This window comes from Sylvia atricapilla, chromosome 2 (genome assembly GCF_009819655.1).
Source record: "Sylvia atricapilla isolate bSylAtr1 chromosome 2, bSylAtr1.pri, whole genome shotgun sequence".
Taxonomy (NCBI): Eukaryota; Metazoa; Chordata; class Aves; order Passeriformes; family Sylviidae; genus Sylvia; species Sylvia atricapilla.
This window is the reverse complement of record NC_089141.1, coordinates 109,930,273-110,032,605: the sequence shown is the minus strand read 5'-3', so window position 1 is coordinate 110,032,605 and position 102,333 is coordinate 109,930,273. Positions and strand designations below refer to the sequence as shown.

General features: G+C 43.0%; 1 protein-coding gene across 7 annotated transcripts; it reads left to right on the top strand.

Moving 5' to 3' along the window:
* The first annotated feature begins 1,895 nt into the window (after positions 1 to 1,895).
* Positions 1,896 to 86,503, top strand: AGPAT3 (1-acylglycerol-3-phosphate O-acyltransferase 3). 7 transcript variants are annotated; one of them, XM_066314099.1, is made up of 11 exons: positions 1,896 to 2,141; positions 29,835 to 29,906; positions 39,584 to 39,704; positions 70,515 to 70,741; positions 75,160 to 75,329; positions 75,517 to 75,678; positions 77,128 to 77,281; positions 77,701 to 77,803; positions 80,183 to 80,258; positions 82,420 to 82,618; positions 83,452 to 86,503. In XM_066314099.1, the coding sequence occupies exons 4-11, from the start codon at positions 70,564 to 70,566 to the stop codon at positions 83,538 to 83,540; spliced, it is 1,131 nt and encodes a 376-aa protein (XP_066170196.1). In that variant the 5' UTR covers positions 1,896 to 2,141; positions 29,835 to 29,906; positions 39,584 to 39,704; positions 70,515 to 70,563; the 3' UTR covers positions 83,541 to 86,503. The 7 variants fall into 7 exon arrangements, with proteins under 7 accessions (XP_066170196.1, XP_066170197.1, XP_066170200.1 ...); XM_066314100.1 differs by lacking the exon at positions 29,835 to 29,906 and having other exon boundaries at positions 1,896 to 2,137; XM_066314101.1 differs by lacking the exons at positions 1,896 to 2,141; positions 29,835 to 29,906 and adding an exon at positions 18,931 to 19,009.
* Positions 86,504 to 102,333: the final 15,830 nt, after the last annotated feature.

The following is a 102,333-nucleotide window of genomic DNA, read 5'->3' as shown; positions in this document are numbered from 1 at the left end:
TGTTCTGAATGTTATATATCACAGGCAACAGAGGGAGAACATTTAGAACCTAACCCCCAGTTAAATCCACTCATATGTATATATATATATATGTCTACCGTAGCTGCTGAGGGTAACATTTGCTTTATTGTGAAGATTTAGAGAACACTATGACCCTCTGCTTCCGTGTTACTGCCTAATGTTAGTCTCCTCAAAATCTGTATTTTGGAAGTCTCTTTCAGAGGTAATGAACACATGTGACCTTGAAGAAAAAGCTTTAAGAGCTGCAAGCACTCACTGTCTTGGACATTATACCTAATTATTTAGTAGCATCAGTAAGGTGTTTAAAGAATAACATTAGGAACTGGTAAAAATTTTGTTCTGATTCAACTCCTTTCTCTTTTCTTTTTTCTTTCCTTTCCTTTCCTTTTCTTTTCTTTTCTTTTCTTTTCTTTTCTTTTCTTTTCTTTTCTTTTCTTTTCTTTTCTTTTCTTTTCTTTTCTTTTCTTTTCTTTTCTTTTCTTTTCTTTTCTTTTCTTTTCTTTTCTTTTCTTTTCTTTTCTTTTCTTTTCTTTTCCTTCCCATGCTTCATCCAAGAAAGCAGAGGAAGACTTCCCTATCTCATTATTGCCCATTAAAACCTCTTCATGCTGAATTTCTCTGGCCAGGACAGACCCTGCATGCAATCCCGTCACACCCTGAGGAGGACGAGAATGATTCCAAACAAAACCATCATCTTTTGAAACTTCCTCTGAAAAACGGACCGAACTTGTACTGCTTTTGACGTGTTCTGACCCGCTCCTTTAGGTTTATATGTAGGAACAAAAAGACACCGTCAGTGTGTTAGTGCCGCATTTGTACCTGTCAAATACCAACCAAAGAGCCCAGGTGAGAGCCTGCTCCTTCCACGGAGCGTTTCCACCACGCCCGGTCCTTGGCAGGGCACGGATTTACAGCGCATGGAGCGTCTGCAACCGAGCCACCTCCGCTCCATCGCTTCTCCTCCATCCCGCTCCGGGACCGTGCCTCTTGGTAACACTGTTACGTGCCGGTTCCTGCCTCACTCAGAGTTTCTGTCATCGATCCTCCACGGCTCCATCTCCTCCTTTTCTCCCACACCGATCTCCCGTGCCCGGGAGCTTCGCCCACTCCAGCCGGGGGCCGCCCGCTCCCTCCCAGCCCCGCGGGGCTGCTGCGGCGGGGCCGGGCCCTCGGGCACCTCCCTCCCTGCATCCCTGCCATCCCCGCATCCCCCCATCCCTGTATCCCCCCATCCCTGCCATCCCCGCATCCCCCCATCCCTGTATCCCCGCATCCCCCCATCCCTGTATCCCCGCATCCCCCCATCCCTGTATCCCCGCATCCCCCCATCCCTGCCATCCCCGCATCCCCCCATCCCTGTATCCCCGCATTCCCGCATCCCCCCATCCCGGCATCCCTGTATCCCCCCATCCCTGCATCCCCGCATCCCCGCATCCCTGCATCCCCGCATGCCGCGGGATGCGCTGCCGGGCGGGCGGCCGCACACGGACCGCGCTCCCCGGGGGCAGCGGCGGCAGCCAGAGCCGTGTCTCTCCGGTGAGCGGCGCCGGGAGAGCGGTGGGGCGGCGGGAGAGCCTCACTCCCGTACCCGGGACCGGGCGATCTCCCCACGGGAGCGCGGGGCGATGGGCGCCGGGGCGGTGCGGGCTCCGGGGGGAGCGGCTCCGGCTCCTCCGCATCGCGGCCCCGCCGCTGCGGCGCGGGCAGCGCGGAGCCCCGGCCGGGCGCTGCGGGGCGGAGCCGAGCCGGGCGGGAGGAGCGGCGGCGCCGGCCGCTGCCGCCCCCGCTATCTGACCCGACCTTCCCCCCTCCTCTCCTCCTCCTCCTCCTCCGCCCCCCGGCTCTCCTGCCCCCAGCGGCCCGGGAGGAACTGAACCATCGCCGCACAGGAAGTAGCGGCTGCGGGGAGCGGCGGCAGCGACAGCCGGGGCTGCCGCACTCAATGAGCGACGCTCCCGCAGCCGCCCGCCCCGCTCGCCCCTTCCCCGCCTCCCGAGGGCAGCGGCGCCCAGCCAGCCCGCCGCCGCCGGGGGCTGGAGGCTGAAGCGGGCACAGGCAGCTCCGGCTCTTCCCGAGGAAGAGGAGGAGGAGGAGGAGGCGGCGGCGGGGACTGCAGGTTGGTGCCGCTCCGGCGGCGAGGCGCGGGTAGCGGGATGCGGGGGGGAGGCGGGCGGCGGAGCCCCGGCAGCATCCTCGGGCCGGAGCTGCCGCCCGCCGGGGGCTCGGCCGGGAGCCCCTTGGGAAAGGCCCCGGCGCACCGCCCCCGCTGCGGCGGCTCGGGAGGAGCCGCACCGGGCCCAGCCCGGCTCGGTCCGGCGGTGCCGGTGCCGCCGGCGGGGGCGGCGCTTTGTGCTCCGGCCGGCGGGCGGTACCCGGGGCGGGGGGACGGCGGCGGTGCGGGGAAGGGCACAATGGTCCCGGCTGGGAAAGCATCCTGCCCATCCCGGGGGAGATGGACGCCGTCCCGGGAGGCGCAGGCTGGCGGCTCGCTGCCGGGAGGAGGGCGGCTGGGCTCCCCGCCGAGTGCGAGGGATGGGTGGGTGGATGGATGGACGGATGGACGGGCTGAAAGTAGGGGAGCGGTTTAAAACAAAAAGAAAGAGAGAAAGAAAGCCCGTTTCGGAAGAGCCGGGCTGTGTCTGGGCGTACGGTTTGCCAGTGCAAAATGGAGAAGAGCAAACCCTATTGATCTGAGAGAGGCAACCAAATGGGATGCTGTTGTGCCTGGATTCTGCTCAGAGGATGCTGGTGGATATATTAGGGTCTTAGCCTAATGTGTAGGCATCTAAATAAATAAATACGCTGATTATCCCCTTAGAGCTTTTAATACACTGTATTAAAATTGGATGCAGTGTATTAATGTATGGATGTACATTATATTATATTTATGTTATAATGTAGAGTGTATTAATAACATGGATACAGTGTATTCAGATTTTGTGTTGAGATGGTTACCTGTTTGATGCTACACTTGTATGTACTTCCTCTCCGATATTTTTCTTCTCTTTTAATCTTCATATTTCCTCATTGATCAGGTGGAGAGCCTGGGTACTGTGAGAAAGGAAAGTGTGAGAGTTTCCATGAATCTTGCTGCTCGTTCTTCAAAGCAGTGATAATCTCATTAGCTCATCGTGTTATCTTACTCATGAATTTCAAGGCCAAAATAAACTTCGTGGCCTTTCCCCCTCTCCTGCTCTGAAGGAAGCAGGCTGGAGTCCAAGGTGGCATGTTTGCTGTCGGTGAATTGCTGATGTGACAAGCGTGTTTGGGAGCAGAGTGGTAAAGCTCTCCACTTGACTTGGCACTGTTCCTCTTGTGGTGATGCTCTTCACTTGAGGCTGTGCTTGAACCACAGGTCATTTGTGTGAAGTTCAACGTAATCTCAGGTATATGTGGCTTTTTTTTTTTTTCCCAAGTTTGATTCTGCAAGCAGTGGAACTTGTACAGTTTCCATTAATTTTCTGGCAAGACTGCAGCTGTGTAGGAGATGGTGAAGTTGAATGGAGTTGTAGTTGAGCATTGAGCTGTTACAGAGCTCTTTGTGCTGTGAACACTTCTGACCCTTGGATTTTAGACATAAATGTTCTAGCATTTCCTGTAACTTTCACAGGAGCCTTTGCTTTGGTTCCTGTCTTGTACTCTGAGTCTTCTTTCCCTTTCACATCTATAGATGACTAAGATTGTGCTTGTTACTTTCAGTATGGTTTTCAGCCTTTTCTAAGTGCAGTTTTATGTACTCTTAAGAAAGTCTCACTCTTTCTTGCCTAATTCCCACCTTCACCTCTGCACCCTTGCACACACAGTTAATTGGAGAAAGCAGGACAGAGAACAGTTGGTCTCCAAATATAGCTGGAATTCAACAAGCACAGGAAAAACACCTGACCAGATTGTCCCTGCTGAGCATGATAAAAATGGCAGGACACTTATCAAAACTTTGTAGTGTAGTTCAACAGTGCATTGCAGATAGCTCTGCTGAGAGTGCTCAGTTGTGCCTGGCGAGGGCTGAAATCAGCATGGGCTTTAGTTGAGGTAATGTTGGGCAGAAAAAAAGAATGTTATTTCCTCTTCCCCTTGTGGTTTCTTTTATCTCTGAAGAGGTACATTAACAAACCGGACAGAATCCCACTTCCAGAGAACTCTGTTAGCACAAAGTCTATGTCCTTTTCACAGCCAGAGCTAAAGCTTTCTGCTCTGTGTTAATCTTCTTACAATATGAAATTATTGCATAGTCCTGTAGTGGCTTCCTTTTTATTTTTTTTTTTTTTTGCCCTTTCTGCCTCTGTTAGCAGAAAGATGCCTTGTTTTCAAATCCTAAATGGTGTTTTGTTTGCTTACAAAACTATTACAGAGTAATTGGATTTGAGGCTTACATTTTGTGAGGAACCAGTGTGAATAAAGTATTCCTGTTAACTGTAATGACTTCACCTATTCTAAATTTATGATAGCCATAAATTTTGAGAGGCTACTTCTACATTTTATGCAAATTAAAAAAAAAAAAACAAAAACAACAAAGCAAGAAAGGTTGCATTCAGTCTTGCTGCTTTGGCTGATGAGAACATAATTCTTGATAAGAATGGCCAGGATACTGATGAAGAAATTTAATTATCATCTGCAGTGGCTAAAAATGTCCTGTTCTTTCACTGGGTGTTTTTAGTGGTTGTACTTGGTTAGTGCATGCATAGCCTGGTTGTAGTCGGTGCCTGAACAAAGCCCAGGTGTCTTGGCAATTGGTACCCGGATTGCTGGGAGATAAAGAACAAAAGATGTGACAAAACCCACAGAGAACCTAGGATTTCATCGTTTCTCAGACTGTTCTACTACCTTCTGGTGCAGATATATAATTAATAAGTGCTCTCTGTCTACACTTGCATTCCATGTTAGGGTCAGGGAGATTTTGCTTGTGGATAGCTCTTAACAAGTAATTGATAACTTTTTTTCTTTTGCCAAAACAAAAAAGGAAGAGAATAGAGAGATATTTGAAGGCGTTATCCAGATTTCTTCTTTACCCATGATATTAACCAAGATAAAATAAGAAAAAGGAACACTAATCCCCAGGCCTCTGCTGCGTGCTTGATGAAGATACCCTCAAATGTGTTGCATGAAAATCAGTTTGCCATCTGATGCAGGATCCTGGTAGGATTCCAGGCGTGAGTCAGCACCTCAGTTAGGGACTGGTTATCACTAGGACACAGGCACCTGTGGGCAAAATCAAGATCATCTAGGAAGTGTTTAATTTGCTGGGATACCAAACTTGGTTTGTTAATTGCAGAGGTCCCAGTTCCAAATGGTTAAAGAGGAAGCGAACCCTTGTTTATGTATTTCTTTTGATGCCTCCAAAGTCAGTATGTGTTTATGATTTACCTGTAACATTTCCTTGTGCCTGTGAGCCTGGATACCTTGAGGAGTATGCAAAACATGACAGTGCTGAGAAGTGGAACACTTAGACGTGTTACACACACAAGTCATAGCAAAGATAAAATATTTATTTGTCTTTTCTCTAAAGACCAATCTACATGTGCTGCCTTTGGATCCAGTCCTTTGCAGCAGCTCTGCCTTTTGCTGTGCATGTATTTTTAGCTGTTTGACCAGTATGAATGTGCTGGATGGGACATTTGTCTTGGGAAGTAGGAGACTTGGGTTCCTGTTCTTGTCCAAATGACTATTCAGTTTTATAAGAAACAACTGGGAGACTATGGGGCTCTTTTTTGCAGGTAAACCCAAATAAAACCTAAATAGTTTTGGGAGGACAGTGCATTGACCGAGGAAGTGCTGGGTAGCAAATATGCTAAAGCTTTCCTGGCCTTTTCCCTGGGAAGGTGTGGAAATAATGCACAGCTCAGGGTACATGAAGGTCCTTCCCACTGGACTGATGGGCAGAGGAGACAATCAGAGTGACCTTTCTGTTCCATGCCTGTTCTATGAGAGGCTCAGTGTTGTCTTGCACCTTGAGCTTTCCAAAATTGTTGATCTCTACGAGACAAACGTGGGGAAAGCAGGAATTGGTAGTACATCTCCTTGCTGTTGGTAAAACAGCCCAGTTGCTTTTTTCTGTCTCATTAATTAATTAATTTTATTTTTTTTCTTTTCCTCCAGCCCTTGTGGCTATTCTGAGGCATGCAGCTTTAGGGAGAGCAAACATGTGATTTTGGGCTTGTGCCTCCTCTGGGAATTGGGGAACTTGGGACCTAGGCTCTGTGAGGCTTGCTACTGCAATGCTGCTGGGTTTTGTGCACCCATAGGTGCCAGTTCCTCTGGAGAGAGCCAGCATGAAATAAAAGAGAACGAGCTTTCTGTTCCCTCTTGGAAGGAGATTGAAAGCTGACTAGTCTTAATACTGTCATTTATTGGGAAGTAGTATCAATCATGTGGTGTTTGCTTTCCAAACAAAAGATGTAGTTTGTGTCCCGAAGAGTTTAAAGATCATTTGAAGCTTGGTGTAGTGGAAATGAGAGTTTCCACTGCCAAATCAGCTGTGCCCTGGGTTGCAACCTTGTTGCCTAATTGTGTGATTACTGCTGGAGTTTCAGACTGCTCAGAAAAAAAAAAAAAAAAGGAAAATAAAAAAGCTTATCCTTTAAGTAGGTGCTGATTTCCCTGTATTTCATAAGAAAGAAAAGGCATATAGATTCCTCATACATTTGGACTGAAATGGTCAAAGTTTTCCATACCAATGAGGTGGATCCAAGTGTGTTGCGGAACGTTTAGGATCCAACAGCTCCTGTGTATTCAGGGGAAACAAACCAAACCCTATTTACTCTGCTACAATGTTCTGCATCAATGCTAAGAGCTATTTAATAGCCAGGCGTAAGCAGTATGACATTGGATTCTCTGTGTGTAGCAGCTCTTCTCCATGCAGACTTTCTCATTTGCTGTAAATGAAATGAGATTTCAGTGACATTTTTAGTTCCTTTTTTTTTGCCTCCTCTTGTTGTTCTTGTGTGTTAGCATTGCTTGGGTAATTATAGTGTGCTTGCTAGAAGCCCTGACAGCCTAAACTGAGTTCTTTGTAAAAAACACGGTGTTTCCCTTAATTAAGAGAGACTAGAAACAGCACCTGAATCTATTAATTAAATAGTCAAAGTTGATCTCTATTTAGGATATATTAACAAGCAAAACAAAATACATTTCTGACTAAAATATTGCCCAGAGTAAATGAGCTCCTGTGAGGCGCTTTTATTTTTTGGTGAAGAAAAAATAATCTATTGGTGCTGCAACTGTCACACATGCACAGTCATGCAAAATTCATGTGAGATCGTTCCCAATTCTATGGTACTGAGAACAATAGCCGCTATTTCTTCTTCAAAGCTCTTCAGAGATGTTAAATAATCCTTGTGACAACCCTATGAAGTGAGTATTGTAGTAATTTTGTATGGATGGCAAAACAATTAATCGGCATTGTCTCCAGCTCTACTGAGAAAGTGGGATTTGCAGCGTGCCCAGGGCTTGCCCTGCTGCTGGAACCCCTGGTTTTGTGAGCAGGGGCTGGTGAGCCTGGGCTGCTGCCTCTTCTTCTGGCTGTATCTGTGCTGGTGAAAACAATCTGCAGATGCTGTGGACATCAGCATGAAGGTGTGTGTCCTGATAAAGGATGGATTCAGCTCGTTCTAAGTTATTCTGATCATGTCACTGCAATCACTTCTTGGAGGAGAGGTGTGTGGAGCTGCTGGATCTGGAGTGTCCATCTGAATGTGAAAGTTGGGCTGCTCAGACTGCAGAACACGACTTTGCTCATTCCTGGGATGAGATTCTGGCCAGACACTTCGCGCTGGACTTGCTTAGAGTGACTTGAAGGTGGTCTCCTAATTTCTTTTGATGTGAGAAGGGTGCAGATCCCACTGTTCTCTCTGCTGCATGGACACCAGCTGCACCTGCCAGCTGAAGGAGGTCTGGACAACCAGGACACGAGCTCCTGTTTGGGTCAGAGCAGTGTCCCAGCTTTCCTGTGCAGCCTGGCGGTGGCTGCTGAGACACTTGTGTCTCCTCTTCTCCTGCACCAGCTCTGCCTGCTGCCCTTCCAGGAGTTATAAATGCCACAGCAGATGGCTTGGGGAGGCAGTGTCTGTAATTACTGCTGCAAGATTCGCTGAAGCTTGACTCTGCACAAAGAACGCTTTTTTTTTTTTTTCCCCCCTGGAGATTCAAAGTTGTCGGTACTTCAAATGCAGATTTGGTCTTTTCAGGGGAACACGGCGGAGGAAATGTGTGATTTATGTGCTGGTTCAAAAGCAGCCTGTCTTTCCTCTTGACATAATTCATATCATGCTTTAGTGTTAGCAGTTTTCAGTCTTCTCTTGCTAGGTCAGCTTGCATTATTCCTGGTAGTGATAAGGGCTAGACTGCTTGTGGACACAAGTTTTGATAACAGCTGACACACTGCTAGATAACACAGCCATAACGAGTTTATTTGCAAAGGTAGGGAACCTTCCAGCAGGTTTCAGTGTGAATGTTGTTCTCCCATCTGAGCAGGGATGTGCAGCTCTGTGTTTGACACATCTTTACTGCCAAATGGGAGAGCTCATCTCCCAGCTGTGATGGATTGACCCAAGGTTGTGCTGCACAGTGACTTCTTTTCTATGGGCTCCTTGCTCCAAATACCTTTCTGAAATCCTGATCTCCTTACCACTGTGTCTGGGCTGGATTTTCTCCTCTTGCATCTCTCTGATGCTGATGGCCCTTGGGTTATTAACCATGTAGCTGGGTTTGAATTATGAGAGGGCTGAAGGCAAAGGGAAAGAAAGGTTTTCATTTCCTGAGGCCAGTGGAGAGGCTGTGACCCAAATCCCCCCCTGAGCAATGTGTTTTCCTTCTGGTGGTCACAGCAGAGCTGGCGCCTCTGGTTCCTCAGACAGCTTCCTTTGGTTACTCTATGGTACAGAGGGTTGGAGCCCCTCTCTTCCTAGGGAGCACAGGAGTCTCCTGTCCATCGGAGGGATTTTTTTTAAACTTACTTTGCTTGTAAATTATATTTAAATGACATTTAAAAAGCATAAGTAGCAATGGGACTTTGGGCCAGACTGCAGATTGTTATTGATCTCCATTTCCAGTGAACTATCATCACTGGGATCATGGGATTGAGGTGGCTTTTGGGCCTTTGTGTTTTGAGGTTTTTATCTTGCCTTTTGCTTTCCTGGCCACCCCATGGTAAGGGGACAGGGCCATGCCTTTTTGCAGTCTCTGCTCACAACTAGCTCTTCTGAAACCTGTAAATGGTTTTCACGTTGAATTTGCCTGTGGTAATGCTCTTATTTGTGGGGAGGACAACTACTTGAAAACAGATGTATATCATATCTAACTAGCACTGTGGCAAGGAAGTTGTTTGTATAATCTTTTAGGAATTGAGATAGCTTAATCTGAAGTAGGGTGTGCTTTGAGGAATTCAGTTGGCTTTTTATTGTCTCGGGTTGTTTCTGTCAGTGGAAGCTGAACTGGCTGGCCTAAAACTCCAGCTGCATTTTTCCCCCAGCGTCTTCTGTGATGCTACAAGACCTATTGCTGCCAAACACTGCTGATTCCTTTCAAGCTTTCCTGCCCAAATATTCATTAGAAAACACTCAGTGAGTCCTCTCCCTCTGCCTGCTCTGCAAAGACTGAGTTTGCTTTCACTGCCTAACGTCAGTGGTGCCTAAACTGAACTTGGAGGGCAGCAGCAGGGAAGAGCCTTGGCTGCAGGTCACTGGGATGTCAGGCAGCAGCAGCAGGGTCACAGTGTGCTTGCCCTGGTCCTCTGCTCTTCCCTGGCCATCAGTTGGGGTGGACCTTGGCTCTGACATGCTACAGACCTGTTTGCTTGCTGCCTGGGTCCTGCTCAGCCCCCAGAAAAGGCATTCAGCCTCGCCTTGGAAAACTTTGGTTAAAAATGGCATTGCTTCAGTTTGTTTGGTGCAGCTGCAGCTGTGGCTGTGCATTGAGTGCCATAACTTATGGTGAAGGTTTTTGGAGCATAGAGTCTGAGAATGAAGATGTGTCCATTAAATATGCATGTTTATGGTGTTAGATGTATACTGCTGCTGGCAAGCTCTCCTAGGTGCTGCTCTGACCATACCAAAGCCCTCTTGGTGGTACTTCTCTGTTTTGTGGGCTTTTTTAACCTTGAAGCTTTTGCCAACAACTTTCTGATGAGTAGAAGTTTGATTTTTGTCTGTGCACTGTAGATTCTTTCTGATGTGTTCCAGTGCACTGCTGGGGTGGTGTGTTGGCTTTTCAGAAGCAGTATCCTGCTGGAGAACAAGAGCTGACCCAAGTGGTGGTGTTGAGTTCTGGGGCACTCACAACATCATCTCAGTTGTACTTCACAGTAAAAACCAGGTAGACAGTGTTCATCTTTGAAACAGCAGGACCTGCTGTATGCAACCCACTATGAGCCTTACTTCATTCAGGTAATGAGCATCTACCTTTCCCTACAGCAAAACAAAGTGGTATAATCCTTTCTTACCTTTCTTTTTTTTCTTGCACCGTTTGTATTTCATCAATTTTTAACGTCCTAAACCTTAAACATTTTCTATTTCTGCAGTGATCTCAATGTTTGTCTGGAGGTTGAACCTTAGGTTTTCCTTCAAGTCATTCAAGGGTGCAAAGGCTGTACTTTACATCCATCTACACTGACTCTTCTAACACCAATTCCAAACCTGTCCTGATGGCTGCTCCCAGAGGAAGCTGTGGAGGGTTATCTGTGGGTAACTTGGCTTGCTGGGCCTGAGAGAGGAGGAGGAGGATGCGTTTTTGTACGAGGGAAGCCAGCAGAAGCTTCACTTGGCATTGCGTTTGAAACCAGCACTGGCTGCTCTTCACACCACTGCTGCTGTGAAGGGAGGCACATCCTTTGAGAACATGGTTGGGTTGACAATGGCAGTGAAGACTCCCTTCTCAGTGAAAGAACATCCAAAAGAATGGAGTTTCACATTGGTTTAACAGGCATTTCCTCCATTGATTTATTTTAATAAAATTTTGCCTAGATGGCTTTTTTAATTGAATATTTAAGCAAGCTGAAAGCAGGCATTTTACTGTCTCTCTTTAATTTGTGCTGATATATGGTTTAGCATAATTATTTTTTAATGCCCTTTTTTAAAGTGTAGTGCCCTCATCTTCCTGACCCTCTTCATTCAAGAAGAAGTGGATTTAATTTGGAGAGCAATGTCTGTTGTATCACTGCCCTGGGGCAGGGAGGTATGTGGGAGGGGTGGGCTTGGTAAAAAAAATATTAAAAATTGCTGGCTTTTAAAGTGATGGGTTCAGGCCAAAAAGCATTAAGAATGGTCTGAGGAGGACTGTAAGCTGCCTTTCTGAACCTCATAAATTTAGTTCTAAATAGGAACCTTGCAGCATTGCACAGATGCTTTGGTTTTATTGGGTGACCTAAAATAACCAACTTAGAGTTTTTCTCCTTTTTTTCCCCCCCCATTTCTCTCACAGGCCTGTCCTTTCTTGTTGGCTAGCACTGACTGTCCTGGGTCCCTAAAGAGGAAACAGAGCCATGCTCCTCTCTTTTTAGGTTTCTGCCTGATCCAGTGTGTGGAATGGTGGAGTACTCCTGGGTAGGGGGATTTTGTCACTGAGCAGATAAAACTGCCTGCCTCTTATCTGGTTGGCTCCTTGCTCTTCTCCAGGGCAGTAGGAATACCAACACTGGAAAAAAAAAAATGAATCCCACATCATTCATCTCTTGAACCCTCCCTTTGAATAAGATTAATCACAACAGCCTCAATTTTTGGTGATGCCATTGCCTATATTCATTTGTGCCTCTGTATTTACTCTGGAGGCTTTTCTTTAACGCTGTTCATTAACACAGCGAGGTTGGCAAAACTTCTGAAGGGGAAAAGAGCTCTAGGCTTTCTTGTATTCCAACCAAACACCTGTTTTGTTAATATCCAAAAATGTAGTGCTTCCACTCAGCAGTTTGAAACTTGAATGTGGGTCAGTCTTAGGTGATTGCAAAAAAACCACCCAAGAACCCCAAACCCTTCCTTTCTCTCTGACTCCAAAAATAAAAACCCAAGCACCCTGGATGGGGGTGCACACACACACCCCTGAAAAATGGTTCTCCTTGGCATGAGCTGGACTGTGGCATGCAGCTGAAGGCACCTTCTCCTGTGGACCAAGCTGTAAGAAAAACTGAGTGGGGAAAAAAATTCACAGAGATGTCTAGAAAACATTAGTAAAGGGAAGGTTTAAAGAATCAAGACGGTTCTGTGTAGAGAACACCTGAAAACCTGCTGCAGGAGCAGAAGGGAGTGAACTGCTGTCTGTGCCTGCTGTAGAGAGGACAAGTTAAGGGATTTAAGATGCAGGATTAGGAGCTGCAAAACTTTGGGAAAAGCTTTTCTGTTGCCAAGCAGGAGTTGTAAAATCAATGTTGCTGGAAGGAACGCAAAACGAAAAGATCCTGGCAGATACTGGAGAAGACTTGGGGTTTGGTGTTTCTGTACTGGGGACTGGAGTGCCTGGTCCCTCGGGGGAAATGAGCCCTTATGAGATGTGGCAAGGGGCAGGTGAGATCCAGAAAATGTAAGTTCTGGCTTTCCTTACTCATCCTTTATGTTGCTGTGCAAAAAAACCAAACCAAAACCAACAAAACAAAACAAAAAAACACCAACCAAAAAAATACCCCAAAATAACCAACCTAGGAGGGGATGGGGGACAAGAATTACTAGTCATGATGAAGAGAAGTAAAAGGTGATGGAGAAGGGGACAGCAAAGGGACAGCTGGGTTAGGTGACTTATAGAAATCTCCTTTAGCTGCACACTCTGCAGTTTTATACTGGGAGAGACTCATGTTCCAACCTTGCTCCACTCTTTTAACCTCACGTGCTGTGAATTCCAGCACAGGGCACCACTGACCTGTCTGAGTGTCAGATCAAATGACCCTGGGAAGGATATTGGCAGTTTTGCTTTGCTGTCAAGTGGTCATTTCAGAGTAAAGCAGTTCACTTGCAATCCGTGTGTGTGCCATGGAAAAGGTGGAGGCAAAGCCCTGAAGGTGGTGACCTTAGAGATCAGCCTCAAAACAGGTGCTTGAACCCAGCTACCAGAAAGACCATGGGGCCTTCAGTTTGCTATTTTTTTTAGCCTTTGGGCTCTCAATGAGTTTCTGTGGCACAGTTAATTCCTGATGACCAGCCAAAGGAGAGTCATTACTACCAGGAATGCATGGAGGGCACTAAACAAAAGCTGAAAGGCCGGGAAAGTGCCCGCAGAATTTAAATGCAGGTGCTGGTTCTCTCTACAGCCCAGTCCTGCTTGCCTTTTTGGTATTGCAGCCATTGCACACGAAGCTGGTGGGTGCTGAAGTAGCTTTGCAGAGCCATAAGCACTGAATTAAAATCTGAGTCAAGTTCCTGGCTGCCTGCACCGGCGAACGCTTCGCTAGCGTGCATCTGAGATGAAGTACCAGAAAATTTATGGACTGTGATGGTCTGTCACTCTGTGTGAGCAGAAGAGAAATACCATCCAGCTTCCTGAATTGATTTCTTTGGTGCGTGGTGAGCCTAAAATTATTTGGCAGGACATATGGTCTTTGTGTGTTGGTAAAACAGAGGCGATCTGGGGATGCTCCGTGCAGGGAAGTGCAAGTGGAGCATCTTGTTCTTGGAGTTCTCTTCCCAGCAGTGACCAGCATGTGACCTTGGCAGTGCTGAGCTCTCACCAGCTGGGCCTTAAAACAGCATCAAAAATGGGTGTATCTCTAATGTAAATAAGGCACAACTTCCCTCCTGACCAGAAGGAAATTCACTTTTCCCATCACTCGCTATAGGGCCTGTAGGACAGACAGAACTGAGGTAAACTGAGTCTCCATTTAATAACTTAGTGGCTGGTGGGGGAATCTGCAATTTGCTGGCTTTCAAGATACCAGATGCTCTTCTGAGAGGGGAGCTCTGCTGTGTTTCTGCCTTAATTCCAGGACAACGCTAAGATGGGGTTCTGTCCACTGGAAGCATTTTGGATGTTATTGTGAGGTAAATGGACCCTCCATCCTAGAAGACTGTCTTTTGCAGATAATGTAGTGTTCAGATTTCACAAATCTGGCGGAATTACACATATGAGAAAAGGTATGAGCAGCAGAAAGCCAGTTACCTGCACTCCACAGTACATACTTGCTCTGGATAGCCAGTGAGTCCTCATTAGCTGTGTGCTTCCAAACCTGCAAATAGTTGTTACACAAATTAAAATCCCCACTGCACTGATACAGGTCCTCTCTGCAGGGGTGTCTGGCTGGCAGCAGCAGTGTTTAACAAGTTCCACCAGCATCAAGAAGATAGAACCTGATTACAAAGTGGGGATTTCTTTTTTTTCCTGCACTGAACTTTTTTTGCTTGAAATTTTAACTTGCATGTTCTCTCTGGAAGAGGGTGGATCTTCTCAGACAGGTGAAATTGTGCATCTCCAACTTACCCTGGTATAATTTTCTCTTGTTCACCTCCTCCTCCTTCTCTTCCTTATTCCATCCCACTTATTGTGGGTTTTGTCAGGGCCCTTTTTTTAGGCATTTAGAATCAGTTGCCAAATGGCAGTAACAAGCAGGTAAGTTCAACACTGCACAGCGTGAGAGATGCAGTAATTGTACTAGCAACACTTCATCTTTGGGGGTTTAATTTTGTGCTTCCAGTACACTCAGATCAGGTGTTTTTTCCTTTCCTGTACCTCTAACCATTTTTTGTGTGTGTTGGGGGGAAAGAGGAGCATGAAGGGAGTGAAAATGGCCTTTATTCCTATTTTTTCTTGAGTTTAACATTTATGGTGCCATGAGGTGAGGGCTGCTGTTCTCTGCCAAGTCCATCTGTGGCCAACCATGAGACCTGAATGCAACAGGTCCACATCTGGGCAGCTGCTGCCCTTTTTTCAGCTGGGAGCTAAGCCAGGCAGGTGGTCTGGATGGGAAGAGAGGAATATGTCAGGGAGATGCTGTGGGGCCTCTGCAGCATCATCTGTTCAACCCATTGCTTTTGGGGACTCCTGTTGCCTGTTCTGTTCTCAATTCCTGTGGCACATCTCTCCTGGCCTTGCTTCCTGCTCCTTGGGATCTGTCTTGAAAGTGCTGTTTGTCAAATTCTTTATTTTCTCCGCTAGGAACTCGTGGAGTTGTTTCTGCTGCTTCTCCCCCCTGTGTCCCACTGAGGCACTTTGTGCTGCTTTGTCAGAGGCCAGGAGGCTCAGGCTGCTCTCTGGAGGGCTCTTACAGCCACTTAAGAGCTGCTGCCCACTTTTGAGGATGCATTACCTCTTCCTTTTTTTGGGAGTCCTAGTTTTCTGCCTCGGACCTGGACGCAGTCCTAATTTATGTTGAAATCTTGAAACTTGTTCAGTTGTTAACTTCTCGCAGACAGCTTTGCAGTTCTTGTGATGGAAGTGAGATTTTCTGCTTGTGGAGGGGGCTGTGCTAACTCAGTAAAGATTTTGGTTGTGTTGGCCAGTTGAGCAGCCTTTTTAGTTCTTTAATGAGAGGTTATTTTGGGAGAAAGAATGTAATCGGGTCAAAAATCAAATTGCAGTCAGGGTTGATTCATTTTGTATGGGCATGTTTGGGTTGCTGGGCATTGCTCACAGTAGAAATTAGGAAAATTGGAGTGTTCAAAGTAATTTTTACTAGGTCTTCCCATTGGCAATGATTGATTTCACTTCAGACTTCGGAACACTAATTTCTGTTTTGTATTAAACTTTTGTACAAATTTATTTAAACTTTATGTACTTTGGACTAGCAGAAATGTGTTGGGGAAAGTAACAAAGCCCAAAAGGGGACAAAACCATGTCGTCTTGGTGTAGTGTTTTTTTTCTGTAGATCAGACATGAATATATTTTGACATATTTTGTTTTGACCCGTTTCACTGTTAGTATGAACTTGAAATTTAAAGTTCTTACCACTGAGCAGAGTAAACTTATAAAGCACTCAAATAAATTAAGGCGGAGTATTTGGAGACTAAAAGATGTCACCTTTGTTCACCATATCATGGTGGTTCCTGTTAGCAATCATTGCAGAACAGGATAGCTCTATGAAGTTGAAAAAACTTTCCAAAAGTGTGAAGTGTGCATGTCAGGTAGTTAATGTCTATGTCTGATATCTAAAATCTGGGGTTTTTTTTTTAGTTCATAATGTATACTTTTTCATATTGGAGCTTGATTGATTTTCTTTTTTTTTTTTTTTAAGAGCGAAACTGCCGTGATCTCTCACAAAGTAATAGTGGGAAAAATAAATCTCTTGATGTGTTCTGGAAGCCTAGACCTTTCCTGTTGCTACCTTGTATTTTCCTCCTGTGCAGCTCAGGTTTTTCATTTTTGTGCCCTTTCTCTCATGGTCACTATTCTCAGAAGTTTCTTCAGATGGACTCGTACCATGCAAAATATTAAAAATATTTACACTGAGACAGCAGCTTTTTTTCTGCACACTGAAATCGTGCGTCTGTCCACCAAATGAACTGCCTGGAAGGGGACAGGATGGAGGGACCAGGCTGGTTCTAAATTATCATCTCTGCTTTAATTAAATGCTGTAGAGGCTTGTGGGGCAGCTTGTGTAGCTGAACATCTGGTGTCCCTTTAGGTAGTTCAGGATATTTCTCCTGGCCTGGAGCCACCACTCTCAAAGGGCACTGGTTTCCCAATGGTCTGCTGTGGCATCTGCCAGTCCTCTGTGGATGTTGTGGGTGTATCTTGGAAACATCTAAAAATGTCTCTTGGTGCTATGTTTAGAAACCCAGATCTCTTTCATGAGTGTTGGTTAGAAGTTCAAGGAGCAGCTTTTCTCTGCCTGTGAACCTGAGAGCCTTCTCCTCAAACCTGAGCCATCTTTTCATCCCACTGCCTCCCTGTCTGTGTGCTCAAAGCCAAAAGCTTTAACTTTTGCCAAGATGCAAATACACACATAGGTCAGTGCATAAACTTCGTTTTGAGGTTATCTGACTCTCTTGAAGATGTAATTTAATGTCTATAAGACTCTAAAATCACTTCGAAATTAATGTCTCTGAGTAATCTGTAATAAAGGAACATTGCAACAATTCATAGGAATAAGAATACCCTGCCTTGAAAAATAGATACTTATGGAAGTGCTGTAAACTTTAATATTTTCATTACTGTTGTGATCAAATTTTTTATTATGCATTAAACAGTTTACAGGCAGCAATGTAATGTCTGCTTGCTTGCTGTCTCTCCCTGGCCCCCAGTATTATCCCCATTTCACTGAAATACAATTTACATGCTATAAACAAGGCAGAAGGAATAAGGTAGTGATTGGTATGGTGAGATTTCTTTCCCCCCTCTACTTTCTCATTGTCTTTTAACACAGTGCTTCCAAACTAAACACTGTGTGACAGCTTTGTGATAGCTCTGATGGCCTAAAGAAACAAAATAAAACGACTCCAGTGATAAGCATCTTTGGAAAAATATTTGTCCTGTGAAGAGAGGAGTCATTCCCTAGCAAAAATTACTTGCACCTCTGTGCTTCCCAATCCTCTGTTATCCAGAGGATAACACTCTGGTAAATGTTTAAGTGCTTTTGATTTCAAGATTCCCACTTGTCCTGAATGAAGTTGCTTTTTTTAGTTTAAATTTTGTCGTCATTCCTAAAGAGTGATTTGGACTTACAAAAGGGGCTGTTGTTGCAAACTGACTTAGAACAAAAAAAATATGACAACCATCCTGAGCTGTGGAAAGAAACATGAGTGCAGATAGTAGGAGAAAGTCCAGGCTATGAAAAGCAGCCACATCAGTCGTGCAAACTGGGGTAAAGTTCAAGGAGTCTCTGAATGTTGTTGTTCTTGTTACCTCTCAGATATTTCGGTGGTGCAGGTTACTTGGTCACTAAGACTCTATTTTTGTTACGACTCCTTTTATATAGGTCTGTATAGATTCAGATTGTCCAGTATTTTGAGTAAATATTCCCTATTTTTGCATACCTTTCTGGAAGACCAGGCAAAGAATGGAAAGGGGAGAAGTTGCAGGGGCGAGTTTACATATATATTCCTTTTCTCTTTTTCCTATGTCCAAGAGAAAGGAGCAGAGTTGGCTGTTTTTAGGAATCAAGCAATAAGCAGAGCTTTAAACCTAAAAATTAATAACGAGAAACCTTCCCTGCAGATCAGTAACTCATGCCCATGTCTCTAATGACCAGCATTTAAAATGAGATTTCATCCAGGTTATTGCACTGGTGGAAGTAAAAATTCTTCCCTTTGAAGTACATCAAATGCTCCTTGCAGTAGTGGTTAATGTGCCCGATTTCAGAAGCCATTCTCCTTATTTTTACCTATTTTTCTTTGTGTAAAATTCAGCCACTTCTTTGAATATGGGTCAAAATATATTCTCTTTGCCAGTATGTCCACTGAAAAGCAAAGAGCCTCACAGCAGCGTGTTAAAATACTGTAATGGGTAACTAATACTATGGTTTGTGCTTTTTAAATATTTCAGATTATGTTTGAGGGTTGTAATGAAATGCTGCTGGGCTGGTGAAGTTTGCAGGGGGTGGATTTCTCTTGGGAAGGGAAGACAGCAGAGCCTGCAGCGCTGTGGTCAGGGCTGGGCAGTGGGGCAGGACAAGGGGTTGAAAAGCCAATTCTGGCTCCTGGCAAAATGCACTCGTGAGGGATCATAACCCTTCCTTGTGACTGGGGAAAAAAAAAAAAAAAAAAGAAAAAAAGTCAGGGGTCCAGAGGGCAGCTGTGTGTTTGCTTTACCTGTGCACTTTACCCTGGCTCTGTGCCTCTTCCAAGGGGTATTTATATTTTAAGCAACATGAGGTTGTGCTGGACCCGTGAAGGACGTGAGGGGTGGTTTGCACATGTGGGTCAGGACACACTGGCTGTTCCTCCCCGAGCCTGGGCTCCATTCCTGCAGTGCCTCCCTAATCTTTTGACGTGCAGCTGGGCACATCTGGAGGGAGCAGGGTGTGCAAACACGCCGGCATCTGGCCAGCTGTGCTGGGGCTTCTTGGAGGAAGATCCCTGGATTAAGGAGTGGACATGAACGTGGAGCTGCCCGTCCCTTTGGGGCACTGAACCTGAGGTGAACTCTGGTGAGCTGTGTGAGCAGAAGGACTTGCTGAAGTCAGGGGAGCTGCTCCTCTGGCTGTGCCTGAATTCCTTGGGTGGATTTCTCTCTCCTGGAGCAGCTTTCCCTGCAGTGGGGTAAGCCAGCAGTGCTTCTTGTGGATCTCTGCCACAGCAGCTCTTTGGTGCTGCAGGAGGGTTACCTGTTGGGTGGGGAGAATGGGGCAACCTCGTTTCTCAGGTTTGCTAAAAGTGGATTGGCATTTGGTATTTCAAGGTGATGATTGTGCTGGAGGGGGCAAGGTGAAGTTGGGAACTCATTACAGACAAGCAGTGATCATCAAGGGGTTGGAAGAGACCTTAAAGATGATCTTGTTCCAAACCCTCCTGCCGTGGGCAGGAAAAGCTGCTATGACCAGGTTGCTCCAAGCCCCATCCAGCCTGGCTTTGAACACTTCCAGGGCATCCACAACCTTCCTGGGCAACCTGTTCCAGTGTCTGACCACCCTCACAGGAATGAATTTCTGCCTAATAACTAACCTAAATTTTTCCTCTTTCAGTTTGTACTGGTTACTCCTTGTCCTGTCATTACCATTCCCCTACATGTCACCTCTGGAGTGTGTATGAGGTCTTCATTTATTTAGCACTGAATGTACTATACTTTGGACGCTCTGTCAGCATGGAATTCTGCTTTCCATGTGCCAGTGAATATTTTAACCTTTAGTTACCAATACTGTATTATGGATTCCACGCTCCTGAAACAGCAGTTACTTTTTAAATTCTTCATCCTCTTAGGAAAAGTTGATGTATTTCTGCTCCCTCTGAGGATAATCATGAGACATCTTTTACTTCCCATATGGAAATAAATGGATTTGATGGATGTTGAGAGGCATTTCACTTCTCTTTAATTTCTTTGTGTGGGAAGTGGCTCTGTGCTCCAGTTTAGCCTCTTGTGGCACCTGGAAAATAAGAATCAGGGAAAGCCTAACCCTGTACCCAGGCTGATGGGGAGGTGTGAAAACAGACTACTGACACAGGGATGCAACTGAGTCTTTTTGGTGGAGCTTGAAGCCAGTCAGCCCTACTGCAGGGCCCAAATCTGTCAAATTTAAATGACAAGGAGAAATCTCGTTTTTTGGGGGTTTGACTGTTCTTTTTTTTTTTTTTTTTTTTTTTTTTTTTTTTTTTTTTTTTTTTTTACCCATTGCCTTTCTTTGTGTTTAGAAATTTTATACAGAGAAAGGAAAAAAAAAAAACCAAAAACCAACCCTCCAACTTGCTTATTTGGGCAGTGTTAGTTTCCTATGGTCAAATGTTGTAATTTCTTTTTTTTTAACTTTTGATTTAAAAATTTTAAAAACCATGCTGTGAAATGAATCTGGAAAGCAGTAGGCAGATTCAAAAGGAATACACTTTAACACAAATAATGGAGCTCCCAGGAGCAGAGAGACTGGAAGCACAGGGAGAGAGGCACACGCAAGAAGGAATAAATCTCTTTGACTGTGCTGCTGAATGCTCAAAAGTCTTTCTGCATGTGGTGTGAGTAAATTGCCAGCTGTCTTTAGTGCTCAGGAATAATTATTCCCTTCTCCTTGAATCATTCTGGAGTCGTTCAAGCCTATCTGTACATGAGCAGGGCTTTTTCTGTTTCCTCTGATAGCTCCAGAGTGAACAGCGCTTGGCACCACCCCGTGCACTGTGAGGCTGATCCAGGGTAGAATTGCACCAGTTGTAAAGAGACTCTTGTAGGATTGATGGGAGGGAAAACATGTTTTTGAATATCTCTGTTTATTGCAGGGGGTTTTGTCTTTTGGTTTTCGTTTATTTTGTGGGTTTTTTTTTCTTATTCTCAGGTAGAAGTTGTGTGGATGAAACATACAGGTGGAAGGAAAAGAGGGTGTAGTAAAGCTGCTTGTTTTTACTTCCCTAAGATTTTCAGCAGACTAATTTTCCCTAAGTTATTTTTTGTCTATGGCTTTCTGTGTGCCTATGATGCTGTGTGCATTTTCTGCCTATTTGTGCCTAAGACAGGGCTCAGCTGCAGTCAGCTTTTATGCAGTGTTTATCCACTTGGAAGTTTCTGGTTTTTGTGTGTTTTGCTGGGTGTGATTTTTAGAGCAAAGATAGGAGCAAACTTGGGTCTGGTGAGGGGATTGATCCCTCTGTCCAGCATCCCTTGGAAGTTGCCATCCTGTGCCTCTCAGAGGTGAGAGAAGCTCATGTGCTGCCCTAAAGAAACTTTCTTGCTGTGTTCAGAGAGGCTGATTGATTTAATTGATAGAGCTGTAAACGAGACAACCCAGCCTGCTTTAAAGCCTCTGTGCCTTATGAATCAGTCAGGATGTTTTGATCTGTCCCGTACAGTTTTCCACCTGAGCTACTCTTGACTGTAAAGAGCTGAACTTACACCATTATGTGGCAAACCCTTTTCATTTGGTTGCTGTTACTTGATCCTGTAGCTGTTGCTTAAAGAAGCCAGCAGAAAGATCCTGGCTTGGGCAGTCCCTTGCTTTTGTGTCCCTGTTCCTGGTGTCCCCTTTCCTTCTGCATAGATCACAACACCTGCACACATCTGATCCCCACCCTGAGCTGGTGTCCAGGTAAAGTTTCGCTGCTCTTCCTTGTCCTGGAGCTCAAAACAAATAAATGAACAACAGCTGTATTGATCAGGGCAGTGTGGAAAGGAGTAAAGTGGGTTTAAAAGAGCATCAGCTCCCATCTTTTGCTTGGAACAGGGGGATCACTAAGCATTTGCCACCTGGAAGAGTCAGGGTGGATGTGTAGCATTTTTCTGGCTCCTTGTCGTGTGGCATTGTGTACTGACTGCACTGCTCAACACTGCTCAGCTAAACCCAGGCTCCCTGTCTCTGGTACAGGAAATTTTGTGCTTGGAAATGTCATCCTTGAAATACTCAGTGATCTGAGGAAAAAAAAAAGCAAATAAAGTTATCTTGTCCCTCATGGCCCTTGCTTGCCCTGCTCCAGCCCCAGAATTGTTTCCTGCATGGAATTTCCTGCATGTTTTCTCTTATTCCATTTATTTTCTCCCATGCAACTTCTAGTAAAAGAAATCCACTTATTGCATACATACTTTTACTTTATCTTTTTACACTGCTTTTATTCATTCTTCTTCATTATCAGTATGGTTTCTTTGTTTCCCTCTGTATCTTTTTCTGAACTTTCTTTTCCTTCCCCTTTTTCATTCCCTGTTCCCTTTGCAGAGCCACCCCTTGGCTTCTCAAGTCCAAATTAGAAGGTGCAGAAATTATCCCAGGGATAAACTCATGTCTCATAAATCTGGGTGCAAACCGTAATTTCCCTCCAAAGAAAGCTTCCAAACTTGATTTAAAAAAATTAACTACAAAGACTGTCCTGGCCCTCTGGAAGTTGTTCCAGAGGATGCTGATCTTTGCTGAAATATTGTGACTTCTTTGTTTTTTCGTTTCAGCCAGCATCTTTGCTCACTTATGTTGCTTCTCCTGCCTCTCCAATGGAGTTTTCTTTATCTGCTCTTCTTCTCCTTGCTCAAGAACTGCCCCAAAATCTGATATGCACATTTTCCTTACCACCATTTGTTCAGCACCTCATTTTTATGCCTTGTGGGTAGAATTACTGGTTTGAAAGCCATTGGGTGATTACTAGAGGACTGATAGTATGGTTCTGCTCTTCAGGCTGACTTTGGAGGAAGCAATCATCCCAAGTCCTGAGTCTCACCACACCCAGGAATTTGCTGGGTATGTGAGAGCCCTCTCTTAGTTTTCAGTGGCGCAGCATTTAGAATTTAAAAAAAAAAAAAAAAAAAAGAAAAAAATCTGCTGCTTTGCTTTTCTGTGTTCCTATAAAGGCTTTATGGGCTAAAGTAGACCCTTTGGTCACATGGAAAAAAAACTCATGAGAGAAACAACAGGATTCCTTCACAGGACTCTGGTTTTTCACAATCCTGATGGATGGGAAGAGTGTCATAGCTTTATTTGTATTACAACAGTAACGCCCTATTTGCTCTAAGCCTTGTGTTTTGCAGGACTGGAAATGAGTCCTTGAGGCTGTTGGTTTTTCAATTCATGAGGAGAACAAGTGTTTTCTTACCACCCTTCAGTGTGACAGTCAGACCAAGCCTTTTCTGTGGAAAACTGGCTCTTTCCTTGGGAAGGTCAAATATGTGTTCAAATAACAGCGTGCAGGAACAGAAAACCCTTTCAGAGCAGGTGTCCAGAGATGCAATAGAAGTTATCTGCTTGTCTCTTATTCTACCTGTCACCAGAGAAATCTGGTGAATGAGTCTCCAGTTGCCAGCAGGAGAAATAAGTTACAGTGAACAATAAGAGGCCCATGGAGAGTGCCCAAGGCATCGTCTTTCACACAGACTGAAAGCTCTTTTCTTCTGTGCAGGAAAAGAACAAATAAGGAAAACATTAGTCTGCTACTGAGGGGACACATGTGAAGCATTAGGAAAAATTAAAAGGTCGGGTTACTTGCAGTTCTCTGAAGTTAGATCCTTATCTCTGTGCTGACAGGATTGAGAGAAGGGGTTTTTTTTTGCTCCAAAAAAAAAGGAGAGGACCAGTCAGTCTGGCATAGGAATATAAACCCACTTATGTTCCTCAAAGTATAAAAATTGCTTGGTGGAACAGATTGAGTTGTGTGAAGAGCTCTTGGAGCACATGTACATTTGCAGTTGTAATTTTTTTGATACGCTCTTCATAGAACCATCAATAGCATCATGGAAAGGGATGGGTTGGAAGGGGACCTTGAAGATGATCTAATTCCAACATCCCTGCCATGGGCAAGGATAACCTTAATTAGACCAGGGTGCTCAGGCTCCCATCCAGCCTGGCCTTGAACACTTCCAGGGATAGTTTTTGCCTCTGCATGGAGAGGAGGAAATGGAGCTGGAGATTCTGCATCCCTTACCTGCAGGAGCCTCTCCTGGATACATTTTTGTCTATGGAAGTGAGCATTTACAGGGTATAGAGGCCCTACCTGGTGCTTTGTACTTGTGTTTTATTCTGAGGATTTTTAAGGGTTCAGAAAATAATTCTATAGAAAAGACTTGAAGTTCATTTTGCATTTAATCTTATGAAAGGTTGGTGGGTGAAGTTAACAGTACACAGACTTCAAGGCCAGTGGACCTCAAGGTGCTGTAAAAACCGTCCTCAGACTTGTACAAATACTAGCTCTGTGTTTGTACAGGTTTCATGGAATACAGATGTGAGCATCTGAGGAGCTCATCACTTTTGGGTGCACACAGCTGCAGTCCTCTCAAGGATAATGTCATGGATATGTGTTTCCCTTGGTATTTGCCACGTGTTACAGAACATTTTCTGTCTTGCTATCATTTGCATGTGCAGTACCAAGAGCCTTGGGTTTTGCTGTGCCAGCATTTTGGAGTTGGAACGCCTGTGAGTTTCCTAAGGGAATGTGCTTGCTCCTTTCATGCTGGGGATGAGGATTTTGGCCAAGAACACTGCACCAAAATGTTCCCCACATGATGGGCTGCTTCTGCATCCAATTCAGCAGCTGTTTCCTTGTATTGCTGTCTTCTGCAGTGCTGTCCTCTGCCAATTCTCCCTTTTCTCCCTAAGGAGAGTGCACACTGGAGAGCTGATTCATCAGCCCAGTGAAGAGCTGTGCTCAAATTAGTCCTTTCCCCAGGCTTCAGAGTATTGTCCAGACATGAACAGGGATGGATGGCACTAGGTATGAGTGTACAGCTCTGGTAAGGATTTATCCTGCCTGTTTCTGAGGGTCCTCTGGGGTTATCCTATTTGGAAGCAGAACTGTTTCTGTCCCCTTTTTGCAGGCAGCTGCCAGATCTGCTTAATCTGTTCCCTACACCTTTTTTATGCATTTCTGTTCCCCCAGTTTAGCTGTTCCCTCTTGTCCAACCCCTGTAAGAGGTTAACTGCCTGATAAAGAGATATATTCTTTTTGTTCTGCAGCTGCTTCTTCTTTATTGGGGAGCCAACACTGAGGATTTACATCTAGGTGGTGATAATGTGAGTGCATGAGAGATCTGCTTTCTCTCAGATTGCAGTGGCTCAGTGCTTATGGCTGGAGAATAGGCCAGCATGTATTATATATAGAGCAGCAGCAGAAAAAGCAAAGAAAACAGAACAAGAAATTGCTGAAAAATTATTTTAGCCCCTAATATATTCATAAAGATTTGGGATTTCCCGCATACACTTGAGTTAAAATACTGCTCCTTACATTGCTTGTGTGAGGGTGAGCCTTCACTCTCTCTCCTTTGATATCTCCTTTCTGTAGGTTCTGGGTACTCATGCAGACTAGTGAGGACAGGGAGAGGGTCAGGGTAGGAGATATCTTCAGTGAATGTCTGAAGCAGAGCCCTTGTGTGGGAGTTGGTGGTGGTTCCTGGCAAGCTGTAGAAGGGGAAATGTTTGGAAAGCAGTGGTTCAATGAAGCACTTGGTGGTGTTACTTGCTGCAGTGCTCTGAGACACAAGAAGACAATTCTGTAAAAAAAAAAAAAAAGTCAAAAAGATGATTGTAAGCCCTTTGTCATCCACCCTGCTTAGACCCTATTAGCTTACCCCCTGACTTGTTTTTGACCAAATTTGGCCTTCTGGCCTTTCTTGTAGCAGTGCTGGTCCAGCTTCAGAGCAGAACTCCCAGCAGCAGTGGCTGCATTGCCTGGCAGGGTGCGTGCCAAAGTGGAATGCTGCCCTTGCCTTGAGCCCTGCATGTGGCTTGTGAATCAGCACAGAGCCCACTGAAGAAGAAACAGGCTTCTACAGCAATTTGCCCTGAGCCCATGGGATTCATATCCTGAGAGGCTGGTTAATGCTGTGTTTGACAACCTCGGGGTGTTTGAGTGTCGTGTTTGGAGGAGGAAGAGGGGAGAATACACCCATGTGAAATGTTCAGACTCAGGATATTGCTCAAACTGGAAATCAAAGGACTCTGTGGTGTGCTTTTCTGTCTTTATCAGTAGTTCAAATAGACATGTTAATCCCTGTTTTTTTCTAGTAGCTGTGGGGATTATAACCACAGCGAGAAAGGTACATGTTGTAAGGAAGGTTCAAAATTCACTTGTCCATCAGATATCTAAAGCAAAAGTTTATAAAGACAAACAAACCCTCAAGCAACAGAACTGTTCTGCAGTATGGCACATAATTCTCATGATGCTTTTTAGCAGAAGTCCTCTCTTCCCCTCAGTGCCAATGCTGGGCTTTGGATGAGATTTTGGAGCTGTTCTCTGTGGATTTTTCTCCACACAGGAGAGGATGTCTTTGCCAGGGGAGCTGAGTGGCTGTATCTGCTTTAACCCCAGGTGCAGGGCAGTAGGAGCAGGCCAGGAGAGCAGATTTCACTTCTATTTGCTTTGTCCTCTTTGTGTTCTTTACATTTGAGGTATTCTACTCCCTCGACTGACCATCCTTCCTGTGCATGTGCTGCAGAGCGCTCTGGAGGAAACCTGTCCCCTGGATCTCTGCTCCTTGGACTGTTGTCCAGGAAGTGTCAAATTATCCTCTTCCCTGTTTCACAGGGGTGATGCTGGAGTGCCATTTCCCTGACAGTGGTGTCCGTGTGAGCCTCTTGCAGGAACAAACTTTATTTCTCTTCCTGCTCACTTGAGTGACCTACGGAACCTGCTGCCTGAACTTCTGCTTGATTTCTGAGATTAGGGTGCTCTCAGAGGGTGGGTGTTTCTCACCATCAGCTCTCCAGAAGCACAACACCCAAAAGACCAGAAGGTCTTTTGAAAGACCTTTTAAAAGGTCTCACCTTTCTGCACATCCTGTGGTTTGGGGAAGACAGAAAAGGAGCTTTCTGTCAAGTTTTGCAGCTGCTTTTTCTCTGGCCCAGTAAGAAGCTTTGATCCAGCTGGATGCTGTTCCTCTCCACGTGTGAAATGATAAGGACCAGGCACAGAGGTTTGCTGTGAGAAGAGGCATAGTCCAAACCTTCTTCTGCCCTGTGGTACAGCACCTCTGCTGTCCCTGAATGGAATTTTAGCAGCTCAAGCCTTGCTCAAAAGAGTAAAGTCAAGTCACCTGTAAAGTCTCATGAACCTCAGTCCCTACAAGCTGTAAGTGGAGTGGGCAAGTCTGGTCTGGGTGTAGTTATGGTCAGGGGTTCCAGGGATGTCTTCCAGACATTTTACCTCCATGTAGTGGGAGTTACCAACAGGGTAACCTGTGGCTTTTTCCCTCTGTGGGTCCCTGGGCAGTGTGAGCAGCATTGATTGCAGCCTGGTGCCTTGACCAGGACTCCTGTTAAATAACAGTGGGGGCAGTTCTTTGCTGACTGCAGGCCATGGAAAGGGATTTGCAGCCCAGGAGCTCTTATCTTGCCTGGAGGTGGCATGTGCTGCCCAGTTCTGCCTGCACAAAAGGCTGGATGCAAAAATCTGCAGGTGGCTGTGAGTCACAGGTGGCTGCTGTGGACACTGGGGATGTAATTTCAGCCTCCCACATCTGCTTCAAAAAGTTGGAGTACCCAGCATGGGTCTCATCTAAGACACTTGTCACAGAGGAAAACTGCTGTGATCAGTGGCTTGGAACAGACACAGTGGAACAGGGGAGCAAAACTTTGTGCCATGACTTATAATCAGTAGTGTGTGAGCACTGATGAATAAAATCAAGAGATGGATCCTGAATCTGCTTCAGCTGCCCTCCCCATGTTTTCATGCCTCTGTGTGCACTCAAATCAACCAACCTTTTGCCCCTTTTGGTTATCCTGTACAGCATTTTTGCTGAGCCTCCAATCCCTTGGATCTTCCTCAATTCCAGGTTTGTGCCTCTGAAATCCTGTCACCTTCCTTGAGAAGACCTCAAGGGAAGTGGGCTCCAGGGCATTGAGACCTTGCACTTGGAGAGGTGTCTCTGCTTGGCTGGGCTGGGGAAGAGGAAGCAAAAATTTAGCAAATAAATTTAGCAAATTTATTAAAAATTTATAAAATTTAGCAAAATTTAGCAAAAACCTCTGTTATCTGTTGCCATCTCAAGGGAAGAAGTTGCTGTGGGAAGGCAGTGGTACCTAGAGTTTTTAGGATGAGGATAACCAGTGAATATAAATAACCACTCAGGTGTCCCATACCCTAAGTGTGCCTATGGGGGATTTCAGCCAGGCTTAAACCAATAAACCATGCTTCTGTTCTCATGAAGGGGACTGATCTTTGTCTTGGGAAAAGACATTTTTAAGCAAAATGATCAAAAATAAAGCTGAAAATAGTGATGGTGTTCAGCAGTGATGAGGAAGATGACAAAAGGCAGGGCAAATACTGAGGAAAGAAGAGTGGCACAAGAGGCTGGAGGGGCCTCAGCAGAAGGCAAAGCAGATCACAAAGGATTGAGAGCTGCAGAAATGGTGATTAATATCAAATATTGAAGTGCATTACTTATAAAAGTGCAAAGGGAGCTACCTTAGCCCTGTGTTTAGCCACTCCCTTTGATGCTGGCTGTGGCTGGGACTTGGATGTGTTCTTGCTGGACTTCCCTTGTCGCTTTTTCCACCTCATAGCAGGGGCAGGTGCCAGAGGTCATGTTGCAGTCTTAATTCCTCTGAAAGAAGCTATTTTTATCCCTCATGTGCTCTTGATTAGAGCATGGCTGGTCCAGGGAGTGACCCCTTGGGTTGTTGGTGTCCTTGGGAGCTTTTTGGGCTGTGTTGAAGAACCAGCTGGGGTCTGCAGGGTGTCTGCTCAGAGGAGCACATCAGGGAGCTGAGAAGGATGTGTGAGCAATTTACCAATGGGTTATACCTGGCTGTGTGTTGGCCTTTCAGTGCTGTACGTGGTCAGTTTGACACCCAAATACTAACAGGATCCATAAAGCAGCTGTTTGGGCATTAAGTAATAGAGGAAAAGCGAAGATGGACAAGGGGCAAACCCCATTTCATTCACAGTGCTGGTTTCTGAACAAAGTACTCCTCTGAACAAAATGCTTATTCTGGAATTTAATCCATTTTGAAAAAGGGATTATCCAATTCACAAAAGATAGACAAACTGCCTCAGAATTTTCATGTGAGCTAAGTAGCTTTTAATCTAGGAAATAAGACTAAATCAGATGTGCTCCTGCCACAGACAAACTTTTCTTAAGCAAAACTATCTTCATTTTGCTTACTCCATGTGTTTTGTTGTTTGTTTTTAATAATCAGAGAGGATAAAAAGCATCTGATTTCTCACTAAGGTTTTGCATGCTTCTGCTGTACAATTTGGGGTACTTTACAGTGATAAAGAAACTATTTTTTTTTTTTTTTGTTAGTAGAGGAGCAGGAACAGTGAGAGAATTGCCTCTTTTGGTGAATTTTATGTTGCTATGAGAAGAGGATCCTTGAATTCAAACTAGATATTTTCTTCAGTTTTCTGCAGAGGACTAAAATGAAATCACAGCTGCATGAGAAACATTTTAATCAGTAGGAGAAAATATTTCCCAACAAGACAGGAGAGTTAGGTGGGTTTGCTCAGTTAAAAGCTTTCAGAACAGCTTGTTTTACAATTAACCTGGAGTCATTCTGGCTTCCACTTTGCAACAGTTATATAGTGCAAGGTCTTTGCAGACAAATATACAAAGGTCAGTCTGAGATTGAGGTAATTAGGGCAGGGATGTTTTCCACTTCAAAAGTGCACAATTTTTTGAAGACCCATACTTTCACCTTGTGGAAAATCTCTGACTTGGGTGATTTGCAGTGCAGGAAGGTGGTAATAACCTGCCACTGGCCAAAGCTGTTCATCTGACACCAGTGTGTGTGTGCTGAGCATGTTTTTTCATACTCTGGAGTCCCTCCACCATCTGCTGTTCACCCTGGGATCAGAGAGCTGTCCATGTGGAGGTGAAATACTTGGAGGGCACAGCTGAGTGATGATGGGACATGTCTGTCTTGTAAATAGGAAATACCTGGAAGGAAGACAGAGTTCTTCAAGGTCAGAGGAGAGAGAGAGGTTTCAAATTAATACACAGAGGTGTGTGTTGTCTTTCCCCACCCCATCCCAGCTCCTGCTGCTTCAATGGGTATGTGGAGAGATCTAGCATAATGCAAAAATCTAACATAACTGTGGCTAGGTAGCAGCTATTTTTCTAAAGCAGCAAATTAAAATACTGTTAGCTTCAAAATGCAAGTTTCCTTCCCAATTTTGTTAGTGTAAGACCCTGTCTTAAACTATTTTCTTTTTTAAGTGAGGGTTTACTGCAACTAGCAGAAGCTTTCTTGACACAGTTCTGCTTTTCCTGTTCATTTGACATGTCTCTTCCCACACAAAAAAGCCACACCACATCATTGATCAGCTGTATTTTGTCCTTAAATGTAAATCTTCAGCTGATTTGCATAAGATCAGAGGCACAAGGTAAATATATTGGAGGTAGAGGGTCAGGAGTCTTCAGGGCAAGAAGGTGAAAGCTAAGGAAAAGATTAAGTAGTCTTTTATAGTCTGAGTATTTGTATGAGCTAAGCTGCTGCTGTTCCTAACTTAAGGGTTTGTTGCAGTCTAATGTGTCCTGGAGTTTGGGGTTCTGGTTTGGGTTGTTTTTAACAAGGTGTCTTGAGGGTTTTTTTGGGGCTTAGATGGTTTGGAACACTTTAAAAGTGACAGTTTTTAAGCTTGAGTCTGAAGAGTGGCATCTAATCAGAATGACAGGTTATACTGAGGGGTTTGCTTTCTGTGTGGATGGGTTGGGTTGGTTTTTGGGGTTGGGTTGTTTTAAGTTCTTTGGGACTGAAGAAGCATTGTTCTGTGTGCGCCCTTAGACTTGTGTGGTTGAATGGGTGGTGTGATGCACTTGTTGCAGTGCTCAGAAGCCAGGAGTCATAAAGCAGATTTCCCAGCAGAGTGTATTTTATGGCAATGCTTCATCAGAGATTGTGCTTTTTTTTTTGAAAGACATAAAGGAATAAATATAGAACAACTCAGATGCTAAAAATAACCACTTGCATTGACGTCTACTCTTTTTTTTTTTTTTTCTTTCTTTAAAAGAGACCTTTTGGATTCTTAGTGAGATCTGCTCAGAATCCTTTTGGCTCTGGTGATGTCTTGAGGGACAGACAAGTCAGCTGATGCTAGAAAATAGCTTATCTTGGTTTGATTGAAGAGTGCAGTGTGGGAATAGAGCAGATGCCGAGGAAGAGACTTGATGTGGGTAATGGAATGAGAAGTTGGTTTAATTACTGCAGCTGTGGAAGCTGGGCATTTATGATCTCGAAGATTAGAAGACTGCACAGCTCTTGTGTTCATGGGGGGAAAAAAAAAGGATGCTAAATACTTCAATCAAATCCTGAGATATGTAATGGATCTCACTGAAATGATGGTCCCTTGATAGGAAAGCTGCTTTCACTGAATGGCTTCATTGCAGTCTGGGATATAGTAAATCTGGCATCCTTTTAACTGTGAGATGAGGGAATGAGTAATCTTCCAAAAGATCTCTAATCCTAGAAGCTGAGATTTTCGTAGCAGGAGAATGACTTACTTGAAGTGGATTTTCAAGTAATTCTCAATTTGCAGATGAACTGCTGTGGGCACGATTCCTTGCACATCCTTGGCCACTTGATTGTGTTCCAAATAGCCCTTTGAGATCTGTGGTGTGAGAGTGCACTGGAGAATCAGCTAACACTCCTAAATCAGTTCAAGATTAGATCATAACCTCAGTGCCCTCCGAAATGTATGAATTCAGTGCCACACTCCTTTGTTCACTGTGCAGACATTTCAGTGTGCAGAAACACTGAGATCAGCCCACGCTCACCCCCAGGGCTGGGTGCTGTGCTGCATGGACCATGAGGCCTTTTGGGCATCTCAGAGGCCGTGCAGCATCACAGAGATGCTGCTTTATGATACTTGGAGCAGACCATTCCTGCAGACCACTCACTCCAGGGCCACGACCTGCTCATCCTTTCCTGCAGGCATGAGCCAGGAGCACATCCCTGTGCCTTCCCAGAGGAGTTGCTGTGCCTGCTTCTCTCCCTTTGAACTTGAGAGCAGGTCAGATGTAAACTGCAGTTTAGGCATAAAAATAGCTGGCACCTGCTCCAGTCACGCTGGGCTGGGGTGACTGTGCCAGCCCTGGCTGGTCAGGGAGAGGGCTCTGGTGAGGTTTTCTCTGCCCAGCCCTGGGGAGGAGCATGGACAGACCCTTGGCAGGGCTGCTCCCCGGGCTCTGCAGGATTAATAAAACACCCAAACTGTGTCACCCTTTGATACACAAATATTTCTGTCTCCTCAGCTGCTTGCTTTTCTGTTTGATTTGGTTTCTTTCCCTTGCTCCTCTGATTTTAACCAAATTTACTCTCTCGCTGTGTTTGACCAAGGCAGGACAGTGTAGAGATAATGCTTCCTCGTAGGAATTAATTACATTGTTATTTTAGATTGCAAGCCTCATCAGGCTTCTGGAAATCTATTATTTATGGATATTTCTGGTTAATTAAAAATGCTATTAAGATGGTATTAAAAAACTTCCCTTGTGTAAACAAGGGGAAAAAAGAGACAGTTCAAAACTGCAGTGTACAGGTCCTCCTACAGAAGATGAGCTAAGCCTTTTCTGCCTCCACTGTTAGGTCTACTGAAGATTTTATTTTTAATTTTTTATCATTATTTTATTGTCAGACACTGTTCCCTGGTATGAGTATGAATATCTATAGCATGAGTATGCAGATGTATAATTTTTCTGAGAGCCTGAAGAGATGATGCATTCAAAACTGTCATCTCATTCACTAGGAAATGGCTTCACCCGTAACAAAGAATAATACTATTTTTCTCAGGATAGAGGTGTATTAAACTGTTTTTTCCTTGTTTTGTCCTGGAATGAGATGTGATAGCAAATGTACCTTGTTTCACTGTTGCCTCTTCAGATCTTACCTGCAGCAATTCAGAATTTAAAAGGTTTCTTTTAAAGACTTTTACCTTCTTAGTGCAGAATTCTGAGGATTTTGGACAGGGAGCAACCTTCATTAGCTTAAGTGCTTTATAATAGATTTTATTTCTAAAGTGCTCTTCATTAAAGTTCTTAACTAAATTGCCATTCTAGAGCCTTTTAATTTCACTGGAATTAGAACTACGAATAATGAATAAACAGAAATGTTGGTAGTTAGTTTAATCTAACCAGGGAGAGTAAACTCCTGAAGAGGAGGATCCCTGAGCTACAAACAGGTTTGTGCCCAGTGCTGGGACCTGAGTGTCTCCTGGATGATAGCCAGGGTAAGGGTGGCAGTGAGGCAGAGCAGGGATGGTGTCAGGGGATATTTTTAGCCAAGCCTGCGTGATTTGTGACCCTGGTGACAGTCTCTTGCTAAAGGGGGCTTAGAGCAGGCTGGGAAGGGGTCTGGGTGAGCTCAAGGTGACGTGAATCTGGCGTGCTGCAGGTGGCTGAGAGTTTTAATCCTGATGTCACTGACACTTCACCTACAGATTTTCATTTTGGAACCGTGTGGATTCAAAGCTGGTAAAGGTATTTCTGCCAAGAGCTCGCTGCAGTTCTCAAATCCCATGAGACAGCTCCTTCCTGTTACCTTTGCCTGGGAGTTCCTAAGGAAATGATTAATTTGGAATAACTGGAAAGTCTACTTGTGGAAGATCAGAGCATGGAAGTTAATGATCAATTGCTTCTTGTTACTGGGTAATTATGAAGAATTGTGTTTAGGATTTTTTTTTTTTTTTCCTGACCGAAGTCCACTTAAAGACCTACAGCTCTAAAAGCTACCTATAAATCTATTGTACATCAAAGAAAATGTCCCAGCAATTGGAGAAAAGCTGATGCAGCGCCTGGGGGTGGTTCAGGGACCCTCAGCCCCAGGGTGTGAGGCAGGGCACAAAATTAAGGTGGCAAAGGACCACTGTAGTGAGAGGACCTTTGCTGTTACAAAGGTTAGCCAGAGGAAATGATGAGGAAGGATGGAAGCCAGAGGAAGGATGTTTGCAAATGATTTTTTTGCTATTTAAGAAAAAGTGAACGAGGAGGAGAAATTAGTAAATTAAGCTTATCCCTCACTCTGCAGATCATTCCTGTGTGTGTCCCACACTCTCTCCACTCAGGTCTCTCTCTGTAGTATTTCAGTGCTGATTACAGCACCTCTCCTTGTTTCTGTGGAAGGCTGTGCTTTACATAGCTCTGTGTTCTGCTATTGTCATAAACATTTTCTATAATGGGCTTATTCTAAGCAAAAGAGTATTCCAGTGTTTAAAAGAAAAAAGCAATTCTTAAAATTACTCTGAACGTGACAGACTTACATTGTATATTGCAATAAGAAAAATAAAAAGTGTACAATTAATGGTCATTAAAAAAATAATTTAGGTCCTTTTCCAGAGCCTACTTCTTCCCAGAAGTCAATTTAAGCAACACTTTTATAAAGTATGGATGAGCTTGCATCAACACTCAAGATTTATTCACTATTTAAATTTCATTAATAAACCCATCTAAACCCCTAAGCATTCCCAAACACAAGGCAATGCAGAAACCCTGGCTAAGCCTGCTCAAATTCCCCTCTTACACTTACTCTCTTATGCTGTTTTTCATGTATACCTTTAATCAGGGATAAGTGATGGGCAAATCTCACAGGTAACCAGGCTGGAAGAAACTGCAAGGCTGTGAGAATTTACTCTTGGGGGTAAACCTGTGTGGGCTGTAACTGGGATTAGATTTCCCAGGACAGGGCACACTTGAGCTGGCTCAGAGATGTTCTGCCCTGGTTGTTTAGGGCAGCTGTGTGTTTCCCAGCTTCATTTCCACATGGCCATGGTTTCCTGTCCTGTGTTTGAAATTCTGTCCCATTTGAAACTCGGAGTGAAATGAAAGTTTTCCAGCACTGTAATGCTGTACTGAGTTAACTTGCCCAGTACTCATCCTGATTCTGGGCTCCAGCAACAGGAGATTTACAGCCTCTTTCACCAAGAATAATTCAGCCTCTTCAACTCTTGACCAGAGCTGTATCAAACCTGCTGCTGGACCTCAGACATCACCACCTCCTCCTCCAGGTGTTGCCAAGCACTGCAGAAAGGACAATGTGCAGCTGCTTCAGCCCCAGCAGCTCACAGCTGGGAAATGACGGTGCAGTTTGCCCATAAAAAAATAAATAAGAGTCATTGTCACCTTGATCAGAGGGTTAAAGGGGCACTCGGTGCTGTGGGTTGGAGCAGCTGAGGTGGGTGCTGTGGAGCAGTGATCCCTGGCACAAGGCTGGGATGGACAAGAGGGGGCAGCAATGTTTTAAGCTGCCACAGCTGAACCTGCTCCAGGGTGTTTATCCATCAGAACCCCGGCTCCTGACATGGTTAGGGACAGAGTTGGATGAAACTGGATGAGCTGCTGGTGCTCGAGTTCTCCTGATGAGTGAACACAGAACTTTGTGGAATTATGAGGCCACAGATGCATCCACCCATTTCATTCTTGCTTTTCTTGTCTTAGGAGCTCAAAACTGAAGGGTTTGGTTGCAAGTTGCAATGGAAAATGAATCTCTTTGTTTGCTGAAGAAGTCTTAATTTCCACCTTGGAAATGAGAAAATTTGTCTGTCATTGGTCCATCTAGGTCATCTACTGATGGCTTATAATGGATTTCCCTACTAAAGGAGTTACAGTCAACAGTGACTGCTATTTGCTCTGTCATTTCTGTGTCATTCAGGATGCCAGTGCTCTTTTCACTCTCCTTACAACATCTGGCAGCCGTGGCAAGAAAGCTCACAGGTCAGTTATGGATTCTGAGGAGGGAAACCACTTCTGAGTGTTTGGTATACACCCATCATAACTTACTGACATCCTCTCTGGTGTTCCTGCTGTGAGTGAAGACTTCTTTTTTTGAAAGCACATTCAAGGCAATAATTTCCAGTTATCTTTAGGGCAGTGTTTTGTTTTTAGAGGCTCCCTTTCCGAGAGGTGATGGTCACAGTTGTAGGATGGTGGCAGGAGGGAATTTCTTGAAGTTGTTCTGTCAGTGATGGATGATTCCATAAGACATTGAGAGAGGGGCATGCCATGAAATCAGCTTTGCTATCTAGGGAGAAATTCAACTTGTGATTAAAAATACATTATCATTTCCCCCCCCGACATTAGTCCATCAATATCAGGTTATTATATAGAAGATGGCCTTTAGAGAGGGAACCAAGCTGTGGAACCAGGGGAACCAGAGATTCAAAGGTACTGATGCTTCCAGCAGTGAGGAAGAAAGCTGACCAGAAAATACTTCCAGTAATTTTAATAAATTATTTAAGAAAAAGGAAAGAAGCGGCGGAGGAAATAAAAAGGAATGAAATGTTCTCCTTGTGAGATGCTGCTTTTGAGTCTTGTATGCCTTGAATGTTGGAGCACTTGAGAATATTTTCAAAGCTGTGGTATCACAAAGTAGCTAATGGAAACATGGGTTTGAAGGTTATATTGAATTCATTGCAAGGTACCTTGCAAGAAAGAAACTGTGTGTTTAAGTGCATGCACATTTATATTTAATTGCAGGACTGTTGAAATGGAAAAATACTTGTGTGTGTATGCTCAAATGTGACTCTCATCCTCAATGTACTGCCTGAATCTGTTTGTTCCATTTCAGAAGACATTAGAAAAGCAATTTGATACAGCTTGCAGTGTCCAGTACATGGTGTTTTATGTATTTATATATATTTCTTTTATTTTTCAATACATTCTTTTTCCAAGTGAGAAAGATGAGGATCTCAAATGGGAAGAACTTCTCTCATTCTTTGGGGCTCAGGTACACTTTAGCAGGCACCAGTACAATAAACAGTGCCAGATCAAAGCTGGCTTTCAGATCCTGTTCTCTTGCATAACTCTGCTGTGCTTCAGTCCTGAACCAGAAACTATTCTCTTACCAGTTGCACTCTTTCATTCTGGGAACTTTGACCTCGGCTTTATCAGTTTTAGTAAAATGTCTCCGTGAGAGTTGCTGTACACAGGCAGTGAAAAAGGCAAAGATCTCTTTGATAGCCCATGGAAGGAGTTTTCAAGAATTGCCTCAAGGCCAGAGAATGTGCCTGTTTCAAGGAGCAGCTGAACTTGTGTTGCAGTGGTTTAAGGATCCTCTTGTTGTGGGATAATGGGAAGCAGGATGAGATACTGCTCGTGACTTGCTGAGCTTTTTTAATGCACACTTTTTATTACCATGGTTGCACGTGCAGGTTTTAATGAAAACAAAACGGCTGATGTTGTAATTTTAAATCTAACAGTATTTATTTGTCACATAGGTGAGCAGGAATGTTATGCTATTTTTTTTTTATATTTTAGCCTATAAGCTAGCTTCCCCCCAGGTCTGTAAGTCACAGTTTCACCTTCCTCCACCAGCACTGAGAACTGAAACACCTGCTTTTGGTGATACTTTCATAGACCCTTTGATGAATATTTAGATGTAACAGCCACAAAAATAGTTGGAGCTAAAGGAAGCTGGTAATGTGTCATAATAGGTTTCCCTTAAGCATATAGGTTTATTGTCACCAAAATCTTCTCCCAGAGCTTTGCTGTTCTCAAGGGTTTAAGTCTGAACTTACTCTTGACCAGGTGATACCTGTTTATTCTGGTTTCAGAGGCTTTTTTTTTGGCTGAAGTGGTTTATTTCTCTTCCTAGTGGTTGTCTTTACTGCCTTAGGAGGAGCAATTGCATCCCAGTCCTGTGGTTCCAAAATTCATGGCCATGGTGTCTTAGTTTAACAGCTCAATGCACCTTCATGGTCAGATTTCTTCCCAGCTTTGTCACCAGCTGCCATAATTACTCTTTTGCATGCAAGCCATTAATCAGTTAAAAATGAACCAGAAGACTGATTGTTGGGCTTTGTCTTTTCATCAGTTACTTCGAAGAAGCCTGCAGATTTTTCCTTCTGTGCTGTCAGGCACCATCTCTTTTGGGCAGAATCTTTACTGCTGTCACAATTCTTCTGTCCCCAAGTTTACACTTTCAGTGTGATACCACATGGAAAAGTACGTTTGTTGAATATCCAGATAGCTGAGGCTTACTTGTGTTTATTTTGAGCACACTCCCAATAACCAACCTGTCTTGTTATGATCTCTTTGTAGCTTCATGTTCCAATTCTTCTTTGTCAGTCTTTGCTGAAATCTCACGTGCTGCTGCTGAGTTCTGTAGCCTTTCTTATATGTGGCAAGTCAAACTGGTTAAGGAAAGTATTGGCACTAAAGTTTTGAAGCTAATCTGCATCTTCTGCATTTTTAGAGGTTTGAATACAGTTTACTCTTTATTGAGTGTTGAGCAGATGCATGTGTCGGTTTTGTTGAAGGATTTAGAAGGCAAAAAGTTGCAAAAAGCAGTGTGTGTTTTTCAAATGTTCGCCTGGTCATGTTTTCCTTCTCTTCAGTGGCAGTGGTGGAAGATGATGCCCTTTGTTCCAAAAGCCAGGAAATGTGTTTGGACATAAAACTGGCCTTGGACAATGTCCCAGCCTGAATGGACTGACATTAACTGTCTGCAGTTAAAGCTGAGCTGGGTGGGTAGGAGTGTCCAGGGTAATTGGTGTTTCCTAGTCCAGTTTGGTTTCTCCAGCACAGTTTTATGTGAAGTAGGTTGGAATTGAGCAGTTTATCAATGGCATCATGTCCAGGGTCAGTGTGTACAGTATGAACCTACCTGCCTGGTCCCTATTTCTATTCCTCTCCTAACGCTGTCACGGAATTCTTTAAGGGTTAGAATGTTTCATCACTGATTGCTTCCTGTGGCAGGTACCTGCTGGGGGTCCTAATAAAACATTTGTATTTGTCTGCAGACTTTGCATCCTGGTTAAAATAAGTTACAAATGAAGTGATCCCTGTGAGAGGAGCACTCTTTGTTCTAGCAACTTGCTAAAGCAATGGTGGGTTATAGAAATGCTTAGTGTTAGCTGTTGTGGCACATTAACTTGCTGAGCACATGTTTGGAGGATATTTTTACATTTTTTCTTTAAGGAAAAGCAGGTTTGCAGTCAGGTATATCTGAGTGTCTTCAGGGCTTTTCTCATTTTTGAAGCTTGGGTTGTAGATTTCTGCATGAAACTTTCATGGTGTGAGGCTTGTGAAATTAGATAACATGCTTTAAACAAGCCACCTCTGAGTAAAGTACATCTCTAATTACTGAGACTAAATTATGTGGAAAGTGAGCTTGTGTCTGAAGTAAATCTCCAGTTCAGTAATCTAAAATTAAATAATGATTAGCTTAATTGCTCCAGGATCATAAAAAACACTCTTAATAAAATACAGGGATTAAATGTGTGTTCTGAGAGCAGATAATTGCTTCTGCTTCTCATTTTCAGTACCTTCTCTCAAGTCAGGGTTTGGAGGTAAGAGAAATGAAATAACCTTTTGTTATGCTGATTAGCAAAGCCAGGAAAAGTAGGCTAGTTCTTGTGTATGCAAGCCCTTGCTCCTATCTGAATAGAAGCTGCAATTTCACTGTTAGTGGTAAATTTAGAAAACTTGCTTTTAGTTTCATAGACATGTGCCAGTTAGTCGCTCTGACAGCAATAGTAGTTGTTACCTGTGGAGCTAAGTGTAGTAATAAATATGTGAAGAAGGATCAAGTAGGGGTTTTTGCTTCAGAGAAAGGGAAAAGACTCATAATTTTAGTAAGAAGTGTTTGAGTTAATCATTACCTGGGTTGTCAGCTGCTTGTTTGCATTGCATTTTGCTTCTAAACAAAATATTTTTACCTTCATTCACTGGAGAATGTCTTTTTTGCTTATAGGCAAATGAGAAAGCAAATCTCTTGAGACATAAGCAGTGGTACTTCCCTGGAGGGAGGAGATGGGGATTCTCCTGTTGCTCTGAGTGTTGCCAGGTGCCAGAAGTGGTCCCCAGTGGTGGTGGTAAGAAAGAAATCCTCCCCCAGCTTTCTGTATTTGTGCTTTGTCTGTAGCAATATGCTTTTGGGAAAAAAAACAAAAACAAAAACAAAAACAAAGAACCAAAAAGGGGTGTGCAAATCCTGTTGTATTCATAGAGCTGCATGAACTGCTGGGAGAGGTGTTAGAAATCTCCCAGCTGGAGAATTTTAGTTTGGGAGTGAAACCAGCACTCAAGCTTGTTGCTTCTGCTCTCATGCATGCTGTTATCTGCTGGTAATCATTGTAGCAGAGATTTAACCACAAATGAACCTCTGTGGGACTCGAGAAGGGCTTATCTGTCTCCTCCTGCCTTCGATGTTGAAGAAGGGGAACAGTGCTTGAGGTGCTTGAACAACCTCCCCTATGGGGTTCCTAGAAATCTCATCAATGCTGACTGGGGTCATCTCAGGCTGCCTTTAATCTGAACATCTTTAAATTTTATCCAGTAATTGGGTATGAAAATGTTAAGTGTATCAGCAAGCTTCCCACTTTATGCCTTTTTTTTTTTTTTTTTTTTATTCGTAGCCTGTCCTACAAACAGTGACAGAACGTGGAAAGCTGCTGAGACCCCAGTGACACAGCAGTAGAGCAGGTTTTTTTTTTTTCAGGGCAGCATCTTAAAACCTGTGGTTGCTGTCAGATGTTGACATTTTAATGATGATCTCTGATACCTTGCCCCTTCAGGGGCTATTAGTAGATTTTTATTTTGGTAAGAAAATAATTTAATCTCGGTAATTTTGCAAAGACCTGAATTATTGCTTTGATGTTCTATCACCTTTCAAGGTCTATTGCAGGACGAGTAGTCTCCCTAAAAATGTTAACTTCTGTGAGATATTTCTCAAAGCTGTGAATCATAAAGCAGCATGTACTGGATCAGCCACAATCTGTGTTCAGGGCACGTATTGACCCTGTGCAAAGTTACATCCCTTTAAGATGTACCTTTTCCTGCTGTAGAGGAGGTTGAAAGCATTGATCCCAGCTCATTAAGTGGGCAAATAGATGCTTCCTGCAAGCCCAAAATAATCTTGGGCCAAAAATTTGATCCCCCCCAAAATTAGCTGTTGCAGCTGAACCTGGCTGACTTCATGCAGCTTTTGGAGGGACACCCAGTAGGTTGATTTATTAAACTACCCTTGTCCCAGTGTCATGGTGACCAGCTGCTTTCAAAACTGGTTGTGTAAAATGTTTTAGCCTGTGCCTGTTGACACTGGTGTAGGAGCAATGCCCCAGAAACACAAGAAACCTCCTTTTTATGCATTTGCTGTTTTGTAGGATACTTTTCAACTTACAATTTATGCTTTTCTTCTTTGTGTGTGGGGCTTGAAAAGGCCATTGATGAGTTACTGAGAAGCTAAAATATGCTGGGGCAGGAGGGAACAAGATTGTGAATTGTGACAACTCTTGAATCCTCCAGCTGTGTTTCTGTTCAGAGAAGAGAAAATCTGAGTTTCTCACCCCCAGCCCTGTTACCTGTGCCCTTCTGTGGGGCTGCCTTGTCTTGTCTTGGGTCACTAGAACCTGCAACAGGGAATAATCTGGAAATTAAATGTTCTGAATGAAATGAATGGCCATGCTGGAAGCTAGAAGCTTCATGGATTGAATAACCCCCTGAATAATTCCTTCAGCTTTCAATTTCTTGATTGTCCAGTGGAGGCCACCCAGATGATGAGAGGGCTGGAACACCTCCACTGTGAGGAAAGGTTGAGAGAATTGGGATGGTTCAGTCTGAAAAAGAGAAGATGACCTCAGGTGGCCTTCCAGTGCCTAAAGAGAGCCTGCAAGAGAGATGGAGAGAGAATCTTTACAAGGGCCTGGAGTGATAGGACAAGGGGGAATGGTGAATTTTTCAAACTGAAAAGGGATAGGGTTAGATCAGATATAGGGAAGAAATTCTTCCTTGTCAGGGTGGTGAGACCCTGGCACAGGTTGCCCAGAGAAGTTGGGAAAGTTCCATGCCTGAAAGTGTTTAAGGCCAGGTTGGATGGGGCTGGGATAGAGGCAGATGTCCCTGCCCATGGCACGGGCTTGGAGTGGGATGATCTTTAAGGTCACTTCCAGCCCAAACCATTCTGTGATCCTGTGATCTGTCACCTGCTGCTGTTGTCCTTATTGTGTGTCTCACTGGAGGGGATTTGTCTCTCAGACTTGTCAATGTTATAATTTGTAGAAATTGCTGGAAAAGTCAATTCTCATAAAAACTTAGTTGGAACCACAAAGAGGAAAACAAAATAATCTTTGGATTCATCAGGCTGAGCCTGAAAGCAGCTCACAAAAGCAGTCATGGCAGTCACAGTTTCAAGAGTTTCTACAGTTCAGGCAAGGCAAAATGTAAAGTATTTTGGAAGACCAGTTACAATCCCTGTTTTCATGTTTAATTTACCAGTGTGGAGGCTGTGGTTAGCTTTCAAAGCTGAGACAGAGGGCTCTCCACTGACAGAGGGATGCTCTGAAAAGCTGCTCCCAGAGGTGTGATCCCTGCTGTTAGTCTGGTGTGGTCTGGTTTTTAGGCAGAGTCAGTTTTGCACAACTTGCAGAAGTAATGTTCTTTCCTAGCTCTTTTTGATAGATAGGGCACTGAGTTGCTGCAACTTTTATTTGGAGAAAGGGAGCATAACAATGTTTTTGGGTTTTTTTTTCCCTGTAGCACTCAGTCCTCCTGCCCTTCAGAAACTGCACCCCATTAAGCTTTGTGCCCTTTTCCTAGGAAAGAGCAGCTTTGCTGAACAATGATGGATACATTTATGTCTGGAAGTGTTCAAGTGTTCAGCCCTGCCAGGGTGCTCACTGCTCTGGGCCAGCACAGGATCCACTTCCATCTGCTGGTGGAACCCAAGGACCAAACTTGATCTCCTGGGGATGTTTATTTTGAGAAGAAAAAAAAAAAAAATCCAAACTGAAAGTGCTTTCTTAGAAGCTGTAGTGGCATTTACTCTTTCATAATTGTTTTGAAAATGTCAGTGTTGCTGTGGGAGCAATTGTTTTCACATGTGTGAGTTGTGAAGGCCACACATTCAGGGCCCTTGGCTGTACTTGCCAAAGCAGCAGAAAGCACAGATTTAAACACAAATACTGTCACAGGATGTGTTTCAGGACAATGTTCCTGTGCCTTAGCACTAAGGTCACTTTTGGTTGAAGGCTTCCTTTGCCCAGTCTCTGCACCCGTGTCCTCCTCTGGAGAGAATCTCCCTCTCCTCCTTGGTTGTGGTGGTCAAGTTTAATGGGTTAAATGATGCACAAAGAGTGAATCAGCCTGAGACCGAGAAGTTAAAGATTGCACAACCAAACTGTGATTGATGGTGGCTGATAAAGGAACCCTCTGAAAGCTGAACAAGCCTCCTCCTGTGGGATGTGTGAAAAGGGCAGAGAGGAAGGGGCTCAGTGCAGTGTGAGCTGGTGATGGGACTGCAGAGACTGGCTCTGGGCGTTTTGCAGGTCACTTCTGGATGCCCTGTGCCATGGCTCTGTGAGCTTTCACCTTGTTCAGTACAAAGCCATCTGGGTACTTTGGATCTGTGTTGCAATGTGGGAGCAGAAGGCTGAAGCATCACCTTTTGCAGTTCTTTTTTCCTGTGCTGAAGATGTAACAATGCCCCTTTTTACTGTCCTGTGTGCCCTGGGTTAACTGGTCCCTAATAGCTACTGAAATTATCTACTTTATAAAATAGGGGAAAAAAACCCCCACCAAAACCCTAAAAGACTCAAAACCCAACCCAAACCTAAAGAAAAAAAAAAACCCAAACCCAACAACAGTTTAGCTTAAGATATATCTTAGGCTAAGATGTGGGATGAGTAATAACTGTAAAAGCAGTTATACAAGCAAACCTCGAGGACATGCTGACCTTAAACATGAGTTTAGAGTGAGCCTGTAGTGGTGCCTGGGAGGAGAGGCTTGTGAGCAGTCAGTCAAATCAGGCATAGAAAAAGCTCCCAGTTGCCTGGAAGTAATGAACTTACAGTAAAATACTTCTGATTAATGCAGTGAAGTTTCAATTATTCCAGTTATTTCAAAATCTGGTTTATTACAGTAAGGTAAAAAGAATTTAAATAGAACTAATAAAAAGGAGTTCATGTTTAATTGGCTTAAAAGTGAACAAAATCTGCAGATTCAAGAAGCAAGTATGCATTGCTGAGTAAATAGCATGAAGATTCTTGTTACATGTCCTGATTGGAGAAATATTGATTTTTTTAGATTAGTTCTGGTAATTAGACCAGGCTGCTTGTTTGTTTTAAATGGAGCTAGTCTGGTTTGCTAGACTCATTGTCTATAAATGTATCCTATATTAACACGTTGCATTGAACTGCAGGCAGTTTGTAATACCCTTGAATATCAGATTTTTTTGGCATGTAATTGCAGATGAGCTGAGGGTTATTCTGGCAGATAAAAATGAATCATAAGAGCATCAATGCTGCTTCTCAAGCCCCTACTCAGCCAGACAGAGGAGCTTTTGAAGAGCAGTGCCAAGCTAGCAGTGGTGACATCCATAATTCCAGTTTGGCACATAGGGTCTTTTGAATATGAAGCTTTGGTACAGTGAACACCTCTTTTTACTAATTAGCTTCTAATTTTTCAAGTGATGGGGGAGCAGATTTTAACTTGGCAGTCAAACTGAAACGCTGCAAGCTCCAAGAGAAAGTGGGTGCTCACTTTTATACCAGTAATTTCACATTGTGCATCTCCTCCAGGACTATAACTGTTCCAGCAGGAAACAACCTCTGCTTCAGTGGGGTTTTTTTGTGTCTCTGACTGAAGTGGAAGCAATACAGAGGAATATATGGAGATGTAGGAATTTCCACTCAGGCAGCTGTCTACCTGCCTGGGGTTGTGATCACTGGCAGATCTCCTGTGGTCAGACTAGGATTGGTATTTGTGACACTTGTAGGACTGAAAAAGTACTCACAGTGGCAGAACATTTGAATGCCCTTTTGCCTGGGTCTGTCAGAGCCAGTTTACATGAGACCATGATAAAGAGAGCATCTGTGAAAACTCCCCAAGTTTCACTGTCAGCTGTGGGACAGCCCTTGTGCAAACCTTGCTGGTGGAAGGCAAGCGTGGATTTCTAGTGGGCCAGTCATTCCTGGGATTCCTGCAGCCCTCAGTAAAAGGGGATTTAGGTCATGTCTCTCTCAAACATTGCATTAAAAGGCCTCTGTTCAGAAGAAGCTGAACAAGGGAAACTGAATCGTGACAGGGCTGACCAGTCCTGGATTTGTGATCTTTGCTGGCAGCATCTTTCAAAGACTCTGTGTGTTACCACAGAAGGCTCCTCTGCTCTGCAGAATCCAGAATGGCCTGAATTAACTGGATATGCTGCTGGAGGTCTATTTAACAATAGAATGCCAAAGCCACCCAGGAGATGGGAGATCTTAAGAAAAGGTGAGAGCTGTAGATGTTTTTCAGCTTTTTGTCTGACGTGGATTTTAAAGGCAGATGAGGTGTTTAGAGAGTGACTGCTGCTTAGTTTCCCAGCTGAATGGCCAACAAAAGCCTGATTTTTCACAGTGTACAGCCTTCCCACTCACAAGTTAATTTTTTTGAATTGTGGGCTACTGCATTTGTAAAGAGTTCTGGTTGTAATTTATAAAGATTTCACCACATGCAGAAGTGCACATTTCTGCACATGCAGCTCATCTTTGTGTTCAAAATGTGATCTTCAAATTTGCACAGGAGGAGGATTTTTTTCTTTTTATGGTGGCTTGTTTGGGGGTTTGAGAGGTTTTTATTGTTGGGTGAGGAAGTCAGTGTAAAGGTTGTGTGGGCATGTGGCTGCTGGCAGTGTTGGTGCTGTGGCCAGAAGGAGTTGGTGTGATCTTGACAGAAAACACAGAACAATAAGACTTTGTTCAGCATGTATTTGTTTTTGCTATCAGTCCGTTTGATAAAAGTCTGGTCTATCTTTTTAGGAAGGTACCTGCTTTTGTGTATATGCAAAAAGAGATCTGACCACAGGGGTGATGATTGGATTCAGGCTGATAACAGCCTTGTGCAAAATTTGTCAGTGAAATAATCCAAAAGAAGAATAGATGTCTCATTCAGGAATGAGCACTGCTGCTGATGGCAGTCAGGGTGACATCCAAGGGAGTAGAAACTGGATCCCATAAAAGGAGGAAGGGGATGATGTGGGTCCTTGCCCTGCTGTACAGCTCTTCCTTGCTCACTTTTTCCCCCTTTGGGCCATGAACAGCAGATGCACAGCTCTGTATTAGCAGTGTGAGTGCACTGAGCAGGATCCAGCTCCCCGCCCACTGTAATTCAGGCTGCCAACTCAGCTCACTGAACTCACTGAGAAACTGTTTCCTTGTGTACCTGCTGCATTTTCAGGTCATATTTTTCACCTGTTATTTGTTCTTGACTGCAGAACAGTGGGTTTTGTCTGAAGCTGCTTTGGTGACAGTCACTCAGCAGAAAGCCTGCTTTTGGTGTTGGTAGTTTTGCTTCTCTGTCTCCTCTGTGATGAAGATCTGAAACATTTGCATTTGGAAGAATGGTGACTTTTGTCTTTCCTCCCTCTCCACGTGGCCTCTGTCTCCTGGTTCAAACCACAGAAAGTTTTATGCTGAAAGCATATTCTTCCTATATAAAAATGCATAGGCAAGGTGTCTTTGTCCATGTGACAAATGTCAGCCTGGTGTCAGGAGGCTGCTTGGTCTTTATCACTTGTCACAGATCTGTCAGGAAGACTGGGGACTGTAAAGTCAAAATTGTGTGGCATATATTCTGCTTCTCAGTTTTAGAGCTTTCTCCGTTGCTGGTGAGCTGTGAACAGTTTCTGGTTTGGAGGTACATTTGTAGGTGAGATTATGCAGATAACCTCCCTCTTCTGGGGATTTTTTAGGTTTAACATAGCAGGGCATTGGCAAGGGAAAAACTTTCCTTCTATCTCTCTTTGGTCTTGCAGCTGTGATTCCCACACATGTGGAGAGCTCTGGTGTCACCTGAGGCCTTTGCTTTACCCTGTTCATCATACTTACTAATCATAAAAATAATAAATAATCCTATTTAATCTTCTCCATCCTGGAAAGATGGGAAAGAAAACCACAGCTCCTGGTAGCAAACTCTGGAGCAGAGGCACGAGGCATAAATGAACAAAGGGAATGTGCTGATTCCCCCAAGCTGGCTCTCAGGAGGAGGTGGCTTTGTTTTTGGGCACACTGATTCAGGAGGTGGTGGCTCTGTCTCTGGGCACACTGATTCAGGTGGTGGCTTTGTTTTTGGGCACACTGATTCAGGAGGTGGTGGCTTTGGGCACACTGATTCAGGAGGTGGTGGCTTTGTCTCTGTGGACACTGATTCAGGAGGTGGTGGCTCTGTCTCTGGGGACACACTGATTCAGGAGGTGGTGGCTTTGTTTTTTGGGCACACTGATTCAGGAGGTGGTGGCTCTGTCTCTGAGGACACTGATTCAGGTGGTGGCTTTGCCACCAGACAGCCCCAGAAGCTTTCCTGCCCTTGCCCTTTCACTTGCATCAGGGATCCTGCATTACTGTGGATCACAGAGCAAATCACACTGCTCCTCTTCTGCAGAAAGGTGGTTTTATACCTGAAATTTAAAGCAGCTCAGCACTTCTTAGAAGACAGTGTTTCCATTTCTTCCCAATTAGTGTTCAGTACTTCAAAGGAAAGCTTTGAACCTGGGCAGGGGCTCACAGGCATGAGCAGTGCTTGCTGAGACTCTGTGTAGAGCAGTCAGAGGCATCTCCTTGTTCAGCCACAGCACATTTGCATGCAGACAGATGTCTCCTGGCTGGCTCTCTCTCTGTCATATGCTTGAGGCTTTTTTTTTTTTTTTTCTGCATAGTTCTCCATCCAGAAAGCAAAGTATTTCATTTTCCCCATAAGATCTCGCAGGTGAGACTTTTTTTGTTTATGCTTTATTTTGCATCTTTGTTTTAACAAGTGATGGGCCTGTGCCACAAAGCATTTTCCAGATTCATCCAGTCTGTCTAGCAGGTGGCTCCATAGGTTTCACAGCTTGGTGTGTAAATGCATTTAACACTCCTGAAATTTCTTTTGTAGTTTATTTTTATCTGAATACAAAGGATGAATTCCCATTTGTCTTGAAAATGGAACCACTTGGAGTGAAGAGGAGCATTTTATGTTGTCTCAAGAGATGAGTAGACACTACTGAGGTTTTTTCTTAATCATCAGAGACTAAGATTGGCAGCATTTTGTAATTACATAACATTGATCTATTTTATACATTGCAAGAGGCCTACTACTCAAATAATTTTGTACTAATAGGGCTTCTGTTAGATAACTCCTTTTCTGTTTGTTATGTAAGGGCTGGTATTATAGAATTGCTGTTTGAATACCAGCACTATAATTTTAGAATAGCTTTTATAATAGAAATACCAAATAAGCCTTGTTCTAAATATAGTCAATTATTCCAATATCATAATTATTATTTTTTTTTTCCAAATGAGGCCTCTTTATAATTGCTGCTTTGGGTTTTGTTTTCATTTAAAAAATCACGATGCTGTCCTGTGCCCAGTCATAATCCATTATGTGCATTTTCTGCAATTAATGTTGTGCATTGGAAAAGTATTGATCAGCAGTCCTGGAAACTGGTGATTGAGCTTCACCTATGAAAACATTGCAAGTGCCAGTTTAGTGACTCTGCATGTCTGAAACCTTCCTGTCATCTTTGAACTCTGTGTGTGTCTCTTGGGCTTTGGAGTTTATTTTGATGTTATTTAATATAACCTTATTTCTGCAACTGAGAACAGAAGCAATCTCAAAATGAGATTGGGGGACACAGTCAGTAAAAATTCCTTTGGAGCCCACAGAAACTGATTATTCCTAGGCAAGGAATTCAGTTGCAAATGATCTCCTTCATTGACAAAGATGTAGACAGTAGTAAGACTTTTATCTTGGAGTCACTTGAGAAATGTGGTGGAGCTATAGGTGAGGCTGCAAAAGGATTTACAACAGACCTGGACTTTGTGCAGGATATAGGAGGGCAGGAGGATATATTGACTTGGTGCATGGAGAGCACCCAAATTTTTCCTTTATTTTATGTTAATGTCATGGTTTTCCACTGGACCCTTATTGCACTTTCTGGAATATGTTGTATTGAATTTGTGCTTTAAACTCAGAGGCAGCTTTTACATTTTTAGTCTACCCAGCTCTGCTAAATCAGATAAAAGTTTCTATTTGTCTGTAACTTTTAAATTCACAGCCTTCGTCTTTTTTTTTTTTTCCTTCTCCTTCTTGGCCAAATAATTCCAATCATTGTCTGTTTCTTTGAATGTAAAAACTTTCTGTTTTTTGCATCTGAAGTGGTTTTGGGCTGCTTCTTTCAAATTTATCAAAATCTTCTATGACTCTCCTCCATGGCAGGCGGGGTTTTAAGAGGGGCTTACACCATGACTTTGCTGAATTTAGTGCTGTTGCTAAATTTTAGTCATAAAATGGGAGTGTCCAGGGCCTGTGACTGCCACTTAAATTTTATTCTTGATATTTAAGCTAGATTTTGCCTGGATTTTGTTTCTTTAGAGGCCTGACTCTGACCAGGTAAAGTTATGCTGCATCTTCATAGAGGGCTGTGTTGAGAAGTGGGAATCACTCTTCAGTCCCACTCTTGTGTCTCTGTACCATCATCTGACCAGATGTGCCATCAAGTCTCTCTTTACCTGGATTGTCCAGATTATGGTGAAGAGCATCTGGATGAGGCCCTGAGCTTTACCCACATCACTGATCCCTTGGGAAGGCTGACCTGAAACAGAGACTGGACAGAGCTGGAGAATAAAATAGATATTTATTGAAAGGCCTTTAGGATACACGTTGAGCAGGACAAGAGCCTGGCCAGGGGTACTCCCAAGGTGGACTAAGAATGGTCATCAAAATGGACAACTGGTCATGAGGTCTTACACTTTCATAAGTTATGGTCCATTTGTATATTGGGGTTTCATTGTCGAGTTACAACTTCAGGTTATGAGCTCCCACCCTTCTTTTCCTTCTTCAGCCCACCGTTGTTTGTGCTTTTGGGCCTGAAAGTTGTCCTTGGTCTCCAGCAGGAAAAGGATTTGTTTTGTCTCCCTACTCTGTGAAGAGCTGAGTGACACTATGAGGCTCAGAACTGCACCCCTGGGCAGCACAGAATCTGAAAAACATGAAAGCTAAAACTTAAGGCATCACTATCAGCACTGTGTTCCTTCACAGGGTGTAGCTGCTGCCACCTCATTTCTTCCTCTCCAGCCTCCAATATTTCCTTTGTGTTAACCAAACTCCTGGACCGTGCGTGCTCAGCCCTTCCAAAAGCCTGATTTTGGAGCAGGGAGAAGAGAGAGGCACCATCATTGTCATCTCTTGGGTCCTGCAGTGGGAGGCTCCTTTGTGCTAAAATCTAGATTTTGGTAAAATCTTTGGTCAGATCCCGAAAAAAACAAAAAGTGTCAAGAGGCCGTGCTGAGCACACGAGCGGATCCGGCCGATTGTAGCCTGGTAATTTCCTGTAAGGAGCTTACTGGATTAGAGCAAGAGCTTGGTTTGTCAGCAACACCACCTGACTGTAATATTTATTGAGCAGTATTACCTGTTTTAAATATTAGTCCACTTCTGCCCCACTCATGCCTTCATTCTTGAGGTAAGAGGGGCCTTTTTAGTTCAGTGGCTAACGAAGCCATGCAGTGGAGAGGGCACCTGGCTGTTTTTTCAGGCTGCTGAGCAGGCAGTTTTAGTAGCTGAAGCACTTCCAGATTTACCTCAATGTGCTTTTGTCACCATAATCCCTCCTCCATGTCAAGGCTGATTCGCTTTCCTGGCCAAGACTCACGTCGTGCGTTTTTGCCGTTCCATTTCTTCTCCTCTTTTATTGTATTGTATTTTATTTGTTTGTCTCTCTGTTGATTAATCCATAACGAATTGGGAAGATGTTGGTTAACCAGTCAGGTTTTTGCTTGTTAGCTGGAATCTGTGCTACGCTGATTATCCTGGCTTTAGCCTATTACTTGTATTGGTAAGTTGGATTTTTTGTACTGCGACTGTGCTGGTGGTGGCTTGTCCTTTAAAATGCTTCCTTGGGGTAAACTGGAGGGTGGTGGTTCTTTTTTGAAGTGCTCTGGAAGGCTGAAGTGCACTTTTTAATGCATGGCTGGGATAGATACCGTCCCTGATTTGCTCTGGTGCCCTCATTATTTGTTACAGCACTTGGTTGTGTTGCTGTTTGAGTTTTTGTGGTTTTATTTAGCTGAAACCATAGTGGCTGAGGATGCCACTTGGGCAAGATGGTGACTGTGTATCCCAAATTTTTTCTGCTCTTTATAGAGCTCTTTCACTCTTATTTTGTGCTCTCAGTGTTCTCACAGCTGTCTCTCAGCACATAACCTGGAAATTAGGCTGACAGGTATTAGGGTGTTTGTGGGACACCTATGTCTCCAGCATGGAAAAGAGATGTTTCAGGCAGGTGAAAATTAAGATTGTACCTGTTGAGGATGAGCTGGGCCTGGGAGGGTGGTGGCTGGGAGCAGCAGAGCCAGGAGCCCACACGTGTCTGGGTGTTTTGACTGGGTTTGGGAAGGGAAGGAGCAGGGCAAGGCTGCCCTACATTTCTGGACTGGCCTTGTTTCTTTGTGTCTCCACATATGTCCAAGACTTTCAGCCAAAAGAAATCTTGAAACTTTCTAGAACCTTGTCTGGAGCAAACAGGGACGTTCAGAAACCAAATCTGTTGACTGTGTTTTAGTGGAAAAACTACACATGAGCTGTAAAAGGAAAAGCTTCCTGGAGTTGGAATTAATATGGCTGTGCCTGGAGAACTTTCCAAGGGGTGTGAAATTGCTAAGAACAAGTTTCCAGCATGACACATGAGTTTGTTTGGTTTTTTATGAGGTGCTTAAAACCAAAAGAAATGAAAAATCTATGTTGGATCATCTCGGTTTTATTTTGCCAAGTATTTCCTGCAGGCAGTTATGTCTGTACTATTTACAAGCCTACAATCCTCTGTGTGTGTAAGCACACACTCGTAATATTAATGAGTTTATTTAGATTTTAGCTTTACAGTGATTTTCTGAGGATGTTTAAACTCAGCTATACAGTGTGGTAGCTCAAATAAAAATGTGTGTGATTACTAGTCTCTGTAGTCCTCAAGATGTGCAAGAAAACAGACGTGTGTAAATGACTTTACAGTTTTAATGTTAAAATCAGGGAATCTAGAGCTTAAGGACATCTGTAGCTGTCCTGCTAAATGTTATTTTTAACAAAAGAAAGTTCATGTGGTGGGTACATAGATGAACCCAGCGTAGTTTTTAATTAATTCTTCATGTCTTAACTCAATATTGGGGTGTGGTGTGTGCAGGGAGATTTTGTACTGATGCAGACATAAATTTGTGTGCATTATGCATACAGCATAACATGCACGCATCTCTTGTAATTCTTTTTTTCCCCCTTATTTTGTTCCCTCTTAAAATTCTTGACTTGAATCCAGGTCAAATCTGGTTTGTGGGAGAGATTACAATTCTGCACACAGCAGGAATTAGCTGGTATTAGGTCAGATCCTCTTCTTCAGCAACCTGAAGGTTCAGGAGAAAATTAATTACATCACCTACTTGTTTGTGAAAAGAGCTCATGCAAACCTCTTGATTAGATATAGATGTGACTTAATGCAAGTACCTCAGAGCTCTTTTGGTGCCTTTGTTGGTTTGGGTATTTTTAACTCTTTAGTTTGTTGTTGCTTGAAGAAAGCTGACTTTGATAAATATTTCAGTTCATTAATTTTTAACGTAAGTCTGCCCTGTAGGAAGTAACTAGAAAGACTAATTATTTCCTTTTTCTTCTTAAATATGTTAGTTTGGCTGCTGCAATTCCCTTAGAATATCTTCAGACAGAGCTGGGGTGATTAAGATCAGAGATCACCAGTTCAGCAGGGAATCAACTTTGCATATTGAGAGATTAACTCGGGGTTGTTTTTTTTTTCTGTAATTCCATCTGATCTTTTGCTTCTCCTGGGTTGGAGCACCCTTATTAACTTGCTGGACCAGATGTATTTTGGACACTTTCTGGGCTCAATTTGGTTTGTCCTCTCTAAGGAATTCATCTAAGGAAGTGAAGATTCTTTGTTCCTCTGGGACTTGGGGCTCCCTCGCTGCGTTTCTGATGCAATGTCACCCCAAGCCTTGGAAATCCCTTCTACTTCCCCCCGGAAAAAAAGAAAAAATAACAGAAAGAAAAAGATAAATATGCATTTCTTGGATATGTGAAGGCTGGTGCTCAGGCAGTGGTGAAAGGGACCACAGAGTCTCAAAGTACAGGCAATAATCCAGAGTTCCCCCATTTCCCAGTCACGTCTCCTCATGCAGGCTCCTGCTGATGCCAGGTGTGAATCCTCACAGGACACACTCAGCAATCCAGTGGTGCAGGACCAAAGTACACAGATATTTTAAGAGCATTCACCATCATATTTTCTTCTTTGCTCAGTTGTTGCTGCTTCAGAGAGTTTGTTTGGTTAAATTCTCTCCATAACACGAGCCCCTAAAGGAATCATCTTTTTTTCGCCAATCAAGAAATCTCTTAGCCCATAAATAATGGAGTTATCACTCTGTGTAGGTTTGTCATCACTTAATATATAGCATAAACTCATAAAAATCCTCTGCACTTTTTTTGGGTGTGTTTTAATTGACCATTTCCAAGCTACAAAATATTTGAAACAAATGCTTTTCCTTCTTTTTCCCCTACTGCCAAATCTGCTTTCTGTTTCACTTCTGGCCACCAAAGGAACCTGCACTACTAACACGTATTGAGTGTGATTAATTGGTGTTCTTTGTTTTAGAAGTGAAGGTAATTTGACACAATGATTTTGCCTCATTCCTAGAGCTACCTTGTTGCTTGAGTGATGTGCCCAAATGCCTGAACTTGCCATGACTGCTTTGGTTTTATTAATGAACCTTCAAGAGCAAAATAATTCAGGTCACAATGCTTTGGGTGCTGTTGTATTTTGTGCCGCAGTAGATTAATGTTTTTTGAGAAGGGAGACCTGTTCTAGACGTATAGTTTTAATGAACTCCATAATTTCACTGCCCCATGTAATTTTTTTTGCTTATTGACTGCAATGTTGCTTTTCTCTCTCTGTTTCTAGTGTTCGAGGGCAGTAGTTTAGCACATGATGTCTATCTTCACTTGGATTTTATTAGCAATTCCCATAATGGGAATTTTTGGACTGAATGTATTTTTGGTTTTGGAATGAACGTATTATCTGTTATTTCAGCCACAATTACCTGGAGGTTCCTAATTTCTATGTGCTTGGGGGGGTGATTCATAGACAATAGGGACAGGTTGTTTCCATGGGAAGCCCCTGGCCATGGGAATGGTTTGGTGCTCTGGGAAGTGCAGTGTAAACACTAAACTGGGGAGATGTGAGCACTGAGCCCTGATTCCTGTCACGTTTGGGCTGGGTTTGTGTTATCTGTCATCTGTGGATAATGTGCCCATAATCTAGAAATATCACCGTGTTTGTGTAAAAGCCACTGTGTGCTCTGCTGCTTTATTTAGTTAGGCAGCTTAAAGTGAAGCATTGAGATGATAGGTGTCCTACATTGACTGAGTAGTTGTCTCTGAGATAAGTGCCTGGAGATTAAAACAGTCTTCCTCGCACACCCGTAGCACCAAACCACGCAACTTGGGGAGTGTAGAGCATTCATCTAAATCAGGAGTTTCAAGAGAAGCTGGAGCTTTGAGCAGCATTCTCCATGTGGATTTCTGGGGGGTTGTTTCTGTGCTGTGGCTGCTGCTGGTAGAAAATATGGAAACTTCGACTATCTAAAAGCTGGTTACCCAAGGAATTTTGTGACCGTGCCCACGTGCCTAAACCATGAATTTGTCTGGGCTAACATGGCACTGCTGTGTCTTTAAATGTGACTAGCTGAAGAGGTTGAGCTTGGCAGATTTTTCAGCCTGCTTTGCTGTGGAAATAAAACTTAGTGTTGTCCTGTTCAAACACATTTATCTCTCTCTTCAGTGATATGTTTGGAACTCATGGAGGAATTTCCAGACACACTTGGCTGGCTGACGAGTGTCTATGAGGGTGTCTCCAAAATAACTGGAATATTACAAATTTCATGGAAGTAGCCAGGGAGAGGAGAACGGGGGTGCTAAGAGCCTGTTATGACAAAGTTGGATGATCTTTGCTATCCATGTCTCTATTTGGATGTGAGCACTGCCACCACTAAAATCCAAGTTCATAAGGAACCAGACTTTTGGAACTACATGCTAAATTCCTTTCTTTGGCAGGCAGCTCTCTAAGCTACTTAAGCTCTTCTCTGCAACCAGAGCAATTGTTATCCAGGAACTAAACAGAGATTCCTATATATGGGTCTTAGTTGGAGGTTAGATAAAACATGAGATATTACAGGCTGGAGGAGAGGCTGTCAACACTGCACAGGCTGGTTTTTCCTTTTTGAACAAAAACCAAGTTGACCTTTGGGACTTGGCTGATCCTGCTCCATGCAGTGGCTGCTCTGCCACAGACCTCTGGTCCAGAGAGGCAGCAGCTCCCATTCCACTGAGGATGTGCAGCAGCACAAGTTCCCCAGGCACTGGGTCCTCCATGGCTGATTTAGTTGCCATTTGCAACCAAATGATGTCAGACTGTGATGTGAGAGAAATGTGATTTAGGGCTCTGAAATCTTGAAGATAATGCAAGAGAGACCCATAAGATCCAAAGACACTGCAAGAGAGGCCCGTAATTTCAATGCTAGGAAAGAGATTAAGAGGAGTGAAACAAATGCTGTAAGTAATACTTAAACTCAGGTCTGTCCTAAAAAGGATGAATGTGCTTCAAATCACATCTTAGATTTAGCTGGTAGAGTTAAAAATGAATGTGTGGCTGGCTGGGTAGGGTGTGTCTGTGCTGCAGCTGGGATGTAATTGGTTTTAATGGAGGGGTGAAATCCTTGTAGCACGATGTAAAATTCATTGCAGGCTGCAAAAAACACCTGGGAAGTGGAGTGAAAACTGAGGAAGTTAATTGGACTTAATTATTACTGCTGCATGTTCAATGTCTGCCTTCCTGTACAACCCATTGATGACATTTCAAGGAGAGTGGTCTCAGGATGGTTTCATATGGTCAAATGAGAGGTCTCAGCACCTTTTTTCTATGGAGATTGTCATTGTGGACTTGTCATTAAAAAAAACCCAAACCCATAGAATATATTTGGGTGGGTGTGATTTGAGTATGAGGTAGCCTTCAGCCAAGCTTATTTCAGAAATAGGTTGGTTTGCTCAGGGCTTAGTCCAGTTGGGGTTTGAAAATGTCCAAGCATGGCATTTCCTCAGCCTCAACTTGTTGCAGTGCTGAACCACTATTCCTGTGTTGTTAACACAGCTGGCAGCAATATACATTGGTGTCATCTTTTAAAGAGAATCTTATTGTTCTGTGTCCAAAAGTGAATGATGAGTCACTTTTTCCAGAGGTGTCTGTTTTGGACAGGCCATTTGAAAATGCAAACATCTGATGTTTGGTAGACTTTGAAACTGAAGTAAACCTGGAAGAAGCCTGTGGGTTTTCTTTTTTGGCGGCCCTTTTTTGCCTGGAGAGACTCAAACCAATGCAGGTGTCCATGGTTTGGCCTCATCTGTGTGCAGTGCTGATTCCTCATCCTGCAGTAGGAGTGTACCAGGGAAACAGATGCTCTCAGCAGCTGCAGTCACTCCCCTTGTCCTCTTGGTCCTATAGCTTGAAACATATATTCGTCTGTAATTGTTTAAAGATGCTTTCACTCAGATCCCCGTCATCCATGCATTCTTTTTGCTTTTACACAACCCGGTTTATAAAAGCAGAAGGTGAAAGCAAAACTTTGATGTGTTAGCAAAGATCATGAAGTGCTCGTAGGAACTGTCATCAGGGGAAGGATTGAGGAGACCAGCTGTCTACATGGGAGCAGGTAGGATGACAAAAATGAATACATTAACACGGAGGGAGAAGCTCTGCAGAGAAAACTAACTAGAAATGAAGGTATGAAATGTCAGGAAAACAATGTTGTTCTTAAAATATAATAGCCTTGTTCAAAACTTCTTCAGCAGAAAATGTGACTGGGGAAGTGGCGTGTAATAACAGAAAAATTGATGGGTACTTGAGGTTTGGTGAAATTACTGTAGAAATTAAACTTGCAAACAAACCATGAAGATACTGTTTTGTATCTTGAGTTCAGAAATAGCATCAAATGCACTTTGCTAAACAGACCATCTTTCTCCTTGGTGCACGTATTGCCATGGTGAGGGGAGAATTAAAAACAAATCATTTGTTCTCCAGAGATCAATAATAGAAGCTGCAATTCTGAAAATAGATGTTTATGTGGAGAAGGAGATGAAGCAAGGTTATTTTGGGTTTACTACCCTCTTGATATGTCTGGGAAGTTTCTGGATGAACTGGTGATTGCCCATCCAGTGGGAGCAGGTCTGGTGGAGGGAAGCTGATGAACAGGACAGAGCTGTACCAGGGTGATGTGTGTGTGGATGGATGCAGCTTCCTTCTGTGCCCAGAGGACTGGGAAACAAATAGCCCAGTTCAGAGGGGTTTTTTTTGGCAATTCTTATACTCATGATGTCTGACTAAATCCAAGTGTTATAGTGGTTATGGTTATTAATATGATATCATGTCTCTGTGGCAGGATAGTAGCTAGCATCAGATTGATGTCAGGATGCCAGACTGTCATTTTTACTCTGTGGATTCAGCAAGTAGGGGAAAAAATAAAGTCAGGAGGGTTTCTTCTGACATATAAATAACTCTTGTAGTTGCATGTAGTGAGGGGAGGGAAATAACATGCTGAATATTCTGGCATGGAGGTGGAGAGTGATGGATGGAAGACTTGTTCGTGTTGTGGATTCAGGGGGGAGCATGGTCTGTACTCCTCCTCAGTTTCTCAGCTCTTAAGCTGTGTTCATTTATTTTCCCCTTTCTCTTCTACCTGAGCAGTTCTGACTCAGGTTTGGGCCCCTTGCTCTGCAGGGGTGTGGGGAAGCTGCTGTTTTGCAGGAGGTTTGGCTGTGCCTGTGCACTCCTTGGATTTAATTTGCTGTTGATATCAGTAGTGGCAGCCCCAGGGGTCAGGTTTTCTGTTCAGCAGTTGTGAGGCTCACTTTGGAAATTGTTCCTCCATCCAAGGGAGGAACAATTTCCTCACACCTGGAGCTGTGCACTCTGGTCTTTGGGGGAAACCATACACTCATCTGGAAACAGGCAACATTTTCTAAAAGATGCCTTTCTATATAATACTTAACTTCTTTAAAGCCATTATATTGGCTTTGTGGTGTTACCAAGTTTATTGGGGCAATCTGGAAAAAAAAATCCAGTCTCATTTACTGTGTCTAATTAATTTACTATGTTCTATTTCATCTGGTTGCTCCATAGCTCTATTCTGGGCTGTCAATGAAACTCTGTCTTCAACAAGGTGGAGGAACTCTGAACTCTTTTGCAACCTGGGAGTTGTACAAAGCAGAGCAGGTGACTCAAGAAAGGGCACTTCAGCAATTCTACTGTCAAACTGAAAATCCCTGCACAGAAATACAGAAATGCTGAAGTTTCTCCCTGGAATAGTTGTATTTCAGCCTGGTTTGAGTTGGTCTTTTTTAACAAAGAAAACTTTTTTTTTAAACCTGGTTGAACTTCAAAATTTGGAACCTAATGAGAGGTTTAATTACCAGATATAAAACAGATGTTAATCTCAAGTTAGAATTTAGGAGTCAAGGGGATGGCATATTATCTAAGCATGTTACTCTTGAACTGATACCTAGTATTTTCCCTACAGTGTTCAATTAATGCTTTAAAAGTGTCACTATCAGAGTCTAGACATAAATCTGATTAAATCCTGTTTTGTAGTGTCAGTTTTAATTGTGGTAGCTTCAGGCTTTTATATTTATAAAACTACATTTTCACCCATGCAGTCAAACTATCCATCTTAATAACTTCAGAAAGAATGAAAGGCTTTGGAAAGATATTGAATTACTGTGAAAATCCAACTCTGGATAGTATTCTTTAAAGAGCAGCCACAGCTAGAATGTAAGGGGAAAAAAACCAAGACCTAAGTGCCAAGGAAAGTCTGGCTGCTTTAAAATTCAGAGACCTCATTTTCTCCCACCTGCTTTTTATTCAGAGATTGCAAGAGGCCTTTTTTTTTTTTTTCCAGCTCCCAATTGGGTTTTCAACTTTGAATGAACTAGTTGAAATGAAGAAAATACTCACTACACCTGCTAGCTCTATCAAAAGCAGAAGTAATTAAGGCAAAAAGTCTTTCTTTGCAAGAGAACTGGAAAATGCTTACATTTGAGGGGAAAAATGTCGGTATCAGCATTTGCTCCTTGGGAAAGGCTGAAAATAATAGAGCTGCTAGATGCAGAATGTGATTTCCTGGTGGTTAAATCTTGACATGATTTTCAGTCAGGTGGTGCAAAAGTCCTCTGAGTTTTTCAAAATAAGGAACTGCCCATTTTTCAGCTATATGAGAAGAACTTGCAGAGGTAACTTACAGCTCCAACTCTTCCTGTGAAATAACGTGTTTGTAAGTTTTGTAAGTTTTCATAGTTTTAAGCAGATAGAGTTTCTTTTGCTTTTTTAGTGTCTGGTGTGTTGCGTGGCTTCGTTTGTTTTAATCAAACTGAAATCCTAGGTTGTAGTTTTGACTCACAACAGGTAATTTATTGTTGGTTTTGCCCACTTTCATGTCAAGTGGAGGGGGAAGTTGTAGCTCCTCCTGGCCTGTGACAGATATGGGAATTGTCAGGGTTTCACAATATTCAAGGTGTTTGTGCAGAAATAACAGTGACCTGCATGGGGAGCAAAAGTGCAGAAACCTAATATGTGTCACATTTTTTAGCATTTGAGAAGTTAAGCTCAGGGCAGGAGTCTGTTCCAGCTGAGAACTGGGAAGAATTTCTTCCTTTTGTCTGTCTACATCTAAAGTGTTCATCTTGACTTTCTTACCACTCTATGTGTTGATTTAACAGGAAAAATTCAACTGGCAGCAATCACTTTCGTGGGGAGGGAAGAGATTTGATCCTCTTGCCACATTGCCTGTAAAAAAGAAACATTAGTGCTTCTGTCCAAATGCAAATTTTATCACACATTTGCGGGATTGCTGATACAGTGTAGCACTTAGAAAGGTGTTCAGACTGCAGGGGGCTGGGATAAATAATGAGCTGATTTGAGAAGAGCATTGATTATTGCCAGCCCAGCCTTGTGGCATCACTTTTCAATCATGACATCCACGCTCTTCTGGTTTCCACTTCCCACCTTTCCTCTGATTACAATGCTGATTTTCTGCAGATTATTTTTTACCAAATACCAGCAAAACTGCTGGGTTAAAATGAAGTTCCTCCAGGCCTACAGTTCCTATACTGGAAATTGCTGGACCTCAGCATGGTTTTGTATCTGTGTGTATATTGATATATAAGCAAAGTGATTTTCAAATCCAGGGATTTCTGCCCGAGTAGTGAGACCTGCCTTTGGCTGAGTGGCATTTTTTGGTGTGTCAATAAAGTGTTACCTACTGAATCTCTAAGACCTCCAGAGTACCCACACTGTGAGCACTAAACATGGCTAAAACTGGTCATTCTCTCCATCCTACTTCTTCCAGGGAGATATATGGATTCCTGCTCCTTTACCCACAGTTCCATAATCCTTAAAGCCACATCAGTGTGGTGCTGAACACAAACTGGTCAAGTGATGGCTTAGCTGCAGAGAGCAGGAACAAGTGGACAGTCAACAGGTTCCTCTGGGTATGCATTTTACATCTGCAACGTCCTAAAGCTGTGTGTTGTCATCAAGGAAAGGATTTCCCATGCCTTGGGTATAACTTTGGGAGTAGGAAGCATGCAAACCTCCGTGCTTGTTGGAGATTTGTTGGCTTATTGTTCAGGATGAGCATTCAAAACTGCGTAAAAGTCTTGTGGTGCAGGTGGCAATTTTGTTTGCTGCAAGTGCAGCATTAAATGGTGAGTGAGCTGCTGCTGGGCTGTGCAGGGAGCTCCAGCTGCCTCTGGCTCTCCCAGGTATCCCTCCCTTTGTGTGCAGGTTTTAAGGGGTGCATTGTGTTTGCCAAAGGTGCTCTGCTTGCTTCTGCAGCCAACATTTTCAGCTGGAATTCTGTGCATGGTTCTTGTGGCCCCAGTGTAAGGAGGATGTGGAACTGCTGGGGTGAGTCCAGAGGGGGCCACAAAGTTCACAGGAGGATTGGAGCACCTCTCCTGTGGAGACAGGAGGAGAGAGTTGGGGCTTTTCAGCCTGGAGAAGAGAAGGTTGTGTGGAGACTTCAGAACAGCTTCCAGGGTCTGAAGAGACCTGCATGAAAGCTGGAGAGGAGCTGGAGTGACAGAACATGGCGGAATGACTTCAAACTGGAAGAGACTAGGGTTAGATTAGATGATAGGAAGAAATTCTTCCCTGTGAGGATGGTGAGGCCCTGGCATAGGTTGGCCAGGAGAAGCTGTGGCTGTCCCATCCTAGGAAATGTCCAAGGCCAGATTGGACAGGGCTTGGAGCATAGTGGAAGGTGTTCCTGCCCATGGCAGGGGGTGGAATGAGATGGGCTTCAAAGGCCATTCCAACCCAAACCATCCTGTGATTCTGTGATGTCCTTTATTGATCACTGGTGAGTGAACCTGTCTGGGGAAAGAAAGGGAGTGTTCAACAGCAGGAGCATCCCAGCACTGCCCATAAATCTGCTCGATTTTAACTCAGGCAGGACGCCCTGCCACTGCACTCAGGTGAGATTCCAGGGGGCTGTTACCAGGACTGAAAATGTTTCCCTGTCCCTTAAAGAACTGCAGTGGACTGACCTGCTGGAGTGTGCTGAGTTCTTCAAGAGCTTCTCCCAATCTGCTTTTGCTCTCAGAGCAAGCTGGAAACTTTCAGAACTTGGAGTTGACACACAAATTGAACACCAGGTGGGCAGGGAGTGCCTGCAGCACTGTGCACAGTGATGGAACAGGTTTAAATCCCCTGTGTCACAAAGCAGGGCTCTTGCACTGGCCTGGGAAGCTGTTGGTGTGTGTAAAAGAAAGAGCAGAGTATGACACAAGGGAAGGAATAGGGAACCGAGGAGCTAGCAAGGATTAGCATCCTGCTGCTCCCTTGAGGGAATTTCATCCACAGTGGCAAGGTGGGGAAGAGTAGCTGCCACCAAGCAAACAAAAAAGGCCATGGAAAAGTTTAAAAGTTCCCAAGAGAAGGAACAAGACTGGCAGAAGGTGTTTGACAACCATTTCTGAGTGAGTCACGCTTAGCTGTCTGTCTGGAGCCAGGAGGAATTTGCAAAGCTGAATAATTGTTCCTATTTATTTCTTAAAATATACAGAATAGGACAGTGTTCCAGCTCGTGTGTTTCAGTGTAAATGTCTTGCAGTGGGCTGGTATTTTCCCCTGGTTTTAATCCTTTTTTCTCTTTCTTCTGCTGCTCCATCCTGCTATGTCTTGCTGTGCTGGTGGGAGCATGGATCCCTTTTGCCCTCGTGTCTCTGTGCCTTCCACTAAAGATGAAACCAGGAGTAATCTGTGTCTACCTGGTTTTGGTTTTCAAAATCAGGCTAATTATGTGATTGTATGCTTTGTAGAACAACGTAAGTTACAGGGTGTTTATTTGTCCTCCTGATGGCAAGCAGGTAAAAGAAAACTTGAGCTCAAAATCTTGGTGATCAGAAATATTCCAGTTTGGGACAGGGTTTGTTAAGGCTGAGTTCTACAAGGGCTCTCACAAGTATCTATAAATGTGCATATACCCACAAAACCCACCTGAACTTGTGAGGAATGAGGCAAACCCGCCAAATGTGCTATTATTATCTAATCCAAATTTAATATGCAATTAAGGTTTTGTAATTACAGTTCCAAGAAAAACTAATTTTGCCTTGCTCATGCTGAAACAAAAGCGTGAGAGTGCAGACTGAGGGATGACAAATGTGTGTATCCAGGGGAGAAGCAGCACACAAACACCTACAAGCAGTTGTAAGCGACATACTCCAGCAGAAACTGTTGTAAGTTTATTAAAACATAAGACAGTGATTGTCTTCCTGAAATAAAAACAATGATGCACAACCAGGTGTTGAAGTTGTGGGGTGCCTTCCCTGGACAGCTCAATGCAGAGCTCTGTGATGTCTTGTGAGTATGGGAGGCTGTTTTGTGGGAACAGTGATGTCAGCCTGGTGTGGTGAGGCTCAGCCATGACATCGAAATTGTCTGAGCTGGTTTACCCAGGGAACTCGTGATAGAATCTCTCTGGTTTCCCTCTTGTGAACAGAAAATCCCTGTGAAAATACCATTATTTATTTTCTTTGTCAATGAAGAGGTGCAAGCAGTGAGAGAAATTCTGCAAGAATTTCTGTTTCCTTGTGGGGGTTGTCTTCCAGCCAGCAGATTTTCAAGCAAGTCAGGGTTCATTTTGGTTATCTAAGCCACTTGTTCAAATAGAGGCAATGTTAACTGAGGGTGTATGCTGAGGAGAAATTGGATTTGTGCACGCTTGCTCTCTTTTTTTTGTGTCAAGTGTGATACAAGCGAATGGTTGAAATTAAATTTGGAAAACAGCCATTTTAATATTGCTGGTGTTTTCAGCTGCAATACTGTAGCAACAAGTTAGAGGAACTATAACTTCAGCCCTAGTGGTGGCATAAGCACAGTGCTCTTTGCAGCTCTTGAGGCAGCTCAGTCATGTCAGTAACATTGGATTTAGGGCAAGGAAGAGGGAAATCTGCCCCTCAGGCGCAGTGATGTGTAGTATTGAGAGCTGTTGTTTTTTTTGTTTTTTTTTTTTTTTTTCCCCTTCTGGTTGCACTGAGTTGTTTGAGTGCTTTTCTTTGCTTTGTTATTATATGCTGTGGTCTCCTCACTAGAAAATCCAAGTTAAACAACCGGTTATCTTGGTAATTTTTTTCTTAGAGAAACCTGTATCTTGAAGATAAGAAGGAAATGTAAAAACTTCTCAGTACATCTAATTCTATATGCCTGTGAAATGATCATGAATGCCAGAGCCATGTGCATAGCTTTTTATCTTTCTTTTTTTTGTTTTAACCTCGAAGTATTGGCATCTCATTAGGATGATGAGTCAAACCAAAGGCATTTTATTTGATGGAAATAGTCTTATCAAAAATCTCTAGAGACACTGAGTCAAACCTGTTGATGTGACTGGAAGTTTCTGTAGCTTGAATGCCTTTAAATCAAGCCCAAAGTAAAGAATATATTTCAGACAGATAGTGGTGACAGTTTTTCACTCTTGACCTTTTCTGGAAATTGGCTGTGGTGCTGTTTCAAGGCCAAGATGGAAGTTTCAAGGAATGAGTTTTCATCTGGTTTCATGATGGTACCATTTTTTTTCTTTTTCAGATCTTATTCTTAGTTCTTCCAACTAAAAAACAAACTTCTATCTCTGTGACCTCAGTTTAGCTTCAGGTTCTTTTCCATACCCTTCAATTTTAAAAGATCATGACAAGCAGGATTTTTAATGAACTCTGAATCAGCCTTGGATCTCACTGAGGCATGTTCAGGGAAATTAAACCTATATTGTGTGAGAAACTAAGATAATCTTTCTGTCATGCTCAGGTTTAAAAGGCTGGGTCTGTAGTAGACAGTTTGTAATGCTGTGTGGGATGCAATTGAGTGGCTGTCTATTTTTGCAGCTTATCTGGAGAATCCCTGGTACAGACTGTTCAAATGGGTACCAAAACTGTTGTTATACCTTATTTGCTTATTTGCTTATTCTCTCTGACTCACTGCTGTTGATCTAAGCTCTGTTTTCCAGCCTACTTAAACACCTGTGGCTGCCAGTGGTGGTTCTAAAATAAATGAGGCTTGAGTGGAGATTGCTTTTAGTGGTGCCATGGCAGAGTGGGCAGGAGTCTTGGGATGCTTTTTTTAAAGTCTGGGGCAAAGCCCTGGGTAAATACTCTCTCCACTGGTTTTGTGTGGCTTCTGCATCATGGGGGTTAGGCTCCCAAATTCCTAATCCCAGAAGGAGATGGGGCAGAGTGTAGGAAGTCTGACATCAGCCCAACAACCTGTCATCTTCCTGAATATTTTCCTGTTTTCATGATTGTTTGCTGTGAATATATCATTTTGCTTTTAAAAGCTGAATAGCCACTGCACTATTGTCTTTCAGCTACAAGAGAATTCTGTATTTTGCAAGGAAAACTTATTTTAGTGGTAACTGATTACTTCTAAGCATTGATCATAGATGATCAACATATTTTTGTGTGGAATGTCCCAGAAATGTCCAGGAAAATAATCTGCCTCCCCTGTGGCAATGTGGTATTTCTGAAGGATTCTAAAATAATCTGATTGGAATCTGTACTTTTATTTATCTGACAGAGAAGTACAGGCAGGGCCATTGGAAGCTTTTCCTTCATATCTCTGCCCTGACTCTTGGGAAGCTGCTGAGTATTCTTGGGTTTTCTGATCTCAGAAGGAGAGGTGAGAGAACAGACACACTTAGGCAGGTGATTTTCGTGCTTTTGAAAGAGAAGTAGCCTAAGTTGGGTCATCAGAAAGGCTGGAAGGGTAGAAAGTATACTGAGAAAAAGGCATTGCCTTGAGCTCCTGGTTTCTGCTGCTTTTATCTGTTCCCATGCTCGGGAAGCAGCTCATGCAACAGGTAGCTCTCACTTTGAATAAAACACAGCTTTTATTTTCCTGGTGTGTTTTTGATGAGCAGTGTTTGTAGAATTCTGAAAAATCGTCAGGAAGCTCTTGATGGGCAACAAAATGCATTTTTAGGTACTGCTTCTGACTTGTAACATCATTAACCCTTCCTCTCAGGCAGGGTTTGTCAAGTTTATACAGACATCAAGGAGGCTTAGAAAGCTTCATCTGAAAAATACAGTATTTTAAACTGTGGTGGTGAAAGGTAAAATTCAGTGATCTAAAAGTTTCACTCATTTTTCAAATAGCAAAAGTAGGTAAAATACCAGATTTCAGGATGTCTGTAGTTGGTTTCATGGGTGGAGGTAAATATGGCACAGCAGAGATGGCAAAAGCATGTTCAGAAAAACTGAAGGCAAAAGTCTACAAGTGTAAATTTCTTCCAGCCACAGTTTTTGTTGTTGTCAAGCACATTAATTCTCACTGGGTTGGAATATTAGGATCAGTAGACCAGTTTCTAAATTCATGCTCATATTCATGCAGACGTCATGAGCTTCAGAGGGATTGCACACACATGACATCAAGAAATTAATTAAAATCTGGAGTTCAAACAGAATATACTGTCTTATGGTGGCTTGTAATGATTAGTAGCTTAATTTTTAATTTTGAGTTCATAAATAGCTATGTGTCACAAAATGCTGTAATGTTAATTTTGTGCATTTGAGGTTTTTTTAACCTGATTTCTTAATGAAATGGTGCTGATGAAGTCACACATCTCTCATTCTCCCTTCTAATGGCTTTGAACTCGGTGGCAGATTCCAGTGACACTTGGCAGAGGTAGAAGTCTCCAGGAAGCTTTAATCATTAGGACTTCCATGGATGTAGAAAGCTGGGTAAAGGAGAAGGGTTATATTCTGACTTCTGCTGGGAGGCACTTAGTATCTTTTGGAAACCACAGAATCCATGTGGACATGAGGCTTCAAGACACAGCTCTGTCCTCAAGTCCAGGACAGACCCCCTGGCCAAGGCTGAGCCCATCAGAGATGCTGGTACCACCTCTGGGGTAGTGTTCTGGAGAAGGAAGGTGGGAAAGAAGTCCACAGCAGCAATTGTAGCCAGAGAGAGGAGTGTGAATATTTGGGAGAAGCAGAAGTGCAGAAGGAGGGGCAGGAGGTGCTCCTGTCACTGGAGTGGAGATTCCCCTGCAGCCCCTGGAGGAGCCCACACAAGAGCCTGGAGAAGGCTGTGACCCTGTGGGAAGCCCAGGCTGGAGCAGGTTTGCTGGCAAGGACTTGTGACCCTGCAAGGGATCCACTCTGGAGCAGCGTGTTCCTGAAGGATTTCACCCCGTGGAAAAGGAACCAGGCTGGAGCAGCTGGTGAAGAACTCCTATTGGAGCAGTTGATGGAGGACTGTCTCCTGTGGGAGAAACTCCACTCTGGAACAGGGGAAGTGTGTGAGAAGTTCTCTCTCTGAGGAAGAAGAAGGAGCAGAGATGAGTAATGGACTGACCACAGCCCCATCCCCTGTCCCCATGCACTGCTGGGTGGAAGGAAATACAGAAAATCAGGAAGTTGAGCCCATCAAAAAAGGGGGAGGGGTGGGGAGAAAGTGTTTTAAAATGTGGTTTTATTTCTCATTACCACACTCTGCTTTGATTGGTAAGAAATGGAGCTGATTTCCCCACATGGAGTCTGTTCTGCCCATGACAGTAATTGGTGAGTGATCTCTCCCTGTCCTTATCTTCATCCACAAACCTTTTGTTGTGTTTTCCCTGTCCAGGTGAGGAGAGGAGTGACAGAGTGGCCTTGGTGGGCACCAGTCTTCCAGCCAGGGTCAGCCCACCACACCAAGACATTTGTCTCCTTGCCCTTTTCTTGAGAAAATAAAGAAATAAGAGAGAGAGTCCTGAAGGATAAAAGCCATTTTTCATCAGAGCAGATAAAAGATCAAGACCAGGCTGGATGGGGCTCTGAGCAACCTGGTCTAGTGGAAAGTGTCCCTGCCCATGGTGTAGGGGTTGGAAGTAGGTGATATTTAATGTTTCCTTCTACCCAAACCATTCTCTGATTCTGTGAAAGCAGAGAGTGTACTAGAATTTCCCACAGTTCTCATTGTGGCTGTACAGGAGGAAATGAAGGTTTTGTGGTGAAAGGTCAGTGCAGGGAAGTTACAGTGTTTTAGGAAGACAAGAGCAAAAATTACATTCTACCAGCAGATCTTTAAAAATGCAGATAATATGAGTAGGTTTAAAAAAAAAGGAAAAAATTAATACTGCTGAGACTGTCTTAGACTGGCATAGATGTTTACTTCCTGGATACTTCACTGAGCTGATCTTAATACATATATCAAATGCAGAAGTGGCACTTTTCCTTGTTTCAGCAAATACTGATTTCCCCATCCTCCCCCAGCCCTGACCATGGGATACAACAGAACAGCTGCTGACCACCTTTTGCCTGCTGCCCTGTCCCTAAATTGCCTACATGGGCAGGGAAGCAGAAAACGAAAAAATTCCTGGATTAAGGTTAACTTTTAATTATCTTTAAAGTCAAATACAGTTAAGTGAGGGGTTGTCAAAACAGAGACTGGCAGGTTCTTTATCCAGCAGCAAAACTGGAAGGATCAGACAACAGCAACAAGACAAGAGGAAGTGGTCTCAAGCTGTGCCAGGAAGGCTCAGATTGGACATCAGGAGGAATTTCTTCATGGAAGGTGTTGTTAAGCACTGAAACTGCATGGGGAAATGGTGGAGTTATCATTCCTGGAGGTTTTCAAGGAGTGACTGGATGTGAGATTTAGGGCTGTGGTTTAGTTGACGTCAGTAGTTGGTCAAAGATTGGACTCAATGATCCAATTGGAGGGTTTTTCCAACCTTAATGATTCTGTGGTGCCCAGCATGTGGGGCAGGGTGCTGGTGCAAGAGTGATACATCCTGTTTTCCATGTCTAACAAAGCTGGAGAAACCATCTTGCTGCAATGGAAGGAGGGCTGTGTCCTTTGGGCTCTGAAAAACAGCAATGTCCTTGATGTAAGAGACAAATACCAGAGTGCCATAGACTCTGCTCGATGCCAAGAGGCTGTGGAAGTGGAGCCAAACCATTTAATTTGAGGACAGATAATACCTGACATTGCTATTTCTCCTTGTGCCATTTGTGTGTGCTTTGTGGCCCTGTCTGAGAGTGGCCAAGCTGTGTGAAAAAAAGGCTGCAAAAGCTGCTCTAATGACTGTCATAGATAGAACCATGTTGGAAGAGCTTCCAAGATCCTCAAGTCCAGCCTTTGAAAGGTTTGACACTGGACAGAGTCATCAGCAAAGCTGCTTGCACATGGCTCTGCAGAAGACAAGCAAGAACTCAAGGAAGAGCTTGCAGGGATGGAAAGAATTGTTCTTTTCTTGTTTGTTTGAACTGGCTTTTGAGATACTCCAGATGAAGAGAATGACTCTGGCCTTGGAAGTGAAAAGCTTGGTGTTTAATGTTTGGCAGTATTTATTGGAGTGTGCCAGTGGAAAAGACAAACAAGCCCAGTGCTAGGGTGCCACTGGATGCCTCAGCTGCCTCCCTCACACAGCAGTGTGAGAACACTGGTGTGATGTTTTGGCTCTGTGAGACAACTGCAGCCTTTTGGGGAGGGAAGAGGAAGGAGGGCTCCACTTGTTCTTTTACAAACAGAAGCCTCTGCTTCCCAACAGCTGTTCTTAAAGCAATTTATTAGTGGAAGAAATGTTTCTTCCATTCTTATAGGAAAACACCGTGAGAATTTAGATTATTTATCATGAGCTTCAATAGCTTCAATACTATTCATCTTGCTTTGCTTTGCTTTCTGTGGTAGGCACAATACTGGCTGTGTTCAACCAGGTGTTTTTTTTGGTTTTTTTTTTTTTTTTTTTTTTTTTTTTTTTGCCTCTCTAATGTACTTCTGAAGTGGGTAGGTTACTAATGATGCAAATGGATGTTAATTGTACAAAACCTAGACACTGTGTGCCTTGAAAGGCTGGACCTGATTGGTAGAAGAGAGGATAGAAAACAAGCTTTCTCAATAAAATTGCTGTAGAGTTTTATAAATAGCAGCACACTGTAAGCAGGTGGTGAGTGAAAATTATTTGATTCCTCACAGCTGGCAGGGACTTTATTTTTGGACAGCAGGTCCACAGCACCTTGAGATGCCTGATTTGTCCAAAGTATTTGTTACCATCTACTGCTTGATCTGGTCATTTGCCACACTTGTAAAAACTGAACATGAAAACCATCAGCAAACTGTGGCAGAAAATCAGGGTCAAGCTTTTATTTTTTGAGTGAGACCTCGAGGCTGTGGTTTGACAGCCTGGCTGGTCCTGCAGGGCTTCCAGTATCCTACAGGTCAAACAGGCCAGGGCTGGATAATGTGGGGTTTGCAATAAATGCAGTTTGGTGGCTTGGTAAATACACTTTGCTGAGTGAACGTTGTGCTGGCAGGATTTGTAGTGGATCAGGCTGGTCTAAGTTCCTGTGGCTGGTTCAGACGTTGGCAGTCTTTCTGCACCAGGTATAAATATGGCACATGCTCAGAGCTGAGTGCTCTGACTGATTCAGTGGAATCAAGATTCTGCACCAATGCCCTTTCCATATCAAGTTCGCACTGCTACACAGCCTAAGGCTTTTTTATCATTTTGCATTTTTCTCCAACACTAACTGGTATATTTGATCACAGAACTGTGGCTTGACAAAGTGAGAAGTTATTAAACCTGCTCCAGCATGGGTTCTGAATGCGGGAATACCTGATTTCCATTTCCATGTCTTAGTGTTTGCCAGAGTGATGCTGTGTGTAACCAGCCCTGCTCTTTGCAGAGTGAGGCTCCTGTTGTAGTTCAGGACAGCATCTCTAAAGATACAGCCCCTGTTTGCCCATCAGGGCTCCTCTGCCCACTGTGAGTGCAGGGCTCAGTGTTCCTCCCAGCATTAACTCCCAATTACGTGGTATTTGTTTGAAGAGAGGTGTGAGATTAGTCTCTTCAGCAAACAGTAATCCTCCTGGTGGGCTGTAAATTGTAAGTAATGATTCCTTCCTATTTTGGGCAGGGATTCACACCTTCACCAGTTTATTGTGCAAAGACCTGCATGATACAGGAGAGCACAGTGTTTATTGGGTTGGGTTCCTTTTGATGAATGAGCCTGGACTGTTTCAGGGCTTTTGCTTTGTCGTTCCTCAGAGCTTGTAAAGCCACTCTCCATTTGACTCTGTTGCTTTATTTGTTCTACTCTTTCAGGACAGTTATTCTGAGTGACGGCCCTTGCACACGCTTCTGAGTGGTTATCATGGGCTTCATTGCCTTCCTGAAGACCCAGTTCATAGTTCACCTCCTCATTGGGTTCGTCTTTGTTGTCAGTGGACTGATCATTAACTTCATTCAACTATGCACGCTGGTCCTCTGGCCCATCAACAAGCAGCTTTATCGCCGAGTAAACTGTCGCCTTGCCTATTCCCTTTGGAGCCGTGAGTATGCTGGGATGGGATGGCATGGCATGGATAGAGGTGGGGGAGGGGTTTTTCTTGGGTTTGCTTCTGTTAAGGAAAAAAAAGAAAAAAAAAAAAAAAGCACATGTATCTGTTTGCACACAGAGACGAGAGAAACGATAAGTTAGGTGTAGATTCTTTCAGAGCAGGTCAGAACAACCTTTTTAGCCTTTTTTTTTTTTTTTTTTTTCCTGGAATACTGGGAAATCATACAGAAGTCAAGGGTCTGATGTGTGTTGTCACTCAAAAAAAAAGTGGGAAATAAAGCTCCTCTGCACCTCCAACCTTTTCTGGACTGATAGGAGTAGTCTCAAACTTCTGTCTCAATGCCATCTTCATCTAGTATCAGCAGCTGTGCTAAGGGACAGTTGTGATACTGGCTTTGGTACTGAGCACATGAGCATTTTTTTTTTTAAAAAAAAAGAGCCCAAGTTTATTGTGTGGGCTGCAGAGGGAGAGGTCTGTCTTAAAGTATCTCATCTCGTGTGGATGTCTCTGCAGCTGAACTGTGTGACAAACTTCAGAATCCCCTTACACCCTTCAGTGCCCATCTCTGAGGCCAGGGTCTCCTCTTGTGAGCAGTTTGTCAGTGTTTCTTCTTTTGCCCGTGGGTCAGCTCTGCACTGAGTGCAGCTTCTTTGTTCTCCTCTTTTAGACCTTTGCAAAACTTCTTCCCTACGGATGCCTTCTTCTCACAGAGCTTACCAGAGAGCTGGATTTCTGAAAATGTTTAGTGTTTAGAAGGCTCCTTAGCCCAAATGTCACCTCCTGTTTCAGCAGTGAATCATCTAATCGGTTTCCATTCTCCATCCCCTCCCAGTGTGCACGGCCACTTACCTTGGTGCTCAGCTCAGCATCCAACTCCCACTTTGGGTAAATGAGTCACCAGAATGAACACTGAAATTACAGCTCTGCAGTCCACTGACAGGCACCCACATTTCGTAAATCATCAATGTGAAGTGACATCAACAAAAACTCTCTGAAGTGTCTGGTTCAGTCTCTCTTTAAGCTTCTTGTCCCTGCCTTTACTGTGCTTTTTGTCCTGCCTACTGAGAAGCGCAGGAGAGAGGAAATTAAATAGACTAGCAGGCAAATTGTCAGGAAAAAAGGTATTGTAATAGAAGAAGAAATTTCTATTACAATAGAAGAAGTAGAAACTTCAAAATTGGTTTGGTTGAATGAGAGTGAGGACATACAGGAGTTTTTATTTTTAATTTGCTTGTAAAAATTTCTTTGTGCTTTTAATAATCTGGAATATGATCTCATGCTGAAAACTATTGCTGCGTTAATAGTTAGGCTTTTCTGAGGATATGAGCCGCTTGCTCCTGTAAGGCTTTAGGCTCAGGCCCTAGTTAGCATTGTGCATGAAAAAAATGACACTTCAAATGCTGCTGCTTTTATATCCTCTAAACACTGGAAATAACCCACACCATTGTTCAAAGAGGTTTGGAGAAGCCGAGTAGATAATTGGGTTGTACGTAGGATAACCCCTAATGTATAACCAGTTATAAATTAACACATTGGGAAATTAAACTATGAAAATTAATGTAAATGTTATGTGGGATTGCAGAGAGCTGATGGCCTGTAATGGAAGAGCTGACAGAATATGCTCTTCAGTTGTGATATATAGCAATTTAGGTAAGCTGTGTAAATGCAGGAGCTCCAGTGTTGCCATTCATAATGAAATATATTTCAGTATGGAGGAGCTTTTTGGCAAGGAACCTGTAGATTTGTGTTCTGCTCTGGATGTTTTTCTCACTTTCTCCAAGCTGTTTGTGGTTTTAGGCTGGGGGTCTGTAAGAGAAGCTGCTCTGCCCAGCTGGCACAGGATCAGTGTGCAGGGAGGGATACACAGGTTATCCTGTATGTGGCTCTGTAATGAAAATCAGGCTCTGTTCTTACTGTATCTCCTCTCAAATACATAAAGCCCAGCTTCCAAAAGGGAGGGAGAGAGACTCTATCCAATGTTCCTGACAGATATTTGGGGAAGGAAGTCCCTCAGGCTCTGACAATAACATAAACCCATAAATTCATGACAGGTAGTCTGTACTTGCAGCTCTCCCACATCAGCTCTTCTTGGATAAGTCATACCCTTGGAGAGTGCAGCATATTTGGGTTAGTCCAGTTGCAAAAATAACCTCTCAAATGTTGGCACTTTCAGCTGAGGGATTTGCTGTGCCCCTTGTTTGCTTTGTTTCTGGGGGTCTTGTGAGGCTGCACCTGCTTTGGTGTGTGGGAAGCCCAGTGCAGAGGGTGGTTGAAACCAGGTGTTGCTTATTCCCTGTAGGAACTCTTCTGTGCAGTGCAAGTGTTCCCATTCCTTCACTGAGAAGGACGTTCTTGCTGTAGCACTGGCAGGATCAGTGCCACACAAAGGAGCTGTAACCCACACACTGAAAAAAAGGAAATGAGCCCACTCCTGGTTATAATTACATCATTTGTCAGCACACTTGTAAGGGACAATCTGTTTCCTCCTGTTAATCCTTTGGCTCGTCAACCCTCCTCTCTCAGTGTGAACTCTGGCAAATCCTCCCGTGTTTTAGGGAGAAAGGTGAAAGAAATGCTCTGCAGAAAGTCATCCACGCTGGCCTCTGCAGATTTTTTTCTCCCTGATTTTGAAGAAGAAACACACCCAGGTGACTGTAATTTGTATAAGAAAATGTAGCAGGTACCAGAGATGTTCCTCCTTGGTACACAGCCAGCAATGGAAAGGGAAAATTGCTCATAGTACCACGATGTGTTTGGTACCACTGCTCTATTCTCCTGGCCACCTGCTTGGAAGGTGCTCTGAGGACACTCTTGCTGTCCTCTTTCCCCTTTTACTGAGCCAGGATAACCAGAGAAAGGAAGGTAAGTGAGCACAAAGCATGCAAAGCTGGGAAGTAATGATAGAAACCTGTACCTGGTGTAAAGGAGCAAGACATTTCTGTCTTTCCTCTGCCATATTTCCAGTTGACTACGGTTAAGCTCTTGGCTAGCAAGGTGCATAACTTTGAAGGGCCTCCTTCAGCAAGTGCTGAAAGTGATACAGGGGAAAACCTGGTAGGTGAGTAAGTAGTCATGAGTGAAAAAAACAGTGCTAGGTGAGCTCTGTACCCTCAGCAGAGCAGGACTGGTTTTCCCCATTATTCACCTAAATACTGTGTTTGCCTTCTCTCTGGTGTGGTGCAAGACTGGATCCCAAACTCTTGTTTAACAGTATGGATAAATGACCTTGTCTGATCCCACTGATCTGAAACCATGGTGCAGGAAGGTGCTGCCCTGTTTGGCAAAACCAGGATCTCCTAATGGGAAGCTGAAAAACCTTCTGGCAGAGCCTGATAGAGGGAACAGAGGGGCAACCCTGCAGGTGTAGTCATGTGGGGAGGGTCGGACTCTGTTTAACTGCCATATTTGTGCAACCACATTTTTATTTCATTCATATCTCATTGAAATGAGAAAATACCAGTGACTACGCTTTGCAGGGAAGCAAATCTTCCTACTGGGAGGATGAACTATTCTCATACTTTTTATAGTTGTCCCATGATGCAAGCAATGCCTTCCATCTGCCTCGATGTACTGAAATGAGGGAAATAAGCTAACCATAGCAACTACAGTCAGTGCCTGCTGAATTTAAGTGGAAGAGGGTTTTATGATGAAAAAAGGGGAGGTGGAAAATAAAAAAAAGGGTAACAAATGTTCAGGGTGGAATCAGAGTTGCCGTGATACTTCTAAGTTGGAGTAAAAGGGAGGGAAAAGGGCTCATTTTCTTGCAGTAAAAAGACACAATTTACCATTCCTGTCTTTGCCCAGGTATTTTGATAAATTAGCTCAGTTCTCTGCTGTTTTTAACTCCGTGTTGATGATCATAATGCAGAACAATTAGAGCCCTGTGTTTTAATATTAAAATCTATCACAGAAGATCTATGTCACTTCATCCCTTTAAAAGACCTTTATTGGTCTGTTTACCTCCATAAGGCTGGTTTCATGTGGAGTAAAAACATTAGGCTGCATCTATGCATAATTTGTATTCCACCTGGGAGGAACTGTGCTCATTTAGTGGAGCAATCAACAGCTCCACTGTCTGTTTTCAGACATAAAAATCTTCGGGCATTTTTTCCAGTGGTCGTGAAATTTCGCATTTGTAATGCAATGCCCAAACTTGTGGCTGTTAAAAACTTGCTAAATTATCCATAATGCATATGTCTGGTGCCTTAAATACTGCTTAGGGATGGTAAATGTGGTTTGTTCTGTACCATTCCAAGCTTTTGTTTCATCTCTGCTGGGTAGGTTTGGGAAGGGGACAGTGTTGGGAGTCAGGAGAGGCTGGGCAGTGAATGGGGCTGAGCATGAAACTCTAACTGCTTCCTGTAAGGGGTACCCCTAACTCCTCTCTCTACCTTCATCATGTTTGCTAGAGTTGGTAATGCTGCTGGAATGGTGGTCAGGCACAGAGTGCACCCTGTTCTCAGACGAGGCCACGGTGAAAACCTTTGGGAAGGAACATGTCATCATCATCCTGAACCACAACTTTGAGATTGACTTCCTGTGCGGCTGGACGATGACAGAGCGCTTTGGAGTGCTGGGGGTATGTGGGCCATGAGCTTTCCCTTCCTCTGCAGGGTGATAGGTCTGTTTAAAACCCATCTCTAAACCGTTTCCTTGCATTTAAGATCCCAGATACAACTCCATCACCTTAGCTTTAATGTGTTTGACCTCGTTGCACAAATCAGCAAATGACGTTTTCGGATTGTCTCTTTTGTTTTCTCTCCAAGAGTTCCAAAGTTCTTGCTAAGAGAGAGCTGCTATATGTGCCCCTAATCGGCTGGACGTGGTACTTCCTTGAGATTGTTTTCTGCAAAAGGAAATGGGAAGAGGACAGAGATACAGTTATTGAGGGATTGAAACGTTTGTCTGATTATCCCGAATATATGTGGGTAAGTGTTCAGTCCCTCCTCTGGTATTGGCTGCGAGAGGTGAAATGGTGACAGACTGGTGCCTGTGGCTTTGTGTGGCAGGAGAAGGTGTGCTCACTTCCAAGTGTTTTCAGGGAGAAGTCATTCTCTTTCAGGAAGTCTTTTGGGATATGCTGGTAGAAAACTGCCATTTGCCTGCAGGTAAAGGAAGCCATTTGGGAAACAGTTCTTATTCAACAGAAGCTTGAGAATAATTTATAAATCAGGCTTGTGTGATATTTAGCAATTTTATTCAGACTTATTTTTACCTATTAAAGAGCCTATATTTGCTTACTCCATCTGTATAAGAACTTCTGAGGTAGGCTGAAAAGACACATAAACAAAAATCTTTTTTGGAGAAGTGAGTGAATTGGAATGCTCAGACCATGGATTTTGATAGAAAGTTCCTGTTACTGTGTTCGTTGATCTGTGAAATTACAGGTTTCCCAAAAAGTCTCTGAGAACAAGTGGCAAACTTATATCTGCTTCTGCAGTTACATTTTTTCCTTTTTATTTTGACATTATTTAAAATCAAGGGTAAAACATCTCTGTTTCATTGTGTGCAATGCTGTTGAACTTCACTGCAGCAGCACAGTGGTGTAATCAATCCATTAACCTTCTTAGAGCTTTGAATGCAAAGGTTTTGATAAATTCTCAGTTTTGCTTTTATAGCAGCACATGCAATGTACAATTATTTGGCTTATAAAACATTAAGAGGCTTTTTATGCATTTTATCTGAGTTTTCAGTATTATCCAGTGCAAGTTGTTAAAATGAATAGTGAAACATTAAGCCTTAACTAGAATATTGTGAATGCATTGTAATTTTCTACCATTACGAAGATAGAAAAAGTGAGAATCTGGAGAATGTATTTTAAGCTACTTAATTGCTTGAATATATGGATATGAATTCTATTGAATATATCTTCCTGATTAGTGTGGGGAAGAAAAGAAAAAATTGAAAGAAACCCTACCAATTAGAAAATCTCAAGACTGAACTTGAGCTTCAAATCTATACATTTTAATGATTCTACAACTAAGAACCAGGGACTAGTCTCTAGGGAGAACAACTAGAAAATATAAGTGCAAAATGTAGTTAGCATTGATTATTTAAATCAAGACTTCCTGCTTGGTAATTGAAATCATGATTAAAATTGACTTGAGAGAATCAATTTACTAATTTCTGTGCATTCTAAATGCCATAATTAGGGCTGTCTTTTTGTCACCTTAAATTTGGTACAAGTGTCGTTAAATGTAAAGGTAATGGTAAATGAGCTGGGAGCTGGTGCTTATGCCTAATACTTGGTGAAGAGATGAGGCAACTGAAGTGTATGCACATGTATGTTTACCTTGGAAAAATTTTCAGTGCACTGCTGGGTTTCTTTTGTTATCTCAAGATATCCTTGGGGATTTTTTTTTGCTTTTGTCTTGCAGTTTCTGCTGTACTGTGAAGGAACTCGTTTCACAGAGACCAAGCACCGCATCAGTATGGAAGTAGCTGAATCCAAGGGGTTGCCTAAACTGAAATACCACCTGTTGCCCAGAACCAAAGGTTTCACCACTGCTGTCCAGTGTCTCAGGGGAACAGGTACTGCCAAGCCTTGCAGCACTTGTAATGTGTGATTTAGCACACTCTGTGTAGCACAGCACAGTCTGCTCTTTTGTTCATTACAATTAGTGAGCTGGCAGTAATGAGGATCCAGCCTGTCAGCTGGTAATTTGTAAATTGCCACAGAACTGTCAGATACCAGTCTTAAAAAATACTAAAAACCTTTTTATGTTGCTTAGGTCATCAAGTCATCTGGTGTTTTACAGAGCTGGGAGTGTCAGGGGTCTGGTGTAGATAAATGTGATGTGTAAACACAGAATAGTGAAGGGCTCTAACATCATTAATGTGAGGCTTGCACAAGGCTCTGTTTCTGTCTCAAGCAAGGATGCCAGAAGGTGCTTGCTAGAACTGCTACTGTAACAGCCCTGTTTTCTTTTCTTTTTTTTTTTTTTTAACAGTTTCAGCAGTGTATGATGTAACACTAAATTTCAGAGGAAACAAGAACCCATCTTTATTAGGAATTCTTTATGGAAAGAAATATGAAGCAGATATGTGTGTAAGGTGAGCATATACTGGTAGAGGTGAGCCCTAAGATGCACAGTTTGGCACATTGAAGTGCATTCAGATTTTAGAATGTAATTTCCTTTCCTACAGTCCACTTCTCCTTGTCCTTCAACTGTCCCTTGTAGTAAGAAGTGTAAAGCTCCTTTACATGCCAGTTTCTCTCCCTCACTCACATGGTTTGATCAGCTGATTAAAAATTTTAAAAAATGCTGAAATTCAGACATCATATGAATGAGGTGGGACATTGCTCACATTCCTCACTGTTCCTTTGCCTCAAAGAGTAGCTGCTAACACCAAACCCCATGCAGCACGTAGACATTTGCATGCACACCCACCCCTTCTCTTTCTTGCTTTCTCCTTGCTGCCTTCTGCTTCAAAGGCTTCCTTGTGATGATAGAAACTACCAATCCTGTTGAAATTCTTCTTTTCCCTTTTATGTTTGGACCTGAGACATGACCTGGTTATTCTTTCCACAGTCCTTTGGACAGTTTGCTTCTGCTTCTCTGGAGGCTTCACCCACCCTTTGGAAAACATTGCTGTATTCTGGTGATGAGGTTGATGCTTGATTTTTAAAAGTTAAAAAAAAGGGATTCTTTTTCCTCCACCCCAAAACCTTTCCCCTATGGCCTTGGGTCTGTATGTTGCTGCAATATCTGCAGCATTTTAGTTTCTCAGCTGAAAAGATGACTGTGGAGCCGTCCACAGAGAAATGGCGTTGCTCATTTGCAAGGGGTTTAATTTTCACTATTTACACTTGCCAAACATACTCCTGATGAGGAAAGTGAGCAGACAATTTGCCAGCCAGCAAAACAGCTGGTCAGGCAGTTCCATACTGATGGCAGATGCATGTAGGATATCTAGCTGAATCTGGGCTGCACATGCATGGATGCACATTTGTATAATTACTAATTATACACTGAACTGTGGCAGGCTTCAGATAAATATCTCTTTTTGCTAATGGAGGTGCAATTTTATTTAATTTCTTGGAGGGATTATGGGAGAAAAGAAGAGAAATGTAGTTTTCAATACTCTTAGAAAAGGTTTGGGTTTGTAAAATTCTGTTGAGGATGATGTTGCCAGGTAAAAATACTAATTGTACCCTACAAATAGTTGTGAATAGATAATTTTGACATAAAAAATGTTTGTGGATGGAATGAATATTATCAAGCTGCTTTTCTAGATTTTTTTCTTTGTTTTGGGGAAGAAGCTGTGATAGTAAGGTGACTATTTTTACAGATTTTTTTTTGCTGAAAATGGAACATGTCCTTATTGTGCCAACAGACTTATCGTAGCTCAGAGAAGGGAAGCTCATAAGCTCTTGTTCTTGGTATGTGCAGACGTAGTTACCTGTGCAGAGGTAAGCAGCTTAGCTCTGCAGTGGATCCAGTCTTTACCCTGCCTGCCTCCAGAGGAAATGATCAGGAAATCACCAAATGTTATTGCTGTGAGTCCCCTCTAGTGGTGACAGCAACACCACAGCAACTTGACCAGAAACCTTTCAGCAAATGACTTTTCACTGAGCTTTGATTGAACATTATTTACATGAATTGAACGGTTTCTCTTATTAGAGCTCATGTAGTGTAAATCTGCCACATCTGGTATTCAGTTGGCTTACGGGATGCAGAGATCATTAGAAATGTGTTAGAACATATTCACAGAATCATTGAGGGGTTTGGGGGTTTGGGTTGGAAGGGTCTCAGAAGATAAAAGAATGCAGGGGAATGGTTGGCTCTTCACCACTACAGAGAGGTTCTGACAAGGCACCTGTTCTCAGTGAAGTCAGGTCAGGGCTGGCACTGGGCACAATTGTCACACACCCCCAGAACTGTGTGCCTCACAGTGGGGCACAGAGGAAAAGAGGGACAAGTGCACTCACTGCAGATGTTTTCCTTAGAGATGGTATGAGATGAATGTTCAGTTCATTACTCTCCCATTACTTCCAAAATAGGGTTTTCACTACCAAAATGTAACAAACTATTACCCTTGGGTTTTCCACTTGCTTGATTTTCCCAGCTCAGAGCGCCTCAGTCTGAGCTCACTGAGAATCAGCCAGTGGTGGATCTGGTGAAGGAGGAACTGTGTTTCAATGGGAAATGCTTTTTTACTGATGTAAACTCCTGAAACTGACAGGAGCTTGTATGGTTTCTTTTGTTTTAAATAGCACCCAATTCCCAACCTAAAACCTCAGATTCTTAAGTCGAAGTTCTCTGTGTTTAAGACCTGTGCCATCAGTGATGGTGTTGCCTGTGATTTGTACCCTTCAGTGAGTGGAAGATCTTCTCTGACAGAGGGATAAAATCAAATACTTGGATTTTCCCTTAATTCTTTTCTTTTTGTTTTTCTTTTTTTCATTTTTTAATTTCTCTACTAAACTAGGAGATTTCCTCTGGAGGATATCCCTCAAGATGAAAAGGAAGCTGCAAACTGGCTTCATAAGCTTTACCAGGAAAAGGTAAACAGCTTTGCTTTCTCTTCTGTCTTTTGGGACTTGCACAGGGGAGTGTATTAAGGCAGTGAATAATACACACTCCTGCACTGGATGGAGAGGATATGATGTATAATTAAACAGCCTTCCCCTCAGAGTGTTGGAAGGAGCAGGACAGAGGAGCCCCTTGGCAGCAGAGGGTTGGGTAGTGAGGTCTCGAATTGCCAGGAAGCACAATAGACTTCAGAGGTATGCCTGAGCAGTGGAAGACTAATAGCAATCCACTGTCTTTTTACATTTTTCAGCTCTTGGATCTCTGTCATGCATTTCTAAAAGCTCCATTTTCCCTGTGGGTGTTTTTAGGCACTCGAGAAGAGTGATAACTGTCTGTCAGGGACAGCCAGTCCCAGCTTTCAGCTGCAATTGCTCTTTGCTTTCATTTTTCTCCCACTGTCACTTTCCTTCTGCCTCCTGGTAATACTTCTGCAGTGGTGTGTGACATGGGACAGACAGTCCCATGGCAGGAACTGATAAAGCACATGCCCAGCGTGCCTTCAGATGGCTCAGAGCTTTTCCTTGTGTCATTTCTTTTTCTAACCTTAGATGGTTATTTTCTTGACCACAGATTAAACACTTCTGTGGGGAGTAGGAGAGAGTTGTAATGGTTGTCCACCATAAGTGGTGGATTATTGAACTTGAAAAGTGTATCTTGATTTCTGTGTTGCTTATCTTTGTGGGAAGACAGCAGAGCACAGAAAGTTTCATTATCCTAGGCTTTCCCCAGCTTTGATGACCTGTGCTGCAGCACTGCCAGGCTGATGCTCAGTGTCTTGGTAGGCAGCAAAGCAAATTGTTCTGAGTTTCATTATATTTATTTCAACCTAATTTGTTTGAATATCTGAACTCTGATTCAAATAAGGAGAGAGGTTATCTTACAAGGAGCAGTAACTCATTATCTTCTCCCCTCACCTGCCCTTAGCAGGTCTATAGAACCAAGGAGTCTTTGAGGTTGTAAAAGGCCTCTAAGAACACAGAGTCCAACTGTCAACCCAGCACCACCACCTTGTGCACCACTAAACCATGTCCTCAAGTGCCAAATATGGTTTTTTTTTGAACACTTTCAGGCGTGATGACTCCACCAATTCCCTGGAGAGTCTTATTGCTTTACAACCCTTTTCATGAAAGTTGTTTTGTGTTTTGTTTTTTTTTGGTTTTTTTTTTTTTCTCTAATGTCCAATCTAACCCTTGGTGCAATGTGTCACCATTTCCTCTCATCCCTCCTGATGTTGGCTGTACCTCTGTTCAACTTTGCTGTGAGATGTTGACAGGGAGGTATTGCTTATGGACATGAGTATTATGCATATTAATCTTACAGTGTTAGCAATGCTTTGTAATTGGAATTCCCTCATTCCATTTATTGCAAAGATTTTGTAACTGGAATCCTCTTCCTGCACAGAGGATGTGTCCTCAAAAGGCTGTTGACCATCCTTGGATGGTCAACAAGGAATAGCAAGGAATGCCTTGAAGAAATAAAAACAAGAAATGGCCAGAGTTGAGCCATCCTTGGTAATGGCTTGGAAACCTTAAAGAACAATCTTACAGACTGAGGGAAGGTGATGATGGGCACCTTGTTCCTCTGAGTGATGTGTTCCAGGATTGCACCTCTGCAGGCTCAGCTTGGGATGCAGTGGCTCAGTTGCAGTGCTGGGATTAGGGCTGGTGTGGTGCTGTCTCTGCTCTCAGCTCATGCCTTGCCCTCCCCTCCTGGCTCTCCATACAGCATTTTTCTGCTGTGCTTTGCTGAATCATGCTGACCTTTCTGGAAGTAAAAACAGAAAGGAAAAGCACCCAGCTAAGAGGGCTGGTAGTGTCTGAACTGGTTTCTGTCCTGAAGCTGCCCTAAATTCCTAAGCGATTAACAGGCAAGATGAAGGTATTTGGTAGTGGAGAGGATGATAAGGTTTCAGTTTTTGATGGTTCCAAAATTGCCTTCAAAAGGCTTAAAGGTCTCTTGAATGGTCAATAGAAATTCCCAAATAAGTGACAGCAGGTGGAATTGGATGCGGTGCATTCTTGATGAGTTTGTACCACAGATACTGTCCTTGATGTTGTCCTGGAGCTGACTAATCTTGGGCTGCTTGGTGCAAACTTTATGAACCTGTTTTCTTTTCTTTTCTCTTTCCTCCAGGATGCATTGCAAGAGATGTATAACCAAGAAGGTGTATTTCCTGGCAAGAAGTTTAAACCTCCTAGGAGACCATGGACTCTCCTAAACTTTCTATTTTGGGCCACAGTTCTCCTCTCTCCTCTCTTCACATTTGGCTTTGGAGTTTTTGCAAGTGGATCACCTCTCCTTATCCTTGCTTTCCTGGGACTTGTAGGAGCAGGTAATAAAAACAGAGATGCTAAGCCCAGTGTGACACATAACAGGATCCTTTACCTCCAATAAGTTCTGTGTATTAATTAATAAGAATGGGGCTTGGAGGAAAATATTTGGAGCTCACTCACCAGTATTTCTTTCTATTACACAGCATTTTTATTGTTTCAAAAGCTTTAATCTGGGCAAATTTTCCTTCATATTTTCAGCAAAAGCTGTAGTAGTAGCAGCAGATGAATCTTGTAGCCCATTATTATAATACCTGAAGGAACAAATACTTTTACTGACAACTTGTCTGTGGATTAAAAGAACAAACAAAACCACCAGCACAAAAAACCAAACCAAAACAAACCAAAAGCCTCACAATCAATCAAACAAATAAACAAAAAACCCAAACCAAACAAAACAGAAAAAAAACCACCAAAACCAAAACAACAACAAAAACACAAAAAAAAAAACCCCAACCAAAAAATCCACAAAAACCCCAAAAAACCCCCACCCCAAAAAACATCATAAATACCACCAAATTCCCCCCACCACTCCTGCAACAAAAAACCCTTAGCAATAAAAGAAGAGGAAATAGAGGGAGAGGATATACTTTAGTCTTCATGCTACATGTTAACCAAGAGAAGCAGTAATTATATTTTTAAATCTGGATTGTCCCTCTTTGGGTGTCATTTGACCTGTGATCCCTGTGCAGCCTCGTACAGCACTCAGTTGGTCACTGCTGACTTGGGGATTGGGTTAACTCACGTGGGTTCTGCCTGTGTGTGTTTACATGTAACTTCCTAGATGCTTGGACTGGTTTTAACGTGCTTCTCATTTCTCTATTATATTTTAAAGCTTCCTTTGGAGTTCGTAGACTGATAGGAGTAACTGAAATAGAAAAAGGCTCCAGCTATGGCAACCAGGAATTCAAGAAAAAGGAATAACTGATGGCTGCAGTTCAGCACATATAACCAGACTATGGTATCCGATTAACTTCAGTTAAAAAACAACAACAAACACTTAGAAACTATCTTTTTCTTAATAACTGATGACTAATATTAATGAATAAAACTTGAGCCAAGAATGAAGAAGTTGGAGGCATCGGCTGAAGAGAATGCACCAACCTTCTGCCTGTTCAAGGATTACTGTAGTCAAGCTGTGGGAGAAATTCTGGGGTGGGGTGGAAGAAGAAACTAATTTTTCTTGCTTTTTGGGGGGACTTGGGGTGGGGGAGAAAAGAGGGCATTGGCCATGGCCACGTGTATCTTCAGATGACTGAAAACACTGGTTTCTGTCAAGAGCACTACACTCACTTTTACAACAGGAGCCATTGAATGTTTCCTCTCGCTAAAGCCAACGTAATGTTTATTGATTTCCAACTTCTCTTACTAATGAGCCAGGAAAAAACACCTTCCTTAAATGAATTGACAGGTGTTCATTGGGTTAGAGTCTTTTTGGCTGTGTTGTCATGGCTACAGATGAAATCCTGTTTTTATGTTACACTGACACTTTTTATTTTCAGGCAACATCTTATGACTTCTGTAATGCAGGAGAATGGATAGTGGAGTTTGGAAGCAGCGTATTATCCATCAGCACATCCCATAGAACAGATCCAGTAGGATAAAATTCTCATCCTATCTCCTGCTAACTGCTCAAGGCTGTTTAATTTCAAAATGCTATTTGTCTTGAGTGTTGTTTGCCCTGTTTCACATCAAACATGTTCCATAATTTTGAATCTGTTTGGGGTTTTTTTTAATTAGTGGTTGACCGTGGGATTTAGAGTTGTGCAAAGAAGGAAATTTTTTCAATTATCCTTTTATTTCTGTTTTCATCTCTCATTACCAAAGTCCAGTTCAGCCAACCTCTCACAGTAAACTGGGAGGCAGCACTAGAAATCAGCACAATAGTTTTCAAAATGTCTTCTTTTGCAAAAAAATGTGAAAAGGAGAGGTCTGTAGCAGTCAGATTTTGAATGCTGGCATCTCTTGAACTTCTAATGAAAGTTTCAACATGGATTTGGATGGGGCCAGGACCTTACCCTGTGTGCGTCAGGATAGGGTATGCTGCTCTTTTGATTTGATCATGCTTTAGATGTTCATGTGAAGTTTTTTGCAAGGTGAGCTGTGCTGTTAAAAGAGCATAAGGTCTCTTCAGGGATTTTAAGTAGTTTTGCTTGTTGACATTTTGGTCTTCACTGAAAATTAGAGCTCAGAATCATGTCTGTACCTGTCTCCTTTTGTTCCTTTCTTTTTCTTCCTTCCGTTTTTTTACAAACGCACATTCAGAGATTTCTGTAGGTTGCTGCTGTATGCATAGCTGGTGAAATATTTGCAAAGAGATGGTAACTATACCTGTGTGTTTAAGTCTGAAGGTCACAATCTCCATTTGGCTGCTCGCAGAAGTGGGTGAAATGAGTCGCAGATCTACAGCTGAGGGTAGAAGCTAACCCTCAGGGTTTGTATCTTTAACCCAGCTGCCACTAAAATATTTATCTCACTTTTGTAAAGAGCAGATTTTATCAAAGAACTGGTTGTTGTTTTCATCTTTGCTCCAGTAACCAAGATAAGAGAGTAATAATTTACCTTCTTTCCGAATTTGCTCTTAACTGTTGGAATGTAACCTATTCTCCTACAGGTTTTTCTGTTTTCAAACACTGGAAGAGCAATTTTGTAACTTAGAAAAATATTTTACTTGGGGTCATTAATCACTTGTTCTGTCATGCACTTGATTTTTATTTGTGGTCTTTTCAACAAGAGCATTTGAAGGATGACCTGAGTTCTGTCTGTCTCCTGTTGGACTCCACCTCACTGAACCCTTGTACCCAGGCCCCCAGTGTTAGTGTGTCATCTTTGTCCCCTCAATAAACCTTCCCTAAGAGAGGGGCTGCAAATCTGTTGCAAATGTTAGTGGAATTTGAAATACGCTTTGGGAACCGAGGAGAGCAGGGCCTAGCCATAACTCTGTTTTCCTTGCTGGATGTTTTTGTACTTTGTCTTCAAATACAGTCAGACATCCAAATGCTGATAAAGTTAACTCTGGCTTTTCCCTGTTTTTAACCAGAGGACTGAGAACAGTGTGGGGTTCGTTCTTTTTTTTTTTTTTTTTTTCCCTCTTTCTTTTTCTTCTTAAGTGATTCAGTAATGGGTATAATTCTTGCTTCCTAGAAAGATGTTACAAATGCTGTATACTTGCTTCCTGAAGATGATATTGAGTATATATAAATTGTACTGGCTTAGCAGAAGAGGCTTGCAAAGCAGGCTGACCATTGACTATGTTTTATACTTACATTTTGAGCAGTATATTAATGGGCATGACAAGAATTTCACAAAATAAATCCCTTCTTAATGCTGAGAAGAGGGGAGCTGCTTAGAGGAGAAAGGAATTAATGGCCTTTCTCTTTACAGGATCCTTTTCTCCTCTTAGTGCATGTAACTCCCTATTCAGGATCATGGGATTAGTGCATGTACATCAAGGGGAGAATAATCAACATTTCATATTTTCTTATCATAACTTATTGGTCATGCTTTCTTTTTGAAAATATAATAAATACATCATCAGATACTTAAATTTTGCTCTTCTAAACAGACATATCAGTAACCACTTGAAAAACTGAAACCTACAGCAGTGCACAAAACAGTACAAAACCAACACAAATCTCTTAATTTTGAATTTTATCTCTCGAATAGGGGTTTTTATACATGCGCGCGCACACATACACAGAATATGTATAAATTAAGATGACTGGAAGTAGCTGAAGTTAATGTCACTAATGAAGATTAGCAGGTGGATTGGATTGGAAAAGTGAGCATAGATTTTATATCTTATTTTCTTCTGGTTTAATAGAGCATAGCTTGTATATTTGACTACCAAGCCCTTTAAGAGCAATAATAAACAAAAATATATCATGTTTTTCGTCTTTTGCTTTTCAACCGTGCTAGGTTTAATAAACTTACAGCTATGGGAGTGTTTTTTCTCTCCACCTTTCAGAATTTTCCTTTATTGTTTATTTGTTTGGAGTAAATAGAGTTATTCAGTATGGACTTGGAAGCTGACTGCCATGGAGTTCAGCATTTACTCCGAAGAGAAATGGTTCTCAGACCAACGGGAACAGATGATAAGTGTATGCTTTTGGCCTTGGCAGCACTTCTTATTGTCACCAACAGCAATGATGCTGCTCTTCAAGTGGGATTTTCAGTTCCAAAGTAGAATCACATTGACCTACATCTGAGAACCCAGTGAGAGAGCTCGGGGACTGCTGGCCATGTGGCATCTCTGAGTTGGGAAGGCACAAAGAGCTGATGCTGAAGAAGGATGTGGTATCCAGAGGCCTTGGCTCAGTAGGATTACAGTTATCTTTTGCTCATTGTGGGCTGAATGTGCTCTTGCAATTGACTTTGCATCACTGAGCAAAATATCTGTCTCTGGCACAAAGAGCATGGGCAATGTTCCTTTGTTCTGCTTTAACTAATCTCGAAGGGCTCTACACTTAATTGCTGACCAATGAATCTGACTGCTGCCTGTGTCGTAATTGCCTGGCATTCACAGGAGAAGTGGGTGTGTCTGCTCACTTCCACGTGGTACCTCTTGTCTCCATCACCAATGTCTGTATATTTGCTCACCTGCATCTTCTGCAGATGGTTTGGTTACAACCTCTTAGCAGGAACTCGGAGCTTTCCAGTTCAGCCAGTCCTACAGCAGCTGTCTCACATGGCTGGGGTTTTGTCTTCCTGAATTTTGGTGCTGGTTGACAGCCCTAGGTCTGAAGTGACAGGGTTGTGTTTGTGTTACATGATAATGCAACTTTACTGCTTCAAAGCAAAATTTTAGCAGGGAAGAGAAGACATTCCCAGGCCTGTTCACACATGCCCTCCCTACCTGGCAACAGGGTCCCTCTGGTGAAAGGGAGTTGGGACAAGGATTTTACTAAGAGTTGGAATAATGAGAAAGCAAGGGAGTCACTGTCCATCAGATATTTGCTGAAAGTACTGTAAAAGTACTGTTCTGTACCCCAAAACCTGGTTTTGTTTCATATACCTTTTGAAGAAATGTGGGGTTGGAGGCTTTTAATAACACTGACTTCACACTACACAGAGCGTTTCAGATTGAAGACAGACAATCTGATGTATTCTGGCATCTTGGAGAAGTATTTGCTAAGGAGTCTGAAGCCAGGCTTGGACAGACCTCACCCAAGTGTTTCATGCAGATGCTGGAGGCCAACACAGATCAAAGTGAAGAATCCATTCCTTGATCTCCTTTGAAGATGGGATGCAGCAGGATAGCTCACAGTGTCTCCTGGATGCCATATGCTTCTGTCTCCTGGTGTGACGGTTCTGATTCCCAGCAGACAATTGCTGCAAGTTCTGCTGTGTGCCTGCACAAAGAAGCTCATCCCTGTGATGGGGATGCTGAATTTGTACTCCCACCCAGTGTGTCACAGCTGCTTGAACCTTCTGATTGTAACAGGTGACTTCAGGGCTGCTGGTGCTGAGTGAAGCTGGGATTTGAAGCAAGTGACAGCCATGCTGGCAGCTGTGAGGGAGAAGGAACTCGACAAGGTGCATCGCTGGGAGGAGCAGGAACACTGACAGGTCCTGCCAAATTCTTGCTCTGAGAAAACTGAGTGATCCCCAGGAGCTTTGCAAAGCAGAGACAACTGTGTGAGAGGCAAGCTCTGACTCTAATGTGGATGTGAGACCTCCCTGTGACAACTTACAAAATAACCCTTGCCATGTTCATGTGGTTTGGGTCAGAATTCCTCCTAAAAGTCTTGTTTCAGATGGGGACTCATCCTGCCCTGTTTGTCTTTAAGGCTGGTTTATCTGATTGTCTCTGCAGCAAGATGCTTGCAGGCTGTTGGTTGTGTGTTATTCACCTGCTGTGGTTTGGGGTGAGAACATTCTGGAAGTCAGTGTGACAGGGTCTGTGCCATGTGTGTTAGCCACCAGACAAAGTCATGAAAATATTTCATACTTCAGAATTGGGAAGACATGGGATTGGCATCTAAGACAAATATGTGTTTCTCTGATCCTTGGCCTCTCTAGGCTTTTAGAAAGCTGCCTGTATTTCTTAAAATGTTATACCTGTAGTTACCAGCCACTGCTCAGTTTTTGAACCAGTAAAGAAAGATTAATTGTGCACTTGCACTGTTGAGAGCACTTGAGTGCAGATAGTCTATTTCTAAAAGCCACTTGCAGAAGCAGCATTTTATCTTTTTAGGAGAAAAATGTATTTTAAAATTAGACACTTCAGCAGCAATCAGAATATAATAGTACTTTTAAAATTTAAATTAGAAGTATTCCTTAGCGTGGGGGCTACCACTACTAATTTTCAGTCTTACACAACTTTTTTAATTTTAGCCAGCGTGCATTCTTAAGGAAAACACGCTGAGTTGCTAATTACTAAAATACAATTTGCAAAGGAAGGAAGAGTAGGTAGCAGAGCCTAATCAGGAATTAAATTTCACTCCCCAAGGCATGAGCGGGTTCTGTGTGCCTCCTTTACTCCGTGCATGTGCAGAGAGCCAAGCTGTGTCCCTTTGTGTCCCTTTGCTTCAGCTGTGTCCGAGCTGTCCCTTGTGACATCTGAATGCTGAACTCACTCACTCCTCAGATCACCAGCAAGTTACTGTAGCTTTAATCTAAACCTTCTCTCTGAGGAGACTCGCCCTCCTTAAGCTGATTGATGTGTTGCAAACCTGTCATCGGAGGGCAGAGCAAGTCACCAGATGATGATTATTAGCCAAATCTCATGAGTAATAAAACTGTATACAGGGTATGCATTTACTGTGCATGTGTATATATTTTTTGTACATTTTTACAGTTATTTCCTACACTTGATTTTATGACATTCAGAAGAAGTGTGTCTGAATCTGGTGAAAAACAAGAAGCTATTAAGAAAACCTGACCCTGTCACCTACTGTAGTTTTTACGGAGAACTGTGCCCAAACAAAAATGCAGATTTACAGTGCTATGCAAATTTTACTTTGTAAGTTGTCTCTTAAATTTTGCTTAAGTAGTTTACGCTGTTTTTACTGGGCTTTCAGGAAAAAAAGATGAATGCAAAAGCCTCGTCTTGTAAAATAAAATAGCTTTGGCTGTGTGAAAGTACTGTATATTAGAATCTCATTCACACTTTCAGTTGCTTATTTAACTGTATGTGATTTTGTACATACTATGATGGAATAGAGGGGGTTTAATTGTGCTTGAATGAAAAAGGGTGACTGCCCAGCATTTGGGGTTTTTTCCAGTGTTTAATGAGCAGCCCATAATGTAACTGGGAGATCTGCATCCTTTTCCTACTTGCCACTCTGATTTTTGTGACTAAACATGCACTAAGGGCTATTTTCTTTTTGTTTTGGTTGATTTCATTTCTGTTTATGCTTTTTGGTCTCAGTTTTGCAAACTGATCCATGTGAGGGCCACATGTCTGCAGCAATAACCTGGATGGATCATTTTCTGGGGATGGGAGGCAAGAACAAGATGAAGCCTATGGGCATTCCCTGCACAAAGCCAGTCCTTCAGAACTGCAGAGGAATGGTTCACTACTAAGGCACCTATAACAGCAATATGTAAAGTTTTGTATGACTCTTTCAAAAGATCAGAATGGAGAGGGAGGTATCTTCCTTTCCTGAAGGATCCTCTAAAGTAACCCCAAAGTTGTATCATCGAAAAAGTTGACACTGCAGCAGGGTAGTGTGGTTGTATGGAGAGATCCTGTAGATTAAACAAATTTGTCAAATCTGACATCTTTTAAGTTTCTATTTTTCACTAGAAGATAAAGCACTTCCTCCTGTGTACACCAGTATCATACACCTGTACCTTTATACATGCTCTGTCCCCTGGGCCATCAGCTCCTTCGCCTATGTGATCCTTTAGCAAATGACATTTGTGTCATAATATCACATCCCTGGGTCTTTTGCTACCCTGCAAGCATGGGGTTCTTAGTTTCTCCTGTAGGTTTTCTATTCTCTGATCTGTTCTCCTTTGAACAGTCTAGGTTGGGCTGAGCTGCCTTAAATGACAGATGAGTGGTGTCATGTGTCACTGTGTGGGAGGACCTATTTTTCATGGAGATGATAGCCTTCCATTTGAAGAGTATGCAAGCAGAAACTTTTTTTGTGTTACTTTTGAGTTCTCACAAATACAGCTTTTCTTACCTCAGTGCCTCTGTTAGATTTCCTTGGATCCATAATTCATGTTTAGAGGACAATACTTTGATCTGGAACCAACCAGTGTCAGACACCACAACTACACTTGTGAGAAGCAGTGAGCAGGGGGGTTTATGGTCAAGGGGAGGTCACTGGGGCAGTGTGTCACTGCATTGTTTCACAGCCAGCACTGCATAAAAGAGCTGTGGAAATGGAACATGTTTGCCCATGCATGAAGCACAGGGAATGTTTGTTCCTGTGCTGAGCAGTCCACATTACAGTGATCTCTGGGAGCTTCTTACACACCCTCTCTTTAAGTTGCTAACACCATTGGAGGCTACTTGTTGTGGTGGCATTTTCTGTATGTACTTTCATCTCATTCCACTCTTTTTCTTCCAATAATTCCACTCTTTTTCTTCCAATACTGCATTAATGTATTTGGGAAAACAGCCTGGAATTCCATAAAAGCAATGCTATGTTCTCAACACCAGATACAATCAGCTGCTGCACTGGGTGCAAGTTCATGGTTCAGATGTGCCACCCTCCTGAGTGCTGCTATGTTGGGCAGAGGGCTTTTGGGGTGAAGGACAGGCTGATGCATTTCCTACATGCCTCTAAAACTGGAGTCTGTTCTCAGAGACTTGACAGTGTGCCTCTGTGAAACAAAACTTTGTGTAACAGGATTTTGTAGGTGCATACAAGGTTAATAGCTGTTGTAGGGGTTAAGGAAATGCTCTCCTGGATTTCATTACAACCTATATGGTATGTCAGAGTCCAGTGCTCTCTGCCCAGGTTCTTCTAGCCATCCTACACATGGAGGGGACAATGATTAATTCCCCCTCTCCTTGTGTGACTTGGGAAGGTATTTAGACCACCAGTTGATCCACTCAGCTGTTGGCAGCTGTTAATCTGAACCAAAGGCCAGTCCTGGTCCCAGTTGTGCAGAGCTGAAGTCAGTCCCACAGCTGTGGTCTGTCACACCCCACAGCAAGGGACCTTGGCAGGCCTGAGAGGTGGGGCCGGTGGGAACTTCATGAAGTCCAACAAAGCCAAGTACAAGGTCCTGCAACTGCATTGGGGCAATCCCAGACACACCTATGGGATGGGCGGGGAAGGGACTGAGAGCAGCCCTGCAGAGAAAGACTTTGGAGTGATGGCTGACGAAAAACTCAACATGAACTGGCAGTGAGTACTTACAGCCCAGAAACCAACCCTGTCCTGGTCTCCATCAAAAGGAACGTGGGCAGCAGCCCCAAGGAGATTCCCACCTCTGCTCTGGTGAGACCCCACCTGCAGCACTGTGTCCAGGTCTGGTGTCCCCAACATCAGAAGGATGTGGAATTGTTGGAACAAGTCCAGAGGAGGCCACAACATTGATAAGAGGACTGGAGCACCTCCCCTTTGAAGAAAGGCTGGGAAAGTTGTGGCTGTTCAGGCTGAAGAAGAGAAAGTTGTGTGGAGAGCTCAGAGCACCTTCCAGAGTCTGAAGGGGCTACAGGGAAGATGGAGAAGGGCTCTGTCAGGAACTGTACTGACAGGACAAGGAGTGACAGGTACAAACTGAAAGAGGGGGAATTTAGGTTAGGTAGGAAGAAATTCTTCATTGTGAGAGTGGTGAGACCCTGGCACAGGCTGTCCAAGAAGATTGTGGACACCCCATCCCTGGCAGTGTTCAAAGCAAGGCTGGATAAAGCCTTGAACAACGTGGTCTAGTGGGAAGCTGATCATCAGAACTAGATGATCTTTAAGGTCCATTCCAACCTCTTAAAATTCTATGATCCCTTTATTAATTACCCACATGCACCACGCTCACTGATCTCCACTGAGCCTTCTCTCCTGCTAGGGGTTACAGGTCACCCACAGAAATAACATATATGATATCAATACATTATATGAGATACATGCACATATAGAAGTCCCCTATACGGCCAACATCATTACATTCTTGTGTGATAAAGGTTTGTGCCAAAGGGACAGCACTGCTAGGATGCTGGGGCTGGAGCTGGAACTGTGACATCTGAGCTGACGGGGTTGGAGTAGGCATTTCTGCTCTCTGCTGGAAAGACAAAGCACCTTGCTTCCCAGGGCCAAAAGCAGGTGCCCCTGTGCCATCTGTGGTCACTGCCTCTGTGCAGACACAGCACAGGATACAGGGAGCAGTGCAGTGCAGGGTTTGAGAGACGTGGAGCATGCTATGCAAGCAAAGCCAGTTTATCACACCAGTCACCCATATTTATAGTTCTCTAAGTTCTCTACAAAATTTTCCACTCAGACCCCTTTGCCCCCGTTCCCTTGGTAACAGAGTCTTTTCGGTTGTTACATCCTTGTTACATTCTTCTGTGCCAGCAATGTCCTTGTTACATCTTCTCTCCTCAGAGTGGTCAGAGTGACCAGACATGATGTCTTCCCTTTTGTTCTTGCCTTGAGTTTCTCTCTCCCATAGCACTGACAGTGCTACCCAGCTCAGCTTCCGTAGCTGTCTGACTGTCCACAGCTCACTCTCAGGACAGGTTCTTTTACTTTGCTGTGACTTGTAGTGTGAAAATGGACTGCCTTTGTTTTTCATCTTGCTGATGTCTGGCAACACTTGCAAAAGCCAAATTCAGCGCTGGCCTAGTTTTGACATCTCTTTTTGGTGTGGTATTTTTTTTTTTTTTTTTTTTTTTTTTCACTTCTGCAATGAAGTTACAAGTAGTTAAGTGCTTGTGGTTGCTCCATTTATAAGGAATATCAGTAGAAGAAAGAAACTAATCAGTTCAGGAACACATACAAATCTCCTCCCATATTTTGCTGCAATGAAATATGAATTCCACAAATACTATCAGGAAAATGCCAGGGGTTTTTTGCTTCCTATCAGCTCAGAGCTCCTTGTCAAAGGTAGGGGACTGCTGCCCTTTGCCTCTGTGCAGCAAAGCTGCTTTGTAGGTGATAAAAGTAGGGTTCACTCTGCCACAGAGCTGAGCTGATCCCCTGAGGCTCCCTGGGGGAAAATCCTTCTCTCTGGGATTACTCCTGTCTTCACACAACTGCTGCAAGTGTCATGTTTGACCAAACAAGGCTGATTTCTTCTCGGCACAGCCTGGCTTTCTCCCAGCTGTGAAAGGCTTTAGTCTGAGCAATTGCACAAAACTGAGGTATAGAGAAAATACAAAACTCTTCCTGTTTAGCTGCTTTCTTCTTATGTTCCACCCAGCACATAATCATGTAATTCCCATAATTTGCAAAGTTTTATGACAAAAAAAATCTGACTTTTAAAAATTTAATTATTTTCTATTATTTAAAAATCTGAATGTTTTTAGTACAGAGCATTTATTGGGATTATAATGGCACAGTCTGCCAGAAGGATGCACTGCTTCCTCTCTAACTGAACACAATAAGAGTTTGCCTGGCAAATCTCATATTTTTCTGATTAATGGAAGAGATGGAAGAGACCTCAATCTGCTAAAAAATGCTTTTATGAAAAGGCTTTTGAATGTTCCTCAGCTGTGAGGTGTGGACAAGACACAACCCTGCGCTGCAGACTGGAACTCTGTATTTTTGGGGAGGGAAACTTGCTCACACCAGGGTTAGTTCCCTGCTAGATGGGAACAAAAAACCCACATTCCCCCAGCACCCCTGCCCCAGAACTCCAGTAAGATTAGAAAGGCAGGCAAAGGAAACCTGCAAATTTCTTATTTTCTGAGTGTACACTCTTGCTGGCAAGAAGGCAGCTGGCCTATCTAAATTAAGTACTGCACATAATGGAACATAAATTATTGCTGTTAACTCCAAAGCGATAACGTGGTTAGGGAGAACAAATTGCATGGAAGCAATATGGGAGTTTCTGCTTACTCTCAAAGGGATCTCTTGGTGGAGTAACCTCTGGAGCTAATGTTAGGTCTGGGAATTTTACAGCACTAATAGGATTAGGCACATGACTTCCTTTTCAGTCTGATGGGAGTCAGTGTTTAATTCCCTTGGGCTTCTCTGAGATTTCAGCACAGGTTCAGAAGTGTCACCCAAACCATCAGTACACCCAGGTTTTCCCTTCTGTTTCCCCCAGACAAGATTTCCTATTTCACCCATCAGAAGGGTAAAGGGCCTTGTATTTGGTGTGCAACCTGTAACAAAACAGTACTCACTCCTACTCAAGCTACAAAACATCATAACTGTAGAGCACCTTTACAAAAATGAAATATCAGAATTTTGTTGTTCCACTTGCAAGAGGAAACCTCCTTTCTCAAAAGCTGACTGAGGAGGGTTCAAGCTTAGTTTTACTCAGCTTCAGTTTGGTGCTCAGGGTAGGGCTCTCAGTACCTTCGTGTCTTCAGGCACAGCTGAGAAGAACTAATAGGGTGTTAAAAGTAGTGAAGCCTTGTTTGCAGTGCTGCTACAGGTCCTGGATCTAAGCAGCATCATCTGTTTGATATATTTGCTGCTGTATTATTTGGGGAGCAGTAGTGGTGAGAGCAAGAATTGATGAGATTTCATTGTTCTTCCTCTTCCATCAATGATATATTTTGTTTTACAGCTGCCTCAGTAGCTTTATGACTAAGAGCACCAGGGTCTAATAGGATTAAAGCCTGGAATAGAAACCTGTGGTGGAAATAGCCTGTGTGGCCTGGATGTCTTTATGATCTCAAAACTTACACTACTGCTGAGTCTTTAGTTGTTTAGCCCTCCTCCTTCTCCAAGAAATCACACATAGCCCATCAACTTAACCCTCTGAGCGAGAGTCCTGCTGTCATGGCAGGAAACAAAAATAAAAATAAGGATTCTGAAGGGGAGGATCGTCATCAGAATATTTACTTCTATCCTTATTATGAATGGCTTTCTGGGCCTCTTCTTCAGACTTCATTATTCTTGTAGTACTTCAATTTTGCCACCCACGGAGGACCTGCCTAAGATAAGCTTGCAAGGGAATCTAATTTCTAATTAATAATGTATTTTAATTTAACAACTAATAATTTTACATTCTAATTTGGAATTGAGCTTTCCCTTGATGAATGCAGAGAAGAGTATTTAAATAATGGTGTAACTCACTCTAAGAATCCCTCTTTCCTTATTCCCACCAGTTTTACATTATCCCTTGGACACATGTGAGCTCTTCCTCAGGCTGGTGTGAAGGACAGAGATTAAACAATCATCCTTAGAAGATCCTTAGACTAGATCCTTATGGTTTAGAAAATTGATTTAGAATTTTAATGATCTCATTCTTATCAACCTCAGTACTCTTCAGAAGCTACTCCTAAAAAGGACGATAAATGAAATAACAACCCAGAACTACCATATGTTTGTACAAAAGCATAATTAGTTAGTAAAGGTGTATTTTAATAATGTTTCCTGTAATGTGGTTTTTAAAGTGACCATACATCTATTTTCTAATTGTGTAGTAAGTAAAAATGAATAGAAATGAATATATTCTGGAGGAAAGGGTTGTCAGTCCCCAGCTGAAAGAGTTCAGGTGCAGACTGCAGAGTACAGCTGATAAAAGAACAGTGACTTACCTTGTGAGCTGGGAGCAGGGAGCTCTCTGGCTGTGCACAGATTAAACACATCATGCTCTCTCCAGGTCTTCATGGCAGGCCATGACAGCTTTCCTGTGTCTGGTGATGAAATCACCTTGCTGATTTGGTACCAAAGCTCCTGCACTTGAGTTGTGCATGGAAATATCCCATGGTGGTGGTCCCTTTACCTCCCCCTTTCCCAAAGAACAGCCAGTGTCCAAATGTGTATCTTTCTGGGCTACTACCTCCTCTCAGGATAGGGTAACTTTCCAGACAAACAACCCTTTTCTTCTAAGGTTTCCAGTCTCAAGAGGAAGTTCAGAATTATGCTGGAGTGTGACTGTCCTGGGACTCTGCCTTGGGCTCTCTGCCACTCATACTCTTGGCCCAAATGAGAATGACAGTCCTGACACAAACCTCTCTCATGAGTGAGAATGGATTTCCATTTTCACACAGTTTGAGCTGATGTCCTCATGACAGCTACTACAGCTCCATGCTCAGCAGGGCTGGATGGCAGGGAAAAGGGGGTGCTCAGGGAGCAGAGGCACGTGATACAGAGAAGTAGCATCCATGAAAATCCAGGGAGAGTGCTGGATGCTCTCCCTTTGAATCTTGCTGTTCAAGACCTGCTAATTAGCCCAGTGCCTCCCTGCTTGGCAGCTGCAATGTTTCTGTTTTGCAGCTCAGGTCTATTCTGAAAATAGTCCAGAGCTGAAGAACTCCTGGGACTTGAGTGCGTTCTCTGCCTGCTGGCACCTGACCTTGTTTCTGCCCACACTGGTTGAAAAGTCGTTTGGATTTCAGGGAGCTGTGGAAGGTGCCAAGATCACTGCACTATTGCTAGTTAGTTACTAAATATGTTTGAGTGGCTTGGGAAATGGATCGAAATGACCTATTGGGGGAGAAGAAAAGGAGGCAAGGGCAGTGGTAGCTCAGCTGCAGGTTGAATTCCTCTGGTCTTTAGAATTAGCTTGGAGTAAGGGCTGTCACATCTGCTTTTTCCTCTTCTTTCTTTTATGTGGTGCATGTGGTACAGGGAGAGCAAGAGCAATTGCTGGCACCATTAGACACGTAACATCCTGGTAATGATGTCTATACTTTCCCACTCCAAATTTCACACTTTGAACTCTTTCCTCTTTCCTGAGGTGGGTTGGTGTGCTTGTAACACACTCAGCACTTGATCTGAGTCCAAATGCCTTTCTCATATCTGCAAGGTAGAGCTGCCTCTGATAACTCAAACATGCTGCCTTTTTGTGGCATGCTCCCTGGATGAGTAGGATTTTAGAGAACTATTCAAAGCAAACTGTTTGGAGGAGGAAAGTCTGTCTCAAGGGGAGTTAGAAGAGAGGAACTGCCAGAAAACGAGGTTTCTTGGAGTCCCCCAAGGACTGATGTTGAAAAGATTGTGAAGATTATGCTGGACAAATAGCAAGGTACTGATTCTCCCTTCCAGGTCAGAGAGGATCTCCTCCTCCTTGCTCCAGCTGCTCTGCCCTGGCTTGCTGGCCAGTATTTCTGTAGACTCCTTTCTTAAATATTTTCAGCATACTATGATTTCTCTCTTTTTCTCTCCCCTTCTTTAGGCTGTTGCTTTTCCTGACCCTTCTTAAAGTTCTTTGGTCCCACGTTTCAACTTTGTCCCTCTGGTTTGTTTGGTGGTCATTTAGGGGTTTCAGAACAGGGACACACAGCAGCTCTGTCACCTTCTCTGCAGTCCCTTACATTTTTCTATCTCTGGTGATGGGGAACTGTTCACAAAACACAGCAGATTCTGCTGCAGAAATCTATGGATAGAATGAAAATGCTCTTAAAAAGAGCTTCTATGGAAATAGGTTCCCCATGCTGGTTTTGTTGCTATTAAATACATTTAAGTCAATGATTCATTCCCAAGGATATGAAATAAAACACAAAAATTCTGATTATGTACCATTAATGATTTGTGACTGACACACTAATTCAGAAAGACAAGGTGGTTTTTAAAGTACTCATTTAAAAAAAAAAGGAATTTACAATCTTATAAAATTATTTTCCCCAATATAAAAATCTTGTCTTTTTTTTTTTTCTGTTTCTGCAGGTGGCTGTGATTTCATGAAATTACTTAATTAAAAACAGAATTTACTTCAGTTAAACATTCTGTGCTTTTGGTGACAGTTTTCTGCCTGCTGCCAAAAATCAAAGTGAAAACATAAAACTAAGCATTTGCTTCTCTCCTGGCTCCTTGAAAAATTCTTCCTTTGGGGTAAAGTTTCCTTCACTAATTCTGTAAAACTTAGTTACAGTTATTATGTTGTTTTATTTTTAATCCCAAACACTGTGTAGAGTGATGGTCATCTCAGTGGAAACCCATGGACTTCAATATCCATTTCTCCCTAAATATTAAATACCAAAACTATCAAGGGAAAATGTAAGAAATCCCTGCAAGCAAAGATTTATCCTTTAACCTTATTGGAAAAATTTGTATGAACTTTGCCCAGAGGGGAAAGTTGATGCTCAGCCTGAGAAGGGAGGCTTTCTCTAGAAATTCCTTCAGTTTTTCATTCCAAACCTTGCAACTGTTGAACATTCAAATATTCATCTTCCCCAAGAAGTTTCTCTCCTGTAATTATTTTCAGGTCAGACAGAATTTAAAACTTTGGTAGAAAAGCACAGGTATAAGCTCTCTCCTACCATTCCACCCAAGACTGGCCATCTACAGGCTCAGTTTTAAGTAGTGGTGACAATACATCAAAGTCTGGGTATTATTTCATTAATATCTCTGGCATAATCCTACACTATGTCACTGCAGGGAAACCCATCCAATCTGTTAAATGAGATTATTGTAAAAACAAGCTGAACTGGACACTCTTTTCCTCCAGCAAGTAGGTTGGGATAGGTGAGAGATTGTGAGGGAGTGACTTTGCTGGGCCAGCTGACCCTAATTGGCCAAAGGGCTTTTCCTTACATACAACACAACCCCCTAAGGTCACTGTCACCAGCAAATACTGGGACAGAGAAAGGGAGATTTCTGGACTCCAAGGTGGCTTCCGCTTGGAGAATGGCTGGTCTGCATGTCAGAGGTGGTCAGTGATTTCCTTTGCTTCATTTCTCTTTCCTTCTCCTAATAAGCTGGTTTTATCTCAACCCATGTGGCATTCCCACTTCTGTTTTTCTTCTTTTCTCCCCCTGTCCTGCTGGGGATAGGAGAGTGAGTGTTTGTGTGGCTGCTGGCCTGGCTCAACCCACTATATCCAGCAGAAATGTTACAATGTGGCCAGATATGGAGAAGATTTTTCATGGCAAATCTTCACTTGGGTTTCATATGAATGAGAGGATACAAGAAATTCATGACTGTTATTGCTAGCAAATCCTGGGATCCTAGGATCTACGGGGTATTTTACAGACAGTCAGATAAAACTGGAGAGAGGGAATCAAATTGTCCTGTAGACACTGCTGGTTTTGTCTTCATCCTGACTGAAACCCGGCATAAGAATTTTACTTTCCTCCTCTCAAACCCTTGCCTGCTGGTGATCATTTACTTTCATCAACACCATTATTTCTGTTTATCTTTTTTCTCTCTGCCTCCCCAAAATAGAATGGTTGTCATAATATTCAAACTCAGCAGGAACATTTTCAAATGTGGATTTTCTCCTGTAATGGACATTGCATCAAAACATGAGGCAATTAGGGATACACTTTAAGTGCTTTCCTTTCATTTTCCTGCTGCTTAAATATCTCAAAGAAATTCACCAGGAGTTGTCTCAGTAGAGACCTGAAGACTGACATCATATTTTAGGATTTAATGTTATAACGAAGAGCCAGGATTTAATTAACCTTCTTGCCCTTTGGGAGACCTGAGACATGGGATCCAGTTCCTCAGAAAACCACTGCTGCTTTTCTTGCAGTTATTGAGCTCATTAATCTCTGTGATACGTTTTACAGCTACGTTTCATTTTGATCAGCTTAAAGCACCAAATATTTCCCAATTAAATTCCTTGTCCTGCCTTGCAGAGTTCATCGTTTAAACAAACCAGTAACAGAAGAGAAGCAAGGGAGAAAAGAAGGAAATGGAAATTCAGGAGCAGAAAATGGTGTGGGATATGCTGACTTCCTCTGTTTGCCTGACACCTGTGCCACTGGGTTTGTGCATATGAAATACAACAGAACAGGACAATGAGAAATTTAACCCTTGGTTTACATTAGCCACCACACAATATACACAAACAGCACCTCTGAAACCAGTTTCTTCCTCTGAAACAATTCCCACCTTTCAAGTCAGACTTCATTCCTCTTCTAGGAGGGAGAGTTCTCAAAACCCACAGAAACTGCCCATGAAGCCAGCCTAACCCAAGGCCAGCCAGGTTAGTATTGATGGGACTGCCTGGTGCCAGGGGCTACTGGATGTATAAATCTCTAAACCATCAATAAGAAGAAACATCACAGAAGAACAGCTGTGCAAAATATTGATGGGAGAAAATTTTGAATTCTGTACGGTAACTTACTCTAACTCTGCAATAAATCCTGTTGCAGAGAGAACCTGTGAACTGAGGGAGAAGTGAAAAGGCTGCACAGAGCGCACAGAGAAAGTGAAAGTTGGAAGAAGAGAAACCAGCTCCTGCTAATGAAACAGTTAATGAAGGGCAGTTAAACCAAGTGAGTGTGATGTGCAGAGTCTGGGTGTGGCAATATAATGAGGAGTAGGGATGGAAAGAAAGGCTGCTGTGCTCTTCTGTCCACACCGACCTGAAATCCACAGGAAAATGAGATGCACAGACTTGGAAACCAGGAAACTCTTCCTGGTTTATTAATACACATGCAGTCTTTCCATCCAGTCATACAGATGCCTCCTAGATTAATCTGCTCCTTTATACTGTGCCTTAAAGATCCATCCCAGAGGTGACCTACTTGGGCACTAAGCCTGTGGCTAGAATAGAAATGATATTGCTGATATATTAAAGCAGTTGTACAGGCTCTGCCTGGCCACAAACTACCTCAGATTCAGCTCTTCCTCTCTTACTGACTCCTCATTCAAAGTGCAGGCATATTTCTGCCCTGGCTGATGTGGCAACTCAAAAGTTTTAGGCACCTGATACCCAGCAATCTGAAATGGTGAAGAGAATTTGCTTGGCTAAAGAGACTGTTTGGTAGCCAAAAATTAAATTTTATCTTGCCACGGATGTGAGGCTGAAAAATTAGAGAGAACTGTGGCACCATGGTGGCCTGCAATGATTATGTTTTGTGGATGTAAAAGTAATATTCACTTAAGACATGGAATGATTTCTAGTGGAGACAGAGAGTATTTTAGTTGGTGTAAAGGCAAAAGGAAAAGCAAAATTCTAGTTAGCCTTCAAGGAGTCCCTTTTCTACATTTTCCCCAGAAGGAAAATTCCATCCATTCATTTCAAAATGCAAGATAAAACCAGAAAATTGTGGAACTCCCAATTTCCAAATGTTTGATTTTTTTCTCTGTGTACTGCTCTATAAAAGATCTGCTTTTCCCATGAGAGACCAGTCAATTTCACTTTCCTGTCAAATTGATTTTCAAGTGCTTTTGGCAATTAAACACCTGAGAGACAATGTTAAACACCTGAGAGACAATGAAAAGTTGTTTTCTTTAGTCTTCTTGCCTATATTAATGAGTTTGTCTTGTTTTTTGGGGGGGAGAAGATGGTTTAGGAATAAACCACAAATGGAAATGTATTTGCTTCATTTGCTATCAAAAACAGCAAGCAGGGCTAGGACAGGGGTTTTCTTTTGCATTTGTGGTTTTGTTTGTTTGTTTTGTTTGTTTTAAAGAGAAACAGCTATACTGCAACATAAAAACTAGAGAGGAAATTGAATTGTTTATCAAATTCTAAAGCGATTAAAATGTTAATCCCAGTGAACTTATTTGCTTTAGCTCTAATCTCTGAGAAAAGGGGATAAATGCATTTGACTTGGGTTTACCTGTTTCCTTACCTGTGCTGTTCAAGACAGATGCACAAAATGAGTTACTTTGGAGCTTACTGAGAAGAATTTTTATTTTTATAAGTGCATAAAGAGTGTTTTTTCTTTTCTGTTTCAGTAAATGATTTTTGCCATCCACTTATCACTTATACTGTAAAACAGTGTTCAAGTGCTGACATTTTT

What these genes read in the sequence shown, in the direction of transcription:
- AGPAT3 (XM_066314103.1), top strand. Translation starts at nt 70,564, where the DNA reads ATGGGCTTCATTGCCTTCCTGAAGACCCAGTTCATAGTTCACCTCCTC. An exon ending in AGCGCTTTGGAGTGCTGGGG is followed by an intron (nt 75,330 to 75,516) that starts GTATGTGGGCCA and finishes TTTCTCTCCAAG; the next exon opens with AGTTCCAAAGTTCTTGCTAA. An exon ending in GAAGCAGATATGTGTGTAAG is followed by an intron (nt 77,804 to 80,182) that starts GTGAGCATATAC and finishes CTACTAAACTAG; the next exon opens with GAGATTTCCTCTGGAGGATA.